The sequence below is a fragment of the Pseudophryne corroboree genome (assembly GCF_028390025.1).
Source record: "Pseudophryne corroboree isolate aPseCor3 chromosome 3 unlocalized genomic scaffold, aPseCor3.hap2 SUPER_3_unloc_1, whole genome shotgun sequence".
NCBI lineage: Eukaryota > Metazoa > Chordata > Amphibia > Anura > Myobatrachidae > Pseudophryne > Pseudophryne corroboree.
This window is the reverse complement of record NW_026967493.1, coordinates 6,475,371-6,601,920: the sequence shown is the minus strand read 5'-3', so window position 1 is coordinate 6,601,920 and position 126,550 is coordinate 6,475,371. Positions and strand designations below refer to the sequence as shown.

At 47.8% G+C, this 126,550-nt stretch overlaps 1 protein-coding gene across 2 annotated transcripts; it reads left to right on the top strand.

Moving 5' to 3' along the window:
• Positions 1-4,984: 4,984 nt before the first annotated feature.
• LOC134983157 (gastrula zinc finger protein XlCGF26.1-like) lies at positions 4,985-65,995 on the top strand. Of its 2 annotated transcripts, none has more exons than XM_063948909.1 (8): positions 4,985-5,482; positions 8,440-8,609; positions 9,085-9,208; positions 9,326-9,423; positions 34,448-34,547; positions 43,844-43,941; positions 45,990-46,101; positions 64,503-65,995. In XM_063948909.1, the coding sequence occupies exons 3-8, from the start codon at positions 9,124-9,126 to the stop codon at positions 65,915-65,917; spliced, it is 1,908 nt and encodes a 635-aa protein (XP_063804979.1). In that variant the 5' UTR covers positions 4,985-5,482; positions 8,440-8,609; positions 9,085-9,123; the 3' UTR covers positions 65,918-65,995. The 2 variants fall into 2 exon arrangements, with proteins under 2 accessions (XP_063804979.1, XP_063804978.1); XM_063948908.1 differs by lacking the exon at positions 4,985-5,482 and adding an exon at positions 6,550-6,674.
• Positions 65,996-126,550: the final 60,555 nt, after the last annotated feature.

Here is a 126,550-nt window from a genome sequence, read left to right as displayed (position 1 = left end):
TTCGGGGGGGGGGGGGGGGGGGGGAGGTGTTTGCTGGTATTTTGGAGGAAGTGGAAATGGTGATGATGAGATGCTCGTAGTTTAGAGGAATATGAATATTGGCTTAGCTGACATGCTAAGGAAAAGGGATATGGAGAGGGGGGTGGGGGGTGTTGGTGTTTAAAATAGATAGGATATGGATGGTGCGGACATGGGAAGTTAGCTGGCCAATTGAGAAGGGGTGTATTTTAAAGGAGAGGGGCATTGGGGGGGGGTGTAGTATACCCCTTATACACCTGCAAACGCGGGTCACAGCCGGGAGCCTGACACTGGTGCAGTCTCCAACCCAGCATATTGCCGGGTTGGTGACGTTGCCAGTGACGCGGCAAGGGCGGCGCTGGCAGATCACATGATCTCTCCCAGCGCCGCCCTTCCATACACTGTGAACGGGAGCCGGGATGCATCAACCGGGCTTCCGTTTACCGAGCACAGCTTACCGGGTTGAACCCGTGTTCAATCCTGCAAGCTACCTGAGATGGAGTACCGGGTCACTCAACCCAGATTATTCCAACTCGGCCCTTTTACACCGACCAGCAACACGGGTTATGTGCGTTCATGTGCAATAACCCGTGTTATATGCTGGTTGATGAAAAAGGGGTATTAAAGTGAACTTAATATTGCTGGGTATGTATATGCTCTAATAGTTGGTTATATAGCTAGTTATGTATATGGTAATTAAGGTTGCTATGTATTGTTGATTATGTATATGCTGTGTATATTCAAGGGTATTTATTTGCTATGTCCATTTTGTGTTAGTTATGTATATATTATGTGTATGCTATGTTTAGTTGTTCATGTATCTGCTATGCACATGCTATGGGTGGGATGTACAGATGGAGCTAGCGTTCTCTTTGCTGGCTGAGGCGCAGGCGTGCACTCACGGCGTGACTAGGCGATCCGTCCGCCTAGTCACGCCGGGAGTACACGAGCCGCTTCCCATTCAGAGCGTCTCTGTCCAGACAGAGACGTTCACAGTGACTAGGTGTGCCCAGTCACACAGGGAGCCAAGATAATGAAGGCTCCATCTGTACTACAATGAAAATGCCCCAAAAACCCTGATTTTAGGGTTTATACCACATTTTCATATGTACTTCCATGTGCCGGTCCTCCGCCACGCAGGGTAACGCCAGCTTTTGCCGGCATAATCCTGTAGAAGCCAATGGGGCTTCTTCTGCAATGCGATGTGGGAGGGTTCTGTTACACAACCCTCCCAACATCCCCCCACGGCTGCTGCATGTCTGCGCCATGTGCAGACAGACTCCCAGGTCATAGATTCAAAAATCCAGGAGCCGCAGCGAATCGTAAAGGACAGCTCTTATTGGAAGAGCTGTCCTTTGTGATACTAATCACATATGTTAGTACATATGCGATTAGTGTCAAGGCGATAAGTGGTAGGATACCCTGTGTCAGGTTTTTTAGGGGTATGCCACGTATATGCTATGTATTGTTGGTTATTTATATGCTATGCGTAGTTCATTATGAGTCATACTTGCCTACTCTCCCGGAATGGCCGGGAGGCTCCCGAAAATCGGGTGACCCTCCCGGCCCCCCGGAAGAGCAGACAAGTCTCCCGACTTTTCACTTCCCTCCTGCCCGGCCGCCCACTTTGAGAGTAAAGTGGGCGGTCCGGATACTCGATGACGCGATTCAACAAGAATCGCGTCATCGTAGTCACGCCCCCTGCTGTAAAATGCCGGTTATAGCGGCATTACAGCGCGGGGTGTGTGGCTTAAAAGCAGTGTCAAAGTAACCCCGCCCTTGTACTGCCTCTGACCCGCCTCCACCACGCCCCATTCTGCCTCCTCCCCGCCCCCTCCTCTTGTTATTGTCCCGGACAGCCCCTCCACTGAGCCGACCTGGCAGCTCTCTCCCGGAGAGGGCTGCCAGAAAGTAGGTAACTATGTTATGAGTATGCTATGTATGGAGATCTGTCTAGGTGATATTCTGTACTGAGGGGGGATATTCTGTAATAGTGGAAAGAAGGTTTTTAATACTAAACTGCTTAAACAATGTGGACTGTGTGATGCAAAAAGCAGTGGTTCCCAAACTTTCTTGAATCACAGTGCACTAGAGTATCAGGTTTTTTTTGTATATGACACCCTTTGCAGTAGCAGATCTTGCTACGGGTACACAGGAGTTTTGCCCAGGGCGCTGCCTTCCGGAGGGCGCCGCGCCATGGCAAGATCCGCTACTGTTTGTCAGTGCCCCCCCCCCACCCCTGGTGCTGTGTGGCACTGTGAAGGAAACTAGACGGGCAGACGCTGGTCCTCTCCATGAAGGGAAACTAGACGCTACTGTAGTGTATGTGCTGCCTGCAGGTGCATCATGTGCATACCTCCCAACTGTCCCTATTTTCGCGTGACAGTCCCGTTCTTTGGGGACTGTCCCGCTGTCCCACCCGCGGGCCGCAGTGTCCCGCGGTGGGGGGGGGGGGGGGGCGCAGTTGGGAGGCTCTGTCTGTCGCTGCCCTGCTTAGCAGAGCAGCGGTGAATAGACACTGTGCGCATGCGCACAGCGTATATTAATTGGAGACAGGGAAAGAGGGGGCATGCCAGCAGCTCACAGAGCGCTGGGCATGCCCCCTCACAGAGCCGGCCATAACCAATATGATGCCCTAGGCAAGATTTTGGCTGGTGCCCCCTAGCACCACCGCTGGTTCCGCCTCTGACCTTGTACTCCCTATATTTTAAATAGGAACAGTTCGCAAATTTGGCGCACAGCCAAAAAAGGGGTGTGTTTTTGCTGGCAAGGGACATGGCCACACAATACCCCAATTCCAATTACGCCACACAGTACTGCAACTTTATTCACATATGATCATGCGATAGTGTCCATAATTCATATTACATCCCACAGTAGTATCACTTTACCTTATAAACGTTACTCCTTACAGTAGAGCCCCTTATTCACATTACATCACACTGAATTGCTCCTTATTCACATTACACCACACCCTATTGCTCTTTATTCACACAGTAGTGTCCTTTCTATACACAACGCCACATAGTAGAGCACCTTATACACATAATGCCACACATTAGTAATGCATTTACACACAATCCACACAGTAATGCCCTTTACACATGAGACACCTTATCAATGTCCTTATAAACATAATGTGCCTTACACATTATGACAAACTTTATTAATGCCCTCTTACACATAATGTCCCTTACACATATGCCGCACATTATTAATGCCCTTATACACATAATGACACACATAGTGCCCCCTACACATTTGCTGCACATTATTAGTGCCCCTATACACATAATGTTACACATACAGTAGTACCCTGTTACACATGTCGCACATTATTAATACCCTTATACACATAATGACACATAGTGCCCCTTACACATTTGCTGCACATTATTAGTGCCCCTATACACATAATGTTACACATACAGTAGTACCCTGTTACACATGTCGCACATTATTAATACCCTTATACACATAATGACACATAGTGCCCCTTACACATTTGCTGCACATTATTAGTGCCCCTATACACATAATGTTACACATACAGTAGTACCCTGTTACACATGTCGCACATTATTAATACCCTTATACACATAATGACACATAGTGCCCCTTACACATTTGCTGCACATTATTAGTGCCCCTATACACATAATGTTACACATACAGTAGTACCCTGTTACACATGTCGCACATTATTAATACCCTTATACACATAATGACACATAGTGCCCCCTACACATTTGCTGCACATTATTAGTGCCCCTATACACATAATGTTACACATACAGTAGTACCCTGTTACACATGTCGCACATTATTAATACCCTTATACACATAATGACACATAGTGCCCCTTACACATATGTTGCAACATTATTAATGCATTTTTACATGACACACATAATGCTCCTTACACATATTCCGAACACTACTGCACAACCAACCCACTCACATGCACACAGCACTCACACTGCCACTAACACTGTGACCTCTGCCTCTGCTTGGATACAGATGTGTCCTCATAAATATTGCAAAAAGATGTCAATACAGTTGGAGAATGTTCTCAAACTGTATAACCTGGCGCTATGTATAATTAGGTTAATAAATTGAAAAATTTTCAGAAAAATATAAAAAACTAAGGAGCTGCTGAGCAAGAACAGCTGGTTAGACTGAAAAGATATAGGTAGAACAAAAGAGAAATATGCTCTGCGCTCCAAATTTATTAGTAATTGATTAAATGATAAATTAATTAATTAATTAAGTGCAGTCTAGCAGGGTGAATAATTGACTCAATGCAACTCTTTTAGATCACAAATATTTATATCAAATTGTTAAATTCAACAAATACAAAAAAATCAATTTATATAAGAAACATTAAAAAGACACAGTATTATATGCATATTTATTTTTAGATGGAGATTCTTTTACATATAGTTATTGTTGCTATGATCTTGTCAGTAAAATTAAACCAATAAGTAATTGTCCAGATATATTTTTCATTTATGTATCAGTATATAGCATTGTGCAGTGATCGATACTGGTTATTATGTAAATTATAAACATAAAACAAAATACATTAAATTAAATTGTTTAGCATTGGTTATAATTATGAATTCTATATCCATTGTTTTGCGGATTATAGAGGGTTAAGTTTCCACCACCCTCTTCTCTCTGCTCACTCTTCAAAGCTTTAATTATTGGCAAATTAATCTAAAATACTTTATTAGATGTTTAATTCTGTGATTAGAAAATAGAAAATTATTGACTCAATGTTCCTCAAATCATGTATGTATTACAGTTAAATGACAGATATTTTAAATACACCCATTTCAAAGTTTCTGAATATTATGTGCTTAAACAATACTTTAATTTTTAATTGATACACCGGATCTCATTCAAGCAATTAGTTGGGTATAAATAACCCAGCTCTCAACAGGAAGGCATTCGTCTTGAGGAAGTCTCTGGTTGCTAGGAGACGAATCGCGTTGACGCCCCTTTCTCACATCTGAGTGCCATTGATTGAACATCATCACAGCACGGATCAGCTCTATATGTTTGAAACTCCCGCACTCCGCTGGTTATCCACAGTACAGCCATTCAAACTTGGTACAAGTGGAACAAGTCCACCCCAATTATACGCCGCAGCTGCTTTTGGAGAAACAGACCTGCGAGACGGACATCCACGGACCCCCGCAGTGAGGTCGAGACAGTGCCGGCTAATTGTAGCCACACAGCCATTCACCGAGATATCTGTCAAATGGGTGACGTCCTCCGCTGTGAGTTTTCCGGAGTCAGCTACATTCCGTTGAGGACTGACGGCCCTGAATTCAGCTACAATATACTACCAGCGGATCAGTTTCACATTGATTATCAGAGGCATTAATTGCAGCACCTTGTTTTACCCCGTGTAATTTCACACAGGACCCTGCAGCATCATTCAGGAACCAGCACGGTGGTAACTATTACGGCGTATATGCCTCAAGTAACTTTAACCTATTGCGGAGTCATACCATCTATAATCACACTGGGACGCCAGTGTTTTTAGAAGTTGATATTATAAAGAGCTTTTCCTTGTTTAAATCAACAGTGAGTTTACAGTCTGCTGTTATAATCAGCACAGTTTTAGGCTAGACACATTATTACTCTTTAATGTGCACATTATAAAGTTAGGACATATGTGTCTTTTTAATATGTTTCTTATATAAATTGATTTTTTTGTATTTGTTGAATTTAACAATTTGATATAAATATTTGTGATCTAAAAGAGTTGCATTGAGTCAATTATTCACCCTGCTAGACTGCACTTAATTAATTAATTTATCATTTAATCAATTACTAATAAATTTGGAGCGCAGAGCATATTTCTCTTTTGTTCTCATAAATATTCCCTCAATGCTGACGTCGGGGCACACCTTTTTTTATGAAAATGCATCTTATTTGCATTGCTATGTGGCTAGGATGAACAAGCAGCTTCTGCTGATTAAAATTATATGCAGCATGCCAATATACTGTGAGGCTGTGGCTGTATCTGCATATGAAATGCTACACACAGAATATAGGCATGCCGCATATCATTTTAATCAGCAGAAGCTGCTGATGCCCCTAGGCATATCAAATGCCCCAGGCAATTGCCTAGGTAGCCTATGCCTATGGCCGGCTCTGCCCCCTCAATGACGAAAACGGGGGCGTGGCTCGCGATCGCGGTCCTTCAGTGAAACCACGCCCCTTTTCACAGACCACGCCCCATTTCGGGAGCATGTGACCCTCTTTAGGAGGGGGCAAAGTTGGCGGAGTTATGTCATGTGTGACACACAAACATCTCTATACACCCTCCCCAGCCAGCCAGCCAGCCAGCCAGCCAGCAGCTGCTCTCGCTCATCTGCATAGCCACGCCCCTCTCATCGGCTGACACTCCCCAGGTGATCATGAGGCCGCTGTGTCACCCGCTGCATTGTCTGCACACACGGCGGCGGCCATGTTGTCGTAGCCTTTCTGCTTTGGGACGCACCGGCCGGAAGTCCGTGATAACAGCTTCCGGGTGATGTCTGCGAAGGCGGGGAGTACTAATGAGTGCGGGGATGTGGCTGGTTGCAGCAGAAGCATCAGCTAATGATGGAACTTACTATACAGAAGGAGCAGAGTGTGGGGTAATGTTATTGTAGTACATGTGCAGCAAACTCCAGTGCCCTGTTATTATAGCACAGGGGGAGCAGACTCTGGTGCCCTGTTATCATGTGTGAAGCAGACTAGTATCCTGTTACGATACGTGTGGAGCAGACTCTGGTGTCCTTATGTGCTACGTGTGGAGCAGACTCTGGTGCCTTTATGTGCTACGCGTGGAGCAGACTCTGGTGTCCTTATGTGCTACGTGTGGAGCAGACTCTGGTGTCCTTATGTGATGTGTGGAGTGGACACTGGTGTTCTGTTGTAGACAGGTGGAGCAGGCTCTGGTGTACTGTTACAATACATGTGGAGTAGACTCTGGTGTCTTGTTATGATACATGTGGAGCAGACTCAAGTATCCTTTATGATACATGTAGAGTAGTCACAGGGAGTTCATAAAGTTTTTAATAAAATCTCTTTGAATTTGTTGATCATAAATAAGAGACACATTATCGGGGATTATTTTATTGGTAAATCTGGTAGAGCACTTCTTTCTAAGTTTGGCCGCTAAGACAGGGTCTGTCTTCTCAGCCTTGTCATAAAACCATTGCTGGAGTTTTTGTAGAGTATGGGCTCCTCTGTGGGATAATATACTACATATGTGGCCTCTGATGGAGTCTGGGGGTCTTTGCCGACTGCTTGCCGGTGGCTGCAAACTGCACATGCGCAGTGACCGCATCGTGGCTGCGCGGACATACACATTGCAGCCACATCCGTGAAGGATGAGGCCCTGTGTGGGGATTCAAGAACAAAGATGATGGTCAGGGAGAATGGGTGAAGACCAGGTGAAGGGATTGCCAATTCATGAGGAGGCCCGTTGAGAGGGACCACAAGGTGATGTGAGGGATAGAAGTGTAGAGGTAGAGAGGTCAGTGGGGGACATCAATAGGGATATTGAAGTCGCTAAAGTCTAGGGAGGGAAGATAATAAGAGAGGAAGTGGGAGAGCCAGGAGACAAAGGTATTGGAGATAAGACCAAGGGAGGTTATAGCTGACAGCTACACAAAGGGGAATGGGGCGGTAGAGGAGAATAGCATGAACCTCATAGGAAGATAGTAACACGGAGAGCTCTGAGCTCTCACCACCACCTTGTCGACCCCAAGGGTTGGGACTCTGAGAGAATGAGAGGGCAGCGGGAGAAGTTGTGTCTAATCTGGAGATCCAGCATTTAGTCTAGGACATTCAGGTAGTTGGATATAAAAGGTCGTGGGTAGGAGACAGCTTGTTACAGAAAGACATGGCATTCCAGAGGGCACAGGAGACAGCGGCAGTGTGAGGGGAGTGATGTGAATGAGATTGTCAGAGGTGATGGATCACGGTGGTGAGATTGCTTTGGAGTGGAAAGATCAGGGCTTATTGTGAATCTCTCTGTAAGGCTGGCACTGTGTAGTAAATGCAGGAGTAATACAGTCACACTCTGTACAGTCTTCCTATTACACTTATTTGATCTGATCTTTATGGCTTTACCACATCCTCCTGTTACACAGCTACGGTATATTGTGGGGATGGCATTCTTATGGGATAGTGATGTCTCTACAGCATGGAGCAGTGGGGTCTCTGGTTATGTTCTTCCTGTGCAACTTGTTGTAATGTTTGTTGTACTTGAGCGTTGTCTGATTTCATTAGACTAATGAATTCCCGACTGTATATAATTGTAACTCTATATTGGCTATAAGTACAAGAGCTGTGAGCAAGTGAAGGTGTCTAATCTTTTTGTGCTGATTTTTAATTTCTCTCTTTAATACATAGGATTACATGGTAGTAAATAAGACAATATCCGTCCCTGTGTGTCAGGAGGGCTAAGCAGTACCCAGAGCCCCATCACGGTGCCTCCACCTCACTCATTGATACACGATAGGCACAATGACCAGAAGATCCTGGAACTCGCCAACAAGATCATTCATCTGCTGACTGGAGAGGTGACTGCTGGGAATGGGACATTAAACAGTAACACCGGGGGATGTGTCTGGGTGATGACTGGAGAGGTGACTGCTGGGAATGGGGCATTATACAGTAACACCAGGGGATGTGTCTGGGTGATGACTGGAGAGGTGACTGCTGGGAATGGGACATTATACAGTAACACCAGGGGATGTGTCTGGGTGATGACTGAAGAGGTGACTGCTGGGAATGGGACATTATACAGTAACACCAGGGGATGTGTCTGGGTGATGACTGGAGAGGTGACTGCTGGGAATGGGACATTATACAGTAACACCGGGGGATGTGTCTGGGTGATGACTGGAGAGGTGACTGCTGGGAATGGGACATTATACAGTAACACCGGGTGATGTGTCTGGGTGATGACTGGAGAGGTGACTGCTGGGAATGGGACATTATACAGTAACACCAGGGGATGTGTTTGGGTGATGACTGTATCATTGTGTGTGTCAGGTTCCTATAAGGTGTGAGGATGTCACTGTCTATCTCTCCATGGAGGAGTGGGAGTACATAGAGGAACACAGGGGTCTGTACAAGGACGTGATGATGGAGAATCACCGGCCCCTCACATCACTGGGTAAGAGGAGACTGTCATGTAGTGTAATGGAGAGAGCCGCTATGGGGGTCACCTAGATACACACCATCTGATAATCACATATATACAATGTACTCAGTCACTGTGTGTCTCCTACAGATGGGGCCAGTAACAGGAATACCCCAGAGAGATGTCCCCGTCCTCTTTATTCCCAGGATCATACAGAGGAGAATCACAGTGTCCCACAGGAGGGTCAGGTAGGTGGAAACACCAATATATTAGTGACTTTTCATTGTATGTTCTGTATTGAAGCTGTAGCAGTGTTATAACATGTTAGGTTGGAGGAGTTTCTCTGTGACGGCAGGAAGAGACTGAGGGGGAGATTTATGAAGCAGTAAAAAGAGTGGAGAAGTTGCCCATAGCAACCAATCAGCTGCTACCTGTATTTTTATAGTATGCACTTGATGATAAATGTTTCCTTAAAGCTGGTTGGTTGCCATAGGCAACTTCTCCACTGGCTCAATTGTCACCCTTTCTCTAACGTCCTAGAGGATACTGGGATGGATTAGTTCCATGGGGTATAGATCGGGTTCATTGGAGCCTGGCACTTTAAGAAATGTTCAGTGTGTGCTGGCTCCTCCCCTCTATGGCCCTCCTGCACACTCGGGTTAGAAAAATGTGCTCAAAGAGCCGGGTGCATTCTCAGGAGTTCCAGAGAGTTTTCTTCAAAACTTTTATTTAGTTTGTTATTTTCAGGCAGCGCTGGTTGGCACCAGTCTGACTGTGTCGTGGGACTTGGGAAGGGGGGGGGGACCGAACCAACCTCTTTTAGGGTTAATAGTCTGGATCCCCACTGACAGGACAAAAGCTTCTGAGGCGCTGTTTCTCATGCCCCCAGGGTGTGCGCACACGCTGGCAGCATGCCACCACTCCTAACAGATGCTGAAGATGCGGTGCGCTGAGTACAGACACCAAGGTCTCGGTTAGCGGGTCCCCGGTGACGGTGGCTGCATAAGGGCGCGGCGGGTACCTGGCTGCGGTGATAAAAGGGGTTTTAACTCCATTTTATACATTAATATGAAATTGCTAGTATAAACTCCTGAACAGTGACCGCGCACCATTTTGGGGGTGGGGCTTCCTAGAGAGTGGGACCTGCGGCTCAGAGGCGCCATTTCCATCGGCTTCTGATCTCCGGCCTGAAATGCAACGCACTGCTCCTCTACAGACCCTGCTAGAATCACTTTGTACTGGTACCAGGGGGGTTTATAGTAAGGGGGGAGCATATAAATAGTGACAGATACCAGCTAACTTATCTAGGGTACTGGTTTATGCCCGGCAGAGCACTGCTTTGACTGGTGGCATTGTGTGCTGGTCTCATCCCTCTCTATATCACTCCATTTGGGCTGTCTGGGATTTCTGTGTTATTTCACTAATACTGTGTGTGTATTTCTGCTTATCAGAATGTATTGCAAAAAGGCTGTGTGTCCATCCTGCAGCACAATGTTTTCCACTTCTACAGGGGGATCTCTCCTATGTAAACAATGCTCTCTCCCTTTCCAGTGAAGTAGTACACAGGAACCTGAGTGGTTAGAGTCATTTAAAGGAATGATATCTAATATTAACTCTGAATTAGCTACTGCCAGACAGGAAAGGCAGACCCTAAAGAAATCTGTGGATGATTTTTTACTCAATGCTGCTGATCGCAGACAGGCTACTCAGCTCCCCCTGCTGGTCCCACATAAATGCACACACCCACATGTACTCCAATCTGACCCTGAAAATGAAATGCCACATTTGGAAGAAGGGGAGGTGGACATGGAGGGTGACAATACTCTGTTTCAGGGGGTGGAATCCCTAATATATTCCATTAGGGAAGTCCTCAACATACCGGATATAGAGAGAGAACCTGATGAAGAGTTGTTTTTTTAATATAAAACCTAAATCTACTGCCACCTTTCCTATCTCCAAAGAATGAAACACCCTTTTTAAAGAGGCATGGGTTAATCCTGACAATGAATTTCAAACCCCTAAGCGGTTGCTGAATTCCTCCCCCCCCCCCCCCCCCCCCCCCCTGAGGATAGGAAGGTATGGGAGAACCCTCCGATTGTGGATACCTCGGTGTCCAGGCTGTCACGTAAGATTGTGCTACCTGTACCTGGTGCTCTCTCTCTGAAAGATGTTGCTGACCGTAAGATTGAGACTACACTCAAATCCATATGGGGTCGTGCAGAGGCCCACCTTTGCTGCGGTTGGATCAAAAGGGCCATGATAAAAATGGTCTGGTAATATCATGGATGGGTATGACACTTTACCTCAGGATGAGATCCTGACTCTACTGCAACATATCCAGGATGCTGCTAACTTCATGAGTGAGGCAATTAAGGAGAGAGGCCTCATTAATGCACGTTTCACGGCTATAGCTGTCTCGGCTCGAAGAGCTCTGTGGCTGCAGCAATGAACAGCGGATGCGGATTCCAAAAAGGGCGTGGAGAATCTTCCTTTTACAGGGGGGATGCCTTGTTTGGGGAAGAACTAAACAAGTGGATTTCTTAAGCTACGGCAGGTAAGTCTGCCTGTCTGTCGTCTGCTGTGCCTCCGGCTAGACGTCCCTACCCTGGTCCCTCTCTACAGTCCTTTTGTGTGGCCAGGGTGCCTCAAACACAGCTAGAGGAAATAGGAAAATCTTGCAGATCAGCTGGATCACTGGACCAGACTTCTGGATCTGCCTCCACAAAGCCCTCCGCGTGACGGTTGGTCCCAGCTGCAGGGGGACTTTCAGGTGTGTGCTCGACTGCATTATTTCGTCCAGGTGTTGGCGGAGTCCTGCCGGGACCCTTGGGTGAAGGACCTTATATCCCAAGGCTACCGGCTGGAATTTTAAGCACTCCCTCCTCACAGATTCTTAGGTCAGGCTTACCAGCTTCACCTGTGTCCAGAATTACCTTGCTAGAGGCCATCCAACACCTGCAACAAATGCAGGTCATAGTTCCAGTTCCTCCTCTACTCAGAAACAAGGGGTTTTGTTCCAGCCTGTTCATGGGGCCGTAACCGGACGGTTCGGCCTGGCCAATCTTGAACCTCAAGGCTCTGAATTCATACCTACAGGTCTTCAAAGTCAAAATGGAATCCCTCAGAGCGGTGATTTTGAGTCTGGAAGAGGGGGAATTCCTGGTATCCCTATATGGCCGCCTCATCAGGCTTACCTCAGAATTGCACTAATGAAGGATCATTTCCAGTTCCGGGCCCTTACCTTTCGCCTCTCCACGGCACCACAAGTGTTCACGAAGGTGATGGCGGAGATGATGATGCAACTCTGTATAAAGGGCATGAACATCGTTCCGTACTTGGACGATCTTTTCATAAAGGCTGTGTCGGAATCTCGGTTGTTGGAAAGCATCACCCTCGCTATTCAGTTTCTGATGGATCACAGGTGTATTCTAAATCTGGAGAAATCTCACCTGGAACAGGTCCAATCAGACAACGCCACGGCTGTGGCGTACATCAACAAACAGGGAGGGACAAAAAGCAGAGCCGCATTGCGAGAGGTGTACAAGATACTTCTCTGGGCGGATGCCAGGGCCCTGTCGGCCATATTCATCCTGGGTGTGGACAATTGGGAAGCAGACTTCCTCAGCAGACACGATCTGCACTCGGGGTAGTGGGGGCTTCAACCGCAAGTGTTTCAGGCGTTGGTTCATCGGTGGGGCTGTCCGCTCATCGACATGATGGCTTTTCGACTCAACAAGAAGTTACACCGGTACTGCTCCAGGACGAGGGATTCACAGGTGGCTGCAGTGGACGCCCTGTCTACACTGTGGGTGTACCAGTTCATCTATCTGTTCCCTCCAATACCTCTGATTCCCAAGGTCTTAAAAAGACTAAAAAGGGAAAGTGTACAGGCAGTTCTCATTGCCCCGGATTAGCCTCCCTGGGCCTGGTATGCCGACCTCCTGTCCATGTCAATCGAAGAGCCATGGCCTCTGCCGCTTCAAAAGGATCTTCTTCTGCAAGATCCATTCGTCTATCCAGACTTACAGCGGCTGTGTTTGACGGCATGGCGGTTGAAAAGGGAGATATTAGCCCGTAAATGGATTCCCGCCAAGGTTATCTCTACTATGGTCCAGGCTCGGAAGGTGGTCACTTCGAAGCATTACCACCGCATCTGGAAGAAGTATGTCTCCTGGTGTGAGGGTCGACAATACTCCACTGCCGAGTTTCATCTCGGTCGGTTCTTGCTCTTCCTGCAAGCTGGTGTGGATATGGGCTTTCGTTTAGGCTCCATAAAGGTTCAAATCTCAGCCCTGTCTATTTTCTTTCAGAAACAGTTGGCTGTCATTCCTGAAGTTCAGTCGTTCCTAAAAAGAGTCCTTCGAAATCAACCACCCTTTGTGCCTCCCACGGCACCGTGGGACTTCAATTTGGTTCTATCCTTTCTGCACTTGGATTGGTTTGAACCTTTGCACCGGGTGGACTTGAAATATTTGATTTGGAAGACTGTCATGTTGTTGGTCTTGGCCTCCGCAAGGTGAGTTCCGGAATTGTGTGCCATATCTGGTGTTTCACGAGGATAGGGCGGTGCTCAGGACTTGCCTGCAATTTCTGCCTAAGGTCGTGTCGGTTTTTCACATCAACCAGCTGATCGTGGTCCCTGAGTTTCCTGAAGCGTTAGTGTCTCTGAAGTCCTTGGACGCTGTCTGGGCTCTGAGGATTCATGTCAAGAGAACTGCTTGACACAGGAAATCTGATTCCCTTTTTGTTCTCTATGAAGCTACGAAAATTGGCTGTCCTGCTTCAAAACAGTCAATTGCTCATTGGATTTGGTTGACTATCCAACAGGCTTACTCTTCAGCTGCCTTGCCGATGCCGAGTTCTATCCAGGCCCACTCCACACGGTCGGTGGGTTCTTCCTTGGTGGCTGCCCGTGGTGTTTCGACTTTGCAGTTATGCCGTGCAGCCACATGGTCTTATTCGTACATGTTTGTAAAGTTCTACAAGTTCGATACCTTGGCTATTGAGGACCTTCAGTTTGGTTGCTCAGTTTTGCAGGGGTCTCGTCCACCCGTTCTGGGAGCTTTGGGACCTCCCCATGGTAACTATAACCATCCCAGTATTCCCTAGGACGTAAGAGAAAATAGGAATTTGATACCTGCCGGTAATTCCTTTTCTCCTAGTCCTTAGGGGATAATGGACGCCTGCCTATGTGCTTCGATGTTTTCTGCAAGCGTTGTTCTTGTATGTTTCTTGTTTGGGTCTGCTGTTGCTGTCCCTATTTTCAAGTTGTGGGTTGCTATCCTCTTGTTATGTTGTGTGCTGGTTCGTATCTCGCCACTCTTGCACAGTTTTCCCTAGACTGAGTCTGCTAAGAGGGACATAGAGGGGAGGAGCCAGCACACTGGAAGAATTTTTAAAGTGCCATGGCTCCAGTGGACCCGATCAATACCCCATGATAACTATTACCATCCCAGTATCCCCTACGGACAAGGAGAAAAGGAATTACCGGTAGGTATCAAATTCCTATTTCTCTGACGTCCTAGTGGATGCTGTGGACTCCGTAAGGACCATGGGGAATAGACGGGCTCCGCAGGAGACTGGGCACTCTAAAGAAAGATTAGGTACTATCTGGTGTGCACTGGCTCCTCCCTCTATGCCCCTCCTCCAGACCTCAGTTAGAATCTGTGCCCGGCCAGAGCTGAGTGCTCCTAGTGGGCTCTCCTGAGCCTGCTAGTTAAAGAAAGTATTTGTTAGGTTTTTTTATTTTCAGTGAGCTTCTGTTGGCAACAGACTCACTGCTACGAGGGACCGAGGGGAGAGAAGCAAACGTACCTGTTCACAGCTAGCTTGGGCTTCTTAGGCTACTGGACACCATTAGCTCCAGAGGGTTCGAACACAGGCAGCTGTCCTCGATCGTCCGTTCCCGGAGCCGCGCCGCCGTCCCCCTCGCAGAGCCAGAAGAACAGAAGCATGAAGACGGCGAAATCGGCGGCTGAAGACTCCTGTCTTCATTTAAGGTAGCGCACAGCACCGCAGCTGTGCGCCATTGCTCACACAGCACACCACACACTCCGGTCACTGTAGGGTGCAGGGCGCTGGGGGGGGGCTCCCTGGGCAGCAATTGAAGTACCTTTTGGCATAAACTACATATATACAGTCAGGCACTGTATATATGTAAAATCCCCCGCCATTTTTTCTCACACAGAAGCGGGACAGAAGCCCGCCGCTGAGGGGGCGGGGCCTTCTTCTTTGGCACAGCAGCGCCATCTTCTCTTCACAGCTCCGCTGAAAGGACGCTCCCCAGGCTCTCCCCTGCAGTATCCTGATACAAGAAGGGTAAAAAGAGAGGGGGGCACATAAATTTAGGCGCAAATTTGTATATACAGCAGCTACTGGGTAAACACTGAGTTGTAGTGTAATCCCTGGGTTATATAGCGCTGGGGTGTGTGCTGGCATACTCTCTCTGTCTCTCCAAAGGGCCTTGTGGGGGAACTATCTTCAAATAGAGCATCCCCTGTGTGTGTGGCGTGTCGGTACGCGTGTGTCGACATGTCTGAGGTAAAAGGCTCCCCTAAGGTGGAGATAGAGAAAATGTGTGTGAGAGGGTGTCTCCGTCGACAACGCCGACACCTGTTTGGATATATGTAAGTGCTAAAGTGAATTTATTGCACAAAAGATTAGAGAACAGACAGGAAATCTACCTATGTCTGTCCCTATGTCACAGAGACCTTCAGAGTCTCACAATGCTCACTATCCAAAATAATAAACACTGATATCGACACGGAGTTGGACTCCAGTGTCGACTAAGATAATGCAAAGTTACAGCCAAAATGGCTGAAAGGTATTCAATATATGATTATTGTAATAAAAGATGATTTGCAAATCACTGATGACTCATTTGTCCCTGACACAAGGGTACACATGTTAAGGGGAAGAAAGCTGAGGTAAATTTCCCTCCTCTGATGAGGAAAAAGAGCGGTAATCTCCAGACAAGAAACTGCAGCTTCCCACAAGGAATTCTCAGGCAGTATCCTTTCCTCACTAGGGCCAGGATGTGATGGGAATCTTCCCCTAGGGTGTCACGTTTGCCCAGACTGTAGCACTAGCTGTTCTCAGGGATCCTGCAGATAGCGTGCACATTCTAGTACACTACTCAGACCGGCGATTGTGTCGGCATGGGTTTATAGTGCTGTGGCAGCGTGGACAGGTACCTTATCAGCAGAGATTGAGACCCTAGTATGTATGTGTGTGTGTGTGTGTGTGTGTGTGTATATATATATTGTGACAAGAACACTGGGATAGTGTTTGAGGGCAGGTATATTTGTCCCAGGTTCTTGTCTTACATGTTTTAGAAAATGTTAACTTCTAGGAAAAATGCTTTTTGTTTTGTCTGAACCTTTTCAGTTTGCTGTAAAAGCTGGGTAAAGGCTCTGAGAGAGAGATAAGGCGAGTTCTAGACATTGGGCCCAGTTCGGGTCTTTGGCCTCACAGAGGGCTAATCAGGGTTTCAGCTGTGTAAGTGTGTTATAGTGCTGCTAACCTGATTAGTATGGGCAGACTGCCTGGGAAGGCTGAGGGATCTGTGTGTGAGAGACACGCTTTCTGATGCAAGTGAGCTATACAGTATGTACTGAAGAACTGTGTTTTGTTTAGTGACAGTTAGGAATATCTTATGTTTAGTTAGTGCCGGACAGGCAAGGTATTTTTATTTTGGGGTTTGTTTTATTTTCTGTTTCAATAAAACTGGCCGGGGTCAGTTGTACCAGAAACTGGACTTGTGTTGTTCCTCAGCTGCTGCGTGCTACCATATTCCCCAGGAAAAGGCGCCTTGCACCCCTACAGTGTTACAACTTGGTGGAGAATGCGAGCAACCCCGTTCTGCGCATAAGTGAAAGCAGCAGCTTTGTGAGGCCTGCAGAAAACGGTGGTTTATGCAGATACAGCCCAGTGTGAAGTTACTGAGACTCACCCCTGAGGGTTTGACATATGTCTTGGGTGAAAGCAGCTACAAAGCCGCCTGAAAAATCTGTCGACATGGAGGATCTGCTTAAAGCCTTGCTGCAAGCTACAGCGGCTCAGCAGGAGGCCAACCGACAGCAGCAGGTGGCAATGGAGGAAAATAGGAGACAGCAGCAGGTGGCTATTGACGAACTTTACCGGCAACAGCGTCAGGATAGAGAGGCCTTAACAGAAGTGGTGCAGAGCCTTGCAGCCCGGATTGGAGATGTGGCCGTCAGTGCTCCGACCAGCTCTAGTTCTATACGGGCCAGTCACTTCTTGCAGAAAATGACAGAGGCTGACGATGTGGAGGCCTACTTGACCACGTTTGAAAGGACTGCAGAGCGTGAGAACTGGCCAAAAGCACAGTGGGCCAGTCTGCTGGCACCTTTTCTGTCAGGTGAGCCCCAAAAAGCGTACTTTGATTTAAGCCCTGCTGAGGCTCGGGACTATGATAAACTAAAGACTGAGATCCTGACCCGCCTGGGAGTCACGCTGTCAGTACGAGCACAACGGGTGCACCGTTGGGTGTACGCCATGGAGAAGCCTCCGCGCTCTCAGATGCACGACCTTATTCAGCTAACAAAAAAATGGCTACAGCCAGAGACATTAACTGGTCCCCAGATGGTTGAAAGAGTCGTCATGGACCGCTACTTGAGATCTTTGCCCATGGTCCTGCGCAAGTGGGTGAGCCATGGAAACCCGGGTACTGCTGACCAATTAGTAGACATGGTAGAGCGGTATTTGGCAGCAGAGGAACTACTGATGACCACCCAGCAACCCATAGATCCTCGACAGCGCCCTTCAGTAAAGACTGGTAAGACTGTTCCGTGGGAAAACGTTGCTGGGCGGTTAAGAGAACGCAAGGCTGGAGAGACTGTAAACACTGGCCCTGGAGACAGGCCAATGGGGCTAGAACGGTCTATGTTGCCCAAACGGGTTGATAGTCGTGTGGTTAAATGTTTTAGATGTGGTATGCCAGGTCATGTTGTTGCCAATTGCCCAGTCATGCAAGAACCCATGCAATGTGATGCTGCCTTTGAATGTCGCAGAATGTCTTTCTTTGCTAGGTTAGCCTGTACTGTGGTACCTTCACCTGAGCTGGAAAAACAAATGTGTGATGTGTTCTTAGAGGGTAACCGGGTAGAGGCCTTGCTAGATTCAGGAAGTTTAGTTACCCTCGTGAAAGCTGGGTTAGTGAACCCCTTAAAGGTCCAGCAAATACCTATTGGGGTAACTTGCATACATGGGGATACCCAACATTATGCCACTGCTGAGGTGAATATAGAAACTTGTTGTGGGTCAGCAATGGTTAAAGTGGGACTGGTCCCTACCTTGGTGCATGAGGCCATAATAGGGAGGGATTTTCCTCATTTTTGGAAACTGTGGGAATCACGGTTATCAACAGATGTGAGAAGTAAAAAGCCAGTTGATAATACCGGTGATTTTATGGATGTACGTGGGTCTTCGGAACTTTCTGGCCCTTTGCCTTTTGCTAGTTTGGCTGGGGAAGTGACAGATGGGGAGTCCAGTGAGGACCCTCTTGCCGGGAACAGAGACATAGTAGTTAGAACTGAAAGCGTGCCTGACCTGGAGGTAAAGAAGGATCTGTTTGCGTCTGAACAGTTAAAGGATCCTACCTTAATAAAGGCTAGAGAGAATGTTAAGATTGTTAATGGGGAACCTGTGGTACCAGGTGACAGGGTTACGTATCCCCACATGGCCATCTGTAATGAGCTCTTGTACCACATTGTCAAAAGGGGTGAGGATGTGGTAGAACAGCTGGTAGTTCCCCAGCCTTATCGGAGAACGGTACTAGATTTAGCTCATAGTCACGTTACCGCAGGACATTTAGGGGCAGAAAAAACCACTGAAAGAGTTTTACAAAGGTTCTTTTGGCCAGGGGTTTATAAAGAAGTGTCTGAATATTGTTCTTCCTGTCCTGAATGCCAGTATCATGCCCCTAGACCCCATTTCAGGAGCCCACTAGTTCCCATGCCTATTATAGAGGTCCCGTTTGACAGAATAGCCATGGATCTCGTGGGGCCCTTGTTAAAGTCTGCTCGGGGCCATCAGTATATCCTGGTAATTATGGACTATGCCACTCGATATCCTGAGGCTGTCCCTTTACGCACTATCACAACCAAGGCGATAGCTAAGGAGCTGGTGCAGGTATTTAGTAGAGTGGGAATACCAAAAGAAATTTTGACTGACCAAGGTACTCCATTTATGTCAAGGATCATGAAAGAATTGTGCAAGTTATTTAAGGTCACTCACCTCAGGACGTCCATCTACCATCCCCAAACTGACGGGTTGGTGGAAAGGTTTAATAAAACATTAAAAAGTATGTTAAAAAAGGTTGTTGAGAGAGATGGGAAAAACTGGGATTGTTTGTTGCCCTACTTGTTAATGGCCATCAGAGAAGTTCCTCAGTCCTCTACGGGGTTTTCTCCATTTGATTTGTTGTATGGTAGACACCCCAGAGGGCTGTTGGATATTGCCAAAGAGACGTGGGAAGGACAGCCCACTCCTTATAGAAGCGTTATTGAGCATGTAACACAAATGCAGGATAGGATTGCAGCCGTGGTACCTGTTGTCAGAGAGCACATGGAACAGGCCCAAAGTGCTCAACAGAGGGTCTATAACCGGAGTGCCAAGATACGGGAATTCGCTCCTGGAGATAGAGTTCTTGTTTTGGTACCCACTGTGGAAAGCAAATTCCTAGCTAAATGGCAGGGTCCATTTGAGATTAGGGAAAAAGTGAATGAGGTTAATTACAAAGTATACCAGCCGGGAAAGAGAAAACCCGAACAGATTTACCATGTTAACTTAATCAAACCCTGGAAAGATAGGTTGTCTCTGTCAGCGGAGCCTTGCCCTTCGGTGTCTTCACCCCGGTTGCTTCCCGCAGTGAAGGTGTCAGAGACATTATCAGCTGATCAGAACAATCAGGTTAAAGAATTTCTCATCCAAAATAGGGAGGTATTTTCAGAGCTGCCTGGCCGAACGACCATAATAAAACATGACATTGTCACAGAACCAGGGGTCAGGGTTCATTTAAAGCCATATAGGATTCCTGAAGCTCAGCGAGAAGCTATTTCTAAGGAAGTTAAAACCATGTTAGAACTTGGAGTCATAGAGGAGTCTAACAGTGAGTGGTCCAGTCCCATAGTGCTCATCCCGAAGCCCGACGGTAGCATACGCTTCTGTAATGACTTTCGTAAGTTAAATGAGGTGTCCAAGTTTGACGCATACCCCATGCCCCGTGTGGATGAGCTTGTAGAAAGGCTGGGAACAGCCAGGTTTCTCACCACATTGGACCTGACCAAAGGTTACTGGCAAATACCTTTATCTGATAGCGCCAAAGAAAAAACAGCCTTTTCGGTTCCGGAGGGGCTGTACCAGTATAAGATGTTACCCTTTGGGTTGCATGGGGCTCCAGCAACCTTTCAACGGGCGATGGATAAAATTTTGAGGCCCCATAGAAAATATGCAGCTGCCTATTTGGATGATGTGGTAATTCACAGTACAGACTGGGGGTCCCATTTGGTTAAAGTACAAGCAGTACTGGACTCAATCAGAGAGGCAGGGTTAACTGCTAACCCAAAGAAGTGCTGCCTCGCAATGGAGGAGGTCAAATACTTGGGCTTCACCATAGGCAGAGGTCTGATTAGGCCCCAATTGAATAAAGTTGATGCTATTCAAAACTGGCCTCGTCCAGTGAATAAAAAAACAGGTAAGGGCTTTTTTGGGAATTACTGGGTACTATAGACGGTTTATTCCTAATTTTGCGACCACAGCGGTGCCGTTGTCAGACCTTACCAAAGGGAAGCAGTCAAATGTGGTGAAATGGAACCCTGATGCAGAAAAGGCGTTCCAAGCGTTAAAAGTGGCTTTGTGTTCACAACTGGTGTTGATAACACCAGATTTTTCAAAAGAATTTGTGGTACAGACAGATGCCTCAGAGGTAGGGATAGGTGCTGTGCTGTCCCAAACCAGAGATGGGGACGAACACCCTATCATTTATTTGAGTAGGAAACTCAATGAGCATGAAAAAAGGTATGCCATTGTGGAAAAGGAGGCTTTGGCCATTAAGTGGGCACTAGATACCTTGAGATATTACCTCTTGGGTAGACAATTCAGACTAGTGACAGACCATGCCCCTTTAAAATGGATGTATGTAAATAGAGGCAAGAATGCTCGTGTAACTAGATGGTTTCTAGCGTTGCAGGACTTTAAGTTTACTGTTGAACATAGACCGGGAACACAATTGGCCAACGCAGATGCATTGTCTCGCATCTTCTGTTTGGGGGCTACAAGTGTTCCGGCTCCTAGGTCGAAACAGGGGAGGGGGATATGTGACAAGAACACTGGGATAGTGTTTGAGGGCAGGTATATTTGTCCCAGGTTCTTGTCTTACATGTTTTAGAAAATGTTAACTTCTAGGAAAAATGCTTTTTGTTTTGTCTGAACCTTTTCAGTTTGCTGTAAAAGCTGGGTAAAGGCTCTGAGAGAGAGATAAGGCGAGTTCTAGACATTGGGCCCAGTTCGGGTCTTTGGCCTCACAGAGGGCTAATCAGGGTTTCAGCTGTGTAAGTGTGTTATAGTGCTGCTAACCTGATTAGTATGGGCAGACTGCCTGGGAAGGCTGAGGGATCTGTGTGTGAGACACGCTTTCTGATGCAAGTGAGCTATACAGTATGTACTGAAGAACTCTGTGTTTTGTTTAGTGACAGTTAGGAATATCTTATGTTTAGTTAGTGCCGGACAGGCAAGGTATTTTTATTTTGGGGTTTGTTTTATTTTCTGTTTCAATAAAACTGGCCGGGGTCAGTTGTACCAGAAACTGGACTTGTGTTGTTCCTCAGCTGCTGCGTGCTACCATATTCCCCAGGAAAAGGCACCTTGCACCCCTACAGTGTTACAATATATATATATATATATATATATATATATATATATATATATATATATATATATATATATATATATATATATAATGTATATGTGTGTATATAATATATATATATATATATATATATATATATATATATATATATTTCTCTAACGTCCTAAGTGGATGGTGGGACTCCGTAAGGACCATGGGCACAACTAAAGAAAGCTTTAGGAATACCTGGTGTGCACTGGCTCCTCCCTCTATGACCCTCCTCCAGACCTCAGTTAGAATTTTGTGCCCGGCTGAGCTGGATGCACACTAGGGGCTCTCCTGAGCTCTTAGAAAGAAAGTATATTTTAGGTTTTTTATTTTCATTGAGATCTGCTGGCAACAGACTCACTGCTATGAGGGACTAATGGGAGAAGAAGCGAACCTACCTGCTTGCAGCTAGCTTGGGCTTCTTAGGCTACTGGACACCATTAGCTCCAGAGGGATCGAACACAGGCCCAGCCTCAGTCGTCCGGTCCCGGAGCCGCGCCGCCGTCCCCCTTACAGAGCCAGAAGCAAGAAGAAGGTCCTGGAAATCGGCGGCAGAAGACTTCGGTCTTCATCAAGGTAGTGCACAGCACTGCAGCTGTGCGCCATTGCTCCCCATGCACACCTCACACTCCGGTCACTGATGGGTGCAGGGCGCTGGGGGGGGGGGGGGGGGGGCGCCCTGGGCTGCAATTTAAGTACCTTGCTGGCATAAAAAAACACATAATATAGTCATAAAGACTATATATGTGTAAAATACCCCTGCCAGATATACTTTTAAAAAAGCGGGAGAAGTCTGCCGAAAAAGGGGCGGAGCTATCTCAGTCAGCACACTGGCGCCATTTTCCCTCACAGCTCCGCTGGAAGGATCGCTCCCAGGCTCTTCCCTGCAGTTTCAAGACTACAAAGGGTAAAAAAGAGAGGGGGGGGGGGCACTAAATTTAGGCGCAATATCAAGGAACCTGCTGATAGAAAGCAGGAGGCTATCCTGAAGTCTGTTTATACACACTCAGGCATTATACTGCGACCAGCTATTCCTTCAGCGTGGATGTGCAGTGCTGCAGCTGCATGGTCAGATTCTCTGTCAGAAAATATTGATACCCTAGACAGGGACACTCTATTGCTAACAATAGAGCATATAAAAGACGCTGTCTTATACATGAGATGCCCAGAGGGATATTTGCCGGCTGGCATCTAGAATAAATGCACTGTCCATTTCTGCCAGGAGGAGTTTATGGACTCGGCAGTGGACAGGGGATGCAGATTCTAAAAGGCACATGGAAGTTTTGCCTTACAAGGATGAGGAGTTGTTCGGGGATGGTCTCTCTGACCTAGTTTCCACAGCGACAGCTGGGAAATCAGCATTTTTACCCCGTGTTCCCTCACAGCCAAAGAAAGCACCGTATTATCAGGTACAGTCCTTTCGGCCCCTGAAGGGCAAGCGGGTTAGAGGCGCGTCCTTTCTGCCCAGAGGCAGAGGTAGAGGAAAAAAGCTGCAAAATACAGCCAGTTCCCAGGAACAAAAGTCCTCCCCCGCTTCCTCAAAGTCCACAGCATGACGCTGGGGCTCCACTGACGGAGCCAGGTGCGGTGGGGGCCAGTCTCAAGTACTTCAGCAATCAGTGGGCTTGCTCACAGGTGGATTCCTGGATTCTACAAGTGGTGTCTCAGGGTTACAAGCTGGAATTCGAGACGTTTCCCCCTCGCCGTTTCCTAAAATCTGCCTTGCCAATGACTCCCTTGGACAGGGAGGCAGTGCTAGAGGCAATTCACAAGCTGTATTCGCAGCAGGTGATAGTCAAGGTACCCCTCCTTCAACAAGGAAAGGGTTACTATTCCACAATGTTTGTGGTACCGAAACCGGACGGTTCGGTCAGACCCGTTTTAAATTTGAAAACCTTGAACACATATATAAAAAGATACAAGTTCAAGATGGAATCGCTCATGGCGGTTATTTCAAGCCTGGAGGAAGGGGATTACATGGTATCAATGGACATCAAGGATGCTTACCTGCATGTCCCCATTTACCCTCCTCACCAGGAGTACCCCAGATTTGTGGTACAGGACTGTCATTACCAATTCCAGACGTTGCCGTTTGGTCTGTCCACGGCACCGAGGGTATTTACCAAGGTAATGGCCGAAATGATGATACTCCTGCGAAAAAAGGGAGTTATAATTATCCCGTACTTGGACGATCTCCTTATAAAGGCGAGGTCCAGGGAACAGTTGTTAATCGGAGTAGCACTAGCTCGGGAAGTGCTACAACAGCACGGCTGGATCCTGAATATTCCAAAGTCGCAGCTGGTTCCTGCAACGCGTCTATTGTTCCTGGGGATGGTTCTGGACACAGAACAGAAAAGGATGTTTCTCCCGGAGGAGAAGGCCAGGGAGTTGTCATCGCTAGTCAGAGACCTCCTCAAACCAAAACAGGTGTCGGTGCACCACTGCACGCGAGTCCTGGGAAAGATGGTAGCTTCTGACGAAGCAATTCCATTCGGAAGGTTCCATGCAAGGATCTTTCAGTGGGATCTGTTGGACAAGTGGTCCGGATCACATCTTCAGATGCATCGGCTGATAACCCTGTCTGCAAGGACCAGGGTGTCTCTACTGTGGTGGCTGAAGAGTGCTCATCTTCTGGAGGGCCGCAGATTCGGCATACAGGACTGGGTCCTGGTGACCACGGATGCCAGCCTTCGAGGCTGGGGGGCAGTCACACAGGGAAGACATTTCCAAGGACTATGGTCAAGCCAGGAGATGTCCCCTACACATAAATATTCTGGAACTAAGGGCCATTTACAATGCCCTAAGTCGGGCAAGACTCCTGCTTCAAAGCCAGTCGGTGCTGATCTAGTCAGACAACATCACGGCGGTCGCCCATGTAAACCGACAGGGCGGCACGAGAAGCAGGGTGGTGATGGCAGAAGCCACAAGGATTCTCCGTTGGGCGGATAATCACGTGTTAGCATTGTCAGCAGTGTTCATTCCGGGAGTGGACAACTGGGAAGCAGACTTCCTCAGCAGGCACGACCTCCACCCGGGAGAGTGGGGACTTCATCCAGAAGTCTTCCGGCTGATTACAAACCGGTGGGAAAGGCCACAGGTGGACATGATGGCGTCCCGCCTCAACAAAAAGCTAGAAAACTATTGCGCCAGGTCACGGGACCCTCAGGCGATGGCGGTGGACGCTCTTGTGACACCGTGGGTGTACCAGTCGGTTTATGTGTTCCCTCCTCTTTCTCTCATACCCAAGGTACTGGAGAAGAGTAAGAACTATTCTCATTGTTCCGGATTGGCCAAGAAGAGCTTGGTACCCAGAACTTCAAGAGATACTCGCAGAGGACCCATGGCCTCTACCGCTCAGACAAGACCTGCTGCACCAGGGGCCCTGTCTGTTCCAAGACTTACCACGGCTGCGTTTGACGGCATGGCGGTTGAACACCGGATCCTAAAGGAAAAGGGCATTCCGGAGGAAGTCATTCCTACGCTGATCAAAGCCAGGAAGGATGTGACCGCAAAACATTATCACCGCATATGTCGAAAGTATGTTGCGTGGTGTGAGGCCAGGAAGGCCCCAACGGAGGAATTTCTGCTGGGTCGATACCTGCACTTCCTACAGTCAGGGGTGACTATGGGCCTCAAACTGGGTTCCGTTAAGGTCCAGATTTCGGCTCTGTCGATTTTCTTCCAAAAAGAACTGGCTTCAGTACCTGAAGTTCAGACTTTTGTTAAAAGGAGTGCTGCATATTCAGCCCCCTTTTGTGCCTCCAGTGGCACCTTGGGATCTCAACGTGGTGTTGGATTTCCTAAAGTCGCATTGGTTTGAGCCACTTAAAACCGTGGAGCTAAAATATCTCACGTGGAAGGTGGTCATGCTGTTGGCCTTGGCCTCGGCCAGGCGTGTGTCAGAATTAGCGGCTTTGTCATGTAAAAGCCCTTATCTGATTTTCCATATGGATAGGGCGGAATTGAGGACTCGTTCCCAATTCCTGCCTAAGGTGGTATCCGCTTTTCATGTGAACCAACCTATTGTGGTGCCTGCGGCTACTAGGGACTTGGAGGATTCCAAGTTGCTGGACGTAGTCAGGGCCCTGAAAATGTATGTTTCCAGGACGGCTAGAGTCAGGAAAACTGACTCGCTGTTTATCCTGTATGCACCCAACAAGCTGGGTGCTCCTGCTTCTAAGCAGACTATTGCTCGCTGGATCTGTAGCACGATTCAGCTTGCACATTCTGCGGCTGGACTGCCGCATCCTAAATCAGTGAAAGCCCAATCCACGAGGAAGGTGGGCTCTTCTTGGACGGCTGCCCGAGGGGTCTCGGCCTTGCAACTTTGCCGAGCAGCTACTTGGTCGGGGTCAAACACATTTGCAAGGTTCTACAAGTTTGACACCCTGGCTGAGGAGGACCTGGAGTTCGCTCATTCGGTGCTGCAGAATCATCCGCACTCTCCCGCCCGTTTGGGAGCTTTGGTATAATCCCCATGGTCCTTAGGGAGTTCCCAGCATCCACTAGGACGTCAGAGAAAATAAGATTTTACTCACCGGTAAATCTATTTCTCGTAGTCCGTAGTGGATGCTGGGCGCCCATCCCAAGTGCGGATTGTCTGCAATACTTGTATATAGTTATTGTTAAACTAAAGGGTTATTGTTGAGAGCCATCTGTTGAGAGGCTCCGTTGTATTTCATACTGTTAACTGGGTATAGTATCACGAGTTGTACGGTGTGATTGGTGTGGATGGTATGAGTCTTACCCGGGATTCCAAATCCTTTCCTTATTGTGTCAGCTCTTCCGGGCACCGTATCCTAATTGAGGTCTGGAGGAGGGTCATAGAGGGAGGAGCCAGTGCCCCCCAAGGTAGTCCTAAAGCTTTCTTTAGTTGTTCCCAGTCTCCTGCGTAGCCGCTATTCCCTGTGGTCCTTACGGAGTCCCAGCATCCACTACGGACTACGAGAAATAGATTTACCGGTGAGTATAATCTTATTTTTCTCCGGCAGGATCCACAGGTTATCCACAGGATAATAATGGGATATGATGGAGCGACAGCGGATTGGTACCAAACAATCAAAAGCTTTCAGGCCTCCCAGGATAGCCCACTGGCTCAGGCAAATCAGTTTTTTGTTTGGTGCGGCAGGAACCGGACCATGGTCAGAGGGCTGCTGGATTGTTAGCAGCCCCAAGCTTTCTTGTTTTATTTTTATAGTCTTACTGGTTTTGAGTGATCTCTCTTAACAGCGTCTTATACGCATATTGGATAGAATCGCTCCAACAACTCTCCGCCGAATCGCGACAAACACGAGTACAGTGCTGTTTCGGCGGGCATCTGTGTCGGATATACTAGCAGGTCCATCAGACGTTACCAGGCTGTGGCCGGAGCACGGGGAGAAGGTAAGGCATCGGTTCCGCAATAGCATGCATGGAATACGGACACAGCCGCATTGTTTTGAGAGGAGACTACCAAACAGTAGCTGACGCGCCGCCACCACAGGTGCTCCAGCGCAAGGCCTTAGGGATCAGAGGCTCCAGGAATAGTATGAAGCCGCGATCCCTAGGGTTGATTTCAGCAGTGGGAAGTCAGACGCTCTCCTGGTCGCCCTCCCCCCGGTTCAGGACCAGTTCCCGCTGAGACTCCCGCTATGAACTATTTCCTCGCTTTTGTCTCGGACGCTGCCAAGATGGGACACTGTCGCAGCATAGGCCGCTGCGTCTGTGTCCACTACCGCGAGGCGACCCGGTCGCAGCATAGGCGGCTGTGTGACCGGTGTGTCTGTGTTCACTGAACTATAAGTGCGCCTGTGTCCGCTATAGGTTTTTTGTACGTTAGTAGCTTCTGGATCCACTCAGCGCTCGCTAACGTATTGATCCTGGAAGCGAGGTGAGTCTCTGCGTGTAGTATGGCTGACCGGCGGTCAGTATACCGACGCAGGGATCCCGGCAGCATACCGACGCCGGGATCCCAGCGGGGAGGGGCGAGTGCAGCAAGCGCCTTGCGGGCTCTGTGGCGACCGTTCTATTCCCACTCTATGGGTGTCGTGGACACCCACGAGTGGAAATAGTCCCTGTTGGTCGGCATGCCGACCATCGGGATAGTGAGGGGTCGGGATGCTGGAGGAGGTCATGTGATTGTTGGTCTCCCGACCGCCGGTCACATGAATACCACCCGAGTCTCCCTGTATCCCACTCTACTGAGTACGGGCTATATAGCACTATATTTCTATTTACTTGTACAGTATGAATAGTTAAGTGCCTATTGCATATGTGTCTCTGTACATTTACTGTGTTTTTCTTTGCAATGCGTCTGAATACGTTAGATCTGTATAAAACAGAATTCAGTAATGTGTACTCCTACATACTTTAAAATGTGTTTGTAGTGGATAATATGCTCATATGACTAAAATATAAAATGTGACTGACTGCTAGTGTGATTGCTGACTTTAATATATGTTTGTCACTTGTTTCTTCTGATCCTTCATGCCAGTGCATGGGTAGGGTCATATTGATATCACTTTAAAAGGTTAAGGTGATTACAGTCACAAATTGTGTAGTACACTATGAAAGTGCTGATTATTTATCATGTCTAAGAGCGGCAAAAGTGACAAAGGTACACTTACAGTAACACCAACACTCATATCATGTTTGTCTTGCAAAACTGTATTATCCTTTCAGGATCTGGTTCAGGATGGTTTTTCAGCAAAATACAAGACAGATCCCGGTACAACGTCAGGTACAGATGGATCCACCATGGGCTATGTTTGCACAGACCTAGTCCAGTATAGCTGAACGGGTAATTCCTACAACAGCTTTACCAGGAATGGGGTACACTATTAACCCATACATGCAGCTCCCTACCTACGGTATATAATTTCCCCCAGGAGCTTCTCAAATGAAACAAGCTGATAAACCTTCACCTTCACAGGCTACACAAGATGATTCATCGGAAGATGAAAATTCAATTTACTCTACTTCGGTATATGAAGAGGAGGAAGAAGGTCTCAGCTCAGTGGATATAGCTGAATTAATTAGAGCTATGAAGGCCATTCTATCCTTAGAGGATTCAGCAGAGCCTGTGTTAAAAACCAAGGCACCTGTGTTTTAAACATCCCAAAACAGTAAAGACTGAGTTTACAGGGTCAGATCAGCTGACAAGAATCATGGAAGAGACTTGGGCTACACCCAATAAAAATATAGAATTCCCAAAAAGTGGTATTCCAATTATCCTTTTCCAGCAGGGGACTGTTTAAAAAGGGAGGTGGCTCCTAATGTAGATAGGCATGTAATTCGATTAGTGCGAAAATCTATTTTACCTTTGCCGTCAACATCTTTAAATGATGTCACGGATAGGAGAGTGGATGGTTTTTAAAAGCAATATTTTTCGTATCTGGGGCAGTCAAAAGGCCAGCCATGGCTTCAGCTTGGATGGCAAAGACGGTGGCTGCCTGGGCTGATGCACTGGAAGAGGATGGTTTCTCAGCTTCTAGAGAACAAAAATCCTATATAGCTCATATTAAACAGGCTGCAGTATTCTTGGAAGAAGCGCCAATAGACATGGGTATTATTGCTTCTAGGGCATCAGCCTCAATAATAGCTGATCGCTGAGCAGTTTGGTTACGTACATGGAAAGCTGATTCAGAATCCAAGAAGGTTCTGGAATCTTTGCCTTTTGAGGGAACTATATTCTTTTTGGTAAAGAATTGACAGATATTCTGGAGTCAGAAGCGGACTCCAAGAAGGTCAAGTTTCCTTCCATATATAATCCTAAACCTAAAGGTCCAGTTTTTCGGCCCTTTCGGTCGCAAGGAAAAGCAAAAGGAAAAAGTGATTGTAAGCAGTCCAAATACAATAAGTTTGGTAAGTCAAAGAAGCATTGGGCTACCAGAGGGCTAGCTTCCAAGCCAGAAGATAAGCCATCAGCCTGATGGTGCGGGCCTCCCCCTGGGGGGACCCCATGGTAGGGGGAAGGCTTCTTCAGTTTGCACAGATTTGGCAGCAGTCTACAACAGATGCTTGGGTGCAAGAAGCGGTATCTCTAGGTTATGTTTTCCCCTTCAAGAAGCAGCCTCCTTGAAGGTTCTTCTGCACCAGACCGTCTCAGGTAGAGACAAAGGCAGGGGCCTTGCAAGAAGCAGTTCAGAAATTGCTTCAATCAGGAGTAATCATTCCAGTTCCCCCTGCACAACGAGGACAGGGTTTGTACTCCAACCTGTTTTTGGTTCAGAAGCCAAATGGGTCCTTTCGACCCATTCTCAATCTCAAAATGTTAAACAAATATATATTTGGGTACCGAGGTTCCACATGGAGATGTTACGTTCCATAGTTTTGGCCATGGAAACAGGGGATTATATGGTATCCCTGGATATTCAGGATGCTTACCTACATGTACTTATAGCATTGTCCCATCAGTGTTCTCTCAGGTTCGCCATCCTCCAGCAGCATTTTCAGTTCCAAGCCCTACCCTTTGGGTTAGCCCCAGCTCCCAGAGTTTTTACCAAGATCATGGTGGTTATGGCAGCTTATCTTCGCAAGCAGGGGATAAGAATTTTTCCATACCTCTGCGACCTTTTAATCCTGGCACAATCACAGGAATTGCTCCTATGCCATTTCCAACAGACAATAACATGTCTGCAGAGGCACAGGTGGCTCATAAATTGGGCAAAGTCGTCTCTGGTTCTGTCACAACGTATGACTGACTCAGGGGCTGTACTGGATTCAAGTCTGCAGAAGGTGTTTTTACCTCGGAACAAAATATACAAGGTACAGTCAAAGATTCAGGAGTTGTTACACAGTCAGGGCCGTAAGCCTGGTGGCTACATACATCCCATCTAGACAAGGGGAGACTTTTTTGGATGTCAGATTGGGAGATCCTGACAACAGATGCCAGTCTTCAGGGCTGGGGAGCAGTGTCTGGAAAATTATGGTTCCAGGGACAATGGACCACAGAGGAAAGTTGCCTGCCAATAAACCTGTTAGAACTTCGGGCCATGGTCCAGCTCCTGCCGCACAAACAAAAATCTGATTTGCCTGAGCCAGTAGGCGGGGATATATGGACGGGCCCATTGCATCCTGGGAAGCCTGAAAGCTTTTGATCATTGGTGCCAATCCGCTGTCGCCCCATCATATCCCATTGTTATCCTGTGGACTTAGGAGAAATACCGTTATCAACGGTAAGTTCTTACCATAACGTATATTTCTTCCTCTAGACAAGATACAGGCGATCCAATCCATGGTCCTGTTGGTGCTCAAGAATGGGTTTGTGTCGGCTCACTTCTTCACCTTCAAGGTGACCCAATTCGTCCGTTTACATTCCAGAACTTTTCAGCTGGACTTGCTGTCCCAGTGGATGGTGTCTCCCCTTCAGTTACACCTCAGACTCATCTCTTCTCTGGCAGTTAAATGCTGGCTATCTGGGGGAGGGTCGTCCTTTGGTGATCTGGGATTGGGTCCTGGTGACCACGGATGGGGTGCTGTGGTTCTCCAAACTCAGTTACAAGGGTGATGTTCTCCTTGTGAGGCCCATCTGCCGATTTTAAATGTTCTGGAATTTTGAAAGATCTTCAATGCATTGACTACAGCATGTCGCCTCAAAAGGCGAGAGATATGAGTACAGTCAGACAATGCCACAACGGTATATATCAATTGTCAAGAGGAGGCTTGGAGCCGTCTAGTCATGCAGGGATCCTCTTGCATTCTTGACTGGGTCAAAAAGCACGTTCCGGCCATATCCGCCGTGTTCATTCATTGGTTTGAAAAACAGGGAGGTTGACTATCTCAGGCACCAGGACCTGCACCCCAGAAATGGTCTGTCTATCTGGTGGTTTTCTAGCATCTGGTCCACCGTTGGGGCTGTCCTAACGTAGACTGCATGGCGTTGAGGCACAATGACCAACTTCCAATGTATTGTTCCAGGATTAAGCATCCAGGGGTGCTAGTCGCTTCCAATCTCGCATATCTTTATCCACCGTTCTCACTTCTTCCTCGGGTTCTCAAATGCACCAAGTGCAAGCACACAACCGCAAAGTAGACACTGTTTCTCTAATGCCTTTTAATAAGAAACTGTGCTCAGTCATGCAGAGATGACATACGTATGAATAACACAACAATAATTCACTGGATGTACATAGATTTAAATCAAGGCTGAGAATCAAATATATACCATGGGAATTTCAGTCAGATAATGCTGGCCATTGGTATTTGAGTCTCAGTGATTGTTCCAGAAATAATGGATTGCCTCCATTTAGGATGCATAAATGTGCTGTGAGAGTCTGTGTTGATGTCCTGGTTTACTGTTCTGGAGAGCCGGCGTACTGGCCCTCCAGCTGCAGTACTCGCCCTTCCAGGAGATGGTGCTGTCCGTGTATAGCGTATTCGGCTGTGCACACTTTGCCATTCATTTCCACCCCACAAATAGGAGGTGAGTGCAGGTACCACCACCCCTTTACTAAAATACGTTCCACGAGTTTGGACAACTCGCTGGGACAAGCTGCCCCAAGACAGGAGCTAAGATACACGTGCTGCACTGATTACCCCATTTCCATATGCAAGCACACAACGGTGATCCTAGTAGCTTCGGATTGGCCCCACCGGTCTTGGTATTCCGATCTCCTCCTCCTCCTCCTCCTCCTCCTCCTCCTCCTCCTCCTCCTCCTCCTCCTCCTCCTCCTCCTCCTCCTCCTCCTCCTCCTCCTCCTCCTCCTCCTCCTCCTCCTCCTCCTCCTCCTCCTCCTCCTCCTCCTCCTCCTCCTCCTCCTCCTCCTCCTCCTCCTCCTCCTCCTCCTCCTCCTCCTCCTCCTCCTCCTCCTCCTCCTCCTCCTCCTCCTCCTCCTCCTCCTCCTCCTCCTCCTCCTCCTCCTCCTCCTCCTCCTCCTCCTCCTCCTCCTCCTCCTCCTCCTCCTCCTCCTCCTCCTCCTCCTCCTCCTCCTCCTCCTCCTCCTCCTCCTCCTCCTCCTCCTCCTCCTCCTCCTCCTCCTCCTCCTCCTCCTCCTCCTCCTCCTCCTCCTCCTCCTCCTCCTCCTCCTCCTCCTCCTCCTCCTCCTCCTCCTCCTCCTCCTCCTCCTCCTCCTCCTCCTCCTCCTCCTCCTCCTCCTCCTCCTCCTCCTCCTCCTCCTCCTCCTCCTCCTCCTCCTCCTCCTCCTCCTCCTCCTCCTCCTCCTCCTCCTCCTCCTCCTCCTCCTCCTCCTCCTCCTCCTCCTCCTCCTCCTCCTCCTCCTCCTCCTCCTCCTCCTCCTCCTCCTCCTCCTCCTCCTCCTCCTCCTCCTCCTCCTCCTCCTCCTCCTCCTCCTCCTCCTCCTCCTCCTCCTCCTCCTCCTCCTCCTCCTCCTCCTCCTCCTCCTCCTCCTCCTCCTCCTCCTCCTCCTCCTCCTCCTCCTCCTCCTCCTCCTCCTCCTCCTCCTCCTCCTCCTCCTCCTCCTCCTCCTCCTCCTCCTCCTCCTCCTCCTCCTCCTCCTCCTCCTCCTCCTCCTCCTCCTCCTCCTCCTCCTCCTCCTCCTCCTCCTCCTCCTCCTCCTCCTCCTCCTCCTCCTCCTCCTCCTCCTCCTCCTCCTCCTCCTCCTCCTCCTCCTCCTCCTCCTCCTCCTCCTCCTCCTCCTCCTCCTCCTCCTCCTCTCCTCCTCCTCCTCCTCCTCCTCCTCCTCCTCCTCCTCCTCCTCCTCCTCCTCCTCCTCCTCCTCCTCCTCCTCCTCCTCCTCCTCCTCCTCCTCCTCCTCCTCCTCCTCCTCCTCCTCCTCCTCCTCCTCCTCCTCCTCCTCCTCCTCCTCCTCCTCCTCCTCCTCCTCCTCCTCCTCCTCCTCCTCCTCCTCCTCCTCCTCCTCCTCCTCCTCCTCCTCCTCCTCCTCCTCCTCCTCCTCCTCCTCCTCCTCCTCCTCCTCCTCCTCCTCCTCCTCCTCCTCCTCCTCCTCCTCCTCCTCCTCCTCCTCCTCCTCCTCCTCCTCCTCCTCCTCCTCCTCCTCCTCCTCCTCCTCCTCCTCCTCCTCCTCCTCCTCCTCCTCCTCCTCCTCCTCCTCCTCCTCCTCCTCCTCCTCCTCCTCCTCCTCCTCCTCCTCCTCCTCCTCCTCCTCCTCCTCCTCCTCCTCCTCCTCCTCCTCCTCCTCCTCCTCCTCCTCCTCCTCCTCCTCCTCCTCCTCCTCCTCCTCCTCCTCCTCCTCCTCCTCCTCCTCCTCCTCCTCCTCCTCCTCCTCCTCCTCCTCCTCCTCCTCCTCCTCCTCTTTTAACAAAGATTTATTTCACTGTGCTACTAATGTGTAAGAGACTCTCTGCAAATCTGAACTATGATCTGATCAGGAAGGTATAAAATAAGTCATAAAAGGTTTATCTCATTTAATTAAATCGGTCATGAGTAAACGCTAATTTATTGTTTTGTGGTTATTTAGGGTGAGGACCTGACTGAATTTAAAGTGGAAGATATAAAAGAGGAAGAGGAGACATATGTGAGGGGTGATCAGCAGTGTAAGGAGGAGGAATTCCCTACAGGTATCAGCACAGGTTATCTGTCCACTCTCCTCCCCACACTCTCTGGTGTATCTCTTACATCAGGAGCCATCAGCCCCTATTATACTCCTGCTCTTCTCCTCGCATCATGTCACTGTGCATTACCAGCCCTGAGATCTGACCAGTCTCCTCACCACATTCTGGTTTATCATCCTGCATCCATGGCCCTGATCATCCACATTGAACAATGGGGACCCCTAAGGCGATAGTGGCACAGCAGCCACCAAACACAGAGCCATTAGGGAGTAAGACATTAATTAAAGGAACATGGCATGTATTGTAAGGGAAAATATTTGGTAGCAAGACCATGTTCATTCACTGTTAAAAGAGCCTTGAGACAACCTATTAGGTAGGTAACCAGTGCTCAGTCTGATTACATAGATCGAGTATCGCGACCCAGATAAAAGCCAGTTGGTTACTGTTCACTGAAGAACATGGAGACATAACAGCAGAGCTTAGTAAGTCACTGACCAATCCATAAACATGGAGATAGTATTGTGAGGACATGAGAGGAAATCGGTCAGTTCTCCATTACGTAGCATGGAGATTGGCTGGAGTATTGTGATCTAACGTGTGAGCTAGTAACTCCATGTCCAGTATATAACAAATTGATCTCGTGACAGGACTTGACAACTTGAGCATCCCCTATCTATCTATCTATGTATCGCACAGCATAAACATTAAGACAGCCTTCAGGGAGGAGATGCTGTATTTTCAGCCTGACCTACTTCTAGTAAGCGGAAAATGGGAAATCATAATCCTGGCAATACACAAAAGATAAACTGTCTGGCCCCAATAATACACACAAGCAGTACAAAGGGGGAAGGCTGCTCAGAAAACCTCCTTTCCCTAGTGGCCAGCTAGGAATCCTAGGGGCCCTGATCATGCTATCAGCCAACAGGGCAGAGCTTACTTGTAGTGACCCCCCTGACCACTGGGCACCAGCCACCCAGCCCTGTGCTGCTTCTCCCAGGCCTGACCGCACAGAGTGGCTGCAGCGTGATGGGACTGATGGCGTGAGGGATCTCAACAGCCTCAGTCCCAGCTCCTCCTTCCCACTGGACACCTGTAGAATCAGTAGTGGTGGAGGGAGCGCTGATGAGTGGAGTTTAGAGAACTGCACAACTGTAAAAGAAAAGCTAAAAGCAAACTACATGAACAGCCAGACAAACCATCCCTTACTCTGTGGGCAACAAAGAAAACAAAGAAATTCCTGAATTCCAAGAGGGGTGTAAATGGGTGAGGTGACAGAAGACAAGCTTAGTTTGCAGAAGGTACCTTCTCCAGGATAGTGCCCTCTATACTCAGTGTCTCCATGGTCCCTAGATTGGATATTCGAAAAATAGAATATATTTGTGAGCAGCACAGAACCTCACGTTTTTATATGAATACATAGTTTTACAAACATGCACAATATATACTCAATAACAACATAGTGTCCCAGTGCTGGTTGCTTCCAGGGAAGAACTGGTTGGCTGGGGGAGCTATCAGAGGCACCACTGCCAGCGATGCCGCTTAGTGGTGAAAGTAGTGTCATGAGGGACAAACTGAAGTCTCTTGGTTAGAGAAGGTAAATCTATGATGGCTGAAGGCGATGGAAGGGAAGACTGTAGGATAATAAATGAGGATGACTATGGAAGGGAGAATGTAGGATCATGAATGAGGATGACGATGGAAGGGACAATGAAGGATCATAAATGAGGATGATGATGAAAGGGAGAATGTAGGATTATGAATGAGGTTGAAGATGGAAGGGAGACTGTAGGATCATGAATGAGGATGACGATGGAAGGGAGAATGTAGGATCATGAATGAAGGTGATGGGAGAATGTAGGATCATGAATGAGGATGACGATGGAAGGGAGAATATAGGATCATGAATGAGGATGACGACGGAAGGAAGAATATAGGATCATGAATGAGGATGACGACGGAAGGGAGACTTTAGGATCACGAATGAGGATGACGACGGAAGGGAAGACTGTAGGATCATGAATGAGGATGACGATGGAAGGGAGAATATAGGATGATGAATGAGTATGATGATGAAAGGGAGAATGTAGGATCATGAGTGAGTATGATGATGGAAGGGAGAATGTAGGATCATGAATGAGGATGACGACGGAAGGGAGAATATAGGATCATGAATGAGGATGACGACGGAAGGGAGAAAGAAAGAAAGATCACGAATGAGGATGACGACGGAAGGGAAGACTGTAGGATCATGGATGAGGATGGAAGGGAGACTGTAGGATCATGAATGAGGATGACGATGGAAGGGAGACTAGGATCATGAATGAGGATGACGATGGAAGGGAGACTGTAGGATCATGAATGAGGATGACGATGGAAGGGAGACTGTAGGATCATGAATGAGGATGACGATGGAAGGGAGACTGTAGAATCATGAATGAGGATGACGATGGGAGGGAGACTGTAGGATTATGAATTAGGATGACAATGGAAGGTAGAATATAGAATGATGAATGAGGAGGATGATGAAAGGGAGAATGTAGGATCATGAGTGAGTATGATGATGGAAGGGAGAATGTAGGATCATGAATGAGGATGACGACGGAAGGGAGAATATAGGATCATGAATGAGGATGACGACGGAAGGGAGAAAGAAAGATCACGAATGAGGATGACGACGGAAGGGAAGACTGTAGGATCATGAATGAGGATGAGGATGGAAGGGAGACTTGACGATGGAAGGGAGACTAGGATCATGAATGAGGATGACGATGGAAGGGAGACTGTAGGATCATGAATGAGGATGACGATGGAAGGGAGACTGTAGGATCATGAATGAGGATGACGATGGAAGGGAGACTGTAGGATCATGAATGAGGATGACGATGGAAGGGAGACTGTAGAATCATGAATGAGGATGACGATGGGAGGGAGACTAGGATTATGAATTAGGATGACAATGGAAGGTAGAATATAGAATGATGAATGAGGAGGATGATGAAAGGGAGAATGTAGGATCATGAGTGAGTATGATGATGGAAGGGAGAATGTAGGATCATGAATAAGGATGACGACGGAAGGGAGAATATAGGATCATGAATGAGGATGACGACGGAAGGGAGAAAGAAAGATCACGAATGAGGATGACGACGGAAGGGAAGACTGTAGGATCATGAATGAGGATGACGACGGAAGGGAAGACTGTAGGATCATGAATGAGGATGACTACAGGAGGGAGACTGTAGGATCATGAATGAGGATGACGATGGAAGGTGGATTATAGGATGATGAATGAGGATGACGACAGGAGGGAGACTGGGATCGTAAATGAGGATGACGATGGAAGGGAGAATGAAGGATCATGAATGAGGATGACGATGGAAGGGAGAAAGTAGGATCATGAATGAGGATGACGATGGAAGGGAGACTGTAGGATCATGAATGAGGATGACGATGGAAGGTGGATTATAGGATGATGAATGAGGATGACGACAGGAGGGAGACTGTAGGATCGTGAATGAGGATGACGATGGAAGGGAGAATGAAGGATCATGAATGAGGATGACGATGGAAGGGAGAAAGTAGGATCATGAATGAGGATGACGATGGAAGGGAGACTAGGATCATGAATAAGGATGACGATGGAAGGGAGATTGTATGATCATGAATGAGTATGATGATGGAAGGGAGAATGTAGGATCATGAATGAGTATGATGATGGAAAGGAGAATGTAGGATCATGAATGAGGATGATGATGGAAGGGAGCCTGTAGGATCATGAATGAGGATGACGATGGAAGGCAGAATATAGGATCATGAATGAGGATGACGATGGAAGGGAGACTGTAGGATCATGAATGAGGATGACGATGGAAGGGAGACTAGGATCATGAATGAGGATGACGATGGAAGGGAGACAGTAGGATCATGAATGAGGATGACGATGGAAGGTGGATTATAGGATGATGAATGAGGATGACGACAGGAGGGAGACTGTAGGATTATGAATGAGGATGACGATGGAAGAGAGCCTGTAGGATCATGGATGACGATGGAAGGCAGAATATAGGATCATGAAAGAGGATGACGATGGAAGTGAGACTGTAGGATCATGAATGAGGATGATGATGGAAGGTGGATTATAGGATGATGAATGAGGATGACGACAGGAGGGAGACTGTAGGATCGTGAATGAGGATGACGATGGAAGGGAGACTGTAGGATCATGAATGAGGATGACGATGGAAGGTGGATTATAGGATGATGAATGAGGATGACGACAGGAGGGAGACTGTAGGATCGTGAATGAGGATGACGATGGAAGGGAGAATGAAGGATCATGAATGAGGATGACGATGGAAGGGAGAAAGTAGGATCATGAATGAGGATGACTATGGAAGGGAGACTAGGATCATGAATGAGGATGACAATGGAAGGTGGATTATAGGATGATGAATGAGGATGACGACAGGAGGGAGACTGTAGGATCATGAATGAGGATGACGATGGAAGGGAGAAAGTAGGATCATGAATGAGGATGACGATGGAAGGGAGACTAGGATCATGAATAAGGATGACGATGGAAGGGAGATTGTATGATCATGAATGAGTATGATGATGGAAGGGAGAATGTAGGATCATGAATGAGTATGATGATGGAAAGGAGAATGTAGGATCATGAATGAGGATGATGATGGAAGGGAGCCTGTAGGATCATGAATGAGGATGACGATGGAAGGCAGAATATAGGATCATGAATGAGGATGACGATGGAAGGGAGACTGTAGGATCATGAATGAGGATGACGATGGAAGGGAGACTAGGATCATGAATGAGGATGACGATGGAAGGGAGACAGTAGGATCATGAATGAGGATGACGATGGAAGGTGGATTATAGGATGATGAATGAGGATGACGACAGGAGGGAGACTGTAGGATTATGAATGAGGATGACGATGGAAGAGAGCCTGTAGGATCATGGATGACGATGGAAGGCAGAATATAGGATCATGAAAGAGGATGACGATGGAAGTGAGACTGTAGGATCATGAATGAGGATGATGATGGAAGGTGGATTATAGGATGATGAATGAGGATGACGACAGGAGGGAGACTGTAGGATCGTGAATGAGGATGACGATGGAAGGGAGACTGTAGGATCATGAATGAGGATGACGATGGAAGGTGGATTATAGGATGATGGATGACGACAGGAGGGAGACTGTAGGATCGTGAATGAGGATGACGACAGGAGGGAGACTGTAGGATCGTGAATGAGGATGACGATGGAAGGGAGACTGTAGGATCATGAATGAGGATGACGATGGAAGGTGGATTATAGGATGATGAATGAGGATGACGACAGGAGGGAGACTGTAGGATCGTGAATGAGGATGACGATGGAAGGGAGACTGTAGGATCATGAATGAGGATGACGATGGAAGGTGGATTATAGGATGATGAATGAGGATGACGACAGGAGGGAGACTGTAGGATCGTGAATGAGGATGACGACAGGAGGGAGACTGTAGGATCGTGAATGAGGATGACGATGGAAGGGAGACTGTAGGATCATGAATGAGGATGACGATGAAAGGTGGATTATAGGATGATGAATGAGGATGACGACAGGAGGGAGACTGTAGGATCGTGAATGAGGATGACGATGGAAGGGAGAATGAAGGATCATGAATGAGGATGACGATGGAAGGGAGAAAGTAGGATCATGAATGAGGATGACTATGGAAGGGAGACTAGGATCATGAATGAGGATGACAATGGAAGGTGGATTATAGGATGATGAATGAGGATGACGACAGGAGGGAGACTGTAGGATCATGAATGAGGATGACGATGGAAGGGAGAAAGTAGGATCATGAATGAGGATGACGATGGAAGGGAGACTAGGATCATGAATAAGGATGACGATGGAAGGGAGATTGTATGATCATGAATGAGTATGATGATGGAAGGGAGAATGTAGGATCATGAGTGAGTATGATGATGGAAGGGAGACTGTAGGATCGTGAATGAGGATGACGATGGAAGGGAGAATGAAGGATCATGAATAAGGATGACGATGGAAGGGAGAAAGTAGGATCATGAATGAGGATGACGATGGAAGGGAGACTAGGATCATTAATAAGGATGACGATGGAAGTGAGATTGTATGATCATGAATGAGTATGATGATGGAAGGGAGAATGTAGGATCATGAATGAGTATGATGGAAAGGAGAATGTAGGATCATGAATGAGGATGATGATGGAAGGGAGCCTGTAGGATCATGAATGAGGATGACGATGGAAGGCAGAATATAGGATCATGAATGAGGATGACGATGGAAAGGAGACTGTAGGATCATGAATGAGGATGACGATGGAAGGGAGACAGTAGGATCATGAATGAGGATGACGATGGAAGGGAGACAGTAGGATCATGAATGAGGATGACGATGGAAGGTGGATTATAGGATGATGAATGAGGATGACGACAGGAGGGAGACTGTAGGATTATGAATGAGGATGACGATGGAAGAGAGCCTGTAGGATCATGGATGACGATGGAAGGCAGAATATAGGATCATGAAAGAGGATGACGATGGAAGTGAGACTGTAGGATCATGAATGAGGATGATGATGGAAGGTGGATTATAGGATGATGAATGAGGATGACGACAGGAGGGAGACTGTAGGATCGTGAATGAGGATGACGATGGAAGGGAGAATGAAGGATCATGAATGAGGATGACGATGGAAGGGAGAAAGTAGGATCATGAATGAGGATGACTATGGAAGGGAGACTAGGATCATGAATGAGGATGACAATGGAAGGTGGATTATAGGATGATGAATGAGGATGACGACAGGAGGGAGACTGTAGGATCATGAATGAGGATGACGATGGAAGGGAGAAAGTAGGATCATGAATGATGATGACGATGGAAGGGAGACTAGGATCATGAATAAGGATGACGATGGAAGGGAGATTGTATGGTCATGAATGAGTATGATGGAAGGGAGAATGTAGGATCATGAGTGAGTATGATGATGGAAGGGAGACTGTAGGATCATGAATGAGTATGATGATGGAAGGGAGAATGTAGGATCATGAATGAGGATGATGATGGAAGGGAGCCTGTAGGATCATGAATGACGATGGAAGGCAGAATATAGGATCATGAATGAGGATGACGATGGAAGGGGATACTGTAGGATCTTGAATGAGGATGACTATGGAAGGGAGACTGTAGGATCATGAATGATGATGACAATGGAAGGGAGACTAGGATCATGAATGAGGATGACGATGGAAGGAGGATTATAGGATGATGAATGAGGATGACGACAGGAGGGAGACTGTAGGATCGTGAATGAGGATGACGATGGAAGGGAGAATGAAGGATCATGAATGAGGATGACGATGGAAGGGAGAAAGTAGGATCATGAATGAGGATGACTATGGAAGGGAGACTAGGATCATGAATGAGGATGACAATGGAAGGTGGATTATAGGATGATGAATGAGGATGACGACAGGAGGGAGACTGTAGGATCATGAATGAGGATGACGATGGAAGGCAGAATATAGGATCATGAATGATGACGATGGAAGGGGATACTGTAGGATCATGAATGAGGATGACTATGGAAGGGAGACTGTAGGATCATGAATGAGGATGACTATGGAAGGGAGACTGTAGGATCATGAATGAGGATGACGACAGAAGGGAGACTGTAGGATCATGAATGAGGATGACTATGGAAGGGAGAATGTAGGATTATGAATGAGGATGACGATGGAAGAGAGCCTGTAGAATCATGAATGACAATGGAAGGCAGACTATAGGATCATGAATGAGGATGACGATGGAACTGAGAATGAAGGATCATGAATGAGGATGACGATGGAACTGAGAATGAAGGATCATGAATGAGGATGACGATGGAAGGAGGATTATAGGATGATGAATGAGGATGACGACAGGAGGGAGACTGTAGGATCGTGAATGAAGATGACGATGGAAGGGAGAATGAAGGATCATGAATGAGGATGACGATGGAAGGGAGAATGAAGGATCATGAATGAGGATGATGGAAGGGAAGACTGTAGGATCATGAATGCGGATAACGATGGAAGGGAGACTGTAGGATCATGAATGAGTATGATGGAAGGGAGAAAGTAGGATCATGAATGAGTATGATGATGGAAGGGAGAATGTAGGATCATGAATGAGTATGATGATGGAAGGGAGAATGTAGGATCATGAGTGAGTATGATGATGGAAGGGAGAATGTAGGATCATGAATGAGGATGATGATGGAAGGGAGAATGTAGGATCATGAGTGAGTATGATGATGGAAGGGAGACTGTAGGATCATGAATGATGGAAGGGAGAATGTAGGATCATGAATGAGGATGATGATGGAAGGGAGAATGTAGGATCATGAATGAGGATGATGATGGAAGGGAGCTTGTATCGCTGTGATAGATTAGCCCAAAGCTGATAAATGGGGGGGAAAAACCCTCTTACAGCAGCAGTAGAGAAGTTACATCCCATCTGTACTGGTATAGGCACTGGTAGGAGTGAGGGCTTTTAGGCTGCATACAGGGGAGGCATCTGAGTCCTAATTGGCACAGTTTGCAGATCAGCACCAGGCGTCTCTCTGTGAGCAGCAGTGTCATCAGGAGCCGGCGGCACAGTGTCCGCCAAAGTGTAATTATATCGCACCCATCCAATAGGCTTCTGACTTTAATTAATCTCCAGATGGGTTCATTTACATTCTAAATTCAGTTTTGTACTAAACCATTTATTATCACTGAAGTTATACGACAATATGTAACATAGGATCTAAATAAATTCCTAAAAAAAAAATCCTTTACAAAGACTGGGATATTGCTAACTCCGTAATAGAGTCTCATGGAATCCGGTGCCTACAGGTTGTGTATCTGGCAGGGCTTTTATCTCCGTTAAAAAGTTATAATTAAAGGATGATCTAATCCATTTTCCTGCTGAGAGACTCAGGGACTTAAGTAGAGTTGGGACCAAATTGTCCATTATTGCTGACACGTTGCGCACATGGAAAGCACTGTGTTTATTCCCCCGTATGTATCTGTATACGCATCTACAGTATATGGGCAGACCACCCTTATCCGTATCCTTGTCCGTGCGCACTTACACTAGCCATATCCCTGGTGCTACATATCCGCCTGATAACACAACACGTGTCAGGGCCACCTAGATGCACATCATCTGATAATCCCATATATACAATGTACTCAGTCACTGTGTGTCTTCTACAGATGGGGCCAGTAACAGGACTACCCCAGAGAGATGTCCCCGTCCTCTTTATTCCCAGGATCACACAGAGGAGAATCACCGTGTCCCACAGGAGGGTCAGGTAGGTGGAAACACCAATGTATCAGTGACTGCTCACTTTATGGTCTGTAGTGATGCTGTAGCAGTGTTATTATTTTATTTAATCTCTGTTTATTTAATCTGCATTATTCCATTCCTCCCACTGTATATAAATGGGAGTAGGGGCCTTAGTTTCTCCACATTGTCTCTCTGTGACCCCTCCAGCATAACACATGTTTAGAATGTAGATTTCTTTCACTGTGTTACTAATGTATAAGAGACCCAGCACAGCTTTAATATGGCCTGATCAGGGGCTCAGTATGATATCCCGATGGATGGGATGCCTGCGGTCAGAATCCAGACAGCTTCTCCAAAAGTGTCCTAACCCTCCCCATTGTGGGTGCCTAACCCTCCCAGGTGCTCCCTAACCCTCCCTGGTGCTGCCTAACCCTAACCCTCCCTGGTGCTGCCTAACCCTAACCCTCCCTGGTGCTGCCTAACCCTCCCTGGTGCTGCCTAACCCTGACCCTCCCAGGTGCTGCCTAACAATAACCCTCCCAGGTGCTGCCTAACAATAACCCTCCCAGGTGCTGCCTAACAATAACCCTCCCAGGTGCTGCCTAACAATAACCCTCCCAGGTGCTGCCTAACAATAACCCTCCCAGGTGCTGCCTAACAATAACCCTCCCAGGTGCTGCCTAACAATAACCCTCCCCGGTGCTGCCTAACAATAACCCTCCCCGGTGCTGCCTAACAATAACCCTCCCAGGTGCTGCCTAACAATAACCCTCCCTGGTGCTGCCTAACCCTGACCCTCCCAGGTGCTGCCTAACGCTCACCCACCCTCCCAGGTGCTGCCTAACGCTCACCCACCCTCCCAGGTGCTGCCTAACGCTCACCCACCCTCCCAGGTGCTGCCTAACGCTCACCCACCCTCCCAGGTGCTGCCTAACGCTCCCCCTCCCTCCCCCGCTGCTGCCTAACGCTCCCCCTCCCTCCCCCGCTGCTGCCTAACGCTCCCCCTCCCTCCCCCGCTGCTGCCTAACGCTCCCCCTCCCTCCCCCGCTGCTGCCTAACGCTCCCCCTCCCTCCCCCGCTGCTGCCTAACGCTCCCCCTCCCTCCCCCCGCTGCTGCCTAACGCTCCCCCTCCCTCCCCCGCTGCTGCCTAACGCTCCCCCTCCCTCCCCCGCTGCTGCCTAACGCTCCCCCTCCCTCCCCCGCTGCTGCCTAACGCTCCCCCTCCCTCCCCCGCTGCTGCCTAACGCTCCCCCTCCCTCCCCCGCTGCTGCCTAACGCTCCCCCTCCCTCCCCCGCTGCTGCCTAACGCTCCCCCTCCCTCCCCCGCTGCTGCCTAACGCTCCCCCTCCCTCCCCCGCTGCTGCCTAACGCTCCCCCTCCCTCCCCCGCTGCTGCCTAACGCTCCCCCTCCCTCCCCCGCTGCTGCCTAACGCTCCCCCTCCCTCCCCCGCTGTTGCCTAACGCTCCCCCTCCCTCCCCCGCTGCTGCCTAACGCTCCCCCTCCCTCCCCCGCTGCTGCCTAACGCTCCCCCTCCCTCCCCCGCTGCCGCCTAACGCTCCCCCTCCCTCCCCCGCTGCCGCCTAACGCTCCCCCTCCCTCCCCCGCTGCCGCCTAACGCTCCCCCTCCCTCCCCCGCTGCCGCCTAACGCTCCCCCTCCTCCCTCCCCCGCTGCCGCCTAACGCTCGCCCTCCTCCCTCCCCCGCTGCCGCCTAACGCTCGCCCCCCCCTCCCTCCCCCGCCTAACGCTCGCCCCCCCCCTCCCTCCCCCGCCTAACGCTCGCCCCCCCCTCCCTCCCCCGCCTAACGCTCGCCCCCCCCTCCCTCCCCCGCCTAACGCTCCCCCTCCCTCCCAAATGCCCAACAGTAATTACACTTCCCAGGTGGCATGGCCAGAATGGAATAAGCCTTCATTTAGGAGACAAACAGGTAACAAGTGGTCTCTGGCGCAAAGGTGAGTAGTGTAAATATCAAGTCTGTATATCAGCCACCCGGAGCTGGAGATGCCCGTTGCCTGACTCTCGTCACACGCACATTATGACAGTGTTATTTTATCGTTTTGCGGTCATTTAGGGTGAGGACCTGACTGATTATAAAGTAGAAGATATAAAAGAGGAAAAGGAGACGTATGTGATGGGTGATCAGCAATGTAAGGAGGAGGAAATCCCTACAGGTATCAGCACAGGTGAGTAATAATCACTAAGTACAGAGTCACATATTCTCCTTGTTCTGTCACTGCGCTAATCTCTTATCCCGCACCCTCCTCTGTCACTGCGCTAATCTCTTATCCCGCACCCTCCTCTGTCACTGCGCTAATCTCTTATCCCGCACCCTCCTTTGTCGCTGCGCTAATCTCTTATCCGGCACCCTCCTATGTGACTGCGCTAATCTCTTATCCCGCACCCTCCTCTGTTACTGTGCTAATCTCTTATCCCGCACCCTCCTATGTCGCTGTGCTAATCTCTTATCCCGCACCCTCCTCTGTCACTGCGCTAATCTCTTATCCCGCACCCTCCTCTGTCACTGCGCTAATCTCTTATCCCGCACCCTCCTCTGTCACTGCGCTAATCTCTTATCCCACACCCTCCTCTGTCACTGCGCTAATCTCTTATCCCACACCCTCCTCTGTCACTGCGCTAATCTCTTATCCCGCACCCTCCTCTGTCACTGCGCTAATCTCTTATCCCACACCCTCCTTTGTCGCTGCGCTAATCTCTTATCCGGCACCCTCCTTTGTCGCTGCGCTAATCTCTTATCCGGCACCCTCCTGTCACTGCGCTAATCTCTTATCCCGCACCCTCCTCTGTCGCTGTGCTAATCTCTTATTCCGCACCCTTCTATGTCGCTGTACTAATCTCTTATCCGGCACCCTCCTCTGTCACTGCGCTAATTTCTTATCCCGCACCCTCCTGTCACTGCGCTAATCTCTTATTCCGCACCCTCCTGTAACTGCGCTAATCTGTTATCCCGCACCCTCCTATGTGGCTGCACTAATCTCTTATCCCGCACCCTCCTTTGTCACTGCGCTAATATCTTATCCGGCACCCTTCTCTGTGTCAAAAGCTAAATATTTATCGTATATAAAACACTTTAAGAGGTCTAAGAACACTGTACGCTATCTACGTAAGAAGTACCGTAAGGGTACGCAAGTTGCGTAACGATCGCTCAACCGTAGTCGAGACGCTCAAGCGTCACGTTCGCTTACGGCCCAGAGATCACAGGCAGGCACGCTAGTGGCTGCCGACTAACGTAATGATTCGCTATAGCGTAGCGGACGCTCGGGACCACGAGGAGATCACCAGCGGTGCAGACGCTTACAACGTTAAACCTTTATCTATACCATTAACAACGAAATATACAGTAAACCTTAGTGTGGTGATAGAGTGTAAATGCAACCTGGTGTAACCTGATTAACTACAAAGCTGCTTGGGCGTCACCGACGCTCAGGGAATACTTAACACTATAAGAAATACACAGATACCTGGGCTTAGGGTCCAAAACCTATTATATGTATTATGACTATTATACTTGCAAAAGAATCACAGTACAAAGCATACACTACAATATAACATAGACTAACTAACCAGATAATTACACAGGAAATACCATACAATACAATACAATCAAGGGAAAATAAGGGAAAAAGAGAGGAGAGAGAGATGGCTTACAATAACATCAAGACAATATGATTGCGGAGAAAACTTACGCACAAGGGGAAACGATCGCATGCGCCTCGATATCCAGCTCCCGATTATCAGCAATGAGAACCGTTGAAGAGAGTGACCTGGATATGGTCGGCCTGCCTATTTATGCCCCACACACAATGCAATTCAATGGTCCCTACAATCTTATTGTTCATTGGACACAGGAATTCGGCTTCGCATTATAACAAAAGGTCATAGGTTGATTCATACAGGTGGGCTGTGACTATTTCCAACTGCTCAGGTGGGAGGGAAACTGGGTTTCCCGCCGCATGGGTAATAAAGTGCAAATAAAGTAAATGTTCATAAACTTCTTATGTCCATAACTATTCGCACGAGCGATTGATCTGCTCCAAACCAACACCGGAATATTTCTAATTAAATATTCTTCCGATGGATACTAAACACCACTGTATTACTCCTGTCTGACGCTTCGTATCAAACAAAGAGGGATTTCTCTGTTCATGAACATTCTATATTAACCAAACTTGCAGAATCTATCAAAGGGACCATGATCTACAAAATACATTATTAGTGAAAATATGTGATGATTGAGTCGCACGCTACGATCGCATAAACTCTACCGTAAATACGCATACCATGCGCCTGCGGGTGCCCGCGACTGTGAGTATGCGCACGTACGGGAGAGCGTACGCATGCGCAGCACGGACCAGTATGAGGTGCAAATATGGCAGTGTGTGTAGAGATATTTTTCTGACTTTGACATCTGTCACTGCGCTAATCTCTTATCCGGCACCCTCCTCTGTCACTGTGCTAATCTCTTATCCGGCACCCTCCTGTCACTGTGCTAATCTCTTATCCGGCACCCTCCTGTCACTGCACTAATCTCTTATCCCGCACCCTCCTATGTCGCTGCACTAATCTCTTATCCCGCACCCTCCTATGTCGCTGCACTAATCTCTTATCCCGCACCCTCCTATGTCGCTGCACTAATCTCTTATCCCGCACCCTCCTCTGTCGCTGCGCTAATCTCTTATCCCGCACCCTCCTATGTCACAGCACTAATCTCTTATCCCGCACCCTCCTATGTCACAGCACTAATCTCTTATCCCGCACCCTCCTCTGTCACTGCACTAATCTCTTATCCCGCACCCTCCTCTGTCACTGCACTAATCCCTTATCCCGCACCCTCCTCTGTCACTGCACTAATCTCTTATCCCGCACCCTCCTCTGTCACTGCACTAATCTCTTATCCCGCACCCTCCTCTGTCACTGCACTAATCTCTTATCCCGCACCCTCCTCTGTCACTGCACTAATCTCTTATCCCGCACCCTCCTCTGTCACTGCACTAATCTCTTATCCCGCACCCTCCTCTGTCACTGCACTAATCTCTTATCCCGCACCCTCCTCTGTCACTGCACTAATCTCTTATCCCGCACCCTCCTCTGTCACTGCACTAATCTCTTATCCCGCACCCTCCTCTGTCACTGCGCTAATCTCTTATCCCGCACCCTCCTCTGTCACTGCGCTAATCTCTTATCCCGCACCCTCCTCTGTCACTGCGCTAATCTCTTATCCCGCACCCTTCTCTGTCACTGCGCTAATCTCTTATCCCGCACTCTCCTCTAGCGCAGTGACGATCTCTTATCCCGCACCCTCCTCTGTCACTGCACTAATCTCTTATCCCACTCCCTCCTCTGTCACTGCACTGATCTCTAATCCCGCACCCTCCTGTCACTGCGCTAAAGTATCTGCCTAGTGGGGGCATCAGTAGCAGTCATCCTTTATTATACTCCTGCTCTCCCCTCACATCATGTCACTTTGTGTTACCAGCCCAGAGATCTGACCAGTCTCCTCCTCACACTCTCTCTGGTGCATCTCATACATCAGCAGCCATCAGCCCCTATTATACTCCTGCTCTCCCCCTCACATCATGTCACTGTGTGTTACCAGCCCAGAGATCTGACCAGTCTCCTACCCACACTCTCTGGTGTATCTCATACATCAGGAGCCATCAGCCGCTATTATACTCCTGCTCTCTCCTCGAATCATGTCACTGTGTGTTACCAGCCTAGCATGTAATAGTCATACAGCAATGTTACGTCCTAGCATGTAATAATAGGATTTTGGTTACCTACCGGTAAATCCTTTTTTCGTAGTCCGTAGAGGTTGCTGGGGTCAATATTAGTACCATGGGGTATAGACGGGTCCACCAGGAGCCATTGGAACTTTAAGAGTTTAACAGTGTGTGCTGGCTCCTCCCTCTATGTCCCTCCTACCAGACTCAGTCTAGAAGCTGCCCGAGGAGGCGACATACTTCGAGAGAAGGAATTACACAGATAGTGGCGAGATTCATACCAGCTCACACAAACATGAAAATCCGGCCAACATGCCAGCATCCTCTACGGACTACGAGAAAAGGATTTACCGGTTGGTAACCAAAATCCTATTTTCTCTAACGTCCTAGTGGATGCTGGGAACTTTGTAAGGACCATGGGGATAGACGGGCTCCGCAGGAGACTGGGCACTCTAAGAAAGATTTAGTACTACTGGTGTGCACTGGCTCCTCCCTCTATGCCCCTCCTCCAGACCTCAGTTAGAATCTGTGCCCGGCCAGAGCTGGGTGCTTTTAGTGAGCTCTCCTGATCTTGCTAATAAGAAAGTATTTTAGTAGGTTTTTTTTTTTTTCAGAGAGCTTCTGCTGGCAACAGACTCTCTGCTACGTGGGACTGAGGGGAGAGAAGCAAACCTACTAACTGCGGCTAGGTTGCGCTTCTTAGGCTACTGGACACCATTATCTCCAGAGGGATCGAACACAGGACCTGACCTTGTCGTCCGTTCCCGGAGCCGCGCCGCCGTCCCCCTCGCAGAGCCAGAAGACAGAAGCCGGCGGGTTGAAGCAAGAAGACGTCAAAATCGGCGGCAGAAGACTCCTGACTTCATATGAGGTAGCGCACAGCACTGCAGCTGTGCGCCATTGCGCCCACACTAACCCACACACTTTGGTCACTGTAGGGTGCAGGGCGCAGGTGGTGGCGCCCTGGGCAGCAATTAAGTACCTCCTGGCAAAAGCAGCATATATACAGTTGGACACTGTTATATGCATGAGCCCCCGCCATTATTTTTACACAAATTCGCGGGACAGAAGCCCGCCGCTGAGGGGGCGGGGCCTTCTTCCTCAGCACTCACCAGCGCCATTTTCTCTCCACAGCTCCGCTGAGAGGAAGCTCCCCAGGCTCTCCCCTGCAGACTCACGGTACAAAGGGTAAAAAAAAAAGAGAGGGGGGGCACATAAATTTAGCGCATTTAATATATATATTCAGCAGCTACTGGGTAAACACTAAGTTACTGTGTGATTCCTGGGGTGTGTGCTGGCATACTCTCTCTCTGTCTCTCCAAAATGCCTTGTGGGGGTCCTGTCCTCATATAGCGCATCCCCCGTGTGTGTGCGGTGTCTGTACTCGTGTATCGACATGTTTGACGAAGAGGGCTATGTGGAGGCAGAGCAAGTGCAGATGAATGACGTGTCTCCGCCGACGGCGCCGACACCTGATTGGATGGATATGTGGAAGGTGTTAAATGATAATGTAAACTCCTTACATAAAAGGTTGGATAAAGTTGATGCCTTGGGTCAGTCGGGGTCTCAGCCCATGCCTGATCCTACAGCGCAGAGGCTGTCAGGGTCTCAGTAGCGCCCACTATCCAAAATTGTTGACACAGATATCGACACGGATTCCGACTCCAGTGTCGATGACGATGATACAAAATTGCAGCCTAAAATGGCTAAAGCTATCCGCTACATGATTATAGCAATGAAGGATGTTTTGCACATATCAGAGGAAAACCCTGTCCCTGACAAGAGGGTTTATATGTATGGGGAGATAAAGCAAGAGGTGACTTTTCTCCCTTCACATGAGTTAAACGAGTTATGTGAAAAAGCGTGGGATTCTCCTGATAAGAAAGTGCTGATTCCCAAAAGGTTACTTATGGCGTACCCTTTCCCGCCAACGGACAGGATGCGCTGGGAATCCACCCCTAGGGTAGATAAAGCTCTGACACGCTTATCTAAGAAGGTGGCCCTGCCGTCACAGGATACGGCCGCCCTAAAGGATCCTGCAGATATGTGTAGTGCTGTAGCAGCATGGACAGATAATCTGTCTGAGGAAATGGATACCTTAGACAAGGATACCATTTTACTGACCCTGGGGTATATAAAAGACGCTGTCCTATATATGAGGGATGCCCAGAGGGACATTTGCCTACTGGGCTCTAGAATAAATGCAATGTCAATTTCTGCCAGAAGGGTCCTGTGGACTCGGCAATGGACAGGTGATGCCGACTCCAAAAAGCACATGGAGGTGTTACCTTACATGGGTGAGGAATTGTTTGGGGACGGTCTCTCGGACCTGGTTTCCACAGCTACGGCTGAAAAGTCAAATTTTTGCCATACATTCCCTCACAGCCTAAGAAAGCACCGTATTACCAAATGCAGTCCTTTCGATCGCAGAGAAGCAAGAAGGTCAGAGGTGCGTCCTTTCTTGCCAGAGGCAGGGGTAGAGGAAAGAAGCTGCACCATACAGCTAGCTCCTAGGAACAGAAGTCCTCCCCGGCCTCCACTAAATCCACCGCATGACGCTGGGGCTCCACAGGTGGAGCCAGGAGCGGTGGGGGCGCGTCTCCGACATTTCAGCCACCAGTGGGTTCGCTCACAGGTGGATCCCTGGGCTATACAGATTGTGTCTCAGGGATACAAGCTGGAATTCGAAGTGATGCCCCCTCACCGTTGCCTCAAATCGGCCCTGCCAGCTTCCCCCATGGAACGGGAAGTAGTGTTAGCGGCAATTCACAAGTTATATCTCCAGCAGGTGGTGGTAAAGGTTCCCCTCCTTCGACAAGGAAGAGGATACTATTCCACAATGTTTGTGGTCCCGAAACCGGACGGTTCGGTCAGACCCATATTGAATTTAAAGTCCCTGAACATTTATCTGAAAAGATTCAAGTTCAAAATGGAATCGCTCAGAGCGGTCATTGCAAGCCTGGAAGAGGGGGATTTTATGGTGTCTCTGGACATCAAGCATGCTTACTTGCATGTCCCCATTTATCCACCTCATCAGGAGTACCTCAGATTTGTGGTACAGGACTGTCATTACCAATTCCAGACGTTGCCGTTTGGGCTCTCCACGGCACCAAGGAATATTTACCAAGGTAATGGCAGAAATGATGGTGCTCCTTCGGAAGCAAGGAGTCACAATTATCCCATACTTGGACGATCTCCTCATAAAGGCGAGGTCCAGAAAGCAGTTGCTAATCAGCGTAGCACACTCTCAGGAAGTGTTGCAACAACACGGCTGGATTCTGAATATCCCAAAGTCACAGCTGATTCCTACAACGCGTCTGCCCTTTCTGGGCATGATTCTGGACACGGACCAGAAGAAGGTGTTTCTCCCGACGGAGAAAGCTCAAGAGCTCGTGACTCTAGTCAGAGACCTCTTAAGAACGAAACAGGTGTCGGTGCATCGCTGCACACGAGTCCTGGGAAAGATGGTGGCAGCATATGAAGCCATTCCCTTCGGCAGGTTCCATGCGAGGATCTTTCAATGGGATCTGTTGGACAAGTGGTCCGGATCTCATCTTCAGATGCATCGGCTGATCACCCTGTCCCCCAGGGCCAGGGTGTCTCTTCTGTGGTGGCTGCAGAGTGCTCACCTTCTCGAGGGCCGCAGGTTCGGCATACAGGACTGGGTCCTGGTGACCACGGATGCGAGCCTCCGAGGGTGGGGGGCAGTCACTCAGGGAAGAAACTTCCAAGGGTTGTGGTCAGGTCAGGAGGCTTGTCTGCACATAAATATCCTGGAACTAAGGGCCATATACAACGCTCTGAGTCAAGCGGAGCCTCTGCTTCGCAACCAACCGGTGCTGATTCAGTCAGACATCACCGCAGTGGCTCATGTAAACCGCCACGGCGGCACAAGGAGCAGGGTGGCAATGGCGGAAGCCACCAGAATTCTTCGCTGGGCGAAGAATCACGTGCAAGCACTGTTAAGCAGTGTTCATTCCGGGAGTGGACAACTGGGAAGCAGACATCCTCAGCAGGCACGACCTCCACCCGTGAGAGTGGGGACTTCATCACGAAGTCTTCACTCAGATTACAAATCGATGGGAACGGCCACAGGTAGACATGATGGGGTCCCGTCTCAACAAAAAGCTACAAAGGTATTGCGCCAGGTCAAGAGACCCTCAGGCGATAGCTGTGGACGCACTGGTAACACCGTGGGTGTTCCAGTCGGTCTATGTGTTTCCTCCTCTTCCTCTCATACCCAAGGTGCTGAGAATTGTAAGAAGAAGAGGTGTGAGAACAATACTAATTGTTCCGGATTGGCCAAGAAGGACTTGGTACCCGGAACTGCAAGAAATGCTCACAGAGGACCCATGGCCTCTGCCTCTGAGACAGGACCTGTTGCAACAGGGGCCCTGTCTGTTCCAAGACTTACCGCGGCTGCGTTTGACGGCATGGCAGTTGAACGCAGGATCCTAGCGGAAAAAGGCATTCCGGAGGAAGTTATTCCTACGCTGATAAAGGCTAGGAAGGACGTGACAGCAAGGCACTATCACCGTATATGGCGAAAATATGTTGCCTGGTGTGAGGCCAGGGAGGCCCCTACAGAGGAATTCCAGCTGGGTCGGTTCCTGCACTTCCTACAGGCTGGAGTGACTATGGGCCTGAAGTTGGGGTCCATAAAGGTCCAGATTTCGGCCCTATCTATTTTCTTTCAAAAAGAACTGGCTTCTCTTCCTGAAGTTCAGACGTTTGTGAAGGGAGTGCTGCATATTTAGCCCCCTTTTGTGCCACCAGTGGCACCTTGGGATCTCAACGTGGTGTTGGGTTTCCTGAAATCCCACTGGTTTGAGCCACTTAAGACCATGGAGCTAAAGTATCTCACGTGGAAGGTGGTCATGCTGTTGGCCTTAGCTTCAGCTAGGCGTGTGTCAGAATTGGCGGCTTTGTCATGTAAAAGCCCCTATCTGGTTTACCATATGGACAGGGCAGAATTACGGTCTCGTCCGCAATTTCTGCCGAAGGTGGTGTCATCTTTTCATTTGAACCAACCTATTGTGGTGCCTGCGGCTACTCGTGACTTGGAGGATTCCAGGTTGCTTGATGTAGTCAGGGCTTTGAAGATCTATGTAGCCAGGACGGCTGGAGTCAGGAAGACTGACTCGCTGTTTATCCTGTATGCATCCAACAAACTGGGTGCTCCTGCTTCAAAGCAAACCATTGCTCGCTGGATCTGTAGCAAGATTCAGCAGGCTCATTCTGCGGCTGGTTTGCCGCATCCAAAATCAGTGAAAGCCCATTCCACTAAGAAGGTGGGCTCTTCTTGGGCGGCTGCCCGAGGGGTCTCGGCATTACAGCTTTGCCGAGCAGCTACTTGGTCGGGTACAAACACATTTGCTAAGTTCTACAAAATTTGATACCCTGGCTGAGGAGGACCTTGTGTTTGCCCATTCGGTGCTGCAGAGTCATCTGCACTCTCCCGCCCATTTGGGAGCTTTGGTATAATCCCCATGGTCCATATGGAGTCCCCAGCATCCACTAGGACGTTAGAGAAAATAAGATTTTACTCTCCGGTAAATCTATTTCCCGTAGTCCGTAGTGGATGCTGGGCGCCCGTCCCAAGTGCGGATTTTCTGCAATACGTGTACATAGTTATTGCTTAATAAAGGGTTATGTTATGTGGGCATCCACTGTTGATGCTCTGTTTGTTGTTCATACTGTTGACTGGGTGAGTTTATCACAAGTTATACGGTGTGATTGGTGTGGCTGGTATGAGTCTTACCTTGGATTCCAAAATCCTTTCCTTCTAATGTCCGCTCTTCCGGGCACAGTTTCCTTAACTGAGGTCTGGAGGAGGGGCATAGAGGGAGGAGCCAGTACACACCAGTAATACTAAATCTTTCTTAGAGTGCTCAGTCTCCTGCGGAGCCCGTCTATCCCCATGGTCCCTACGGAGTCCCCAGCATCCACTACGGACTACGAGAAATAGAATTACCGGTGAGTAAAATCTTATTTTCTCTAACGTCCTAGAGGATGCTGGGGTCCATAATAGTACCATGGGGATGTACCAAAGCTCACAGTACGGGAGGGAGAGCGCGGAGGCTCCTGCAACACTGCCTGACCAAACTTGAGGTCATCAGAGGCCAAAGTATCGAACTTGTAAAACTTGGCAAACGTGTTCGACCCAGACCAAGTAGCTGCTCGGCAGAGTTGTATCGCCGAGACACCCCGGGCAGCCGCCCAAGAAGAACCCACCTTACGAGTAGAGTGGGCCTTTACGGATTTCGGACACGGCAATCCTGCCGTGGAATAAGCTTGCTGGATAGTGAACCTGATCCAGCGTGTAATCGACTGCTTAGAAGCAGGACATACAATTTTCTTTGGATCATAGAGGACAAACAGAGAGTCACTTTTCCTATGACGAGCCGTCCTCTTCATGTAAATCTTCAAGGTCCTCACCACATCCAAGGCCTTTGAAGTAATTGAGGAGTCAGTAGCCACTGGCACCACAATAGGTTGGTTGATGTGGAAAGCCGACGCAACCTTAGGTAGGAACTGTGGACGAGTCCTAAGTTCTGCCATGTCTTCATGGAAGATCAGATAGGGGCTTTTACAAGATAAAGCCCCCAATTCCGACACGCGTCGTGCAGAAGCCAAGGCCAACAAGGTGACCGCCTTCCACGTGAGAAACTTGAGATCAGCCTCCTGTAGAGGCTCAAACCAAGCAGATTGTAGGAACTGCAACACCACATCAAGATTCCATGGAGCCGTAGGCGCCACAAAGGGAGGCTGGATGTGCAGAACCCCTTTCAAAAAGGTCTGAACCTTAGGAAGAACAGCCAATTGTTTTTGGAAGAAGATGGACAAAGCAGAGATCTGGACCTTGATGGAGCCCAGTCTCAGCCCCATATCCACCCCTGCTTGCAGAAAGAGGAGAAAATGACCAAGTTGAAACTCCACCGCCGGAAACTTCTTGGACTCACACCAAGAAACATATTTCTGCCAAATGCGATGGTAATGCTTAGACGTTACCCCCTTCCTTGCCTGTATCAGGGTAGGAATGACCTCACTCGGGATACAGTCCCGAGCTAAGATCTGGCGTTCAACCGCCATGCCGTCAAACGAAGCCACGGTATGTCTTATTAAGCGAACGCCCCCTGCAGAAGCAGATCCTCCCGAAGAGGTAAAGGCCGCAGATCTTCCCGCAGATGATCCGGCCGATCCGCGTACCAAGCCTTCCTTGGCCAATCCGGAGCAATGAGAATTGCCAGAACCTTCGTTCTTCTCATGAGTTGAAGAACCCCTGGTATCAGAGGAAGTGGAGGGAACACATACACGGACTTTAACACCCAAGGTGTTACCAGTGCGTCCACCGCCACTGCCTATGGGTCTCTTGACCTGGTACATTACCTCCGTAGCTTCTTGTTGAGGCGGGAGGCCATCATGTCTATGTGAGGAACTCCCCACCAACCGGTTACCTCCTCGAACACCTCCGGATGGAGGCCCCACTCCCCTGGATAGAGATCGTGTCTGCTGAGGAAGTCTGCTTCCCAGTTGTCTACGCCCAGAATGAAGATTGCCGACATCGCCACCGCGTGCCTTTCTGCCCAGATGAGGATCTTTGACACCTTTGCCATGGCAGCTCTGCTCTTCGTTCCGCCTTGTCGGTTTATGTAGGCCACTGTGGTCACGTTGTCCGACTGCACCTGAACAGCCCGATCCTGTAGAAGGTGTACTGCTTGCAGAAGGGCGTTGTAAACGGCCCTGAGTTCCAGGATGTTTATTCGGAGAACTTGATCTGACCATTGTCCTTGAAAGGTTTCCCCCAGAGCGACCGCTCCCCAACCTTTTAGACTTGCATCTGTGGTCAAAAAGATCCAGTCTTGAATTCCGAACCTTCGCCCTTCCAGAAGGTGTGGAAGTTGCAGCCACCAGAGGAGTGAAATCCTGGCTTTCGGAGACAGGCGTATCCTCTTGTGCATGTGTATGGGAAAGCCCAACCACTGCTCCAAGAGGTCCAGTTGAAAAGGTCGAGCATGAAACCTGCCGTACTGCAGAGCATCATAGGCGGCAACCATATTTCCCAGAAGGCGTATGCATTGATGAACCGATATCCAGGTAGGCCGTAGGACATCCCGGACCATTGTTTGAATCCCCAACGCTTTCTCTGCCGGGAGAAATACCCTCTGCATTTCCGTGTCGAGGATCATTCCCAGGAAAGACAGCCGCCTTGTCGGCTCCAGATGAGACTTAGGAAGCACGGTTGGATCCTGAATCTTCCAGAGCAGCTGTGTCGTGAGTGCGATGGACCGCAACAACCTCTCCCTGGATGACGCCTTGATCATGAGATCGTCCAGATATGGACTTATGTTCACCCCGTTTGCGGAGGAGAACCATCATCTCCGCCATCACCTTGGTGAAGATCCTTGGTGCTGTTGAGAGGCCAAACGGCAGCGCCTGGAACTGATAGCGATCGTCTACCAGTGCAAACCTGAGATAAGCTTGATGCGGAGCCCAAATTGGAATGTGGAGGTAAGCATCCTTGATAGAAACATAGAAACATAGAATTTGTCGGCAGATAAGAACCACTTGGCCCATCTAGTCTGCCCCTTTTTTTTTTTTTTTTTTTATTCTTTTTTTTTATCACTAACCTTATTTGATCCTTATTTCTTTGTAAGGATATCCTTATGTCTATCCCATGCATGTTTAAATTGCTCTACTGTCTTAGCCTCTACCACCTCTGATGGGAGGCTATTCCACTTGTCCACTACCCTTTCTGTGAAATAATTTTTCCGCAAATTTCCCCTGAACCTCCCCCCCTCCAGTCTCAGTGCATGTCCTCGTGTCCTATTGCTTCTCTTCATTTGGAGAATGTTTCCCTCCTGGACTTTGTTAAAACCCTTCATATATTTGAAAGTTTCTATCATGTCCCCCCTTTCCCTTCTCTGCTCCAAACTATACATATTGAGATTTCTTAGTCTTTCTGGGTATGTTTTGTGATGTAGGCCATGCACCATTTTAGTTGCCCTCCTTTGTACAGTTTCTAATGTATTAATATCCTTTTGAAGATATGGCCTCCAGAACTGAATACAGTATTCTAGATGAGGCCGTACCAATGACCTATACAGTGGCATTATTACTTCTTTCTTTCTGCTGCTGATTCCTCTCCCAATGCAGCCAAGCATCTGACTAGCCTTCCTCATTGCCTTGTTACATTGCTTACCTGCTTTTAAGTCATCTTGATGTCCAGGGACACCAGGAACTCCCCCTCCCGATAGTCCTGAAATGACAGCTCTCAGAGATTCCATCTTGAATTTGAACTCCTTAAGATAAGGGTTCAAAGATTTTAAATTTAGAATAGGCTGTACAAAACCATTCGGTTTCGGTACCACAAAAAGGTTTGAATAATAACCCTTGTTCCGTTGCTGAAGAGGGACTTGAACAATGACCTCTGACACCACCAATTTCCTGATTGCCTCCAGAAGAATTGTCCTGTCCGCCAGCAGAGCTGGTAAGCCTGACTTGAAGAAAGGCGGGGGCTCTTGAAACTCCAGTCTATACCCCCTGGACACTATATCCAGAACCCAGGGATCCAGACCCGACGACACCCAGACGTGGCTGAACTGCCTGAGTCTCGCCCCCACCTGACCTTCCTCCAGGCCTAGCTTTCCACAGTCATGCGGAGGACTTAGGGGTATCAGAAGCGGGCTTCTGGGTCTGGGAACCTGCAGAAGCGGGTGTCTTTCCTTTGGCATGACCACCTCTGAAGAAGGTGTTCGAAGGCTTATTCTTTCTAGACCTCGCGACCCGAAAGGACTGTGACGTGTTAGACGAAAAGTGCTTCTTCGTAGCCGGTGCAGCTGAGGGGAGAAAAGGAGACTTACCCGCGGTAGCCGTGCCAATCCACGCATCCAGCGCCTCCCCAAATAGAGCCTGACCTTTGTATGGAAGGCCATCACATATTTCCTGGATTCCGCGTCCGCAGACCAGTTACGCAGCCAGAGACTTCTGCAAGCCGAAATTGACATGGAGGAGATCCCCGCAGCCATGGAACCCAGGTCCTTCATGGAATCCACCAGGAACCCTGCAGAATCCTGAATATTACGCAAAAACAAATCAACGTCACCTTTTGTCCAGCGTAGACGATTCCTCCTGCAGAGTGATTGACCACCTGGCAATAGCTTTAGCGATCCAAGCACAGGCTATAGTAGGCCGCAATATAGCACCCGAAGCCGTGTAAATGGATTTCAGCATAGCATCCACCTTGCGATTTGCCGGGTCCTTCAACGCGGTAGACCCCGGGACCGGTAATACCACCTGTTTGGACAGCCTGGATACAGAGGCGTCGACTATCGGCGGGGACTCCCACCTCTTCCTATCTTCCTCGGGGAAGGGAAAAGCCACCAACACCCTCTTGGGAATCTGGAATTTCTTTTCCGGAGTTTCCCATGCCTTTTCAAAGATATCATTCAATTCCTTGGATGCCGGGAAAGTGAGGGGGAGCTTCTTATTATCTGTGAAGAAGGCCTCCTCCACCTGTCCCGCAGCTGTGTCTGAAATGTGTAAAACATCCCTAACAGCCTCAGTCATCAACTGCACCCCCTTGGCAAGTGATGCCGTCCCCCGCAACACATCACCATCACCGTCTGCAGCGTCAGAGTCGGTGTCCGTGTCATCCTGCATAATTGCAAGCGCACGTTTATGAGAATGTACCGCCGGGGACCCTGAGAAGGCAGAATCAGACCATACCACCATAGAGTACTGGAGGCCCTGAGTGGCGTGCTCAGTCCTAGTAACTATCAGAAATCTGGGAAATAGTCCTCCTCAGAGACTAACCATTCTGGCTCTCTATCTGGGATCTGCGCTAAAACTGTGCAATCCTGATTACATGGTATGGAGTCCTCCTGGGAGGACAAATCCTCTGCAGCATATGACTCATTGTCCCTAGACATGTTACCACACACACACACACACACACACACACACCACCCCACAAACACACAGGGTATTATGTAGGCAGAGTCCCCCTCCCAAGAATGGCAGAGAGACACAGAGACTGGAGCCAACCCACACACAGTGCTATTTAGGCAAAGGGAGTCCCTTCCCAGCGCTGACTGTGTCCCTTAATAGGTGACAGCCTATTATGCAGCCTCCCCTCCCTTCTACAATCCCCTGGTACCGTACAGACCGCTGAAGAAAGCTCTAGAGGGACCTGTATCCAGTGGATAGCGACTGCAGGCAGGAAAAATTGCGCTGAACACTGCTGGGTCCGCTCTGAGGAGAAGCTCCGCCGGCTTCCCGCTCTCAAGAAGATTATACTGGCCTGGAGGATTTGGCTGACCTGGATCCGCAGACCCCGACATGCAGGAAACGACCAGTGCAGGGTCTGAAACTGGCCCAGGGCGCTCCCCCCAGCGCAGCACCAATGTACCGTTGAGCCTTCCAGGAGAGCGGTTAAGACCGCGATCCTAACCCTCTAGCTGCCCTCTTCACACTGTTCCCCCGCTTGCAAGGGGGAACAGTGACTCACTCGCCATCTTCAGCTCCTGAGGGGGTGGCGGCCGGCTGCCGGGGTGAGCGTTCCCCTGCGGCGGGGCGCGATCGGACCCCTCTGAAGCTAGTGCCCAGTCAGCAGGAGCAGTTGCTCAAGACTCCGCGGGGCGGACACTGCTCCCCCCCTTTCAGTCCCACGCTGCAGGGAGGCTGTCGCCAGCAGCCTCCCTGTAAAATAAAAAAAACCTGAAAAGGAAGAAATAAACTCTCTTACTAAGAGAACTCTGTAGAGCTCCCCTAGCTGTGACCGGCTCCTCCGGCCACATTTTCTAAACTGAGTCTGGTAGGAGGGGCATAGAGGGAGGAGCTAGCCCAAACTATTAAACGCTTAAAGTGCCAATGGCTCCTGATGGACCCATCTATACCCCATGGTACTAATATGAACCCCAGCATCCTCTAGGACGTTACAGAAAATTAGAGTTATGGTAAAACTTACCTTTGTTAACTCTTTTTCTTCGAGGTCCATAGGATCCACAGGAATGACCTTGGGTATGATGGTGGAGACTAGGAACAGAGCACCAAACAGTTAAGCTTTTTGCTCCCAAGATGTACTGGTCCTTCTCCCTCATTCCCCGCCCACAGCTCAGGATCTTCAGTTTTAGATAAAAGCCCAAAGCAGGAGCTGGAGAGGGGAGAAGGAAGAATGATGCACACAGAAAACACACACACAACCAGGAGATGGGAATTGGTGACAGAGAAAAGAGTACCCATTGAAGCAAAGTGCGTCAGGGTGGGTGTCCTCCTGGATCCTATGGGCCACAAAGAAAAAGAGTAAGGTAAAGGTAAGTTTTACCATAACTCTTATTTTCTTCTTTAGGGTCCATAGGCATCCTCAGGAATGACCTTGGGATGTCCCAAAGCAGTTGAAATAGGGAGGGGACGCTCCTACGCGAAGATGAGAACGTTGCGGTCAAATTAAGCATCTTGAGAGGCTTATCAATGTATCAAAGGCATAGAACCTAAGAAACGTGACAGAGGACCATGTGGCCGCCTTTCATAGTTGTTCTGCAGACTCCGCACGGCGTGCTGCCCACAAAGGACCCACAGAGCGAGTAGAAGGAGCTTTCACTGATTCTGGCAGGGGAAGATCAGCCTGAGTATACGCCTGTGATATGGCCATACGATTCTATGTGCTTATTTGCAAGCCAACCCCTCTTACGAAATCCATAATGAAGAGAGAATATTTGTTCCTGATGGAGTCAGTACGTTGCACGTATATGCTTGGGGCCCGGACTGCATCTAGCGAAGCTTCACCTGCTGAGAGGTCCGATGATTGGAAAGCCGGGACTACAATTTCCTCATTCAGATGGAAACTGGATACCACCGTAGGCAAATATCTGCCTTTTTGTTCAAAGAACAGCTCTATCTTGATGGACAAAACAGAAATGGGGAACTGCCTGAAAGTGCCCCGAATTCTGATACTCTACATGCAGAGGCAATAGCCAACAGAAACAATGTCTTGGCTGTGAGCCATGTGAGGTCAACCGAAGTCAAAGGTTCAAAAAGGCACTTTTGCAAGGCCCATAGAACAAAGACAAATCTTGTGGCGCCACTGGAGGGACAAAGGGAGGCTGAATCCGAAGAACTCCCTGTAGAAATGTCCTGTCCCTTCGACAATAGGGCAATCCGTCTCTGAAACCACACTGACAGAGCGGGAATATGAATCTTCAGAGAGGCCAGACGAAGTCCCATATCAAATCCGGCCTGATGAAAGGCCAGGGTTCCAGATACTTTGAATACCAGAGGGTCATAACGTCTGACAGCATATCACTGGAAGTACTTAATGCAAGACTCTATACTATATCCGAGATGAAGTTTGCTTCCTTGCCTTGAGCATGGGCTGAATGATCGAGAAAAGAAGATTGAAGAGCCACACCATCAAAGACAGACGAGCCAAGTTCGGGTGCAGACAAGGACCCTGATACAACAGGTTTGGTCGCAGAGGAAGTGGTAGAGGATCGTCTATGGACAGACTCTGGAGGTCCGTAAACCAATGACGTATGGGCCATGCCGACGCAATCAGTAGTTTTGTGCCTCCTTCCTGGTTGAATTTGCAAATTATCCTGAGAAGGTGTAAGACCAGAATGAAGAGGTATGCTAGATGAAAGGACCGCTTGTGGTTGGGACCTGAGGTCATCAGTTCCACGTCCGGTAGGCCCCATCTTTCTACCAGAATTTGGAAGACCTCCAGGAGGAGGGACCACTCTCCTGGGTGCACCTCGTGCTGACTGAGGAAGTCCGTTTCCCAGTTTAAAACACCCAAAATGAACACTGCGGAGATTGCTGGGATAGGTCATTCGGCCCATCCGTGGATGTGCTTTACCTCTCGCATTGCCATCTGAGAGCACATACCTCTTTGGTTATTCAGATATGGAACCTGAATAACTTCTCGGCTAGAATGAGGGGACTGCGACCCGTCCCAAAGTTCCAGGACCTTGACCGGTAGGACTGTTTCTGCTAGAGTCCAACGTCCTTGGAAAGAGTACAGGTTGACAACAGGACCCCGACTTCGAAGACTTGCATCTGTGGTAAGGATTATCCAATCCAAGATCCAGAAGGATCTTCCCTTGTCCAGGTGAGATGTTTGCAGCCACCAGGTTAGGGACAGTCGAGCCTCTGGCGAGAATGCTGACACCATCGATCCCAGGACCTGCATAGCCCCCTGGACTGTCCTAGTGAAGACTTCTTCCCATTGATCAACCAGCCATGCGTCTTTAAGCAGGCAGTAGTTATCTGGAAATGGCAGTGTAGGACCACCGGAGACTGTGCTAATATCAGCCAGTCGTCCAGGTATGGGGGTATTCTGATCCACTGACGACTAAGCTGCGCCGCCATTACTGACATGTTTGGTAGATACTCTTGGAGCTGTAGACAGACCAAACGGCAGTACCTGAAATTGATAATGTTGCTGCTGAACAGCAAAGCGAAGATACCACTGGTGAGAAGATGCTATAGGCACATGTAGGTAAGCATCCTGAATGTCTAAAGATATCATGAAGTCCCAAGGCTGCATGGTCAGGACAATAGAGTGGAGTGTTTCCATACAGACCTTGGGCATGCTGATGTACTTTCAGAGATTTCAGGTTTAGAATAGCCCTGTTCTTGGTCTCCACCATCATACCTAAGGTCATTCCTGTGAATGCCTTTGGACCCTGAAGAAGAACCTATTTATTCTCTGATTTCTTCCTTCACAAAGTGAAACATGAAAATGTTGAAATGTTGGGCACAGCAATGCACGTCTTATTATAGTAACATGGTATGGTATAGTTCTGCAGGGATGCTAATTCCCATATATTTATTTTGGTTCCCAACAGATGGACACAACAGCAGGAATAACTTGGGGAGATATTCCATAGTATCTCTAGATTGTGAGAGTTACAATAAGAACTTATCCCAGAACTCTCCGGGAGAAAACCCCATTACCCCAAGTATACATCCAGCATTTCTCGGTGCAGATATATCATCTGATCCTTCTAATCATGAAGAATGTTCGCCTGATAATTCCAGTATTGTTACACACAGTTCAGATCATACAGATGATAAAACATTTCCATGTTCTGAATGTGGGATAAGTTTTACAAAGCAGATAAGTCTTTCTATACATCAGCAGAGAGTTCACAAAGCTGAAAAGCCTTTCCCATGTCCTGAGTGTGGGAAATATTTTAGAAAGCATTTAAGTGTTTCTCAACATAAGAGGAGAGTTCACAGATCTGATAAACCTTTTCCATGTTCTGAATGTGGGAAATGTTTTAGAGTAAATAGAGAGCTCATTTGTCATCAAAGACTCCACACCGGTGAGAAGCCCTATTCATGTCATGAGTGTGGGAAATGTTTTATACAGAAAGGACAGCTTGATAAACATATGAATGTTCATCCAGGTGAGAAGCCATTTCCATGTTCTGAATGTGATAAAAGTTTTACAGTGAAATCAGATCTTAATAAGCATCAAAGAGTCCACACAGGTGAGAGGCCATTTTCATGTTCTGAATGTGAGAAATGTTATACACAGAAAGGATCTCTCGACACACATAGGAGAACTCACACAGGTGAGAAGCCATATCCATGTTCTGAATGTGGGAAATGTTTTAGAGACCATGCACAGCTCGTTATTCATCAAAAAGTTCACACAGGTGAGGGGTTATTTCCATGTTCTGAGTGTGGGAAATGTTATAAACGGCAGGGAAGTCTTGCTGCACATCAGAGATTGCATACAGGTGAGAAGCCATTTCCATGTTCTGAATGTGAAAAATGTTTTAGTGATAAATCAAAGCTCATTACTCATTATAGATTCCACACAGGTGAGAAGCCATTTTCATGTCCTGAGTGTGGGAAATGTTTTAGACATCGGACAGCACTTACTTCTCATAAGAGAACTCACACAGGCGAGAGGCCATATTCATGTTCTGAGTGTGGGAAATGTTTTGCACAGCAGGGAACATTTGCTAAACATCAGAGAACTCACACGGGTGAGAAGCCATTTTCATGTCCTGAATGTGGGAGATGTTTTGCACGTCATGAAACACTTGTAGAACATCAGAAAACACACACAGGTGAGAAGCCATTTCCATGTTCTGAGTGTGGGAAATATTTTGTACGGCAAAAAGATCTCAATAGTCATAAGAGAGTTCATACAAATGATAGGCCATTTTCATGCTCTGAGTGTGGAAAGTGTTTCAAATATAAATCGGTTCTTGTGCTTCATCTGAAACTTCACACAGGAGAAAAATAATGTGTTTGACTGTCTGGAGAAAATATAGGATTGCAGCGGCATTTGCAATACTATAATAAATAAAAAAAATCAAAACAAGCATACATTTAATGTTAGTATTGAATACAGGAGTATCTCTGGCACTGAGAAGGGGACTTTATTGATTAGGGGCCAAATGTAATAGAGTGAAAGTTTCAAAAAGTGAGATTTGGTAAGGTTTTACAAGTGGCAATCATTTACACAGCAAGATCAACCTAGTTTTGCAGTGTTAATGATTGCCACTTTAAAAAACAACAACTGAAAAACTCTCACTCTATTACATTTGGCCATAGATATTCAGTGTGACACCTCTGCTATGGAAGCTATCCCCTACTGTCGATAGACGGGAGCCGAGCAATACAAGACTTTTAAAGTTAATGTCAGTACTTAAGCTGTAAGTAGTCAAAGACCCTGTTAACTGGGCATTATATCTGGGCTGCAATTGGCAAATAAAGGGATGACCCAACATAATTGATAATCAGTAACCAAAGTTATTTTTTATAAATAATCCGTTTTTATTAAGGATTTTCAAATTTGAACAAAGAAAAATACAAGTACAAATGACACAGATAAAAACAAATAGACGAGGTAGGATGACATATGACCACAAATCACATAGTACAAGTGACTATAGAAATAATAACAAGTTCAGTAGTACAAGGTGAGATATCCAATTTCAAAATCAACCATATGGATGAATAGAATGTCATCAACAAAAAACAATAGACCACCCAATTGAGTGTTGCAGGATGACCCCACCTGGTCTGCGAATAAACTGCACTGTACAACAACTATAACGGTGTCTAGAAATTAAGAGAATCAAACAAAAAATAAAACAAGAGCCATTATGTATCAAGGAAAGAAGCGAGAAGAAGGAAGAAATAGATAATGGGGGGAAGAGAGTTGGGTGGGACCACTTATTATAAGAAAGTAACAAAGAGAGGAAGGGGAATTAACTACCATCCAAGGGAGTAGCTAAGTAAGCTGGAGAGGATTTGTATTCTAGCCACGGGGACCAGGTAGAGTCAAATACACAAGACTTTCCTATCGATGAGAGAAACAAGTCTTCCATTCGCATAAAGTAGTCTAGTTTTGTGAACCAGGCGCGACGTGTAGGAGGGAGGTGGGATCTCCATAAGGCTGGGATTACAGCTCGGGCTGCATTACCTAGGTGTCGCAGTAAGGAGTGTCTGTGCTGGGACACTGGTATAGTGGACCAGTAACCAAATTATTGTATTAACTAGATTAATGGAATCATAGTACAACTCGCTTATCATGGATAAATGAAATTTAAATAAGACCATTCTCATTATGGTAGACAATGATGGTTAGAAGAATAATAAAAAAAATCATAATTTTAAAAACACTATCACAAACTAAAATCAAGCATAAAAATAAAGAATAGAGCGGTGGTTCCCAAACTTTTTGGAATCGCGGCACGCTAGAGCATCAGAATTTTTTTCATGGCACCCCTAAGACAAGTTTCTTAGTGAGAAATTTAGAGAGAAATATTACATTAAGTAAATTGTGTTTATAGGTCATCCTTAAGTTCAGTTGCATGGTGAGGGACAAGATTTGCTTCTGTTTGTCCCATATATTTTAGCTTAACAGCCACCAGCACTGGTTTTGCCATTGACCATAAATATTTTGAATTGGTCCTGGACCACTAATCCAAGTTACCCCTACAAGTGTCCCGAGGTGCCCCAGAGTGCCACTGCACACAGTTTGAGAACCACTGGCATAGAGGATAGGTAGGATCCGTAATGATTGTCATCGGTGCATCCTGCACTGACACACCTCCCACAGTGGTGATACCACCAGTAATGTGTAGGATCAAGAGATGAAGAGTATTTGGCAGTGAGGAAATCTGCAGGGACCAAGCCAGTAACACTGTGCAGCACAGAGAGGGGAATGCAGGCTTTGGTAAAATCCTTCAATAATACAAGTTCAAAAAGTCTGGTACAGTAGGAAGTTGGAGAACAAAATGCTGCACTGACCTGTGTGACACCCATGTGGCATAACACAGCTGTGTGCGGCGGGTGGTCTTCAGTATGTCGGCTGTCGGGATCCCGGCGCACAGTATACCGGCGCCGGGATCGCGACTGCCGGCATACCGACACTTATTCTCCCTCGTGGGGGTCCACGACCCCCCTGGAGGGAGAATAAAATAGTGTGGTGAGCCCGCAAGGGGCTCATTTGCGCTCATCACACTGTCGGTAAGCCGGCGGTCGGGCTCCCGGCGCCGGTATGCTGATCGCCGGCAATCCGTAGTTAACCTGTGTGTGGCATTTGTCACTTTTTGACCTGAACTTGTTTTGTACAATGGGGGTAATTCAGACCTGATCGCAGCAGCAAATTTGTTAGCAGTTGCGCAAAACCATGTGCACTGCAGGTGTGGCAGATGTAACATGTGCAGAGAGAGTTAGATTTGGGTGGGGTGTGTTCAAACTGAAATCTAAATTGCAGTGTAAAAATAAAGCAGACAGTATTTACCCTGCACAGAAACAAAATAACCCACCCAAATCCAACTCTCTCTGCACATATCTGCCCCCCCCCCCCCCCCCCCTGCAGTGCACATGGTTTTGTCCAACTGCTAACAAAATTGCTGCTACGATCAGGTCTGAATTACCCCCAATGTTAGTAAAGCTGGAATAGTGCCCAGTAGCCCTCTTGGTGGTGCACATGTTCTCGGTGGTGCACATGTTCTGTGATTACTGACCTTGATCTAGTGATTTGCTGTAAGATTGATGTAATGGAAACACTGGCTTTACCAGAGATTTCCCCAGGAAGTATAGAACTTTCTCCATGGAGATGTCTCACGGGCTAGTAATACTAGGCCACAGCTGGCAGGAGAAAGTAACATAGAGATTAAGCAGGGACTGGGCAGGCAGCTATAGACCAGAGTACAGGCCGAGGTCAGGGCCACTGATGAACAAACGTCAAGGATAAATCCAGGTGGATTTTGTTTAGACAGACAATTACTACAGCTCATTCAGAACTGGATATTTACTGACTTAAAGCTGTATTATTCTGTCACTTTGGTTACCGGGAATTACTTGTATATATTTCTTTTGCACAAACTCTTTGTATTCCTGGGTCCTCGTGTAGCAGTTTTGTTTTTTATTTATATTATGTTTGCTTTTTCTGTGTTTATACTGTGGCTGACTTAATATTCCATTTCTCAAATCCCATCTAAGAAAGGTTTCGTCTTCCACATATCCCCTCTTTCCCGCCTCCTGTCAGTGTGACACCGCTGCGGGGTTAGGTGTATGCTCTCAGATAAGCACCTACTCTGGTCACTCTTATTATATATTTTGGCATTTTGTTGTTATATATTGTATAATGTGTAATCTCTATTATATTTGTCTGTCATGGACTGAAAGCACTGTGTGAGTAGTATGTATGTGTGTGTGTATGTATGTATATGTATATATGTATATATATATATATATATATATATATATATATATATATATATATATATACATTTTTTTTTTTAGATTTTTTTTCACAATAATTTGTACAAAGAATAAGAGGGATGACTTTGAATTACTGGATGTTACAGGACTGTTATGTTTCTGGTTTACTCTCTCTGTACAATAAACTACAGACTGAATACAACTTTAATGAAAAGACCATATTATTCCAAGAGAGTTATTCCTCATGGATGACTGTAATACGTACAGACTCCACTTGATGGAAAATGCCAGGATGCATCAAATCTCGAAACCAGAGGTTCCCAAACGCGGTCCTCAAAGCACCCCAACAGTCCATGGATCAGCACAGATGGTTAAATCAAATTGGCTAAGGTGCTAATTCAGTCACCTGTGGCCAAGCATAGATACATTTAAAACCAGGACCGTTGGGGTGCCTTGAGGACCGAGTTTGGGAACCTCTAAATGGTGGATGTATGATCCCTTAACCATACACAGGTGCAGGTTAGTTACACCACAACGTTACTTCACCAGTGTAGCAGGAGCCTTGCATCGTTACTCTGTCCTGTTGTGTATCAACCATCATGTCAAACTTGGATACAAATAGTTGTGAGGGAGCTGGACTACTCTGTGCTGCTGTTACTGTTCTAACACTCATAAGTTGCAGATTTTCCAGCATCACCCACTTTATCACCTGCTTGTGTGACTGACACAGGTTTTGGAGATTGCAATAGCGTATAACAAGCTGTGCTCTTCTAGTTGTAGTTTCTCTGTGGTACTCCTGGAATGTCTGGGAGACTCCCATACAAGTCTCCTGAAAGAGTGAACTAGTCCCCGGATGCTGCCTGCTTCCCCGCTTAACTGGGTGGTCTGAGCATTTGATGGCATCATCACCTCCTCTCTAGTCACTGCAATAGCGGTATTGTACAGCAGGTGGCGCCAGGAAGTGGCAGGTTCCTTATTAGAGCAGTGCACCTTCCACAGCAGCGTCAGTCCAAGGGTCATTACCAGCTTCCCCTATACCAGTGATTTTCAACCTTTTTCAGATCGCGGCACACCAAAAAGATTTAAAAATTGCCAAGGCACACCATTGGTACCCCACGGAAAAATAAAACACACACACAGAGAAATAAAACAAACATATTTGTCCCCAAGGCTAAAAACACACACACATTGTCCCCAACAGTTATTAAAATAATGCACAGTACTTGAACACACTGCCACAGTAATTCCACACATTGACCCTCATAGTAATGCCATCACACTGTCCCCCATAGTAATTGCACGCATTGCCCCCCACAGTAATGCCACCACACACACCAACCCCCACAGTAATGCCACCAGATACACTGACCCCCATAGTAATGCCACGAAACACACTGACACACACAGTAATGCCACCAGAGACACTGACCCCCATAGTAATGCCACCAGACACATTGACCCCCATAGTAATGCCACCAAATACACTGACCCCCACAGTAATGCCACCAGAGACACTGACCCCCATAGTAATGCCACCAGACACATTGACCCCCATAGTAATGCCACCAAATACACTGACCCCCACAGTAATGCCACCAGAGACACTGACCCCCATAGTAATGCCACCAGAGACACTGCCCCCCATAGTAATGCCACCAGACACACTGACCCCCATAGTAACGCCACCACACACATAGTAATGGCACTGCACACACATCATAAAGCACTGGCCCAAACCTTTTTTGTTTTCCCCCTTAGCGGCAAGAGCAGTGAGGAGCAGAACAGAGCAGCACGGGCCACGAACGGAAACTAGACGCTGCCCAGGCGGGATGGTGATGTGTATGTGACCTATGAGTCACACCATGTCGTAGGGGTCACGGGCAGGCCCGCAGGAGAGCTGCCGTCTTCATATACAGTGACCGCAGAAGAGCTGCCTGTGCTGCCCGATAGTGATGCTGTAAATCAGTATCACTATCTGGCAGCGCAGGCAGCTCTTACGCGGTGAAGACGGCAGCAGACGGGGACTGGCAGCAGGGATCTCTGGCGGCGGCGGCACAGCGGTTGAAAATCACTGCCCTATACAGTCTGTAATACAGATATTAGTATACGCTGAAATCACCAGTATGGTCAGAATACTTGCTACGCCTTATACAGGATATTTATATGCATATTGGCTGTTTCCTAATAGGCTAGTCAATTTTGTTTTTATAAACAAAAATATATTGGGATAATGCACCGTCTCAGTAATTGTTCCCTCTTCTACATGTGATTGGGTACCATTTATTCAGTCGTGCGAACATGCGGAGAACTGAAGTGAAGAGAAATGTTTTATTTTTTCATGTATTTAAATTTTTTCAAAAGAGAATGTAAAAAGCAAGATCATACGGGGTAAAAAGGCCATACAGCTAGCAAACAAACAAGTGGATAAGATGGTACAAAAAAACCATAATCAAAAAACATATCAGCTGATATAAAACACAGATATACAGGAAAGTACAGGGCACAACTAATATGTGCATCTGGTCCATATGGCCAAAAACATCACATTAACAGTGGAAGGGGCAGAGGAGGCCTAGGCCGGGTGCCTGGACCTCGTAGCCAGAGTAGAGTGAAGAGCCTACAAGAGAAAATGAGTTGCATGAACTCCATCCGTGTGACCGAAAACCGCTATAGAAAAGCTTTGGAGAAGCCCTGAAGAAGGTCCCCATGAGGTGTGAAACTGTTGTAGATAAACCAATGACACTAAACTTGGAGACGTGTGACCGGACGGTCTCGTCCCCAGTACACAGATTGGATGTTTAGGTCACACGGGACCTGACGACATAGGGGATTCCCGCTTACCGTCAGTAACCGCCTGTTACTGACTCCACCCACTGCGCTGTGGGCGGGTTTATGCTGCCACCACCAAACTCTGCCGGGGCGTTTGGAACCACGGTTCTGCTCTGTATGTGCCGACACGCTGCCTTACCACACCTGTGTGGTGTAGACGAATCCCCACTAGTCCTCTACCGGTAGAAGGCGGAACTTGTAGACGCTGATTCACCCTAAACAGCCAGTGAACGGGGCTATGTTTCGCGTAGCCCTGTAGGTCACAAGATGATGCAATCTTCTTGAGGCAGATGATGTTTTAATGCCAACAAATAGTTCTGAAAAGAACTTCAGCAGTACAGCAAGATGTTTACAGCAGAATGAAGATGGTACAATACACTTTTCATAGGGCAACTGCCCTCCTTTTATCCTACTCCAATACAAACTACCACAGGGGGTAAGCCCGCCCTGTGGTTTACAGCCAATAAATGTTTGCCCATGGGCTGTGCATGCCTTGGTCACATGCACAGCTACCATTGTTCTCTATGGACAGTGGGGAGTGGTCACTCTCCTTTGACTGTCCCATCCTGGAGGATCAGGATACGCCCCGGTGCCGTTCAGTCTAGGCTGGGGGAAGTTTTCCCGCCTAAACTGACTTCCAGAAACCTTGTCGGGACCTAGCCCACTGTCTGCAGCCTGGATTCGGGCTCCAGAGCTGGGCAGCCTAGATTCCCGGTCAGGGTTTCCTGGCCACTACGGGTGATCTCCATGGAGCTCCAGAAAACCACTCAGCTTATTTCAAAGCTGAGCTCCTCTCTCTTCCAATGCCACTTTCAAGTGTGAGGCTTGAAGGGAATGTATTCCGTTTTTGGGGAAAAGGTCTGGGGGAATCCATCAGCCTGCACAGCCATGGATTCCCCCCTCCTGGGACACACAACCAAGTAAGTGCAATTTACCTTTAAATACATTTAAAATACACTATATTTCCCCCCTAAATATACACTGAGCCTGTGCCCTGCACAAGCTCCACATACCCAGGCACTGCAGTGCCTCACATCACAATATATATGTTATTACATTTAAAACAATGTTTCTCTTACGTCCTAGAGGATGCTGGGGACTCCGTAAGGACCATGGGGTATAGACAGGCTCCGCAGGAGACATGGGCACTATAAAGAAACTTTCTCTGGCTGGGTCCACAGGATTATCCACAGGATAACATTGGGATATTGTCGAGCGACAGCGAAAATGGCACCAACACGGTCACGAGCTTTCTGGCCTCCCAGGATGCATTGGGGCCTCCACTATATAGTCCCGCCCACTGACTCAGTCAGATCAGTTTTCTCTGACGTCCTAGTGGATGCTGGGTACTCCGTAAGGACCATGGGGTATAGACGGGCTCCGCAGGAGACTGGCACTCTTAAAAGAAAGATTAGGTACTATATCTGGTGTGCACTGGCTCCTCCCTCTATGCCCCTCCTCCAGACCTCAGTTAGTATCTGTGCCCGGCCAGAGCTGGATGCACCCTAGGGGCTCTCCTGAGCTTCCTAGAAAAAAAAGTATTTGTTAGGTTTTTTATTTTCAGTGAGATCTGCTGGCAACAGACTCACTGCTTCGTGGGACTGAGGGGAGAGAAGCGAACCTACCTGCTTGCAGCTAGCTTGGGCTTCTAAGGCTACTGGACACCATTAGCTCCAGAGGGATCGAACACAGGCCCAGCCTCGGTCGTCCGGTCCCGGAGCCGCACCGCCGACCCCCTCGCAGAGCCAGAAGAACGAAGAGAAGTGGAAAATTGGCATCTGAAGACTCCGGTCTTCATTAAGGTAGTGCACAGCACTGCAGCTCCCTCTGCACACCACACACTCTGGTCACTGATGGGTGCAGGGCGCTGGGGGGGGGGCCCTGGGCAGCAATTAGAGTACCTTACATGGCTAAATAGCACATAATGCAGCTATTAAACTGTATATGTGCATAATCCCCCGCCATAAAGCATATAAAAAAGCGGGAGAAGTCCGCCGAGAAAGGGGCGGGGCTATATTCCTCAGCACACCAGCACCATTTTCTCTTCACAGCTCCGCTGGAAGGACGCTCCGCAGGCTCTCCCCTGCAGTTCCAGACTTCTAGGGTAAAAAAGAGAGGAGGGGGGGCACATAAATTTAGGTGCATAACTGTGTATATAAGCTGCTATAGGTGAAAAATCACTCTGTATAGTGTGCATCCCTGCATTATATAGCGCTATGGTGTGTGCTGGCATACTCTCTCTCTCTGTCTCCCCAAAGGACTTGGTGGGGTCCTGTCCTCAGTCAAAGCATTCCCTGTGTGTGTGTGGTGTGTCGGTACGGCTGTGTCGACATGTTTGATGAGGAAACTTATGTGGAGGCGGAGCAGGTGCCGATAAGTGTGATGTCACCCCCGGCGGGGCCGACACCAGAGTGGGTGGATATGTGGAAGGTATTACACGACAGTGTCAGCTCCTTGCATAAAAGGTTCGATGACATAACAGCTGTGGGAAAGCCGGCTTCTCAGCCAGTGCCTGCCCAGGCGTCTCAAAGGCCATCAGGGGCTCAAAAACGCCCGCTAGTCTGACTCCAGTGTCGACGAGGACGAGACTAATGTACAATCCACAAGGGCCATCCGTTGCATGATTACGGCAATGAAAAATGTGTTGAACATTTCTGACATTAACCCAGGTACCACTAAAAAGGGTATTCTGTTTGGGGAGAAAAAGCACCCAGTGGTTTTTCCCCCATCAGATGAGTTGAATGAAGTGTGTGAAGAAGCGTGGGCTTCCCCCGATAAGAAACTAGTGATTTCAAAAAAGTTACTGATGGCGTACCTTTTCCCGCCAGAGAACAGGTTACGTTGGGAGACATCCCCTAGGGTGGATAAGGCGCTCACATGCTTGTCAAAAAAGGTGGCACTGCCGTCTCAGGATACGGCCGCCTTAAAGGAGCCTGCGGATAGAAAGCAGGAGGCTATCCTGAAGTCTGTATATACACACTCAGGTACTATACTAAGACCTGCAATTGCTTCAGCATGGATGTGTAGTGCTGCAGCAGCTTGGTCCGATACCCTGTCAGATAATATTGATACCCTCGACAGGGATACAATTTTGCTAACCATAGAGCATATTAAAGACGTAGTCTTATATATGAGAGATGCACAGAGGGATATTTGCCGGCTGGCATCTAGAATTAATGCAATGTCCATTTCTGCCAGTGGGTTCGCTCACAGGTGGATCTCTGGGTTCTGCAAGTGGTATCTCAGGGATACAAGTTGGAGTTCGAGGCCACTCCCCCTTGCCGTTACCTCAAATCAGCCTCACCAGCTGCTCCCAAAAAAAGGGAGGTAGTACTGGCAGCCATTCACAAGCTGTACCTCCAGCAGGTGCTAATCAAGGTACCCCCCCTTCAACAGGGGCGGGGTTACTATTCCACAATGTTTGTGGTACCGAAACCAGACGGTTCGGTGAGACCCATCCTAAATTTAAAATCCTTGAACACTTATTTAAGGAAGTTCAAGATGGAATCGCTCAGGGCGATTATTGCAAGCCTGGAAGAGGGGGATTTTATGGTGTCATAGGACATCAAGGATGCATACCTCCATGTCCCCATTTACCCACCTCACCAGGAGTACCTCAGGTTGTGGTACAGGACTGTCATTACCAATTCCAGACGTTGCCGTTTGGTCTATCCACGGCACCGAGGGTATTTACCAAGGTAATGGCTGAAATGATGATACTCCTCAGAAAGAAGGGAGTTATAATTATCCCGTACTTGGACGATCTCCTGATAAAGGCGAGGTCCAAAGAGCAGTTGCTAGTCAGCGTAGCACTCTCTCAGGAAGTGCTGCATCAGCACGACTGGATTCTGAATATCCCAAAGTCACAGCTGATTCCTGCAACGCGTCTTCTGTTCCTGGGCATGATTCTAGACACAGAACAGAAGAAGGTGTTTCTCCCGGAGGAGAAGACCCAGGAATTATCATCTCTGGTCAGGAACCTTCTAAAACCAAATCAGGTGTCGGTGCATCACTGCACGCGAATCCTGGGAAAGATGGTGGCTTCTTACGAAGCAATTCCCTGCGGCAGGATCCATGCAAGGATCTTCCAGTGGGATCTATTGGACAAGTGGTCCGGATCGCATCTTCAGATGCATCGGTTGATCACCCGGTCCCCGAGGGCCAGGGTGTCTCTGCTGTGGTGGCTGCAGAGTGCTCATCTGCTCGAAGGCCGCAGATTCGGCATGCAGGACTGGGTCCTGGTGACTACGGATGCAAGCCTCCGAGGTTGGGGGGCAGTCACCCAGGGAAGAAACTTCCAAGGACAATGGTCGAGTCAGAAAACTTCCCTACACATAAATATTCTGGAACTAAGGGCCATTTACAACACCCTGAGTCAAGCAGAACCCCTGCTTCAAAACCAACCAGTTCTGATTCAGTCAGACAACATCACAGCGGTCGCCCATGTAAACCACCAGGGCGGCACAAGAAGCAGGATGGCAATGGCAGAAGCCACAAGGATTCTTCGATGGGCGGAGAATCACGTACTAGCACTGTCAGCAGTGTTCATTCCGGGAGTGGACAACTGGGAAGCAGACTTCCTCAGCAGACACGACCTCCACCCGGGAGAGTGGGGACTTAATCCAAAAGTCTTCAAGCTGATTGTAAACCGTTGGGAACGGCCACAGGTGGACATGATGGCGTCCCGCCTCAACAAAAAGCTAAAAAGATATTGCGCCAGGTCAAGGGACCCTCAGGCGATAGCTGTGGACGCTCTAGTGACACCGTGGGTGTACCAGTCGGTGTATGTGTTCCCTCCTCTTCCTCTCATACCAAAGGTACTGAGGATAATAAGAAAAAGGGGAGTAAGAACTATACTCATTTTTCCCCATTGGCCAAGAAGAACTTGGTACCCAGAACTTCAGGAAATGATCTCAGAGGACCCATGGCTTCTGCCGCTCAGACAGCACCTGCTACAGCAGGGTCCCTGTCTGTTCCAAGACTTACCGCGGCTGCGTTTGACGGCATGGTGGTTGAACGCCGGATCCTAAAGGAAAAGCGCATTCCAGATGAAGTCATTCCTACGCTGATAAAAGCTAGGAAGGATGTGACAGCAAAACATTATCACCGCATATGGTGAAAATATGTTGCTTGGTGTGAGGCCAGGAAGGCCCCAACGGAGGAATTTCAGCTGGGTCGATTTCTGCACTTCCTACAGTCAGGAGTGACTATGGACCTTAAATTGGGTTCCATAAAAGTCCAGATTTCGGCCCTGTCTATTTTCTTCCAAAAAGAACTGGCTTCACTGCCTGAAGTTCAGACGTTTGTTAAGGGAGTGCTCCATATTCAGCCTCCTTTTGTGCCTCCAGTGGCACCTTGGGATCTCAATGTTGTGTTGGATTTCCTAAAATCACATTGGTTTGAGCCACTTAAAACCGTGGAGCTAAAATATCTCACGTGGAAAGTGGTCATGCTATTGGCCTTGGCTTCGGCCAGGCGTGTGTCAGAATTGGCAGCTTTGTCGTGTAAAAGCCCATATCTGATTTTCCATATGGACAGGGCAGAATTGAGGACTCGTCCCCAGTTTCTCCCAAAGGTGGTATTAGCTTTTCATTTGAACCAACCTATTGTGCCTGCGGCTACTCGTGACTTGGAGGATTCCAAGTTGCTGGACGTAGTCCGGGCCCTAAAAATCTATGTTTCCAGGACAGCTGGAGTCAGAAAAACTGACTCGCTATTTATCCTGCATGCACCCAACAAGCTGGGTGCTCCTGCTTCAAAGCAGACTATTGCTCGCTGGATCTGTAGCACGATTCAACTTGCACATTCTGCGGCTGGACTGCCGCATCCTAAATCTGTAAAAGCCCATTCCACGAGGAAGGTGGGCTCCTCTTGGGCGGCTGCCCGAGGGGTCTCGGCTTTACAACTTTGCCGAGCTGCTACTTGGTCGGGTTCAAACACATTTGCAAAATTCTACAAGTTTGGTACCCTGGCTGAGGAGGAACTTGAGTTTGCTCATTCGGTGCTGCAGAGTCATCCGCACTCTCCCGCCCGTTTGGGAGCTTTGGTATAATCCCCATGGTCCTTACGGAGTACCCAGCATCCACTAGGACGTCAGAGAAAATAAGAATTTACTCACCGGTTATTCTATTTCTCGTAGTCCATAGTGGATGCTGGGAGCCTGTCCCAAGTGCGGACTCTCTGCAATACGTGTATATAGTTATTGCTTAACTAAAGGGTTTTGTTATGAGCCATCTGTTAATGAGGCTCATTTGTTGTTCATACTGTTAACTGGGTATAGTTATCACAAGTTGTACGGTGTGATTGGTGTGGCTGGTATGAGTCTTACCCTGGATTTCCAAATCCTTTCCTAGTGATAGTCAGTTTTCTACCTTTTAACACAAGCTATTTACTAATACCTTCAAGCCGTAATGGCCGCTAAACCACGTGCACGTGCTACGCACTCCGTACGCTATTTGCGTACAAAGACCTTGCACGTGGTACGCAAGTTACGTACACACGCTGCGCTGAGTGTACGGAATACACACAGCGAGCGTACACACAGATAATAACCTTTTAAACCTTAAACACAGAGTATGATTATACTGTAAGTCTTAGTATTGAGATACTGTAATGATATACCACTGGTTAACCTGGATATTTAAGCAAGCTGTTTGAGTGATTGAGATACTCAGAAACCCTTTGTACTAGCTAGAGAAACACAGACACCTTGCTGAGGTTCCAACACCATTACTAATGAGATTTAGCTATGTAAAAAGGGAAAATACAGTTAACAGCTTATACACTACAGCACTAACATAAAACACCTAAACAGAATAACTGGACATAAATATACAATAGCGTCTTAATCCTAAACAATAACAGTGAGAGAGAGTATGGCAAATATAGACAGAGAATATGGTGGTCACAGAGAAACTTACACACGTGGGAATGAATCGTCTGCGCTATCTGGAAATCCAGCTCTCAGTTAATCAGTGATGAAAACCTTGTGGAGAGTAGAGTAGAGAGCTGGCCCAGGCTGGCTGCCTTATATACACAAAGTACAGTATACTACAAAGGGCCCTACAATCTTATTGTTCATTGGACACAGAAACCTGTCTTCGCATCATAACAAAAGGTCATAGGTTAGTTTGAACAGGTGGGTTGTGACTATTCCAAACTGCTCAAGTGGGAGGAATCCTCAGGACTCACACCACATGTGTAATAAAACAGCAAATACTTTTAAAGTCCATAAACTACTTTTACATATAACTATACGCTGGAGCGACCGATCTCTTCCTAACCAACACCGGAATGTTTCTAATAAAATACTCTTCAGTTTGGTACTAAACACCACCGCTCCGACCCTGTCTGACCCTTCGTATCATGTAAAGAGGAATTCCTTTGTCCATGAACCAGTTACACTAAACATACTTACAGATATTATAAAAGGGAATATTGCCTACAAAACACATTATATTGGTTAAATATGTAGCGATCGAGTCGCTCGCTAGTCGCACACAAACACCGCCGTAAATACACATTCCAGGGCGCAGGCGACGCCGAAGCGTCCCCTACGCAACCTGAGGGGATGCGTATGCACGGGGGAGTCGGTGCACGAGCAGCAGGCACGTGCATTGGGGTTAGTACAAGGCAATGGTGAATCATGATATTTTTAGACTTTGACAGTCCACCCTTTGGCAGTCATCAATAACTGCCACTTCCTAAACAAAACAGAAAAATATATGTCATCATGTAAATACCTTTTTATGATTGGGTAAGGGAGGAGAGGAGAAGGTGAGAAAGATATGACCTAGTGAGATAGTAGAAGCGTGTGTGTATGAATCCATGTCTGAGGGGTCATGTATCATCGTGCCGTACGTCTTATAAATCAAGCTTCGAGGTATTGCGAAGTATACATTTGAATCCTTCTTATCCCGTATTAAGGGTCTGTGGATGGGCTGTCAAACTCTACCGAGCTCTTTTCGGCTTGTGGTTACAACAAATGGGGTGCACATTAGTTGATGATACATGAAGGGGGAGAGTATGTGGGTGCTAATATGTGAGAATCACCTGTCGACTATATGAGATACTACCTGGAGGTTGTAGAAATGAAGATAAGAAGCAATTGTTATAAATGCAGTCATAAAACTATGTGACTTTTAATGTACAGTCGCCGATTGAGGTCTTGTCTGGTGTCTTGTCTTGATGTACATGTTGTCTGATTTCTCTCAGTGCTTTTGCTATAAGTGGCGAACAAAAGCTTTTCCAGTGTCCGTAAAATTACAGTCTCTATAGTATTCGGTTTCCAGTAGATAGTTAAAGTCACTAAAAGTGTTGGGTGTCTGTGACACCGTTCATCAATGGTCTGTATAAAAGAGGTTGTCAAATTCTTCTTCGAAGCGGATGTCTTTGTACCTTGGAGGAAAACAAAGGAGAAACGGGTGAAAGAAACGGACCGTGGAATCATATTTTCATCACAACATTGTCTCTATCGGGTCATAAATCAAATTAGTTGTTGTTATTACAGTGTCCTCGCTCCTCAGACTCATCAATCTGGTATTACCTTTACACTTCGTTAAAGTCCGAACGCATCTAAATATCAGACCAACCAATATGACGACTCCCAGAATACACAAGAGAAATTTCCCTACATCCATTATAATGCCTTGGGCCCATTCTCCTAAACCAGAGAACCAATTTCGTGGGTTCAACCATGATACCCAACTGGTCAGCTCATTACTCACAGCAGCGAGAGTGAGATTATGTCTCCTTCGGAACTCCCACTTTAATTGTCATCCATCTTTTGGTCTATGACCTCGGCCGGGTCCTCAGTGCTGTTTGTAATATACGTGCAGCACTTTATACCATACTGAGTTGCTAAGGTAACACAATACCCGCCTGTCACTGCCGTGAGGTAATTGAGAATCATCCTATGCTGAACCAGCTCTGTTTTGTAGGCTTGTAACTCTCCTCCAGTATACCTGAACGTGTCGTCATACATTTCGGTGATATTGTCTAACAAGTTTGCTAGCGCAGATATATATCTATAATTTATCACTCCTCTGGCGGTACGAGTGATATCTAATGCGAGTAGGAATTGAATCCCGGTGGATTCATGGATCAAATCAGAGGCTGGATGCTCTGTCCTCTCTATCAGGTGCCGTTTAAGGACGTGCTCGTAATGAGTGTGGGTATAAGAAGCTTGGGCACCGCGGTGAATGTCTTTCATTTTGATATGGGATACAGTCATTACTTCAGGCAGTACTTTTCCAATGTAACACAATCCCTCTGAGTTTGGGGCAAGCCACTTATACGCCTTTCTCCCGCATATGAAATATGCATCATCGGGGAGAACATATGGGACGGAGTATGACATAACCATGTTACAAACTTTCCATGTGAAATCTCCTAACCCTAATTCTCCCATCTGTCTAGTACATGTATCTGGTTGTATGATATGTGCTATCCTGGTGATACTTCTCCAACTCGCATGGTCCTACTTCCTAGAGTGTACCTATACCGGAAAAATCTTCCACTGTCGGCTATCTGGCGTATAAGCTCTGTGTCTATGGGCATTCTGTCGGCTCTGTGTGAAAAGGTCATGGTTTGATTACTCCATGACACTTCCCAATTTCCCGGCTTTCGGGGATTGGAAATGTTAAAGCATACTAAGGACCTATCCACATGATACTGGTGGAGCTTCAAACTAGGAGGACTAGAGATATTAAACCTCTTGTCCACCGGCCTCCCACCACTTAACTCAAGTACCTCTCCTATCGTTAAAGGGAATGGTACTAGTCCTGATTTGCTATGGCCTTGAGGTACTTGAGAGCATACCCAACAGTCTGTCTGGTTTAACACTTTACCCACTAAGGAGTGATAGTCACTCAATGTGGATATTAAAACTGGACTGACATTTCTTGATGCACCCATCCTCAACTATATTGTCACAATGCCTACAGATGCAGTTTTCTTCAGCTAGCAATCCTTCACAATTCCTTCTATTGTCAATGCTATAAGATCGCTTTCTGATACACGGTGATTGCGCTGCTCTTGGAAATTTACGCCTCCATCCTGGTCATCAGATTCCATTCTAGATCCTTTCTCGACCTCACTAGTACTCTCACCGAAACAGACTGCTCTGGTCAACAATAGTGTCAACAGGAAAATCCGGACTGCAGTCTCTTGGGGCAAGTCCATCTTACAGGAGGAGAAAGAGAAATTTGTAATGGGGGTACAAAAAATAATTTTAGGGGAAAGAAAAATGTTACGATGCTTTTGTCCTCTAGCCTTGTTGTTCTTCTTGCTCTGTTGTCATCTCAAAGGTGCTGTCTCTCAGTCTTCCAAACGAACATTCTGGTGATACAATATTCCTTCCAAATCTGCGATCTTTCTGTAAGGAGCAAAAATCTAGCATTACCATTTGTCTAACTGATGTGAGACATACCATCTGTAAAGCATGAGAACATGAGAGAGAAGAAAAAAAAAACGAGAGAGAACAATTCATATATATGTTACATAAAACAAAAAAAAAAACATGGTCAGATCTTCCGTTCATCATCAGGCTGTCACACCAACACATCCATTGGTATCTGCGCAGTCTCCCCCACCAGTATTTCCACACTCCACCCTTTTGTGCCTGGCCAGGACACACCGTTGTCGGTAGGTCACACTGGGGTTAGGTAGACTTCTGCAAAGACCAAGTAGCTATGTGATGTTTGAGTTCTGCCGATGAACGTCAGAGATGGGGAAAAATAAATATTTACAGATAAATTACAAAGTTTACCCGGCCGTTCCTGTGTCTACAAGGAACTGACCTCCCAATATCATTAACTGTAACCTCAGGTTTACTACCAGTCCTAATGATCAACTTTCCTGACTGCATATTACAGGTGCGGCCCAAACTTCTTCCTAGGTGATTCCTGATTACAATTTTGTGTATCATGACTTTGCTCATGTTTTTGTCTAGGGGGTTGATATACCTTCTGTGGATCTTTAAACCTACAACTTCGTGCAAAATTACCTTCCTTCTGGCAATTATAACATCTTATCACCTTTGACTTACCCACAGGGATCTGAGGCTTCTTACCTCCCTGTGCTTCCCTGTGCTTGCTGATGTTTTGATCATGCCCAACAGCGGACTTTCTTAATGCAGCCACCGAGATATTTCTCCAGTTTGGGTTGGTGGTCTGTACCCTTGTTCTCAACACTACCTTTAAACCATCCATTAATACCTTAACCGCTATCTCTCTATGCTGTGCATTTCTCTCAATGTCCGTGATCCCAGTATCTCCAGCCATTACTTGCAGTGCTCGATTGAAATAATTAGAAGTACTTTCCCCTTCTTTTTGTCTTATGGAGAAGATTTTGTTCCACTCGACAACGGCTGGGAAATATACTCCTAACTGTCGGTTGATCTGCTTAATACATTCCTGATTGTGTTCCTCCGTACGAGGTATTTATGTGTCTAATTTACAATCAGTAATACATTTTGCAGGGTCAACACTGGAGGGCAAACATGCCCTCAGCACTGTCCGCCAACCTTTGTTGGTGGGTTCTGTGGAGTTTCCTAGTTCTTTAATAAATCTCTGACATGCAACTAGATCTTTCCTAGGATCAGGGAATTCAGACATAATTGCTCCTAATTCTGTCAGGGACCTGGGACGGCGCATTGCACTGTCCCTGGCGGGAATGATTCCCTGAGCGTCAGTCTTCCCATTGGGGACTGTGATCACCCAGACAGGATTAAATTCAACCACATCATCTTGTGTTGGTTCTACAATATGAGGTACATTTGTTTGTGCGTGATATATAACACCGTACGTACCTGTGGACACGACCTCACCTGACCCTCCGTTAGGGGGTTTGACTACTGCCTTTACCGATTTGGTTGCGTCCACCTGGATGTCTTGTATGATGGCTGCTGGAAAAGGTGCCGACATCGTGCTGGGCTCACTTTCTTGCTTGTAATCCTGAGGGAAGTTTAACATGGGGTGCAACTTGCACGGGTTAACAGTTGTACATTTAACAGTTTTACTTTTATCATTATTACATTTGTTACAATTATTCTTATCATCAATAATACAGTTGCTAAGTGCACAATTATCATACACCAGTGTGCCATTCTCTGTAACCACTTTCTCTCTTGTTGCCATATTTTTCTTACCAAAGTGAGAGTCAGCTGTGTAAGCTAATCCTCCTTGTATCTCACATTCCCGTTGCCATAACTGTAAACAATCATAATGTCTGATTCGCTGCTTGCTGGATTTAATTAGACATATCCTCCCTAGATTTTGTAACATCTCGGGACTAAAACTGCCTACTCTTGGGAACTTTTCCCCGTTATGCACAGTCATTCTTTCCCATTCATTGAATAATACCTCTGCGTGTGATCCATTTCGGACCTCCTGGTCTGTATCACACGTTATCCTTGCCGACCTTATGGGCCGGTTTACTAAATCAACCTGAAGCAGGGTTGATCGCCCCCTACCTGAACAACTGGCCCCCATCTTTGCAGGTGTTGCTTTCACTACCTCTGACCTTCAAATCAGGGTCTTCAGCGAACCCTTACAAAAACCAAGATGTCCGGGGTAGGCCGACGGTGAAAGTTTACAGAGTACCTTCACACACTCGCCCACGTCGACCAATACGCCCACACACTGTCTTAGCGCTGGCGTACTCAACCTAGGGCCCCTGTGACCTGAACCTCTATTTACTGGAACGTGTGGGTGTGATCCGAAGAGCACTTACCCTTCCCAGTAACTATCAGTTGCTGGAGAATTCCTGAGTGACCAGCAAACCTCCCTTAAAATAAAAAAATTACACAAATCACGTTAGAATGTACAAATAGCGTTTATGACCCCACTAGCGTACGCAAATGGTACTGGGTCAAGTTACAAACTAATGCACACAATTACATGCGGTACAGTCGTACTGTGTATAAATAACTATTATTTATACGCCTTACGACCAGCAGAATTGATAATTGCAGCTGCGAATTCCTTCAGCGAGAGCTTGATGGCCTATATGGGTATACTCTATCTATAGCGGACTTCCTAGTCTGCTGTACCTAGACCTCCTGGTCTGTCTCTCTGGACCTCCTGGTCTGTGACCTCCTGGTCTATGTCTACAGTAGACCTCCTAATCTGCTATACTCTAATGCTCTTATTACAAGACTAACAAGGGATGCCTCCCAAACCACCACGCGCTGTCACTTTCACGGATGTACCTCACGAGAACTCGACTTCCGGGGGTTCCAACAAAAATGAGAAACATATATATGCACACACACACTCTTTCACCTCATATACTCTTTACTTTCTTTTCTGTACAGAAAATTCCTTTCATGCAGTATCACAGGCTAGTCCCAGAGGAGGTGCAACTAGAGAAGGATTTTTAAATTTTGGACACTGAGATTAACTTGCACTATTATCGCGCCTACTAAAACAATACTATCGTGTGATTTGTATTAAGTGGGCGTACCCATACGCTTCGTTGCGTAATATATGCTACGTGTGTCGACCCTTGCGTCGCGTATGCTTGTCCCGCCCTTTGTTAGGGACACGTGTACACAGGCCAGACACGTCCACAGTAACACAAGTAACACGTTTTTATCAATGCAAATTATATTTAACTGTAATTATTTACCGAACACCACACAGATTTCATTGTATCATAGGCAAAGCCGTGTGCGTGTTTTACAAATTACTCCCTTACGTATTAATTTTACTTTTAACTACCAATAGCAACAAATCTTTCTCAGCACGTTATCAATGATAAATGGCAAACAGGAAAGTGAGATGTGAAAATACACAGATGAAAATGCAATTATAAATTAATCTAATAACATACATTAATGTCACACACATATAATATTTACATCTATGTACTAATCACTATTACATCTATGAGACCTTATTCAGTGCTTCTAATTTGCATATGAATGTGCTTTTAACTATCTGTGAAGGCGATTTCTTTCACTGCTGGGAGAAAAAAAAACAGTTGAGCAGTATCACCAGTTACACAGGTTAATTTGCATCTCAATGGCCCATCTCACAAGTAGCAGAGTTAAACAGACTCTTGAAGGAAGAAAGAGAAAAAAAACCCAAAAAAACAACAACTTTGTTTTATTTGTGTATTTCCTAAATCAAATATTCATTTTACTATTAACTTACATTAAACTCTATCTAAACTATTTATAATTAATTATGATATGGATTAAATAAATGCATTGGAAACTCAAATGGTGATTTCTTTTTGACAATAAATGGATGATTATTCCCAAAATGGCCGCTGCTCCTCCCCCTTCCACATCCATGAGGGTTACCCAAAATGGAGGACAGACCATGCGGCTTCTTTTGTCACAAAGAAAATCATCATACAAGCCCCTGAAGTTAGTTTTTTTTTTACCCAGGCTTAAAAAATATCAAGCTATGCAGAGCGATTAAAAATACTTTTAAACCTATTTAAACAGACAAGCAATCCAATCTGCGTGTGCAGTTGGCACCAAATAGAAATTAAAACCAGATTTAAAAAGACAATAGCTTAATGTTCTTACCTTCTTCGGATTCCACCAGCATCCCTACAAACCAAGAGAATCAGACGCTCACCTGATCAGCACTACAAGATACCACCTTTCCGCCCTTTGCTGATCGATAAAGTCTGCGCGTTTTCGCCTGACTGCGGATATGAGGTGGACCGGACTTGCCCCCAATTGATAGTCAGTTTTCCACCTTTTAACACAAGCTATTTACTAATACCTTCAAGCCGTAATGGCCGCTAAACCACGTGCACGTGCTACGCACTCCGTACGCTATTTGCGTACAAAGACCTCGCACGTGGTACGCAAGTTACGTACATACGCTGCGCTGAGTGTATGGAATACACACAGCGAGCGTACACACAGATAATAACCTTTTAAACCTTAAACAGAGTATGATTATACTGTAAGTCTTAGTATTGAGATACTGTAATGATATACCACTGGTTAACCTGGATATTTAAGCAAGCTGTTTGAGTGATTGAGATACTCAGAAACCCTTTGTACTAGCTAGAGAAACACAGACACCTTGCTGAGGTTCCAACACCTTTACTAACGAGATTTAGCTATGTAAAAAGGGAAAATACAGTTAACAGCTTATACACTACAGCACTAACATAAAACACCTAAACAGAATAACTGGACATAAATATACAATAGCGTCTTAATCCTAAACAATAACAGTGAGAGAGAGTATGGCAAATATAGACAGAGAATAAGGTGGTCACAGAGAAACTTACACACGTGGGAATGAATCGCCTGCGCTATCTGGAAATCCAGCTCTCAGTTAATCAGTGATGAAAACCTTGTGGAGAGTAGAGTAGAGAGCTGGCCCAGGATGGCTGCCTTATATACACAAAGTACAGCATACTACAAAGGGCCCTACAATCTTATTGTTCATTGGACACAGAAACCTGTCTTCGCATCATAACAAAAGGTCATAGGTTAGTTTGAACAGGTGGGTTGTGACTATTCCAAACTGCTCAAGTGGGAGGAATCCTCAGGACTCACACCACATGTGTAATAAAACAGCAAATACTTTTAAAGTCCATAAACTACTTTTACATATAACTATACGCTGGAGCGACCGATCTCTTCCTAACCAACACCGGAATGTTTCTAATAAAATACTCTTCAGTTTGGTACTAAACACCACCGCTCAGACCCTGTCTGACCCTTCGTATCATGTAAAGAGGAATTCCTTTGTCCATGAACCAGTTACACTAAACATACTTACAGATATTATAAAAGGGAATATTGCCTACAAAACACATTATATTGGTTAAATATGTAGCGATCGAGTCGCTCGCTAGTCGCACACAAACACTGCCGTAAATACACATCCCAGGGCGCAGGCGATGCCGAAGCGTCCCCTACGCAACCTGAGGGGATGCGTACGCACGGGGGAGTCGGTGCACGAGCAGCGGGCACGTGCATTGGGGTTAGTACAAGGCAATGGTGAATCATGATATTTTTCGACTTTGACACTAGTAATGTCAGCTCTTCCGGGCACAGTTTCCCTAACTGAGGTCTGGAGGAGGGGCATAGAGGGAGGAGCCAGTGCACACCAGATATGGTACCTAATCTTTCTTTTGAGAGTGCCAGTCTCCTGCGGAGCCCGTCTATACCCCATGGTCCTTACGGAGTACCCAGCATCCACTACGGACTACGAGAAATAGAATTACCGGTGAGTAAATTCTTATTTCTCTATCGTCCTAAGTGGATGCTGGGGTTCCTGAAAGGACCATGGGGAATAGCGGCTCCGCAGGAGACAGGGCACAAAAAAGCAAAGCTTTTACCAGATCAGGTGGTGTGCACTGGCTCCTCCCCCTATGACCCTCCTCCAGACTCCTGTTAGATTTTGTGCCCGAACGAGAAGGGTGCAATCTAGGTGGCTCTCCTAAAGAGCTGCTTAGAGAAAGTTTAGCTTAGGTTTTTTACTTTACAGTGAGTCCTGCTGGCAACAGGATCACTGCAACGAGGGACTTAGGGGAGAAGTAGTGAACTCACCTGCGTGCAGAGTGGATTTGCTGCTTGGCTACTGGACACTAGCTCCAGAGGGACGATCACAGGTACAGCCTGGATGGTCACCGGAGCCGCGCCGCCGGCCCCCTTGCAGACGCTGAAGAGAGAAGAGGTCCAAAATCGGCGGCTGAAGACTCCTGAGTCTTCATAAAGGTAGCGCACAGCACTGCAGCTGTGCGCCATTTTCCTCTCAGCACACTTCACACAACAGTCACTGAGGGTGCAGAGCGCTGGGGGGGGCGCTCTGAGAGGCAAATAAAAACCTTATTAGAGGCAAAAAATACCTCACATATAGCCCACAGAGGCTATATGGAGATATTTAACCCCTGCCTAACTTCAAAAATAGCGGGAGACGAGCCCGCCGAAAAAGGGGCGGGGCCTATCTCCTCAGCACACAGCGCCATTTTCTCTCACAGAAAAGCTGGAGAGAAGGCTCCCAGGCTCTCCCCTGCACTGCACTACAGAAACAGGGTTAAAACAGAGAGGGGGGGCACTGATTTTGGCGATATTGTATATATATAAAAGATGCTATAAGGGAGAAACACTTATATAAGGTTGTCCCTATATAATTATAGCGTTTTTGGTGTGTGCTGGCAGACTCTCCCTCTGTCTCCCCAAAGGGCTAGTGGGTCCTGTCCTCTGTCAGAGCATTCCCGGTGTGTGTGCTGTGTGTCGGTACGTGTGTGTCGACATGTATGAGGACGATGTTGGTGAGGAGGCGGAGAAATTGCCTGTAATGGTGATGTCACTCTCTAGGGAGTCGACACCGGAATGGATGGCTTATTTAGAGAATTACGTGAGAATGTCAACACGCTGCAAGGTCGGTTGACGACATGAGACGGCCGACAATCTATTAGGACCGGTCCAGGCGTCTCAGAAACACCGTCAGGGGTTTTAAAAACGCCCATTTACCTCAGTCGGTCGACACAGACACAGACACGGACACTGAATACAGTGTCGACGGTGAATAAACAAACGTATTTCTCATTAGGGCCACACGTTAAGGGCAATGAAGGAGGTGTTACGTGTTTCTGATACTACAAGTACCACAAGAAAGGGTATTATGTGGGAGTGAAAAAACTACCTGTAGTTTTTCCTGAATCAGATAAAATAAAATGAAGTGTGTGATGATGCGTAGGGTTACCCCGATAGCAAATATTGGCGTTATACCCTTTCCCGCCAGAAATTAGGGTACGTTGGGAAACACCCCTTAGGGTGATAAGGCGCTCACACGCTTATCAAGTGGCGTTACCGTCTCCAGATACGGCCGCCCTCAAGGAGCCAGCTGATAGGAAGCTGGAAAAATATCCTAAAAAGTATATACACACATACGGTGGTTATACTGCGACCAGCGATCGCCATCAGCCTGGAGATGCAGTGCTGGGTTGGCTTGGTCGGATTCCCTGACTGAAAATATTTTATTCATGTAGAGCATTTAATAGGATGCATTCTATATATATGTATGTGAGATGCACAGAGGGATATTTGCTCTCTGGCATCAAGATAAGTGCGTTGTCCATATCTCCCAGAAGATGTCAGGGACACGACAGTGGTCAGGTGATACAGATCCCATACGGCAGATGGAAGTATTGCTGTATAAAGGGAAGGAGTTATTTGGGGGTCGGTCCATCGGACCTGGGGACCACAGCAACAGCTGGGAAATCCAACCTTTTTTACCCCAAGTTACATCTCAGCTAAAAAAGACACCGTCTTTTCAGCCTCAATCTTTCCTTTCCCATGAGGGCATGCAGGCAAAAGGCCAGTCATATCTGCCCAGACATAGAGGTAAGGGAAGTAGACTGCAGCAGGCAGCCCTTTCCCAGGAAAAGAAGCCCTCCACCGCGTCTGCCAAGTCCTCAGCATGACGCTGGGGCCGTGCAAGCGGACTCAAGGTGGGGGGGTAGTCTCAAGAGTCTCAGGGCGCAGTGGGATCACTCGCAAGTTGACCCCTAGATCGTACGAGTATTATCCCAGGGGTAAAGATTGGAGAGTCGAGACATCTTCTCCTCGCAGGTTCCTGAAGTCTGCTTTACCAACGGCTCCCTCCGACAGGGAGGCAGCATTGGAAACAATTCACAAGCTGTATATCCAGCAGGTGATAATCAAAGTACCCCTCCTACGACAAGGAAAAGGGTATTATTTTTCCACACTATATTGTGGTACTGAAGCCAGACGGCTTGGTGACACATAGTCTAAATCTAAAATGTTTTGAACACTTACATAAAAGGTTCAAATCGAGATAAAGTCACTCAGAGCAGTGATAGCGAACCGGAAAAAAGGGGACTATATGGTGTCCCTGGACATCAAGGATTACCTCCATGTCCAAATTTTGTCCTTCTCATCAAGGGTACCTCTGGTTCGTGGTACAGAACTGTCAATATCAGTTTCAGACGATGCCGTTTGAATTATCCACGGCACCCCGGGCCTTTTTACCAAGGTAATGGCCGAAAAGATGTTTCTTCAAAGAAAAAAGGCATCTAAATTATCCCTTACTTGCACGACCTAAAAAGGGCAAGTTCCAGAGAACAGTTGGAGGTCGGAAGAGCACTATCTAAAGTAGTTCTTCGACGGCACGACTGGATTCTAAATATTCCAAGAATCGCAGCTGTTTTCCGACGATACGTCTGCTGTTCCTAGGGATGATTCTGGACACGGTTCAGAAAAAGGTTTTTCTTCCCGAGGAAAAAGCCAAGGAGTTATCCGACCTGTCAGGAACCTCCTAAAACCAGGAAAGGTGTCTGTACATCAATGCACAAGAGTCCTGGGAAAAATGGTGGCTTTTTACGAAGCAATTCCATTCGGCAGATTCCATGCAAGAATTTTCCAAAGGGATCTGTTGGACAAATGGTCAGGGTCGCATCCTCAGATGCACCTGCGAATAACCCTGTCGCCAAGGACAAGGGTATATCTTCTGTGGTGGTTGCAAAAGGCTCATCTATTGGAGGGCCGCAGATTCGGCATACAGGATTTGATCCTGGTGACCACGGACGCCAGCCTGAGAGGTTGGGGAGCAGTCACACAAGGAAGAAACTTCCAGGGGGTATGGACGAACCTGGAAAAGTCTCTTCACATAAACATTCTGGTACTAAGAGCAATCTAAAATGCTCTAAGCCAGGCGGAACCACTCCTGCAAGGAAAACCGGTGTTGATTCAGTCGGACAACATCACGGCGGTCGCCCATGTAAACAGACAGGGCGGCACAAGAAGCAGGAGTGCAATGGCAGAAGCTGCCAACATTCTTCGCTGGGCGGAGAATCACGTAATAGCACTGTCAGCAGTGTTCTTCCCGGGCGTGGACAACTGGGAAGCAGACTTCCTCAGCAGACACGATATTCACCCGGGAGAGGGGGGTCTTCATCCAGAAGTCTTCCACATGCTAATAAACTGTTGGGAAAGACCAATGGTAGACATGATGGCGTCTCGCCTCAAGGACAAGTATTGCGCCAGGTCAAGAGATCCACAGGCAATAGCTGTGGACGCACTGGTAACACCTTGGGTGTACAAATCAGTATATGTGTTTCCTCCTCTGCCTCTCATACCAAAGGTATTGAAGATTATACGGTGAGGAGGAGTAAGAACAATACTAGTGGCTCCGGATTAGCCAAGAAGGACTTGGTACCCGGAACTTCAAGAGTTGGTCACGGACGACCCGTGCCCTCTACTTCTGAGAAGGGACCTGCTACAACAGGGTCCCTGTCTCTTTCAAGACTTACCGCGGCTGCGTTTGACGGCATGGCGGTTGAACGCCAGATCCTAAAAGGGAAAGGCATTCCAGAAGAAGTCATTCCTACCTTGATTAAGGCAAGGAAGGAAGTCACCGCGAAACATTATCACCGCATTTGGCGAAAATATGTCGCGTGGTGCGAGGATCGGAGTGTTCCGACGGAGGAATTTCAACTGGGTCGTTTCCTACATTTCCTACAATCAGGATTGTCTATGGGTCTCAAATTGAGATCTATTAAGGTTCAAATTTCGGCCCTGTCAATATTCTTCCAAAAAGAATTGGCCTCAGTTCCTGAGGTACAGACTTTTGTTAAAGGAGTACTGCATATACAGCCTCCTGTGGTGCCTCCGGTGGCACCGTGGGATCTAAATGTCGTTTTAGATTTCCTCAAATCCCATTGGTTTGAACCATTGAAAAAGGTGGATTTTAAATATCTCACATGGAAAGTGACTATGTTACTGGCCCTGGCTTCCGCCAGGAGAGTATCTGAATTGGCGGCTTTATCTTATAAAAGCCCTTATCTAATCTTCCATTCGGATAGGGCAGAACTGAGGACTCGTCCGCATTTTCTCCCTAAGGTGGTATCAGCGTTTCACCTGAACCAACCTATTGTGGTGCCTGCGGCCACTGGCGACTTGGAGGACTCCAAGTTGTTGGACGTTGTCAGAGCCTTAAAAATATACATTTCAAGCACGGCTGAAGTCAGAAAATCTGACTCGCTGTTGATACTATATGCACCCAACAAGTTGGGTGCCCCTGCTTCTAAGCAGACGATTGCTCGTTGGATTTGTAACACAATTCAACTTGCTCATTCTGTGGCAGGCCTGCCACAGCCTAAATCTGTTAAGGCCCATTCCACAAGGAAGGTGGGCTCATCTTGGGCGGCTGCCCGAGGGGTCTCGGCATTACAATTCTGCCGAGCAGCTACGTGGTCGGGGGAAAACACGTTTGTAAAATTCTACAAATTTGATACCCTGGCAAAAGAGGACTTGGAATTCTCTCATTCGGTGCTGCAGAGTCATCCGCACTCTCCCGCCCGTTTGGGAGCTTTGGTATAATCCCCATGGTCCTTTCAGGAACCCCAGCATCCACTTAGGACGATAGAGAAAATAAGAATTTACTTACCGATAATTCTATTTCTCGGAGTCCGTAGTGGATGCTGGGCGCCCATCCCAAGTGCGGATTATCTGCAATACTGTACATAGTTATTGTTAACAAATTCGGGTTATATTGTTAAGGAGCCATCTTTAAGAGGCTCTTTCTGTTATCATACTGTTAACTGGGTTTAGATCACAAGTTGTACGGTGTGATTGGTGTGGCTGGTATGAGTCTTACCCAGGATTCAAATTGCCTCCCTTATTGTGTACGCTCGTCCGGGCACAGTACCTAACTGGAGTCTGGAGGAGGGTCATAGGGGGAGGAGCCAGTGCACACCACCTGATCTGGTAAAAGCTTTGCTTTTTTGTGCCCTGTCTCCTGCGGAGCCGCTATTCCCCATGGTCCTTTCAGGAACCCCAGCATCCACTACGGACTCCGAGAAATAGAATTATCGGTAAGTAAATTCTTATTTTTTTGCTTGGTGCGGCAGGAGGCCGCATGGTCACAGGGCTGCTGTGAAAGCAGCCTCAAGTTTTCATTACTTTATTTTTATAGACTTACTGTTTTGGTTTTTGAGCGACTTCTCTTAGCGTCTTAAACGCATATTAGAAAGAGTCGCTCCAACAACTCCCCACCGGGTCGCAACAACGCTTACCTTCGCGGTACAGTGCTGTCTCGACGGGCGTCTGTGTCGGATGTTCTAGCAGGTCCAGCAGACGTAACCAGGCTGTGGCCGGAGCATGGGGAGACAGTGAGTCTATGGCCCTCCTCTTACTAGAGGGGTCAGGACACAGCTACACTGATTTGGTGGAGACTGCAAACAGTGTGTTAATGCGCCGAACGTCTCGAGTGTGACAGCGCTACGCTCCTGGGATCATAGGCGCCAGGACTAGGTAGAGGCCACGATCCTGGGAGTTTAAGTCAACAGGGGGTTTCAGACGCTCTCCTGGCCCCCCCTCCTCCGAGTTCATGGCCAGTTCCCGCATGTCTCTCGTTTCATGAACTGAATGACCTCAGTTCCGGCTCAGACGCTACCACGAGGGTACTCGGTCGCAGCTTAGACGCTGCGGTTGTGTACACTGGATATAAACCCGCCCAGACCGAGTCGCAGGCCTTTAGCGTCTGCATGCACGTGTAGTCGGTGAGCGTCCGTGTCCGTTATCAGTTACCAAGAGCGGCAGTGTACACCAGTAGCGTCTGAATCCACTCAGCATCTTACGAACGTCTTTGCTTGGATATGGAAGTGTGGTGAGTCTCCCTGTATCCCGCTCTCTGGAGGCAGGGTATACAGTACTAAAAATTCCTTCTACTTCTTAGTGTGCATTGTTCATTTTTAGTACCTATTGCATATGAGACCTGTATATTACTGTGTTTACTGCATGTTATGTTGAAAAAAGAACCAGTTAAACAGAAGTACAATTTTCCTACTTATGTATAAGTTATTATGGAAGTTGTATTCTCATATGACAATGTCTAATGCTTTAACATGTGACTGACTGCTAGTATACGTGCTGACTTTTCTGTGTAATGTCAGTCCTGTTCTGACCCTCAAATCAGGTGCACCGTGGTCAGATTGATTTCACCTCTATATACTGATTATAGGGTGTTTTTCAGTCACAAAATTGTGTAGTCAATATCAGAAAAAATGTCTGTGAGCGGCAAAAGTGATGAGGAGAATTTGTCTAGCACTCCCATGGCCCTAACATGCTTATCTTGTAAGTCAGGGGTAATTGATATGAATCAATTGGTCACTTATGAGGGTTTGTGTGCAAACTGTTTCGTTTTTCAGCGAAGTAAAAAACGGGAGTTAGTTCAACCTCCAGTAGAGCCACCATGGAATATGTTCGCAAAGACTCTGTCTTCAATAGCGGACAGGTTAGCTCCAGTAGCACTACCTCAAGGGTTAGGTTACACTATGAACCCATACATGCTGCTCCCTTCCTATGGTTTGGTTCCAGTAGCCTCTACAAGCAACCAAGGGGCAGGTAAGACTAAGACAGATACGTCTGTATGGCAGACTACACAAGATGACACATCGCAGAGCTTTAGTTCAGATGATGTAGCTGAACTCATTAATGCAGTAAAGGCTGTGCTTTCTCTGGAAGAACCAGCCAAGACAGCGTTAAAAGCAAAAGCACCTGTATTCAAACGAACAAAGTCAGTGAAAGCTGAATTCCCAGCGTCAGATGAGCTGAGGGAAATGATGGATGAGTCTTGGGCAGCGCCCGGTAAAAAGTATAAGATTCCTAGGAGATGGGATTCTTATTATTCATTTCCTGCTGGAGATTGTTCGAAGAGAGAAGTTCCTCCAAAAGTAGATGCACATGTTCTGCGACTCGTGCATAAATCTGCTTTGCCACTGTCATCTACCTCTTTGAATGATGTCACAGACAGGAGGGTAGAGAGCCTATTGAAAAATATTTTTTCTCTTACTCTGGAGCAAGAGGATCGTCTTTGCCGTTTAAGACAATCTGCCCAGTATTTAGAAGAAGCAGCAATTGATGTAGGCACTGTTGCTTCTAAAGCTTCAGCCCTGGCAGTAGTCGCTCGCAGAGCAGTCTGGCTACGGACCTGGAAGGCAGATGCGGAGTCCAAGAAGGAATTGGAAGCATTGCCTTTCGTGGGTAATATATTATTTGGAAAACCTTTATCGGATATCCTAGAGTCAGAGGCTGAATCGAAGAAGGTCAGATTTCCGGCTACCTATAACCATAAGTCCAAGGGTTTAAAATTTCGCTCATTTTGCTGGCAAAGCGAAAGGTAAAGAGGAGCCTAAACAACCCCAGTTTAAATCCAGGGGTAGGAAGCAGTGGGCTAGCAAAAAGCCAGCTTCCAAACCTGAACAGAAACCCTCAGCCTGAAGAGACGGGCCTCCGCCTGGAGGATTCCAGGGTTGGGGGCCGACTCCTGCAATTTGCACACACATGGCAGCAGTCAACAACAGATGCCTGGGTGCAGAAGGTAGTATCTCAGGGGTATGGGTTCCCATTCAGGAGGCAGCCTCCTCAAAGATTTTTTTGCACCAGCCCGTCTCGTATAGAGTCAAAGGCCAATGCCCTGCAAGAAGCAGTCCAAAAATTACTGCAGTCAGGTGTGATTGTCCCAGTACCTCCATCACAAAGGGGACAGGGGTATTACTCCAATCTGTTTCTAATCCAGAAACCAAATGGGTCATATCGACCAATTCTAAATCTGAAGATGTTGAACAACTACATATGGATCCCGAAGTTCCACATAGAGACGTTACGCTCCATAATGTTGGCTATAGAACCGGGAGACTATATGGTATCTCTGGATGTACGGGATGCTTACCTACATGTGCCTATAGCACTATCACATCAGTGTTACCTCAGGTTTGCCATCCTCAAGGAACACTTCCAGTTCCAAGCTCTGCCCTTCGGGCTAGCTACAGCACCCAGGGTGTTTACCAAGATCATGGTGGTTATGGCAGCTTGTCTGCGCAAACAAGGGATAAGAATATTCCCATACCTAGACGACCTGTTAATCTTAGCACAGTCGCAAGATTTACTGTTGAGCCATCTCCAACAGACGATAGTTTGTTTACAGAGACACGGGTGGCTCATAGATTGGGAGAAGTCGTCCCTGAATCCGTCACAGCGGATGGTTCATATGGGAGCCATATTGGATTCAGACCTACAGAGGGTTCTCTTACCAGAGAAGAAAATAGTCAAGGTGCAGGTCATGGCTCAGGAAGCGTTGCAACCCCAGACAATGTCAGTCCATGCAGCAATGCGACTGTTGGGTTTGATGGTATCAACGTTCGACATGGTGGAATATGCACAAATTCCACTCCAGACCGTTGCAGCATCTCATTTTGACCAAATGGAACGGAAATCAAACAATAAAGAAGCAGATAATAAGGATTCCAGTGAATGTAAAAAGGTCTCTAGCGTGGTGGCTACAAACAGACCATTTAAACAAGGGGAGACCCTTTTGGATAAAAGAGTGGCAAGTCCTGACGACAGATGCCGGCCTGCAATGTTGGGGGGCGGTACTCGGAAGCCTATGGTTCCAGGGAAAATGGACCGCAAGGGAAAGTTGCCTGCCGATAAATCTGTTAGAAATAAGAGCCATTTACTTGGCCCTAATTCAGGCAAAGGACAATCTACAAGGAAAACCAGTCCAAATCTGCTCAGACAATGCGACAGCAGTAGCCTACCTCAATCATCAAGGAGGAACTCGCAGCAAGAGTCTGATGGAGGAAGTAACTCCCATTCTAAAATGGGCAGAACTCCATCTCCCGGCATTGTCAGCAGTATTTGTCCCGGGTGTACTAAATTGGGCAGCGGATTTTCTCAGTCGGCACACCATTCAGGAAACCGAATGGGCACTACACCCAGAAGTGTTTCAGACACTGGTGAACAGATGGGGTCTACCGGAGATAGACCTTATGGCGTCTCATCTAAACAAAAAAGTTTCCGAGGTACGGATCAAGAACAAGGGACCCAGGAGCGGTCCTGGTAGACGCACTGTCAGTAGAATGGAGGTATCAGCTGGCATATCTGTTCCCTCCAATATCTCTGGTACCCAGAGTAGTAAGAAAGATAAAACAGGCAAAAGGAGCAATCATTCTAATAGCTCCAGCTTGGCCAAGAAGGCATTGGTACACAGATCTGTTGAGAATGTCCGTGGAAGCACCGATACTGCTCCCTCAACGTCCAGATCTTTTAATACAGGGTCCTTGTTTTCACAGTCATCTGGATCGCCTGTCTTTGACGGCGTGGCTGTTGAAACCTCTATCTTAGAGGCTAAAGGATTTTCAAAGCAAGTAATCCAAACCATGCTTAGATCAAGAAAGCCTTCTTCGGCCCATGTATATCATAGAATATGGCAAGCTTATATTCATTGGGGTTCTGGAAAAAATTACAATCCGAGTAGCTAGGATTTTGGATTTCCTGCAGGCAGGATTGGATAAAGGGTTGAAGGTTGCTTCCTTGAGGGTGCAAGTCTCAGCGTTGACTGTATGGTTTCAGCAGAAGATTGCTGACCTACAGGATGTACGTACGTTTTTCCAAGGAGTAGTACACATTCAACCTCCATTTGTTCCTCCTGCAGCTCCCTGGGATTTGAATTTAGTTCTTAAATTTCTTCAGGGTCCTTTGTTTGAACCACTTGAGAGAGCGGATCTTAAGTGGTTAACTGTTAAAGTTCTTTTTTTTACTGGCAGTGGCGTCAGCCAGAAGAGTGTCAGATTTAGGAGCATTATCATGTAAGTCTCCTTTTCTAAGTTTTTTTCCAGACAGAGCAGTTCTCAGAACAAGATCTAGCTATCTTCCAAAGGTGGTATCAAAATTTCACCTGAATGAAGAGATTGTAGTCCCCGCTTTTCAGGTATCGGGACTATCTGTGGGAGAAGCGTCGCTGGACGTGGTCCGGGCTTTAAAAATCTACATAGATCGTACTAGTGCCATCAGGAAAACAGATTCCCTCTTCATCCTCTACGGATTCCATAGAAGAGGATGGCCTGCTAGTAAACAGACGCTGGCGAGATGGCTCCGAATGGTAATATCTGAAGCTTATTCTCATGCAGATCTCCCTATTCCGGCTAATGTCTCTGCACACTCTACACGTAAGGTAGGTCCTTCTTGGGCAGCACAACAGGGTGCATCAGCAGAACAGATATGTAGGGCAGCCACATGGTCTTCCATAAACACATTCATCAGACATTGGCCCTCATTCCGAGTTGTTCGCTTGCAAGGCGATTTTAGCAGAGTTACACACGCTAAGCCGCCGCCTACTGGGAGTGAATCTTAGCTTCTTAAAATTGCGAACGATGTATTCGCAATATTGCGATTACAAACTACTTAGCAGTTTCAGAGTAGCTTCAGACTTACTCGGCATCTGCGATCAGTTCAGTGCTTGTCGTTCCTGGTTTGACTTCACAAACACACCCAGCGTTCGCCCAGACACTCCTCCGTTTCTCCAGCCACTCCCGCGTTTTTTCCGGAAACGGTAGCGTTTTTATCCACACGCCCATAAAACGCCGTGTTTCCGCCCAGTAACACCCATTTCCTGTCAATCACACTACGATCGCCGGAGCGAAGAAAAAGCCGTGAGTAAAAATACTATCTTTATAGCAAAATTACTTGGCGCAGTCGCAGTGCGAACATTGCGCATGCGTACTTAGCAGAAAAACGCTGCGATGCGAAGAAAATTACCGAGCGAACGACTCGGAATGAGGGCCATTATGCCTTGGATACTTTTGCCTCTCATGACGCAGACTTCGGGCGAAAGGTCCTCCTGTGCAATCAGGAGCGTCCCCACCACTAAAATGGCTTTGGGAATCCCAATGTTATCCTGTGGATAATCCTGTGGACCCAGCCAGAGAAATAAACGTTATGGTAAGAACTTACCGTTGATAACGTGATTTCTCTTATGTCCACAGGGATCCCACCCTGACGCATCTGATTTGAGGATCTAGACACACTAAAAACCTCTTCCTTCTTGTATGGAAGGGTGTGCATGTGTGTTCTTATCGCCTGTACAGGTCTCTACCTAATGTTCCTGCCTAAAATCGCTGTGGAAAGAACTGATCTGACTGAGTCAGTGGGCGGGACTATATAGTGGAGGCCCCAATGCATCCTGGGAGGCCAGAAAGCTCGTGACCGTGTTGGTGCCATTTTCGCTGTCGCTCGACAATATCCCAATGTTATCCTGTGGATACCTGTGGACATAAGAGAAATCACGTTATCAACGGTAAGTTCTTACCATAACATTTATTTAGAATGGGTGTGCACTGGCTCCTCCCTCTATGCCCCTCCTCCAGACCTCAGTTAGATCCTGTGCCCAGAGGAGACTGGGTGCATTACAGGGGAGCTCTCCTGAGTTTCTCTGAAAAATAATTTTGTTAGGTTTTTTAATTTCAGGGAGCACTGCTGGCAACAGGCTCCCTGCATCGTGGGACTGAGGAGAGAGAAGCAGACCTACTTAAATGATAGACTGCTTCTTAGGCTACTGGACACCATTAGCTCCAGAGGGTCGGAACGCAGGTGTCACCCTCGCTGTTCGTCCCGGAGCCGCGCCACCGTCCTCGCAGAGCCGGAAGATAGAAGCGGGGTGAGTATAAGAAGAAAAAAAGTCTTCAAAGGCTGCAGCAGACTTCAGATCTTCTCTGAGGTAACGTGCAGTGGTAACGCTGCGCGCCATTGCTCCCGCACACAACACACACTGCAGGCACGGATGGGTGCGGGGCGCAGGGGGGCGCCCTGGGCAGCAATAAAAGACCTCAAGGACTGGATAAAAGGCATATATAAGCTGAGGTGGCAATATATATTAAATCCCCCGCCAGTATTAAACAAATTGAGTGGGACCAAAGCCCGCTGCTGAGGGAGCGGAGCTTGATCCCACAGCACTAACCAGCACCATATTTCTCCACAGAACATGCAGAGAAGCTAGCTCCCCGGACTCACCCCTGCTGAACACGGTGACACAGGGCAAAAAAGAGGGGGGGGGGGCACTTGTAAGGAGCAGTGAGTGTATAGGTATATACAGATAATCATAAATGCGCAGTAATCTGGGAATGTTGTTCCAGTGTCAGTTGGCGCTGGGTGTGTACTGGCATACTCTCTCTCTGTCTCCCCAAAGGGCCTTATTGGGGAACTGTCTCCATATATATATATCCCTGTGTGTGTGGGGGTGTCGGTACGCGTGTGTCAGCATGTCTGAAGCGGAAGGCTCATCTAAGGAGGAGGTGGAGCAGATGATTGTGGTGTCTTCGTCGGCAATGCTGACACCTGATTGGTTGGACATGTGGAATGTTTTGAATGCAAATGTGACTTTGTTACATAAGAGATTAGACAAAGCAGAGTCCAGGGATAATACAGGGAGTCAATCAATGGCTTTGACGGTGTCACGGGGCCCTTTAGGGTCTCAAAAACGTCCCCTATCCCAATTAGCAGACACTGATACCGACACTGTCGAAGTCAAAAATATTACATAAAAAGAACATACAAACTACACACATTATGAGTCGTTATACTTGCAAATACGCGCAGCGAGAACAGCAATATATGGTAACACACGCATGTACACGGACATGCCACAGAGATGGATTCAAAACTTATTTTATACAGTACATAACTATAATATCAAGCGCCAGACATAATGATGATTTCAAATTATATAATGAAGTAATGTCATGTATGTGTATTATTTGAACGAAAACAGATACACCTGTCATATTTGGTATTAAAGCAAGCAGATTAATGTGTAGATTCATTTGATACTTGTTATTAAGTTGTAGGACATTGCAACAAATAATTATGATTAAATGTATAAAAGCTAAATTCACTTTTATTAGAACAATAGATATTCCAAACAGGTAGTGGACAGGAAGCTCAGGCCAGCCCTTTGGATGTCTTCAAGGCTGAACCTGATTAGCATATACAAAGAGACTAGTGACTCATCATGAATGAGTAAGTTCCCTCCCCCAAACTAGATAACACATTGCTGATCACACAGGAAGCCAGTTCCTGTTTTGTACCAGAGAATGATGGAGTTGCTGGCAGACCAGTGCCTGCATGATTTTACAGAGAGAGAGAGAGAGAGAGAGAGAGAGAGAGAGAGAGAGATAAGATGCATTGAGGGAATGGTATTGTATGCTGGCCTGTAACTGTATGTTTTAACTGCTTACTGTGTGAGTGTAACCATGTAACTATAGGCATACTGTACTTTGTAATATATTAAATCCATATCCTTTTAATAACAAATATATACATCAATGAGCTTCGGAACTCGGATAATGTGTGGGTGTATTGTTTTGTCTTATGGGATGCAGTGTTTTGCGATGTACAGCGCACATTCATGGCAAATGGTAATAAGATGTGCAGGCGTTTACAATATATATTAAAGCGGGCATTTTAAATATTTGTGAGGAAACAATTTGGCATTCACAACACGGATTCTGACTCCAGTGTCGACTACGATGATACAAGGTTACACCCAAGGGTGGCCAAAATCATTCATTATATGATTATTGCAATAAATGATGTTTTGCATATCACAGATGACCCCTCTGTCCCTGACATGAGGGTACACATGTTTAAAGGAAAAGAAACCTGAGGTAACCTTTCCCCATCTCATGAGCTGAATGGTTATTTGAAAAGGCTTGGGAATCTCCAGACAAGAAACTGCAGATTCCCAAAATAATTCTTATGGCGTATCCTTTCCCTGCACAGGACAGGGTACGATGGGAGTCCTCGCCCAGGGTGGACAAGGCTTTAACGCGCTTATCCAAGAAGGTGGCACTACCGTCTCCAGACACGGCAGCCCTCAAGGATCCTGCTGATCGCAGACAGGAAACGACTTTAAAAATCAATATATACACATACGGGGGCTTTACTCAGGCCGACGAGAGCATCGGCGTGGGTTTGTAGCGCTGTAGCAGCTTGGATAGATCCCTTGTCAGCCAATTTTGATACCCTAGATAGGGATACCATTTTATTGACCTTAGGTCACATTAAAGACGCAGTCTTATATATGAGAGACGCTCAGAGAGACATTGGGCTGCTGTGTTCGAGAGCCAATGCCTTGGCCATTTCTGCTAGGCGAGCCCCGTGGACCCGCCAATGGACGGGTGATGCCGACTCAAAAAGGCATATGGAAGTTTTGCCTTATAAGGATGAAGTTTTATTTGGGGAAGGTCTCACGGACCTGGTTTCCACAGCTACCGCGCGTAAATCTACCTTTTTGCCTTATGTTCCCCCACAGCAAAAGAAAACACCACAGTATCAAATGCGGTCCTTTCGGTCGCATAAGTCCAGAAGAGGTCGGGGATCTTCCTTCCTCGCCAGAGGTAAAGGGAAAAGAATGCCTGCTCTGGCTAGTTCCCAGGAGCAGAAGTCCTCCCCGGCTTCTACTAAATCCACCGCATGACGCTGAGGCTCCACTGAGGGAGTCCGCGCCGGTGGGGGCACGTCTTCGACTTTTCAGCAACGTCTGGGTTCAGTCGGACGTGGATCCTTGGGTGATGGAAATTATATCCCAAGGCTACAAGCTGGTTTTCGAAGACGTGCCTCCTCGTTGATTCTTAAAATCAGCTTTACCAGCTTCTCCCCCAGAGAGGGAGATAGTTTTAGCTGCAATTCAAAAGCTGTGTCAACAGCAAGTGATTATCAAGGTTCCCCTAAATCAAGAATGGCTCGGTCAGACCCATTCTAAACTTAAAATCCCTAAACCTGTACTTAAGAAGGTTCAAGATGGAATCGCTCAGGGCGGTTATCTCAAGCCTGGAAGGGGGGGATTTAATGGTGTCACTAGATAAAGGATGCATACCTTCACGTTCCCATATATCCTCCTCATCAGGCATACCTGAGATTCGCTGTACAGGACTGTCATTACCAGTTTCAGACGTTGCCGTTTGGGCTTCCCACGGCCCCGAGGGTTTTCACCAAGGTAATGGCGGAAATTATGGTGCTCCTGCGCAGGCAAGGAGTCACAATTATCCCGTACTTGGACAATCTCCTGATAAAAGCAAGATCAAAGGAACAGTTGCAGAAAAGCGTGTCGCTCTCCCTGAGAGTGCTGTAACAACATGGCTGGATTCTAAATCTACCAAAGTCACAGTTGGTTCCTACGACTCGGCTATCGTTCTTAGGCATGATTCTGGACACAGAACAAAAGAGGGTTTTTCTCCCGATGGAAAAAGCCCAGGAACTCCAAAACATGGTCAGAGACCTGTTAAAACCGACGAGTGTCAGTACATCAATGCACTCGAGTTCTGGGGGAAATGATGGCGACCTACGAGGCCATTCCCTTCGGCAGGTTTCGTGCGAGGACTTTTCAGTGGGACCTTCTGGACAAGTGGTCGGGGTCCCATCTTCAAATACATCAGAAAATAACACTGTCCCCCCAGGGCCAGGGTGTCTCTCCTGTGGTGGCTGCAGAGTGCTCACCTTCTAGAGCAGTGGTTTTCAACCGCTGTGCCGCGGCACACTAGTGTGCCGTGAGCGATATCTAGGTGTGCCGCCGCCAGAGATGCTCCCCGCTGCTGCCCGCCAGACAGATCTATAGGCGCCTGCCAACCAGAGAGCCGCCGCGCGCCGCAATCAATAGCCGGCTCGGGCAGCGCTGTGCTGTTTGCACTTCCGCGTTCGTGACCTATGAGTCATGCACACGGAAGTGCACACTGCACAGCGCTGCCCGAGCCGGCTATTGATTGCGGCGGGCGGCAGCTCTCTGGTTGGCCACGTCTTATTCCTGCCTGCAGTGCCTGCTCGCCCACTAACTGGCCACTCCACGTCGCATTCCTGCCTGGAGTGCCCGTCCGTACACTGACCACTGCAGCTCCTCCATCCATGCTGCCATCACAGCTCAGCTGCAGGTTTTACCTTTAAAATAAAAAATGTATTTATTTATGTAAGCAATGTTTGGAATTGGGGGGGGGGGGGGGGGTAGGAGATGTGAACAGCAGCAATTATTATTGGGGGCAGTGAGTGGAATTACTGGGGGGACAGCATGTGGCATTATTAAGGAATATATATGTTTTACTGACAAACGGGATGTTGGTTGTCAGTATACCGACAGCGGCATCCCGTCTGTTTAATTACTGTGGGGACCAATGTGTTTTTTTTCCCCGTTGCGCACTGATGGTGTGCCTTGGCAATTTAAAAATCTTATGAGTGTGCCGCGAATTGAAAAAGGTTGAAAATCACTGTTCTAGAGGGTTGCAGGTTCGGCATTCAAGACTGGGTTCTGGTGACCACGGACGCGAGCCTCCGAGGATGGGGAGCAGTCACACAGGGAAGGAATTTTCAGGGACTATGGTCAAGCCAAGAGGCTTGTCTACACATCATCATACTGGAATTAAGGGCCATATACAACGGCCTTCGACAAGCAGAAAATCTTCGCGACCTACCGGTTCTTATTCAAGCAGACAACGTCACAGCTGTGGCTCATGTAAACCGCCAAGGCGGGACAAGGAGCAGGGTGGCAGTGGCGGAAGCCACCAGGATTCTGCGCTGGGCAGAAAATCACGTAAGCGCTCTGTCAGCGGTATTCATTCTGGGAGTAGCCAACTGGGAAGCAGACTTCTTCAGCAGACACGATCTCCATCCAGGAGAGTGGGGACTTCATCAAGAAGTTTTTGCAGAGATAACAAGTCTTTGGGAACTTCCTCAAATAGACATGATGGCGTCACGCCTCAACAAGAAGCTTCGGAGGTATTGTGCCAGGTCAAGGGACCCTCAGGCAGTAGCAGTGGACACCCTGGTGACACCGTGGGTGTTTCAGTCGGTCTATGTGTTCCCTCCTCTTCCACTCATCTAAAAAATACTGAGAATCATAAGACGAAAAAGAGTGCAAACAATACTCATTGGCCCTCATTCCGAGTTGATCGGTCGCAAGGCGAATTTAGCAGAGTTACACACGCTAAGCCGCCGCCTACTGGGAGTGAATCTTAGCTTCTTAAAATTGCGACCGATGTATTCGCAATATTGCGATTACTAACTACTTAGCAGTTTCTGAGTAGCTCCAGACTTACTCTGCCTGTGCGATCAGTTCAGTGCTTGTCGTTCCTGGTTGACGTCACAAACACACCCAGCGTTCGCCCAGGCACTCCCACCGTTTCCCCGGCCACTCCTGCGTTTTTTCCGGAAACGGTAGCGTTTTCAGCCACACGCCCCTGAAACGCCGTGTTTCCGCCCAGTAACACCCATTTCCTGTCAATCACATTACGATCGCCGGAGCGAAGAAAAAGCCGTGAGTAAAAATACTTTCTTCATAGTAAAGTTACTTGGCGCAGTCGCAGTGCGAACATTGCGCATGCGTACTAAGCGGATTTTCACTGCGATGCGATGAAAAATACCGAGCGAACAACTCGGAATGAGGGCCATTGTTCCAGATTGGCCTCACAGTGCCTGGTATTCAGAGCTTCAATAAATGCTCACAGAAGATCCGTGGCCTCTTCCTCTCAGAGAGAACCTGTTGCAACAGGGGCCCTGTCTGTTCCAAGATTTACCGCGTTTGCGTTTGACAGCATGGCGGTTGAACGCCGAATCCTAGCTGGTAAAGGCATTCCGGAAGAAGTCATCCCTACTCTGATAAGGGCTAGGAAGGAGGTGACAGCAAAGCATTATCACCGTATCTGGAGAAAGTATGTATCTTGGTGTGAAGCCAAGAATGCTCCTGCGGAAGATTTTCCATCTGGTCCGTTTTCTCCACTTTCTACAGACAGGAGTGGATATGGGCCTAAAATTGGGCTCCATTAAGGTACAGATTTCGGCCCTATCGATTTTCTTTCAGAAGGAATTGGCTTCTCTCCCAGAAGTCCAGACTTTTGTAAAGGGAATGCTGCACATCCAGCCTCCTTTTGTGCCTCCAGTGGTACCATGGGACCTTAACGTGGTGTTACAGTTCAAAGTCCCTTGATGTAGTCAGGGACTTAAAAATGTATGTAGCCAGGACGGCTCGGGTTAGGAAAACAGAGGCTCTGTTTGTCCTGTATGCAGCCAACAAGGTTGGCGCTCCTGCTTCTAAGCAGACTATTGCTCGCTGGATCTGTAACACAATTCAGCAGGCTCATTCTACGGCTGGATTGCAGTTACCAAATTCGGTTAAGGCCCATTCCACTAGGAAGGTGGGCTCTTCTTGGGCGGCTGCCCGAGGCGTCTCGGCATTACAGCTTTGCCGAGCGGCGACTTGGTCAGGGTCAAACACTTTTGCATAGTTCTACAAGTTTGATACCCTGGCTGATGAAGACCTACTGTTTGCTCAATCGGTGCTGCAGAGTCATCCACACTCTCCCGCCCGGTCTGGAGCTTTGGTATAATCCCCATGGTCCTTACAGAGTCCCCAGCATCCTCTAGGACGTGAGAGAAAATAAGATTTTAAACCTACCGGTAAAATTTTTTCTCCTAGTCCGTAGAGCAGGCCTGGCCAACCTGTGGCTCTCCAGATGTTGTGAAACTACACATCCCAGCATGCCCTGCCACAGTTTTAGCCTTCCCTAATAGCAAAACTGTAGCAAAGCATGATGGGACTTGTAGTTTTACAACAGCTGGAGAGCCACAGGTTGGCCAGGCCTGCCGTAGAGGATGCTGGGCGCCCGTCCCAGTTGTGAGTGTCTTCTGCAAGACTTGTATATAGTTTTTGCTTACATAAGGGTTATGTTACAGTTTTGATCATAACTGATTCGTATATTCCATGTTATACGGTGTGGATGGTGCGGCGCACCCCCCTCCTGCCGCTCAGCAGCCTGGGATGTTCGTCCCGGCTGCCGCGGCTGGCCACCTCCGCTGGTGCTGAGGTGCTCCCGGCCCCCAGTGGCGGCACGCAGAGAACACTGCGGCGGGAGCGGCTCTCCCTCCATAGCTCTGAGCTCCCGGACCTCAGCACACACACAGCGGCTCATATCCCAGCATGCCCTGACACAGTTTTGCTGTCAAAGAATGCTAAATCTGTGTCAGGGCATGCTGGGATGTGTAGTTTCTCAATAGCTGGAGGGCCGCAGTTTGGATATGCCTGACATAGGGACTGCTGAACAAGGTGTCTGTATTATGGAGAGAGATAAATATACCAGCCAATCAGCTCTTAACTGCCATGTCACAGGCTGTGTTTGAAAATGACAGGAGCTGATTGGCTGGCACCATCTCCGTCCACTTTACATCTCTCCAGGGCTTCGTACATAGGGGGTCATTCTGAGTAGATCGCAGCAGGATTTTTGTTAGCAGTTGGGCAAAACCATGTGCACTGCAGAAGAGGCAGATATAACGTGCAGAGAGAGTTACCCCCATAGACCCCAAATGGAACATTACATTTTTACAAAGTATTCACCAGAGGAGCCTATACCTATTTGGATGTAGTCAAACGGCTTGGTGGAGCAGCTGGACCAGTTCGATAAAGCTCTCCACGCCAACTTCCAGTGACTCAAAATGAATCCCATGCATTTTGCGCTTGATTCATGGGAACACAAAGAAGTTACCGGGTGCCAGATCTGGACTGTACAGCGGATGACCAAGTTCCTGAATGCATTCACCAGCCAGAAAATCCACCACGTTCCTGGATTTGGAGGCAGGTGAATTGTTGTGATGGAGATGGGTGCCAAGCTTTTCTTGGAGAGTCAAGAGGATGGATCCAGATTAGGGAGGCCAATCCTGGGCCTTTTTTTTCAATCCCGGGTATTGGGATTGAAAAATAATCAAACCCATTGGGTTGAAGATTTTTACATTAAAATCTTCAGTGCTCTCTCCCTTCCCAGACACGCCCAGCACACAGAACTACTCACCATCCTCAGCGTGCGGGCGGGCGGGTGGGTTCACTTGTTGCAGGCTATGGGCGGCGAGGTGCGGTTCGGGCAGTGCGGGTGGCTGGTGTCAAACTGTGCCGCATGACCTCTGACTTCATGTCATGCTACGCAGTGCGCACAGCCGGGGGCAGTGGGAGCCAGGAGAAGGGAGCTGGGCAGCGTCTAAGCCTCCTGAGGACACTCAACGCTGCCCAGAATAGAAAAAACAAAGGGACTTTCTAATCCTGGAATCCCCGGGATTGGAAGCTCCAAACCCGGGATTGAATCCCGGCCAATTTTAGGCCTAAATCCTGGGATCCCGCTGATCCTGATCTCGGGATTGGCCACACTAATCCAAATGAGATGACTATCTCCTCTATCTGGGCCACGGTCAATCTGGTGTCCACCTCAACCATGGCCTGCATGCCAGCAACGTTGTCATCGGTGACGGCGGACACAGGTTGGCTGCAGCACTCCTCATCTTGCTGGGAGCGTCTCCCACACAGATATTCTCCTAACCCTTTGAACACAAGGGTTCGGGATGGTGCTTCCTCCCCAAAAGCAGCTTGCAGTCTCAAAACTCTCCTGCTTTCGTAGACCACCCTTGTAGTCGTAGAAGGTCAGGGCTCTCCAGTGGCCTCTGTTGATCTCCATAATGAGTTTGTGAAGGAAGTGAACAAGCTGACTTCTTTGGTGTGCAGTGCTAATTATATATACGGTTTTGTGCCCAGTCAGATTGTGTGTATGTTACTTATGCACTTGCACCCCCCCCCCCCCCCGTATATACTACACTAGTACTTCTTTATTTCCCCACATATGAGGATTGATTGATTGATTGATTGGAGGACTGCCACTGATATGATTATACTCCTACAGTATCTCTCTTTCTGCTGCGGGGTACACTGGGCACCACAGGGAATGACATTGGGGTGTAGAGTAGGATCTTGATCCGAGGCACCGACAGGCTAAAAGCTGACTTCCCAGAATGCAAAGCACTGCCTCCTCTATGACTCCGCCGCCGTGCACAGGAGCTCAGTTTTGTAGTTGGTGCCATGCAGTGCAGGCAGACAATAGGTGGGCTTTTCAACGTGAAAAATGAAGACTTCAAGGGGCAGCAGAGACACTATGTTAGATGTCAGACATCTCCTGCTGCAGCTCCATCACCTCCCCCAGCGGCGCTGTATACTCCCGCACCCTGGTTGCCAGATACTTACAGCGGAGGCTCTGGTTTCCCCGTTAGTCACACACACTACCGCTGCTCTCCTGGATCGCGTGGCCGCACTCAGGGAGGAGGTAAGAGGGTCCCCCAGGTGGGACTCGCTGGAAAACGTAATCCCGCACGGCCGGTTGGAGGCGGGCCGTGTGCTGGCGTGGTCACTGTGGTAGTACAGGGACCCCAGTAGGCCACCAGGGCAAGGGCATAGGTCGGTTTCACTTAAAAACTGTTTATCATAAGCCCACAGTACCCGGTGGTGAAGTCCAGCAGGGGGATAAGGCTCTGACCTGTAGCCCCTCCCCCAGGGCGCCATTTAGAGGAAATGTTCTCAGCGTTTGGGCGCCATTAGGTCAAGCTTAGCTAATCCTGGGACTGTTTGGGCAAATCCTCCTCTGTAAAGCCGCCTGCATGTCAGCGCTGTGCATTTTACAGGACACTTATTAAGTATTCTACATGTCTGCTGACAGTGTTAGTTAAGAAACTGCATTTGGTCATGGTTATATAGTACAAGTACCCTTTGATATACATCCAGTCTTTACTGTGCATTGTTATATGAGTGTATAGCTATACATAGTACTACTCTCTAGTCCCGAAACCGAATGGATCCTCCCAGCCCATTCTCAACCTCAAGTCCTTGAACAAATTTGTGAGGGTCTCCAAGTTTCGTATGGAAACTCTTTGCTCTATTGTTCTAGCCTTGGAACCTGGGGATTACATGGTATCCCTGGACATACAGGATGCTTATCTGCATATTCCCATTGCAATGTCGCATCAGCAGTACCTGATGTTTGCAGTTGTCAACCTACATTACCAATTTCTGGCGTTACCTTTTGGTTTGATCACGGCTCCGCGAGTCTTCATCAAGGTCATGGCGGTAATGACGGCTGTACTCCGCCGTCAAGGGGTCAGGATCCTACCGTATTTGGATGATTTGTTGATCCTGGCGAATTCCCCAGGCATTCTCCTGTGCCATCTGGATCTGACTGTCCAGTTTCTGCAAACCCACGGGTGGCTCATCAACTGGAAGAAATCTTCCCTGGTCCCTGCTCAGAGCATGGTGCACCTGGGGGCGTTGTTGAACACTCACAACCAGCGGTTGTTCCTGTGACAGGAGAAAGTCCTGAAACTTCAGGATAGGATTCAATGCTTCCTATCTCATCCGCAAGTGTCGATACATTCGGCAATGCAAGTGTTAGGTCTCATGGTGTCAGCTTTCGACATGGTGGAGTACGCTCAATTCCATTCCCGCCCTCTGCAGAAGCTGATTCTTGCCAAGTGGGACAGCCTGCCTCACCGGATCAGGTCTCAAATGATTTCCGTGTCTCCAGAGGTCTGACTGTCACTGAGCTGGTGGCTTCAGGACCGACGATTAAGCAGGGGTCATCCCTTCTGGATCTCCAACTGGGTCCTTCTGACGACGGATGCCAGTCTGAGAGGTTGGGGCGCGGTGTTGGAGCAACACTCCCTTCAGGGTCGGTGGACCAAGGAGGAGTCTCTCCTCCCGATAAACATTCAGGAATTGCGGGCAGTGTTCAATGCGTTAACACTAGCCCAGCATGTGATACAGAACAGGCCTGTTCAAGTGCAATCGGACAATGCCACCACGGTAGCGTATATAAATCATCAAGGCGGCACTCGAAGCCGCATGGCAATGAGGGAAGTATCAAGAATTCTTCACTGGGCAGAGCGCCATTTGCCAGCCATATCGGCAGTGTTCATTCCGGGAGTCCTGAACTGGGAAGCGGACTTTCTCAGTCGTCAGGACGTATATGCCGGAGAGTGGAGCCTCCATCCAGAAGTGTTTCAACACTTCGTGGACAAGTGGGGCCTTCCAGATGTGGACCTGATGGCGTCTCGACACAATCACAAGGTTCCGGTCTTCGGAGCAAGGACAAGGGATCCTCAAGCAGCGTTCGTGGACGCACTGGCAATACCATGGAACTTTCAACTGCCATACGTGTTCCCTCCGGTGTCACTCCTGCCCAGAGTAATAAGGAAGTTCAAGCAAGAAGTGGGAATCCTACTTCTGATCGCTCCCGCGTGGCCCAGACGGCATTGGTTCTCAGACCTTCAGGGTCTCTTGATAGAGCGTCCCCTCCTACTTCCACAGCGCTCAGATGTTCTCACTCAGGGCCCCTGTGTGTATCAGGATTTAGCCTGATTAGCCTTGACGGCGTGGCTCTTGAAGCTTCCGTCTTGAGGGCCAAAGGATTTTCTGAGGCTGTCAGTCAAACAATGTTAAAGGCCCGGAAACCGGCTTCTGCTGGTATTTATCGTAGCATCTGGAATTCTTACTTTGCTTGGTGCGCATCTCACAATTATGACGTTTACAAGTTTAGTACGGTAAAACTTTTGGCCTTTCTACAACAGGGCCTGGATTTAGGCCTTCGTCTGGCCTCCATCAAGGTTCATATTTCTGCCTTGTCGGTTTGGTTCCAGATAAAAATTGCGACTTTACCTGATGTTCATACATTTACTCAGGGTGTGTTGCGGATTCAACCTCCTTACGTCGCGCCTGTGGCTCCTTGGGACTTGTCGTGGTTCTGGAGGCGTTGCAAGGGTCTCCATTTGAGCCTCTTGAATCTGCAGACCTTAAGTGGTTGTCTCTTAAGGTGTTATTTCTGCTTGCTATTGCCTCTGCTAGACAGGTTTCGGATTTGGATGCCCTGTTTTGTAGGTCCCCCTATCTGATTTTTCACCGTGACCGGGCGGTTCTTAGAACGCGTCCCGGGTACCTACCTAAGGTGGTGTCTTCTTTCCACCTTAATCAGGAGACTGTGGTTCCGGCCTTTGACTCTCCTGAGCTGTCTTCCAAAGAGCGGTCTTTAGATGTGGTACGGGCTCTCTGTATCTATGTGAAGAGAACTGCCTCCATTCGGAAGTCGGATTCTCTATTCATTCTGTTTTGGTTTTCAGAAACGTGGCTTGCATGCTCCCAAGCAGACCTTGGCCAAATGGATTAGAATGGCGATTGCACATGCTTATGTACAGGCTGGCCTTCCAGCTCCTGCTACTATAAAGGCCCATTCTACTCAGTCTGTTGGACCTTCTTAGGCGGCCTCCCAGGATGCTTCCTTTGGACGCCGGGTTCTTGTGCCCGCTACAGTGCGTCCCCTCACATAAGGAACTGCTTTAGGACATCCCCAATGTAACATACATAGTAACATAGTATCTAAGGTTGAAAAAAGACAATTGTCCATCGGGTTCAACCTATTTGTTGTCTATGCACGATTATTTTGTATAAAATTTTGACTGAAGTTGCTGACTGCCGTTCCGATTAACCCCTCTTTTTTATAATAACCATAGTGCGTGACTATGCCCCGTAACCCTGGATATCCTTATCCATTAGGAATTTATCTAACCCATTCTTAAAGGTGTTGACTGAGTTGGCCATTACAACTCCCTCAGGCAGGGAATTCCAAACACGTATTGTCCTTACCGTAAAAAAGCCTTTACGCCGTATTGTGTGGAATCTCCTCTCCTCTAACCTGAGCGAGTGTCCACGAGTTCTCTGTGTTGATCTAACCAAAAACAGGTCCTGCGCAAGATCTGTATATTGTCCCCTTATATATTTGTAAATGTTGATCATGTCCCCTCTTAATCTCCTCTTTTCCAGTGTAAACATGCCTAGTCTTGCAAGCCTTTCCTCGTATTCCAGCGTCTCCATACCCTTAATTAGTTTGGTTGCCCGCCTTTGAACCTTTTCTAGCTCCAGGATATCCTTTTTGTAGTAAGGTGCCCAGTATTCAAGGTGTGGCCTCACAAGTGATTTATATAACGGGAGTATAATACTCTCGTCCCTAGCATCAATTCCCCGTTTTATGCATGCTAATATCTTATTAGCCTTCTTTGCTGCAGTCCTACTTTGGGTACTACTGCTTAGTTTGCTATATATGAGGACACCTAAGTCCTTTTCCAGTACAGAATCCCCTAATTTTACCCCATTTAGTAGGTAGGTGTTATTTTTGTTCTTGTTACCACAGTGCATTACCTTACACTTGTCTGTATTGAAGCGCATTCTCCATTTCGCTGCCCAAGCTTCTAATTTAACTAAGTAATTCTGAAGTGACTCAGCCTCCCCCTCCGCATTTATAACTTTACACAATTTGGTATCATCTGCAAAAATTGACACCATGCTCTCTAGACCTTCTGTTAGGTCGTTAATGAAAATATTGAACAATAGCGGTCCTAATACTGAGCCTTGCGGCACATCACTTAACGCTTCAGTCCAAGTTGAAAAAGATCCATTAACCACAACGCGCTGCTCCCTATTATCTAACCAGTTTTTCACCCAAGTGCATATTGTGCTTCCTAGCCCTGATTCTTGTAGCTTGTAGATAAGTCTCATGTGTGGTACAGTTTCGAACGCTTTGACAAAATCTAAAAAGATTACATCCACGTCTTTACCCTGATCTAGGTTTGCGCTTACTGTTTCATAAAAGCCAAGTAAGTTGGTTTGACAGGATCTGTCCTTCATAAACCCATGTTGATTCCTTTTAATGACCTTATTGACTTCAAGAAACTTCTGAATACTATCTCTTAGAATACCTTCCAATACTTTCCCCACTATAGATGTAAGACTAACTGGTCTATAATTAGCTGTTCAGCTTTACTTCCCTTTTTAAATATAGGCACTACTTCCGCTATACGCCAGTCTTTGGGAACCATACCTGATATTACTGAATCCTTAAAGATCAAAAATAGCGGTTTTGCAAGTTCAGAATGAAGCTCCATTAGAACCCTTGGGTGAATACCATCGGGACCTGGTGACTTATTAATCTTTAAATGTTTTAATCGGTCACAGACTACTTCCTCGCTTAAATAAGTACCTATCAGTGGGATATTCTCAATATTGAGATATGTTAAGCCCAGTACCCACCGGCCGATGCAGGAGAGATGTGTGCTGAGCGAACCACTCAGCACACATCTCTCCTGCCGCTCAGCACAGCGCGATCTGTGCGGGGGGAGACAGGGGAGCCGCTCATTTCACCCAGCGGGTGAAGTGAGCGACCCGCTAGATTGGCCTGCATGCAGGCCAATCTAGGAGCAGCGATAGCGATGTGCGGGGCCGCGCATCGCTATCACCGAGGGGGCTACACACGGAGCTATCATGCTGATATTCTAAGCAATCTAGTCAGATTGCTTAGAATATCGCTCCGTGAGTACCCCCCTTTATTACCTGAATTGGGTCATAGACCATGTCAGCGAGTATTATTAGTTTAAACAGTTCCTGGACAGAGAGATTCGCCTTTGCATGATAGGAAGGGTCAGATAAAGTTTGGAAGGTGATGTCTAGTATCCAGCTGTAGGGTATTTTGAGGGTAACATTCCGGTGTTAGAGAAAGATTGCTTGCTCCTGCGTATAGTTATGTACAAAAGTAGATTATGAACATTAACTGTATTTACTGTAAATTACATATGCGGCGGGAATCCAGAGGATACCACCCACAAGAGCAGTTGGAAGGGACATCGCCCACCCATGACCTTTGCTGTAATCTGGAGACATATCTCTGTGTCCAATGAACAATGAGATTACAGTGACTATTGTATTGTGTATGCATGTTGTGTATATAAGGACCATTGTTGCCTGGCCGGTCAGAAGACTCTAAACGCTATCTGTATGACCTGCGGAGGACCGAGTTCGGGTTGCGCTTGCGAATATTCTCACGTACGTACATTCTCTGTAGCCATTATTCTGTTTAGATTTACTAGTTAGTCTGTAGTGTAAAATTGTACTGTTTGTATTTTTTTGGAATCAATCCACGGAGGCCTTAGAACCCTGTGGTTTCAACTACAAACGGTGTTGTGTTTTCACTTTCCTACCTGGGCTTTAAAGTAGATTAACCTGTTTAAGGTGTATAAGCATTGTTAAGGTGTATGCACTGCGGGTACTTTGTATCGCCAGCGCTTCTTAAGGTTTAAAGGTATAACGTCATTGCAGTACTTTGCTGCCAAAGGTTTAAAGTATAAGCATATCATTACATTGTATCATTAACAAGGTTTAAAGATTATCCATTGTGTGTGCGCTCGCTGTGTGTATTCCGTACACTCAGCGCAGCATGCGTACTCCACGTGCAAGACTCTGTACGCAAATAGCGTGCCAAGTGCATAGCACGTGCACGTAGACTAGCGGCCATAGCGGCTCAACGGTAATAGTGGATGAAGGGGTATAGCTTTGCGGTCTAAGATAATATCAGCATTATCACCACCCAGCAGCGAGAGTGGGCCCGATACCTAGGGGCAATGATAAGTGTCACCACCATGTAGGAGTGGGGTCCAGCTACTCACCTTAATAGGCATCCAGGTCACAACACCGGGTGATTCCACATCACAAGTACGTCTTCCTGGAGTGAGGGGGGGGGGGCTTGGCAAGTGGTCTAAGTACGATGGTTCAAGGCCATGATCTGCATCCAAGGTAAACCTGCATGGGTACAGAGGACAAGGTTTAAAAAAAGGTATTCTAAACAGTGTCAACCACCCAGCAGCGAGAATGAGCCCAATACCTTGGGGCAATGACAAGTGTCACCACCATGTAGGAGTGGGGTCCAACTACTCACCTGAATAGACATCCAGGTCACAACACAGGGTGATTCCACAACACAAGTAGACCTTCCTGGAGTGAGGGGGGGGGGGGGGTTGGCAAGTGGTCTAAGTACAGGGTTCAAGGCCAGGATCTGCATCCAAGGTAAACCTGCATGGTGTCAGGTTGTCAGGATTCCTATTTAGTCTATTCCCGGAGGGGGCACTAGTGGGTCAGTGTTGGAATGGCGTATGAGACGTGGAGGTTGCATTAAGAGTCCTGCGCACATGCGCTGATGTTTATTAAACATAAAAGTCAGAGAAATGATATAGCAGTGGATGATAACTTAGAACCGGCAGTAACTGAATCCAAGGTAATAATCAAAAGTCTCTGGCAACACAAATATAGAAGATAACTTGATGACTGAATGCAAATGGTTTCAAGCAAAACAAAGACTCTGATAACACAAATGAGGAATGAAGATAACCTGATAACTGAATGCAAACGGGTTTGAAAAATATAAGGTCACTGGTAACTGTGATTGATGCAAACAGAACTTCGGTATTTGAAAGAAGCACACAGTCTCTGTAACATAAAAGTTCTTTTAGCCAAGCAAAGCCCAGGCAGGAGACAGTCCTAACTCAGCATGTTTGTTAAGTGCTGGATGCAAAACACAGAATGGAATGCTGGTAACAAGGTGCATAGATTAGGCAATGAATAACACCTGAGGAGAGTCTCTTACTGCTGTTGAACTGTGGCTGGAGTCTGGAGCAAGCAGGAGAAATGCAGAATGATGTTTGGAATGAAATGATGAGAGGAACCACGGGGAACCACTGGAGACTTGACACACCAAATGTGACTCGTCCAAGGCAATGAAAATGAGCCCGGAACTGGAGTTTATACCACTTGCTCTGTGATGATTGGATGAATCTCTGTGAGAACACACCCTCCAGGATTGGGTGCCCAAATCATCTGAGAGTTAACTGGAGCTCGTGATTAACCGAGAGAATAATTTTGTAGACAGTTAATGCAGTGCACTGCTGGTTGCTGGCTTGGATCAGTAGTGCATCGGGAGTTAATGCTGTTTAACTAGAATCACTGTGTACTCCAGGCTGCTTGCTGAAACCAGTAGTTACCAAAAGATAGAACTGGTTAGGTGGAGCACAATGAGCGGCAGGAGACTGAAGACTGGAGCTGCTGGGACCTGTAGTTCCACAGGTCCAATTCACAGGAATACTCTGAAAACAGAGGACTGAAGCCAGGAGACGCCTGTTCACTGGAAGTGATGCAATGGAGAATGCAGATTCCTGACACATGGGTACAGAGGACAAGGTTTAAAAAAAGGTATTCTAAACAGTGTTAACCACCCAGCAGCGAGCGTGGGCCCGATAATTTGGGGCAATGACAAGTGTCACCACCAAGTAGGAGTGGGGTCCAGCTACTTATCTGAATAGGCTTCCAGGTGACAACACAGGGTGATTCCACATCACAAGTAGGCCTTTCCGGAGTGAGGTGGGGTTTGGCAAGTGGTCTAAGTACAGGGTTCAAGGCCAGGATCTGCATCCAAGGTCAACCTGCATGGGTACAGAGGACAAGATTTAAAAAAAGGTATTCTAAACAGTGTTAACCACCCAGCAGCGAGAGTGGGCCCGATACCTTGGGGCAATGACAAGTGTCACCACCATGTAGGAGTGGGGTCCAGCTACTTATCTGAATAGGCATCCAGGTCACAACACAGGGTGATTCCGCATCACAAGTAGACCTTCCACGAGTGAGGGGGGGTTTGGCAAGTGGTCTACATACAGGGTTCAAGGCCAGGATCTGCATCCAAGGTAAACCTGCATGGGTACAGAGGACAAGGTTTAAAAAAAGGTATTCTAAACAGTGTTAACCACCCAGCAGCGAGTGTGGGCCCGATACCTTGGGGCAATGACAAGTGTCACCACCATGTAGGAGTGGGGTCCAACTACTCACCTGAATAGGCATCCAGGTCACAACACAGGGTGATTCCACATCACAAGTACGCCTTTCTGGAGTGAGGGGGGTTTAGCAAGTGGTCTATGTACGGGGTTCAAGGCCAAGATCTGCATCCAAGGTAAACCTCCATGGGTACAGAGGACAAGGTTTAAAAAAAGGTATTCTAAACAGTGTTAAAAACCCAGCAGCGAGAGTGGGCCCGATACCTTGGGGCAATGACAAGTGTCACCACCATGTAGGAGTGGGGTCCAGCTACTTATCTGAATAGGCATCCAGGTCACAACACAGGGTGATTCCGCATCACAAGTAGACCTTCCACGAGTGAGGGGGGGTTTGGCAAGTGGTCTACATACAGGGTTCAAGGCCAGGATCTGCATCCAAGGTAAACCTGCATGGGTACAGAGGACAAGGTTTAAAAAAAGGTATTCTAAACAGTGTTAACCACCCAGCAGCGAGTGTGGGCCCGATACCTTGGGGCAATGACAAGTGTCACCACCATGTAGGAGTGGGGTCCAACTACTCACCTGAATAGGCATCCAGGTCACAACACAGGGTGATTCCACATCACAAGTACGCCTTTCTGGAGTGAGGGGGGTTTAGCAAGTGGTCTATGTACGGGGTTCAAGGCCAAGATCTGCATCCAAGGTAAACCTCCATGGGTACAGAGGACAAGGTTTAAAAAAAGGTATTCTAAACAGTGTTAAAAACCCAGCAGCGAGAGTGGGCCCGATACCTTGGGGCAATGACAAGTGTCACCACCATGTAGGAGTGGGGTCCAGCTACTTATCTGAATAGGCTTCCAGGTCACAACACCGGGTGATTCCACATCATAAGTAGGCCTTCCTGGAGTGAGGTGGGGTTTGGCAAGTGGTCTAAGTACAGGGTTCAAGGCCAGGATCTGCATCCAAGGTAAACCTGCATGGGTACAGAGGACAAGGTTTAAAAAATGTTATTCTAAACAGTGTTAACCACCCAGCAGCGAGAATGGGCCCGATACCTTGGGGCAATGACAAGTGTCACTACCATGTAGGAGTGGGGTCCAACTACTCACCTGAATAGGCATCCAGGTAACAACACAAGTAGGCCTTCCACGAGTGAGGGGGGTTTGGCAAGTGGTCTACATACAGGGTTCAAGGTCAGGATCTGCATCCAAGGTAAACCTGCATGGGTACAGAGGACAAGGTTTAAAAAAATGTATTCTAAACAGTGTTAACCACCCAGCAGCGAGAATGGGCCCGATACCTTGGGGCAATGACAAGTGTCAAGACCATGTAGGATTGGAGTCCAACTACTCACCTGAAAAGGCATCCAGGTCACAACACAGGGTGATTCCACATCACAAGTACGCCTTCCTGGAGTAAAGTCGGGTTGGCAAGTGGTCTAAGTACAGGGTTCAAGGTCAGGATCTGCATCCAAGGTAAACCTGCATGGGTACAGAGGACAAGGTTTAAAAAAAGGTATTCTAAAGAGTGTTAACCACCCAGCAGCGCGTGTGGGCCCGATACCTTGGGGCAATGACAAGTGTCACCACTATGTAGGAGTGGGGTCCAACTACTCACCTGAATAGGCATCCAGGTCACAAGACAGGGTGATTCCACATCACAAGTTCGCCTTCCTGGAGTGAGGGGGGTTTGGCAAGTGGTCTAAGTACGGGGTTCAAGGCCATGATCTGCATCCAAGTTAAACCTGCATAGGTACAGAGGACAAGGTTTTAAAGAAGGTATTCTAAACAGTGTTAACCACCCAGCAGCGAGTGTGGGCCCGATACCTTGGGACAATGACAAGTGTCAAGACCATGTAGGAGTGGGGTCCAACTACTCACCTGAATAGGCATCCAGGTCACCACACTGGGTGATTCCACATCACAAGTAGGCCTTCCTGGAGTGAGGGGGGGCTTGGCAAGTGGTCTAAGTACAGGGTTCAAGGCCAGGATCTGCATCCAAGGTAAACCTGCATGGGTACAGAGGACAAGGTTTAAAAAAAGGAATTCTAAAAAGTGTTAACCACCCAGCAGCGAGTGTGGGCCCGATACCTTGGGGCAATGACAAGTGTCACCACCATGTAGGAGTGGGGTCCAACTACTCACCTGAATAGGCATCCAGGTCACAACACAGGGTGATTCCACATCACAAGTACGCCTTCCTGGAGTGAGGGGGGTTTGGCAAGTGGTCTAAGTACAGGGTTCAAGGCCAGGATCTGCATCCAAGGTAAACCTGCATGGGTACAGAGGACAAGGTTCTAAAAAAGGTATTCTAAACAGTGTTAACCACCCAGCAGTGAGAGTGGGCCTGATACCTTGGGGCAATGACAAGTGTCACCACCATGTAGGAGTGGGGTCCAGCTACTTATCTGAATAGGCTTCTAGGTCACAACACCGGGTGATTCCACATCACAAGTAGGCCTTTCTGGAGTAAGGTGGGGTTTGGCAAGTGGTCTAAGTAAAGGGTTCAAGGCCAGGATCTGCATCCAAGGTAAACCTGCATGGGTACAGAGGACAAGGTTTAAAAAAAAGGTATTCTAAACATTGTTAACCACCCAGCAGCGAGAGTGGGCCTGATACCTTGGGGCAATGACAAGTGTCACCACCATGTAGGAGTGGGGTCCAGCTACTTATCTGAATAGGCTTCCAGGTCACAACACCGGGTGATTCCACATCACAAGTAGGACTTCCTGGAGTGAGGTGGGGTTTGGCAAGTGGTCTAAGTACAGGGTTCAAGGCCAGGATCTGCATCCAAGGTAAACATGCATGGGTACAGAGGACAAGGTTTAAAAAAAGGTTTTCTAAACAGTGTTAACCACCCAGCAACGAGAGTGGGCCTGATACGTTGGGGCAATGACAAGTGTCACCACCAAGTAGGAGTGGGGTCCAACTACTCACCTTAATAGGAATCCAGGTCACAATACAGGGTGATTCCACATCACAAGTAGGCCTTCCTGGAGTGAGAGGGGGCTTGGCAAGTGGTCTAAGTACAGGGTGCAAGGCCAGGATCTGCATCCAAGGTAAACCTGCATGGGTACAGAGGACAAGGTTTAAAAAAAGGTATTCTAAAAAGTGTTAACCACCCAGCAGCGAGTGTGGGCCCGATACCTTGGGGCAATGATAAGTGTCACCACCATGTAGGAGTGGGGTCCAACTACTCACTTGAATAGGCATCCAGGTCACAAGTAGGCCTTCCTGGAGTGAGGGGGGTTTGGCAAGTGGTCTAAGTACGGGGTTCAAGGCCATGATCTGCATCCAAGTTAAACCTGCATGGGTACAGAGGACAAGGTTTTAAAGAAGGAATTCTAAAGAGTGTTAACCACCCAGCAGCGAGTGTGGGCCCGATACCTTGGGGCAATGACAAGTGTCACCACCATGTAGGAGTGGGGTCCAACTACTCATCTGAATAGGCATCCAGGTCACAACACAGGGTGATTCCACATCACAAGTACGCCTTCCTGAAGTGAGGGGGGTTTGGCAAGTGGTCTAAGTACAGGGTTCAAGGCCATCAGCTGCATCCAAGGTAAACCTGCATGGGTACAGAGGACAAGGTTCAAAAAAAGGTATTCTAAACATTGTTAACCACCCAGCAGTGAGAGTGGGCCCGATACCTTGGGGCAATGACAAGTGTCACCACCATGTAGGAGTGGGGTCCAGCTACTTATCTGAATAGGCTTCCAGGTCACAACACCGGGTGATTCCACATCACAAGTAGGCCTTCCTGGAGTTAGGTGGGGTTTGGCAAGTGGTCTAAGTACAGGGTGCAAGGCCAGGATCTGCATCCAAGGTAAACCTGCATGGGTACAGAGGACAAGGTTTAAAAAAAGGTATTCTAAAAAGTGTTAACCACCCAGCAGCGAGTGTGGGCCCGATACCTTGGGGCAATGATAAGTGTCACCACCATGTAGGAGTGGGGTCCAACTACTCACTTGAATAGGCATCCAGGTCACAAGTAGGCCTTCCTGGAGTGAGGGGGGTTTGGCAAGTGGTCTAAGTACGGGGTTCAAGGCCATGATCTGCATCCAAGTTAAACCTGCATGGGTACAGAGGACAAGGTTTTAAAGAAGGTATACTAAAGAGTGTTAACCACCCAGCAGCGAGTGTGGGCCCGATACCTTGGGGCAATGACAAGTGTCACCACCATGTAGGAGTGGGGTCCAACTACTCATCTGAATAGGCATCCAGGTCACAACACAGGGTGATTCCACATCACAAGTACGCCTTCCTGAAGTGAGGGGGGTTTGGCAAGTGGTCTAAGTACAGGGTTCAAGGCCATCAGCTGCATCCAAGGTAAACCTGCATGGGTACAGAGGACAAGGTTCAAAAAAAGGTATTCTAAACATTGTTAACCACCCAGCAGTGAGAGTGGGCCCGATACCTTGGGGCAATGACAAGTGTCACCACCATGTAGGAGTGGGGTCCAGCTACTTATCTGAATAGGCTTCCAGGTCACAACACCGGGTGATTCCACATCACAAGTAGGCCTTCCTGGAGTGAGGTGGGGTTTGGCAAGTGGTCTAAGTACAGGGTTCAAGGCCAGCATCTGCATCCAAGGTAAACCTGCATGGGTACTGAGGACAAGGTAAAAAAAAATGTATTCTAAACAGTGTTAACCACCCAGCAGCGAGAGTGGGCCCAATACCTTGGGGCAATGATAAGTGTCACCACCATGTAGGAGTGGGGTCTAACTACCTACCTGAATAGGCATCCAGGTCACAAGACAGGGTGATTCCACATCACAAGTACGCCTTCCTGGAGTGAGGAGGGTTTGGCAAGTGGTCTAAGTACGGGGTTCAAGGCCATGATCTGCATCTAAGTTAATCCTGCATAGGTACAGAGGACAAGGTTTTAAAGAAGGTATTCTAAACAGTGTTAACCACCCAGCAGCGAGTGTGGGCCCGATACCTTGGGGCAATGACAAGTGTCACCACCATGTAGGAGTGGGGTCCAACTACTCACCTGAATAGGCATCCAGGTCACAACACAGGGTGATTCCACATCACAAGTACGCCTTCCTGGAGAGAGGAAGGTTTGGCAAGTGGTCTAAGTACGGGGTTCAAGGCCAGGATCTGCATCCAAGGTAAACCTGCATGGGTACAGAGGACAAGGTTTAAAAAAAGGTATTCTAAAAAGTGTTAACCACCCAGCAGCGAGTGTGGGCCCGATACCTTGGGGCAATGACAAGTGTCACCACCATGTAGGAGTGGGGTCCAACTACTCACCTGAATAGGCATCCAGGTCACAACACAGGGTGATTCCACATCACAAGTACGCCTTCCTGGAGAGAGGAAGGTTTGGCAAGTGGTCTAAGTACGGGGTTCAAGGCCATGATCTGCATCTAAGTTAATCCTGCATAGGTACAGAGGACAAGGTTTTAAAGAAGGTATTCTAAACAGTGTTAACCACCCAGCAGCGAGTGTGGGCCCGATACCTTGGGGCAATGACAAGTGTCACCACCATGTAGGAGTGGGGTCCAACTACTCACCTGAATAGGCATCCAGGTCACAACACAGGGTGATTCCACATCACAAGTACGCCTTCCTGGAGAGAGGAAGGTTTGGCAAGTGGTCTAAGTACGGGGTTCAAGGCCAGGATCTGCATCCAAGGTAAACCTGCATGGGTACAGAGGACAAGGTTTAAAAAAAGGTATTCTAAAAAGTGTTAACCACCCAGCAGCGAGTGTGGGCCCGATACCTTGGGGCAATGACAAGTGTCACCACCATGTAGGAGTGGGGTCCAACTACTCACCTGAATAGGCATCCAGGTCACAACACAGGGTGATTCCACATCACAAGTACGCCTTCCTGGAGAGAGGAAGGTTTGGCAAGTGGTCTAAGTACGGGGTTCAAGGCCATGATCTGCATCTAAGTTAATCCTGCATAGGTACAGAGGACAAGGTTTTAAAGAAGGTATTCTAAACAGTGTTAACCACCCAGCAGCGAGTGTGGGCCCGATACCTTGGGGCAATGACAAATGTCAAGACTATGTAGGAGTGGGGTCCAATTACTCACCTGAATAGGCATCCAGGTCACCACACAGGGTGATTCCACATCACAAGTAGGCCTTCCTGGAGTGAGAGGGGGCTTGGCAAGTGGTGTCTAAGTACAGGGTTCAAGGCCAGGATCTGCATCCAAGGTAAACCTGCATGGGTACAGAGGACAAGGTTTAAAAAAAGGTATTCTAAAAAGTGTTAACCACCCAGCAGCGAGTGTGGGCCCGATACCTTGGGGCAATGATAAGTGTCACCACCATGTAGGAGTGGGGTCCAACTACTCACTTGAATAGGCATCCAGGTCACAAGTAGGCCTTCCTGGAGTGAGGGGGGTTTGGCAAGTGGTCTAAGTACGGGGTTCAAGGCCATGATCTGCATCCAAGTTAAACCTACATGGGTACAGAGGACAAGGTTTTAAAGAAGGTATTCTAAAGAGTGTTAACCACCCAGCAGCGAGTGTGGGCCCGATTCCTTGGGGCAATGACAAGTGTCACCACCATGTAGGAGTGGGGTCCAACTACTCACCTGAATAGGCATCCAGGTCACAACACAGGGTGATTCCACATCACAAGTACGTCTTCCTGGAGTGAGGGGGGTTTGGCAAGTGGTCTAAGTACAGGGTTCAATGCCATTATCTGCATCCAAGGTAAACCTGCATGGGTACAGAGGACAAGGTTCTAAAAAAGGTATTCTAAACAGTGTTAACCACCCAGCAGTGAGAGTGGGCCTGATACCTTGGGGCAATGACAAGTGTCACCACCATGTAGGAGTGGGGTCCAGCTACTTATCTGAATAGGCTTCCAGGTCACAACACCGGGTGATTCCACATCACAAGTAGGCCTTCCTGGAGTGAGGTGGGGTTTGGCAAGTGGTCTAAGTACAGGGTTCAAGGCCAGGATCTGCATCCAAGGTAAACCTGCATGGGTACAGAGGACAAGGTAAAAAAATGTTTATTCTAAACAGTGTTAACCACCCAGCAGCGAGAATGGGCCCGATAACTTGGGGCAATGACAAGTGTCACCACCATGTAGGAGTGGGGTCCAGCTACTTATCTGAATAGGCTTCCAGGTCACAACACCGGGTGATTCCACATCACAAGTAGGCCTTCCTGGAGTGAGGTGGGGTTTGGCAAGTGGTCTAAGTACAGGGTTCAAGGCCAGCATCTGCATCCAAGGTAAACCTGCATGGGTACTGAGGACAAGGTAAAAAAAAATGTATTCTAAACAGTGTTAACCACCCAGCAGCGAGAGTGGGCCCAATACCTTGGGGCAATGATAAGTGTCACCACCATGTAGGAGTGGGGTCCAACTACTCACCTGAATAGGCATCCAGGTCACAAGACAGGGTGATTCCACATCACAAGTACGCCTTCCTGGAGTGAGGAGGGTTTGGCAAGTGGTCTAAGTACGGGGTTCAAGGCCATGATCTGCATCTAAGTTAATCCTGCATAGGTACAGAGGACAAGGTTTTAAAGAAGGTATTCTAAACAGTGTTAACCACCCAGCAGCGAGTGTGGGCCCGATACCTTGGGGCAATGACAAGTGTCACCACCATGTAGGAGTGGGGTCCAACTACTCACCTTAATAGGAATCCAGGTCACAATACAGGGTGATTCCACATCACAAGTAGGCCTTCCTGGAGTGAGGTGGGGTTTGGCAAGTGGTCTAAGTACAGGGTTCAAGGCCAGGATCTGCATCCAAGGTAAACCTGCATGGGTACAGAGGACAAGGTTTAAAAAAATGTATTCTAAACAGTGTTAACAACCCAGCAGCGAGAGTGGGCCCAATACCTTGGGGCAATGACAAGTGTCACCACCATGTAGGAGTGGGGTCCAGCTACTTATCTGAATAGGCATTAAGGTGACAACACAGGGTGATTCCACATCACAAGTAGACCTTCCTGGAGTGAGGTGGGGTTTGGCAAGTGGTCTAAGTACAGGGTTCAAGGACAGGATCTGCATCCAAGGTAAACCTGCATGGGTACAGAGGACAAGGTTTAAAAAAAGGTATTCTAAACAGTGTTAACCACCCAGCAGCGAGAGAGGGCCCGATACCTTGGGGCAATGATAAGTGT

Excerpts from the sequence above, each read along its gene's own strand:
- LOC134983157 (XM_063948909.1), top strand. The coding sequence starts at position 9,124 with ATGGAGGAGTGGGAGTACATAGAGGAACACAGGGGTCTGTACAAGGAC. Across the intron at positions 9,209-9,325 it reads CCGGCCCCTCACATCACTGG|ATGGGGCCAGTAACAGGAAT; the intron begins GTAAGAGGAGAC and ends TGTCTCCTACAG. Across the intron at positions 9,424-34,447 it reads GTGTCCCACAGGAGGGTCAG|GGTGAGGACCTGACTGAATT; the intron begins GTAGGTGGAAAC and ends GTGGTTATTTAG.